The sequence below is a fragment of the Dendrobates tinctorius genome, unplaced genomic scaffold (assembly GCF_039654945.1).
Source record: "Dendrobates tinctorius isolate UK_male_01 unplaced genomic scaffold, ASM3965494v1 ptg000082l, whole genome shotgun sequence".
NCBI lineage: Eukaryota > Metazoa > Chordata > Amphibia > Anura > Dendrobatidae > Dendrobates > Dendrobates tinctorius.
In genome coordinates this window covers 23,024,859-23,169,037 of record NW_027361750.1, presented here as the reverse complement: position 1 = coordinate 23,169,037, position 144,179 = coordinate 23,024,859, and the positions used below count along the sequence as shown (strand labels likewise).

General features: G+C 43.7%; 1 protein-coding gene across 1 annotated transcript; it reads right to left on the bottom strand.

The window, feature by feature from the left end:
- Nucleotides 1-51,516: 51,516 nt before the first annotated feature.
- On the bottom strand, nucleotides 51,517-138,051 carry SDR16C5 (short chain dehydrogenase/reductase family 16C member 5). The gene is made up of 7 exons (XM_073583972.1): nucleotides 137,899-138,051; nucleotides 106,437-106,796; nucleotides 70,750-70,881; nucleotides 64,637-64,736; nucleotides 57,874-58,018; nucleotides 55,212-55,337; nucleotides 51,517-55,051 (listed from the first exon to the last, which is right to left on the bottom strand). The coding sequence occupies exons 2-7, from the start codon at nucleotides 106,755-106,757 to the stop codon at nucleotides 54,958-54,960; spliced, it is 918 nt and encodes a 305-aa protein (XP_073440073.1). The 5' UTR covers nucleotides 106,758-106,796; nucleotides 137,899-138,051; the 3' UTR covers nucleotides 51,517-54,957.
- Nucleotides 138,052-144,179: the final 6,128 nt, after the last annotated feature.

The window sequence follows — 144,179 nt, the reverse complement described above, 5'->3', positions numbered from 1 at the left end:
TATAAGTTTAGATGGAGTCGATCAGGTCCACCATTAGGCTTCTCTTTCCAAATTGTTTTATGACGGGCATCAAACTAAAAGATGCTTACTATCATCTCCTTATCCATGACAGATACAAAAGGTACCTGAGGGTCGCAGTAGCATTAGAAGGCAAGATTCCTCATTTTTAGTATACGGCCAGGCCTTTCGGTCTCTCTAAAGCACCGAGAATCTTCACCAAGTGATGCCGAAGGTAATGGCGTATCTTCGTCAAAAAGACACTTTGATCGTGCCCTACCTAGATGACTTTTTAGTTATCGGGAACTCTATCGCTTAGTGTACTAAACATGTGGCTGATATGGTCTCATATTTGCAGGATCTAGGCTGGATCATCAACTTCCGGAAGTCCAGACTTGTTCCACTATCCCTCCAGATGGGTTTAGGGTTCCAGTTAGACTCTACGACCCAGAGGTATCTACTTAGGGGGAAAAAAAAAATTATGCTCATCAAAGAAATTTAAAGCAGCAATGAACAGACCACGCATGTTCCTGAGCGGGGCAATGTCGTTGTTGGGGATCGCTCACCTCCTGTACCCCAGCAGTTTAGGGGGCCCAAATATCACATCCGCACACTGCAATATCACATCCTCCAGGAGGACAGACGGCTTGGCGGTCACCTCGAGAGCAAGATAACCCTATCACAGGAAGTCTTGACTTCTCTAGTATGGGGGCTAGATAGTAACCATTTGACCACAGGAGTTCCATGGGTAATATCGCTGTCCCATACTATAACCACTGATGCTAACCCCCATGGCAGGGGAGCCCATATGGGGAATAGCTGCTGTCAGGGAAGATGGAATAAGGAGGAACTGCAATATTCATCTAATTTAAAGGAGCTGAAGGCAGTAGATTATGCGTTTTTAAATAATTTCTTCCACCGCTTCAGCAGAAGCATATCAGGATCCTGTAGGACAACACCACCACAGTGGCGTATTTAAACAGACAGGGAGGTACTCTATCAGAGACTGATGTCTTCCGCAGCAAAAATCTTAACAGTAGCCGAAAATTGTTTGTCGTCCCTTTTCTGCCCTCCACATCAAGGGAAAGAACAACCAAGAAGCGGACTTCTTGAACCGATACACACTCCGGCAGGGGGAATGGTGCCTCAATCACCATGTCTTCAGGGACATAATAGCTCTATGGGGACAACCTCAAGTAGACCGGTTTGCCACGAGAGAGAACAGACAAGTAAAAACATTCGCCTCCCTGTCCTTGATGGATCATCCAGACATACTAGTCGCCCTTCAAGGCCCATTGAAATTCGAAATAACATATGCCTTCCCTCCGATAATCCTCCTACCACAGGTCATTCTGAAGATTAGAGAAGACAGTGCGAGGATAATTTTGATAGCACCGTTCTAGCCCAAGAGACCATGGTTCTCATGGCTACGAACCCTGTCCATATCAGATCCTTGGGTCCTGCCGTTGATCCCCAACCTACTCTCCCAAAGCCCTTTTCTCCACCCCCAAGTGGACAGCCTACGCTTGTCGGCGTGGAATCTGAGAAGCCGCTACTAAAAACAGGAGGGTTTTTTGCGACACAAAGTACTACGCTCCTACAGAGTAGGAAGCAGTCTACTACTCAGATTTATACAAAATTATGAAGAAAATTTTTTTCTGCAGTTCTATACAGCCTCTCACTCCACAGAAATTCTGATAGTTACTATCCTGGAATTTCTACCAAAAGGTAAAGAACTGGGTCTAGCAACAAAATCCAAGTGTCTGCATTAGGAACACTCTACGGCCATAATATAGCCGGAACAGATGGGTGTCACGATTTATTACAGCTTGTGAACGGATGACCCCTGTTCACATACCTAGAATCCCTTCTTGGGATTTAAATTTTGGTTCTAGACGCCCTAACGGAAGCCCCTCTTGAACCAATAGACAGTATTTCTCCTAAATACTTGTCACACAAAATGACCCTCTTAATAGCACTAACATTCGCTAGGAGAGTTAGAAAACATTCAAGCCTTATCCATAGATCCACCCTTCCTACAAACGTATCAGGATAGGTTGATCTTAAAACCAGATCCCTCATACCTTCCTAAGGTATCAGCAAAATTCCATAGGTCACAAGAGATATTTCTCCCCACTTCAGGGATCCCTCCACTCCTGAAGAACAGAAATTTCACACCTTATACATTAAGAGAACTGTCTTAAAATACATCGAAAGGTCCTGGAGCTGGAGGCAGTGTAGGGCTCTGTTCATATCTTTTCAGGGCTGTAAATAGGGGTACGGAGTCACGAAGAGCACCTTATCCCGATGGATCAGGGATGCCATCCGATTAGCTTACTCCGCGAGAAATGAAGATCCTCCGGAGAGCATCAGAGCACATTCTACTAGAGCAATGGCATCATCTTGGGCCGAAAGGGGAGACGTTCCAATCGAAGCCATATGTAAGGCGGCAATCTGGTCAACCCCTTCTACCTTCTATAATAACTATAGACTTGACCTCTCATCAACTTGCGACCTAAGCTTTGGCAGGACTGTCTTTGGCACGGTGGTCCCACCCAGGTGATCGTCTCTGGAATCTCTCCAGTGGGTGCTGTCGTGGCGAAGAGTAAAAAGCCGGATTACTTACCGGTAATGCTCTTTTAATGAGTCCACGACAGCACCCGCTCCTACCCTCCCTATGAAGATAATAGCGATAGATACACCATGTATTAATAAGAGTGTATTCCTTAAATGTGAAGTAAATAAGTTAAACTTAAAATGCAAGAACATTGCCTAACTATTAGCGGTCCTCCTGATACTCTGAAATACAACTGAGGGGGAGAGGTTGACCGCCCCCTTTTATCTCTCTGTAGGTTTCCTGTTCCTTTTGGGGCGGATCCCGCTACCTCCAGTGGGTGCTGTTGTGGACTCACTAAAAGAGCATTACCGGTAAGTAATCCGGCTTTTTTGCAGCATTTTCGCACTTTTTCATTGGTGAAAAAGTGGTGCAAAAATCAAGGTGCTGATGTCATTGAAATGCAGTACATTTTAACCCCTTTCCGACACCGGTCGTAATAGTACGTCAATAGTGGACTCCTGTTTGGTGCGGTCTCCGCACCTTTCCAGGCACATGACAGCTGACGTGCCCGCAACAGCCGTGGTTGGAATCGCGATCCATCCGCGGCTGTTATCTAGCTAAATGCTGCTGTAAATCTGACAGTGGCATTTAACTCGCGCTTACCGGAAGTGCTTCACTAAACCCTCCCATCGGTGACCCCGTCACATGATCTTGGGTCACCTATGGGTCGGCATGACAACTAGAGGGCACCAGCAGACCTCTATGATTGTCATAGCGGGATTGCTATGAGCGCTGCCCCAGTAGACGGCGCTCATAGCAAGTGAGCAATTCTGCTACATACTGGCGATCTGATCATCACCTGTATGTAGCAGAGACGATCGGACAACTTCCGCTTCTAGTCTCCCATGGAGACTATTGAAGCGTGCAAAAAGTATTAAAAAAAAAAAAAAAAAAATATTAAAAAAATATAAAAGTTCAAATCATTCCCCTTTCGCCCCATTCAAAATAAAACAAAAAAAATTAAATATACACGTTTGGTATCGCCGCATTCAGAATTGCCCAATCTATATAAAAAAAATTAACCCGATCGTTAAACGGTGTAAAGAGAAAAAGTGAGACCGCCAGAATTACGTTTTTTGGGTCGCTGCAACATTGCATTAAAATGCAATAACTGCGAACAAAAGATCATATCTGCACCAAAATTGTATCATTAAAAACGTCAGCTTGGCACACAAAAAATAAGCCCTCACCCAACCCCAGTTCACGAAAAATGGAGACACTACGGGTGTCAGAAAATGATGCAACTTATTTATTTCTTTTTTTAACCAAAGAATTTTTTTTTTCACCACTTAAATAAAAAATGAACCTAGACATGTTTGGTGTCTATGAACTTGTAATGGCCTGGAGAATCATAATGGCAGGTCAGTTTTAGCATTTTTAGTGAACATGGTAAAAAAAAAAAAAACTATGGGATTGCAGTTTTTTTTGCAACTTCACTGCACTTGGAATTTTTTCCTGTTTTCCAGGACATACTATGTTAATACCAATGGTGTTGTTCCAAAGTACAACTCGCCCCTCAAAAAACAAGCCCTCACATGGCCATTTTGACCAGAAAAAAAAAAGTTATGGCTCTGGGAAGGAGGGGAGCGAAAAACGAAAACGCAAAACCAAGGGGTTAAAGAGAGCTGCATTTCTCAAATTCGGTCAGTGCAAAAAAAAATAAAATAAAAAAGGCTTGCATGACATTTCCAGAATCTCATAGCTTTTGGTGGTGTGGTAAAACACCGCTTCTTTGCAGAAAACGAAAATCCAGCAAAAAAAACAACAACTCTAAAACGCTGTGTGTGAGTATAGCCTTGCACTTCTATTAGAACTGCATCTTGCATCACTGTAACTTAGCTGTCTTTCACCCTGAGAAAATTTGGTTTACTTGTCACTCACTTTCCTTAGTTCCCCCTCCACCACTATTTGATAATCCCTCAGAATAGTCTGTAATTCCAATTTTTTGCAACTGCAATCCAGACAGCTGCAGTGCAGTCAGGGTACAAGCTGTCGGCAATCTGTAGAATCGGTTGCTGGCACTGTTGCAAAACTGGGGGCTTGTAGTCCAACTGATATGTTAATTGGCCTCCTAAGAAACGGCTTCTAGTATGTGTACGTGCGTGTTCCGCTGAGGTCCGCGCTGTGCTATATTCTCACCCATCCCTTGTAGACTGTGAGTCCTCGCGGGCAGGGTCCTCTCTCCTCCTGTACCAGTCAGTGACTTGTATTGTTCTGGATTATTGTCCTTGTTTTTTGTTATGTATATCTCTTTTCACATGTAAAGCGCCATGGAATAAATTATGCAATAATGTGAACAGAAGGAAATACTGCTTACCGATGGCCCAATCATTTTTGCTGCTTTTGTAGAATCCGCTTGCCTGCTCTTTTCTGACATTCACTAAAGTTGAATTAGACGCCTGGATGTCTGAGGCATTCCAATGGAAAAGAAAGACTTGCTCCTGCTATTTACATAAAAGCTTATGGAGACTGCATCCTTGCATATAGACAGTATACATGAGCCTGATTACTACTGAGCCAAATGTGTCACAATTTGTAGCACAAATTACAATTAGAGTTGGAGCAGGCAGTGTACCCTATTATGTATTTTAGACATTTTTGCTTCTTCCTAATTAACTTTCAAAAGTGTCTAGGAAATATTTGGTGATCTGTAAATGGTGTGTTGGTGGTAGTGACAATAAAAGAAAAGTACTGTAACTAACATTGTTCTATACTGTTTTATGTCTTGTTTTGGTTAGTTTTGTCTTAAACTGTAAATCTCTCCCAATGTGTCTAAATGCTTTTCTTATAGGGATCCTTACAGTGGATACCTGCTGCCCAATCCACAGACCGCATCTATCAGACACTGGCTATATGATTTCAGCCGTATATGTTCAACTTTTGAATAGAATCGTAGAGTTGGAAGGGACCTCCTGGGCCATCTGGTCCAACCCCCTGCTCAAAGCAGGATTCGCTAAATCATCCCAGACAGATGTCTGTCCAGCCTATGTTTGAAGACGTCTATTGAAGGAGAACTCACCACCTCTCGTGGCAGCCTGCTCCATTCATTGATCACTCTAACTGTCAAGTTTTTTCTAATATCTAATCTGTCTCCTCCCATTCAGTTTCATCCCATTGCTTCTAGTCTTTCCTTGTGCAAATGAGAATAAAGATGATCCTTCTACAATGTGACAGCCCTTGAAATATTTGGAGACGGCTATTAAGTTTCCTCTCAGTCTTCTCTTTTGCAAGCTAAACATTCCCAAATCCTGCCACCTTTCCTCATAAGACATGGTTTGTAGACTGGTCACCATTCTGTTCGCTCTTTTCTGAACTTGCTCCAGTGTGTTGATGTCTTTTTTTAAAATGTGGCGCCCAAAACGGGACACAGTATTCCAGATGAGGTCTGACCAAGAGGAGTAGAGGACAATAATGACTTCACGTGATCTAGACTGTATGTATGCTTCTGTTAATACATCCTAGAATTGCATTTGCCTTTTTTGCTGCTGCATCACACTGTTGACTCATATTCAGTCTGTGATCTATTAGTAACATAGTAACATAGTAATTAAGGTTGAAGGGAGACTTTAAGTCCATCTAGTTCAACCCATATCCTATCCTAACTTGCCCTAACATGTTGATCCAGAGGAAGGCAAAAAAAACCCATGTGGCAACAGTAAGCTTCACATTGGGGAAAAAAATTCCTTCCCGACTCCACATACGGCAATCAGACTAGCTCCCTGGATCAACGCAATATTAAGGAGACTAGTGTATATACCCTGTAATATTATACTTTTCAAGAAAGGCATCCAGTCCCTTCTTAAATTTTAGTAGTGAATCACTCATTACAACATCACATGGCAGAGAGTTCCATAGTCTCACTGCTCTTACAGTAAAGAATCCGCGTCTGTGAGTATGCTTAAACCTTCTTTCCTCCAGACGTAGAGGATGCCCCCTTGTCCCCGTCACAGGTCTAAGAGTAAAAAGATCATTAGAAAGGTCTTTGTATTGTCCCCACATATGTTTATACATTGTAATAAGATCACCCCTAAGCCTTCGATTCTCCAAACTAAATAACCCCAAGTGTAATAACCTGTCTTGGTATTGCAGACCCCCTAGTTCCCTAATAACCTTGGTCGCTCTTCTCTGCACCCGCTCCAGTTCAGCTATGTCTTTCTTATACACCGGAGACCAGAACTGTACACAGTATTCTAAGTGTGGTCGCACTAGTGACTTATATAGAGGTAAAATTATGTTCTCCTCATGAGCATCTATGCCTCTTTTAATGCATCCCATTATTTTATTTGCCTTTGCAGCAGCTGCTTGACTCTGGCCACTAAATGTGAGTTTGTCGTCCACCCATACACCCAGGTCTTTTTCAGTGACTGTTTTGCCCAGTGTTTTACAATTAAGCACATAATTATACAACTTGTTCGTTCTACCCAAGTGCATGACCTTACATTTATCCCCATTAAAGCTCATTTGCCATTTATCAGCCCAAGCTTCTAGTTTACATAAATCCTCCTGTAATATAAAATTGTCCTCCTCTGTATTAATTACCCTGCAGAGTTTAGTGTCATCTGCAAATATTGAAATTCTACTCTCTATGCCCCCTACAAGGTCATTAATAAATATGTTAAAAAGAAGCGGGCCCAAAACTGACCCCTGTGGTACCCCACTGCTAACCGTGACCCAGTCCGAGTGTGCTCCATTAATAACCACCCTTTGTTTCCTATCCCTGAGCCAGCTCTTAACCCACCTACACATATTTTCCCCTAGTATACCCAAGTCTTTTTCACATGTGCTGTTGCTTAGCCCTATTCCTCCCATTCTGTATATGCTCTTTTCATTTTTATTGCCCAGATGTAGTACTTTGCATTTTTCCCTGTTAAAAACCATTCTGTTAGTTGCTGCCCACTGCTCCAGTTTATTTATATCTTTTTGAATCCTCTCTCTTCTCTAGTATTAGCTATCCCTCCTAGCTTTGTGTCATCAGCAAATTTAATCAGTTTACCCTCAATTCCTTCATCTAAATCATTGATAAAGATGTTGAACAATACAGGGCCCAGGACAGAGCACTGTGGTACCTCACTTGAGGCATTTTTCCAACTGGATGTGCAGCCATTTACGACCACTCTTTGGGTCCGATCACTAAGCCAGTTATGAATCCACCTAACAGTTGCCTTGTCCATTCCATACTTAGCCATTTTTTCAATAAGGATTGTGTGAGATACTTTGTCAAATGCTTTGCTGAAGTCAAGATATACTATACAGCATTTCCCAGATCCACCCAATCAGTGATTCTGTCATAGAAGGAAATTGAGTTAGTCTGACATGACTTATTAGTTACAAACCCATGCTGACTCTGTTTAATCACTTCATTCTTATCCAGGTACTGACATACATGTTGTTTAATAATTTGTTCAAAGATCTTTCCTGGTATAAAAGTCAGACTCACTGGCCTATAGTTGCCTGGGTCCACCTTCCCCTTTTTGAAGATAAGAACAACATTTGCTCTTCTCCAGTCTTCTGGGACTTCTGTTCTCCAAGAATTTTCAAAGATTATGGAGAGGGGTTTAAAAATTTCTTCTGCTATCTCCTTCAGTACTCTGGGGTGTAATTCATCTGGACCTGGAGACTTGAATTCATTTAGGTTAGCTAAGTGTTTCCTCACTATCTTTCTGTTTATAGATATCCTGGATTCTTCTATTCCCTTAATAGGACAGTGAAGAACAGATGCAAAATAGGAATTTAAAAGTTCCGCCTTCTCAACATCCTGTCTTACCACTTCATCATTTTCATCCTGTAAAAATCCTATAGCATCTTTGACTTTTCTTTTACTTTTGACATATCCCAAAAATCCTTTTATTATTGCTTTTGACATCTCTTGCAAACCTCAATTCATTGTCCGCTTTAGATAATCTGTTTTGTGCCCTGCAAATTCTGCAGACAGCATTATATTCTTCTTTAGCTATGCCTCCCTCTTTCCATTTTATAAACCTTTTTTTTCCTTTTTAGCATGTGCTTAAGTTCTGTGTTTAGCCATCCTGGTTTCCTTAAATGCTTCCTATTCCCTCTTCGGAATTGCTAACAATTGTGCTTTGAGAATTTCATTTTTCAAGATTTCCCATCCTTCCTGGACATTTTTGTCCTTATGGATATCCAGCCATTGGATCCCTCCAATTCTCTTTCTGAAACTCTTAAAATCTGCCTTTCTGAAATCTAACCTTGACGTCTGAGTCTTCACAGGTCTTCCTCCTCTAGTTATCCAAAATTCTAAAATAGCATGGTCGCTACCTCCTAGGGTCCCAGCTACTTTTACCTCCTCAACCATTTCCTCCCTGTTTATAAGGATTAGATCCAAGGTAGCAGTTCCCCTTGTTTTCTCCCCTACGTTTTGGAAGATAAAGTTGTCAGCAAGAGAGGATAAGAATTTCCTTGACCTGTTAGTTTTGCCTGAGAGAGATTCCCAACAAATGTCAGGATAGTTGAAATCTCCCATGACAACTACAGTTGTGGCCAAAAGTATTGACACCCCTGCAATTCTGTCAGCTAATACTCAGTTTCTTCCTGAAAATGATTGCAAACACAAATTCTTTGTTATTATCTTCATTTAATTTGTCTTAAATGAAAAAACACAAAGAATTGTCCTAAAGCCAAATTGGATATAATTCCACACCAAACATAAAAAAGAGGGTGGACAAAAGTATTGGCACTGTTCGAAAAATCAGGTGATGCTTCTCTAATTTGTGTAATTAACAGCACCTGTAACTTACCTGTGGCACCTAACAGGTGTTGGCAATAACTAAATCACACTTGCAGCCAGTTGACATGGATTAAAGTTGACTCAACCTCTGTCCTGTGTCCTTATGTGTACCACATTGAGCATGGAGAAAAGAAAGAAGACCAAAGAACTGTCTGAGGACTTGAGAAACCAAATTGTGAGGAAGCATGAGCAATCTACAGGCTACAAGTCCATCTCCAAAGACCTGAATGTTCCTGTGTCTACCGTGCGCAGTGTCATCAAGAAGTTTAAAGCCCATGGCACTGTGGCTAACCTCCCTAGATGTGGACGGAAAATAAAAATTGACAAGAGATTTCAATGCAAGATTGTGCGGATGTTGGATAAAGAACCTCGACTAACATCCAAACAAGTTCAAGCTGCCCTGCAGTCCGAGGGTACAACTGTGTCAACCCGTACTATCCGTCGGCGTCTGAATGAAAAAGGACTGTATGGTAGGAGACCCAGGAAGACCCCACTTCTTGCCCCGAGACATAAAAATGCCAGGCTGGAGTTTGCCAAAACTTACCTGAAAAAGCCTAAAACGTTTTGGAAGAATGTTCTCTGGTCAGATGAGACAAAAGTAGAGCTTTTTGGGCAAAGGCATCAACATAGAGTTTACAGGAGAAAAAAAGAGGCATTCAAAGAAAAGAACACGGTCCCTACAGTCAAACATGGCGGAGGTTCCCTGATGTTTTGGGGTTGCTTTGCTGCCTCTGGCACTGGACTGCTTGACCGTGTGCATGGCATTATGAAGTCTGAAGACTACCAACAAATTTTGCAGCATAATGTAGGGCCCAGTGTGAGAAAGCTCTGTCTCCCTCAGAGGTCATGGGTCTTCCAGCAGGACAATGACCCAAAACACACTTCAAAAAGCACTAGAAAATGGTTTGAGACAAAGCACTGGAGACTTCTAAGGTGGCCAGCAATGAGTCCAGACCTGAATCCTATAGAACACCTGTGGAGAGATCTAAAAATGGCAGTTTGGAGAAGGCACCCTTCAAATATCAGGGACCTGGAGCAGTTTGCCAAAGAAGAATGGTCTAAAATTCCAGCAGAGCATTGTAGGAAACTCATTGATGGTTACCGGAAGCAGTTGGTTGCAGTTATTTTGGCTAAAGGTTGTGCAACCAAGTATTTGGCTGAGGGTGCCAATACTTTTGTGTGGCCCATTTTTGGAGTTTTGTGTGAAATGATCAATGTTTTGCTTTTTGCTTCATTCTCTTGTGTTTTTTCATTTAAGACAAATTAAATGAAGATAATAATACCAACAAATTTGTGTTTGCAATCATTTTCAGGAAGAAACTGAGTATTATCTGACAGAATTGCAGGGGTGTCAATACTTTTGGCCACAACTGTATGTCATATTTTTTTGAGAACTTGGCCATTTGATGCATAAAAAGTTTATCCATATCTTCAGCTTGCACAGGCGGCCTGTCGTAAATGCCCACAATGGTGTCCTTTCCATTGTTATGTCCTTGTATTCTTACCCAAACAGTTTCCACAGAACTCCCAGTTTCTGAAGCTTCAATCTCTGCAGATATACGCGTTTCTAAGATACAATGCGACACCTCCTCCTCGTTTATTAAGTCTGTTTTTAGCAAATAAGTTGTATCCTTCTAGCCTTGTATTCCAATCATGTGTATCGTCCCACCAAGTTTCTGTGATTCCAATGACATCGTATTCCTTTTCCTGCGTTAGTAGTTCCAGTTCTCCTTGTTTGTTGCCTATTCTTTGTGCATTAGTATAGAAACATTTTAGCTTGTGATTGGTTTCTCTTTGGCCAATATTCTTATTTAGATTTTTTTGTCTTTGTTCTTTCCTCCCACTTCTAATAGCAGAATTCTGTAGTTCATTGTATAGGTAATTCACTCTGTGATCCAGAAATCCAAATCCTTGCTGACGACACCATCGACGTAGCCAGCTGTTCACCTGCAGAATCTTATTCCACCTCCTTGTTCCATGGCCATCCACTGGGAGGATGGAAGAGAAGACCTCCTGTGCTCCCAGTTCTTTCACTTTCTTACCTAAGTTTTCAAAGTCATTGCAGATGGTTTCCAGATCATTTCTTGCTGTGTCATTTGTCCCCACATGTATTAGCAGGAATGGGTAGTCATCTGTAGGTCTGAAGAGTCCTGATATCCTGTCAGACACATCTTTAATTTTTGCACCTGGAACACAGCACATTTCTCTTGAAGTTATATCCGTTCTGCAGAAAGCGGCCTCTTTTCCTCTCAACAGGGAATCCTCCATGACCACCACTCTCCGTTTCTTCTTTCTCCATCCAGGAGGATTCTGAAGGCGTACAAGGTTGTGGTTTATGGGCAAAGTCTTATCCTGATGTATTTCTTCATTGTTCTCCTGCGTAAGAGCCTGGTACTGGTTCCTGAGCAGTATGGGCACTGACTGCCTCCCGATCCACTTCGATTTTCTTCTCTTTCTGTAACATGAAGATAATTCTGCTCTAAGAACTCTTCACTTTCCTTAATGATCTTCAATGTAGCTAACCTCTCTTCGAGATTTGCAACTTTTCCTCCAACAGGAACACAAGCTTGCATGTGTGGCATGTGAAGTTTGGCTTTTCCACTGGTAAGTCTGTGAACATGTAGCAAGAAATGCAGCTCACCAAATGGCTCCTGGCCTCTTCCATAATGCTGCGTGTTTCAAAGACCAACGTAACTTAAAAGCCTCCCCACTGTTCTTGACTGACCGGTCTTTCCCTATACATGTACAGGGAGAGACCTGTCACTCCAAGTCAGCACCCCAAAACACCTTACTAACATTTAAAATAAAGGAAAAAAAGTTAAGTCGCTGAAATTACCATCTGTTCTACAATTTTGGAATCTCACTTGTTGATCCGACGTCTTTTGCATATCTCCTGCATACCACAATGCCATAGATTCTACTGTTGAATGTATGTCTTGGACAAAGGATCCTGGGTGGCAGCAGCAGCAACAGAACTTCGCATATCCCCATGTACAAGTGCTTCTCTCAAAATTAGAATATCATCAAAAAGTTTATTTAAGTTCTTCAATACAGAAAGTGAATCTCATGTATTAAATAGAATCATTACAGACAGTGATCTATTTCAAGTTTTTTATTTCTGTTAATGTTTGATTATGGCTTACAGCCAATGAAAACCCAAAAGTCATTATCTCAGTAACTTAGAATACTTTATAACACCAGCTTGAACAATGATTTTAAAATCCAAAATGTTGGCCTACTGAAATGTATATTCAGTAAATGCACTCAATACTTGGTCCGGGCTCCTTTTTTTATCAATTACTGCATCAATGCGGCGTGGCATGAAGACGATCAGCCTGTGGCACTGCTGAGGTGTTATGGAAGCCCAGGTTGCTTTGATAGCAGCCTTCAGCTCATCTGCATTGTTGGGACTGATGTCTCTCATCTTCCTCTTGACATTACCCCAAAGATTCTCTATGGGGTTAAGGTCAGGCGCGTTTTCTGTCCAATCAAGCACAGTGATATTTTTGTTTTTAAACCAGGTATTGGTACTTTTGGCAGTGTGGACAGGTGCCAAGTCCTGCTGGAGAATGAAATTCTCATCTCCAAAAAGTTTGTCAGCAGAGGGGAAGCACGAAGTGCGCTACAACTTCCTGGTAGACAGCTGCGCTGACTTTGGTCTTGATAAAACACAGTGGACCTACACCAGCAGATGACATGGCTCCCCAAACCATCACCGATTGTGGAAACTTCACACTAGACCCCAAGTAGCTTGGGTTGTGGCATCTCCACTCTTCCTCCAGACTCTGGGACCTTGATTTTCAAATGAAATGCAAAATTTACTCTCATCTGAAAACAGCACCTTGGACCACTAAGCAACAGTCCAGTTCTTTTTCTCCTTGGCCCAGGTAAGACGCTTCTGGCGTTGTCTATTGCTCATGAGTGGCTTGACTCAAGGAATGTGACACTTGTAGCCCATGTCCTGATATGTCGGTGTGTGGTGGCTCTTGAAGCAATGACTCCAGCAGCAGTCCAGTCCTTGTGAATCTCCCCCAAATTTTTGAATGGTCTTTTCTTTATAATCCTTTCATTGCTGCGGTTATCCCGGTTGCTTGTGCACTTTTCTACCACACTTTTTCCTTCTACTCAACTTTACATTAATATGCTTGGATACAGCACTCTGTGAACAGCCAGCTTCTTTAACAATGACCTTTTGTGGCTTACCCTCCTTCCAGAGCAGGGGTCTCAAACTCGCGGCCCTCGGGACAATAGTTTGCGGCCCTCACCTCATGGGCCCTCGGGGCAATAGTTTGCGGCCCTCACCTCGGCCGGGATCACACATGCGAGAAGCACAGCCGAGTCTCGCATGTGATATCCCAGTCACACGTAGTACCGCTCATTAAGGTCATGACTATGGACGCCACTCCACTCTCATAGGCATGGCGCCCATATTCATGAGTTTAATGAGCGGTACCACGTGACGTGTGACCGCGCGCTCATACAGGAAGATGTCGGTGCTGGATCATCGGAGCTGCAGCAGAAGGAGGCGAGTATGATGATGGCTAGACAGTCACAGCAGCCTGCTTTCAGCAGGCAAGGCGTATGAGTCACACTCAGCACATGCAGCAGGAGCAGCCGAGCAGGGACCAGACAGGACCGTGCCACAGACTCAGGTGCGCCGGGTTCAAAATGAGTGGTGGGGCGGTGCGGTATATTGCTCTCGGAGGTGGGACATCAGCCGGCCTTATTGCGAACTTGCGCCATTACCCCGGGCTCAGAAGTGGAGGAGGCTGCGGAAATTGCTGCTCAGCGGGACAGAAAAAAAATGGAAAAGACGCATCGGCTAACACTGAAACAGTGACACCAAATGGAATTATCTATTACACAGCCCCAAACATGTCTTTTTCAAAGACATTTGATAACATTGGAATGCTTTTGTAAGAGCTTTTCTTGTGGAAAACCTGATGCGGCCCCCGGGTAAATTGAGTTTGAGACCCCTGACTTAGACCAAGGATTCAAGCAAAGTCATATGAAAATCATAACTTAGGAAAAATGAAATTATATATATATATACACTCACTGGCCACTTTATTAGGTACACCTGTCCAACTGTGTGTTAAGACTTAATTTCTAATCAGCCAATCACATGGCAGCAACTCAGTGCATTTAGGCATGTAGACATGGTCAAGACAATCTCCTGCAGTTCAAACCGAGCATCAGTATGGGGAAGAAAGGTGATTTGAGTGCCTTTGAACGTGGCATGATTGTTGGTGCCAGAAGGGCTGGTCTGAGTATTTCAGAAACTGCTGATCTACTGGGATTTTCACGCACAACCATCTCTAGGGTTTACAGAGAATGGTCCGAAAAAGAAAAAAAATCCAGTGAGCGGCAGTTCTGTGGCCGGAAATGCCTTGTTGATGCCAGAGGTCAGAGGAGAATGGGCAGACTGGTTCGAGCTGATAGAAAGGCAACAGTGACTCAAATTGCCACCCGTTACAACCAAGGTAGGCAGAAGAGCATCTCTGAACGCACAGTGCGTCGAACTTTGAGGCAGATGGGCTACAGCAGCAGAAGACCACACTGGGTACCACTCCTCTCAGCTAAGAACAGGAAACTGAGGCTACAATTTGCCCAAGCTCATCGAAATTGGACAGTAGAAGATTGGAAAAACGTTGCCTGGTCTGATGAGTCTCGATTTCTGCTGCGACATTCAGATGGTAGGGTCAGAATTTGGCGTAAACAACATGAAAGCATGGATCCATCCAGCCTTGTATCAACGGTTCAGGCTGGTGGTGGTGGTGTCATGGTGTGGGGAATTTTTTCTTGGCACTCTTTGGGCCCCTTGGTACCAATTGAGCATCGTTGCAACGCCACAGCCTACCTGAGTATTGTTGCTGACCATGTCCATCCCTTTATGACCACAATGTACCCAACATCTGATGGCTACTTTCAGCAGGATAATGCGCCATGTCATAAAGCTCGAATCATCTCAGATTGGTTTCTTGACCATGACAATGAGTTCACTGTACTCAAATGGCCTCCTCAGTCACCAGATCTCAATCCAATAGCACCTTGTTGAATCTCTGCCACGAAGAATTGAGGCAGTTCTGAAGGCAAAAGGGGGTCCAACCCGTTACTAGCATGGTGTACCTAATAAAGTGGCCAGTGAGTGTGTATATATATATATATATATATATATATATATATAATGCCCTAAGCAACTTCCGGTTGTAACAACTTCCGTCCAGTTGTAACCGGTGACGTCACCGCACACCTCTTTCCATGTTAACCCTCAACACACACACTCCACTCACCTTTCACCATCTCCACTCACGTCCACTCACTCTTTCACTCCACATACGACCCTTTCTCTCACTCCGTCTCTCATACTCACGCCGTCATCGCCGCTGATCCACGATCCCCGACATCTTCCGCCGGCGCCATCCTGGATCCAGACGTCCTCCACGCTGGCGACATGTTCTTGCGGCGATGCCATTTTGGATCGGCGAAATCCCGCGATAGTCAAGATGGCGTCGCCGCAAGAACATGTCGCCGGCGAGGACGACGTCGGGATCCAAAATGGCGTCGGCGAAAACTCACGAGTATGAGAGACGGAGTGAGAGAAGGGGTCGTATGTGGAGTGAAAGAGTGAGTGGAGATGGTGAAAGGTGAGAGGAGTGTGTCTGTTGAGGGTTAACATGGCAAGAGGTATGCTATCGCATCCTCCCGATGCGATAGCATCGGGCCATAATCTAGTGTGTGTGTGTGTGTGTGTATATATATATATATATATACACTCACTGGCCACTTTATTAGGTACACCATGCTAGTAACGGGTTGGACCCCCTTTTGCCTTCAGAACTGCCTCAATTCTTCGTGGCAGAGATTCAACAAGGTGCTGGAAGCATTCCTCAGAGATTTTGGACCATATTGACATGATGGCATCACACAGTTGGCGCAGATTTGTCGGCTGCACATCCCTGATGCGAATCTCCCGTTCCACCACATCCCAAAGATGCTCTATTGGATTGAGATCTGGTGACTGAGGAGGCCATTTGAGTACAGTGAACTCATTGTCATGTTCAAGAAACCAATCTGAGATGATTCGAGCTTTATGACATGGCGCATTATCCTGCTGAAAGTAGCCATCAGATGTTGGGTACATTGTGGTCATAAAGGGATGGACATGGTCAGCAACAATACTCAGGTAGGCTGTGGCGTTGCAACGATGCTCAATTGGTACCAAGGGGCCCAAAGAGTGCCAAGAAAAAATTCCCCACACCATGACACCACCACCACCAGCCTGAACCGTTGATACAAGGCAGGATGGATCCATGCTTTCATGTTGTTTACGCCAAATTCTGACCCTACCATCCGAATGTCGCAGCAGAAATCGAGACTCATCAGACCAGGCAACGTTTTTCCAATCTTCTACTGTCCAATTTCGATGAGCTTGTGCAAATTGTAGCCTCAGTTTCCTGTTCTTAGCTGAGAGGAGTGGTACCCAGTGTGGTCTTCTGCTGCTGTAGCCCATCTGCCTCAAAGTTCGACGCACTGTGCGTTCAGAGATGCTCTTCTGCCTACCTTGGTTGTAACGGGTGGCAATTTGAGTCACTGTTGCCTTTCTATCAGCTCGAACCAGTCTGCCCATTCTCCTCTGACCTCTGGCATCAACAAGGCATTTCCAGCCACAGAACTGCCGCTCACTGGATTTTTTTTCTTTTTCGGACCATTCTCTGTAAACCCTAGAGATGGTTGTGCGTGAAAATCCCAGTAGATCAGCAGTTTCTGAAATACTCAGACCAGCCCTTCTGGCACCAACAATCATGCCACATTCAAAGGCACTCAAATCACCTTTCTTCCCCATACTGATGCTCGGTTTGAACTGCAGGAGATTGTCTTGACCATGTCTACATGCCTAAATGCACTGAGTTGCCGCCATGTGATTGGCTGATTAGAAATTAAGTCTTAACACACAGTTGGACAGGTGTACCTAATAAAGTGGCCAGTGAGTGTATATATACTGCTCAAAAAATAAAGGGAATATTATTCCATTTGCAACAGGCTGTTTGTGTTCACTTTTATTTTTTTTGATCTCTGTGTGTGTGTGTTTGTATGTGTGTGTGTATATGTGTGTGTGTGTGTGTGTATATATATATATATATATATATATATATAATTACAGTGCCTTGTGAAAGTATTCGGCCCCCTGGAACTTTTCAACCTTTTCCCACATATCAGGCTTCAAACATAAAGATACCAAACGTAAATTTTTGGTGAAGAATCAACAACAAGTGGGACACAATTGTGAAGTTGAACGAAATTTAATGGTTATTTTAAATTTTTGTGGAAAGTCAAAAACTGAAAAGTGGGGCGTGCAATATTATTCGGCCCCTTTACTTTCAGTGCAGCAAACTCACTCCAGAAGTTCATTGTGGATCTCTGAATGATCAAATGTCCTAAATGACTAATGATGTTAAATATAATCCACCTGTGTGTAATCAAGTCTGTGTAAATGCACCTGCTCTGTGATAGTCTCAGGGTTCTGTTTGAAGCACAGAGCATCATGAAGACCAAGGAACACAACAGGCAGGTCCGTGATACTGTTGTGGAGAAGTTTAAAGCCGGATTTGGATACAAAATGATTTACCAAAACTTTAAACATCCCAAGGAGCACTGTGCAAGCGATCATATTGAAATGGAAGGCGTATCATACCACTGCAAATCTACCAAGACCCGGCCGTCCCTCTAAACTTTCATCTCAAACAAGGAGAAGACTGATCAGAGATGCAGCCAAGAGGCCCATGATCACTCTGGATGAACTGCAGAGATCTACAGCTGAGGTGGGACAGTCTGTCCATAGGACAACAATCAGTCATACACTGCACAAATCTGGCCTTTATGGAAGAGTGGCAAGAAGAAAGCCAGTTCTCAAAGATATCCATAAAAAGTCAGTTAAAGTTTACAACAAGCCACCTGGGAGACACACTAAACATGTGGAGTAAGGTGCTCTGGTCAGATGAAACCAAAATCGAACTTTTTGGCAACAATGCCAAGCGATTATGTTTGGCGTAAAGGCAACACAGCTCATCACCCTGAACACACCATCCCCACTGTCAAACATGGTGGTGACAGCATCATGGTTTTGGCCTTCTTTTCTTCAGCAGGGACAGGGAAGATGGTTAAAATTGATGGTAAGATGGATGGAGCCAAATACAGGACCATTCTTGAAGAAAACCTGTTGAAGTCTGCAAAAGACCTGAGACTGGGATGGAGATTTGTCTTCCAACAAGACAATGATCCCAAACATAAAGCAAAATCTACAATGGAATGGTTCACACATAAACGTATCCAAGTGTTAGAATGGCCAAGTCAAAGTCCAGACCTGAATCCAATCGAGAATCTGTGGAAAGAGCTGAAAACTGCTGTTCACAAACGATCGCCATCAAACCTCACTGAGCTCGAGCTGTTTGCCAAGGAAGAATGGGCAAGAATTTCAGTCTCTCGATGTACAAAACTGATAGAGACATACCCCAAGTGACTTGTAGCTGTAATCGCAGCAAAAGGAGGCGCAACAAAGTATTACGTCAAAGAGGTCGAATAATATTGCACGCCCCACTTTTCAGTTTTTGAATTTCCACAAAAATTTAAAATAACCAATAAATTTTTTCAACTTCACAGTTGTGTCCCACTTGTTGTTGGTTCTTCACCAAAAATATACATTTGACATCTTTATGTTTGAAGCATGATATGTGGGAAAAGGTTGAAATGTTCCAGGGGGCCGAATACTTTCGCAAGGCACTGTGTGTGTGTGTGTATATATTTGTGTGTACATACACATAGACTGTATATATGTTTTCACGAATATTTGATGCCATGGATCCATTATATGTCCAGTTTGCAAGCCGCTTGCCGTACAGATGTCACACGGATGCTTAAATGCGAGAAAATCCCATCCTCGCATTGGACACGGGTGACATACAGATCACTGTTCAGGGAACATTGCTGCGATTCTCATCCGTAGAAAGCGGACCGTATTTTTATAAGTTTTATGTGACTCCAGCCTTACTGTATCAAGAGAAAGCAGTAACCTCAGTGGTGTTCATTTTATTAGCCACTAGATGGCGACATAGCTCTTTTTCTCTCTGATATTAAGTAATCCCTTTCAGTTTGCTAAATGTAACATCTGATGGACATACTTTAGTGTGACTGGCCTGACAGTACTGTGCAAACATTTAGGTAAGTGGAATGAATGTTGCAAAGTAAGAATCCTTTAAAAAAATAGTAGTTTTAATGGTTAATTTTTTTTTATCAATGAATACAAATGAAAGTAAGTAAATCGAAATTAAATCAATATTTGGTGTCATCACCCTTTGCCTCCAAAACAGCGTCAATTCTATTTACAGTTGCACACAGTTTTCGAAGTAACGCGGCAGGGAGGTTGTTCCAAACATATTGTAGAACTAACTACGGATATTCTGTGTAATGATGTGGATGTATGCTTGGGGTTGTTGTCCTGTTGCAGAATAAATTTGGAGCCAATCACGCTTCCCTGATGGAGTTGCATGATGTATAATTATCTGTCTGTACTTCTCAGCAATAAGGACGCAATTATTCCTGACCAAATCCCAACTCCATTTGCTGAAATGCAGCCCAAAACTTGCAAGGAACCTCCACCATGCTTCACTGTTACCTGCTGACATTGGTAAAATAATGAATCTCCAGCCCTTCACAGATAAAATGCCTTCCGTTACAGCTAAATAGTTCACATTTTGACTCATCAGTCCAGGGCACCTGCTGCCATTTCTCAGCACCCCAGTTCCTTTGTTTTCATGCACATATGAGTCACTTGGCCTTGCTTCCATATTGAAGGTATGACGCATATCTTGGTGCTTGTTCAAAAGGTCTTGAACAGGACATCTTGAAAACCACAGTGCCCCTTGAAATCTTTGGGATAGGCCTTTTTGATGCAGTATAGCTACCTTGTGTCTTGTTGCTTTGCTCAGTTTTGCCATGCTGTATGACCTGTGACATGAAACTCTTTCACAACCTCAACTTTGTAGTTTGACCGTTCCTCACCCAGTTTTAAACTTTCTTCTCATTTGTTTCTGTTACAGTTAATGATTACGTCTCTCCTTGCATATGAAAATGATGATCGTTATCGCCTGTTTGGTATAATCATTTACGCAAACACCTGATTGTAAGCCGACAAAATCTCTCACCCCTTAAATAATTACAATTGTATTGTAAATTGAACAGTTCTAGAAAGTGGAAATGACTTTAAGACCATGGATACCTAAGCTACTGCAGCGCCCTGCATGAGGAAAGCTACATAGCCAATCAGAACTTTATTACATTTCTAATTGGAGGTATCTTCTATTATTATTGGTACACCTACTACATAATAGGATAGGACCTTGGAGATGGGAATACACCTTTAAACCTACAAACAGTTTGTATCTAAAATCTTCCAAACAATCTTACACATATCTGGCATTATGTATATAAAAACAATTAGGGTCCACTTTTCTTAACCTTTTAAAACAGCAGCCATTAATGGGCCTTTTTCCCTCAATGGCGATGATCGTGAATAAGGGAATAGGGCCGCCCCACAGCCAAAATTCCCACGGGTGACAGCTGTATAACACAGCTGACTCCCTGCGGTATCAGCCCTAACAAGTTTTAGAGCCAGTAGAGGGAAATTAGCCACTTTGATAATGCTGTCGCGATTGACAGCGGTATCTAAGTGGTTAAAAAGGTATTTAAAACCCCTATGGTAGGATGGAATCCCCCGAATCTTAATCGTGGATGCCAATCATTGCCATGGTACCATGAGGTCATCTGATGACTTCAGAATACAGTGGCCTGTGAGATCCAGCTGTAAGCTAGGTCTCACAGACTGTCAGTAAGTCGCTGACAGGTCTCCGGCACTGCAATACATGAGACCAAACTTCAGAGTAAAAATTATACATGTCCCACAGTGGGACTTTGTGTAAAAATGAAAAAAAAAATAAAATGAATAAAAAACAAAACAAAAACACAAAAATAACAAAAAGCCGCCACTAAAAACCCAGGTTTGTGATGTTATAGGAGTGGTGGGGCTGATGGTTTGCTCCCTAACATGCTAAAGGGTTAACTTAAATGTAATTGTTTATGTACAGTGGGTACAGAAAGTATTCACGAATCTTAATCGTGGATGCCAATCATTGCCATTGTACCATGAGGTCAACTGATGACTTCAGAATACAGTGGCCTGTGAGATCCAGCTGTAAGCTAGGTCTCACAGACTGTCAGTAAGTCGCTGACAGGTCTCCGGCACTGCAATACATGAGACCAAACTTCAGAGTAAAAATTATACATGTCCCACAGCGGGACTTTGTGTAAAAATGAAAAATAAAATAAAATGAATAAAAAAACAACACAAAAATAACAAAAAGCCGCCACTAAAAACCCAGGTTTGTGATGTTATAGGAGTGGTGGGGCTGATGGTTTGCTCCCTAACATGCTAAAGGGTTAACTTAAATGTAATTGTTTATGTACAGTGGGTACAGAAAGTATTCACGAATCTTAATCGTGGATGCCAATCATTGCCATTGTACCATGAGGTCAACTGATGACTTCAGAATACAGTGGCCTGTGAGATCCAGCTGTAAGCTAGGTCTCACAGACTGTCAGTAAGTCGCTGACAGGTCTCCGGCACTGCAATACATGAGACCAAACTTCAGAGTAAAAATTATACATGTCCCACAGCGGGACTTTGTGTAAAAATGAAAAATAAAATAAAATGAATAAAAAAACAACACAAAAATAACAAAAAGCCGCCACTAAAAACCCAGGTTTGTGATGTTATAGGAGTGGTGGGGCTGATGGTTTGCTCCCTAACATGCTAAAGGGTTAACTTAAATGTAATTGATGTTTATGTACAGTGGGTACGGAAAGTATTCAGACCCCTTTAAATTTGTCACTCTTTGTTTCATTGCAGCCATTTGGTAAATTCAAAGAAGTTCATTTTTTTTTTCATTAATGTACACTCTGCTCCCCATCTTGACTGAAAAAAAACAACAAATGTAGAAATTTTTGCAAATTTATTAACAAATAAAAACTGAAATATCACATAAATTGATGGTGATCCTAAACACACATCAAAATCCACAAAAGACTACTTCAAAAGGCACAAGCTGAAGGTTTTACAATGGCCCTCTCAGTCTAAACATCATTGAAAATCTGTGGCTAGACCTCAAAATAGCAGATGTGACAAAGGTGAAGTGCTGGAGGGGAGATGTTTCTTTGCGCTTAATGGTGTCAGTGATGTAAGACCAAGAGATTGTCCTCCAGCACATTAAGTGCTGCAAGAGTTTGACACCTACTGTAATTTGCTTAATGGGCTGAGTTTTTTGTGGACATCCATACAGCGAGTGGGAGGTTGTCCACCTTATCTCCACCCCAGGGTGTGGTTTGGGGCTTAAGTATCTGGCATCCAGAGGCAGTAGTGGTTCAGTGTCTGGAAAGGAAACACTCCAGGGAAGTGATTGTGCTGGAACCAACCTGAACCTGTGTGTGTTCTGCTAGTGGTGAGCGGGAGGAACCCCACTCTCCGAAGGACTGTGCTTTGTGCTACCATTTTGTTTTGTTTTCCTGTTTTACCCAGAGGGCCATGTTTGTTTTACTACACCTTAGTTTATGCTGCCTATAATAAACCAAAGGAAGTTCTTAAAGAGACAGTGTTCCCGTGTCTACCACATTTCTTAAAATAGAAAGGAAATGTGTCGTTCCCATGAGCCCCTCCACATACACAAATAATGCCCCGAGTTTTCCATAAAAAGCAATAGTGCTTCAGAAAATATTAATAATGATAAAATACAGTGCAGGAGGGGTGTTATGTTGATGTCATCGTGCTGCATGCACTGGTACTCTGACGTGCTGTGTGTGCTCCTGCCATTCTGTAGGCCACAGTCTACTTTTGGCCTGCAGAACTGACAGTAACAGGCAGGGAGAACATGGCTCACCACTCTATCGCACAGTTTAACTATATAGTTCAGAGTGGTGGTCACCTCGGATGAGTCCCAGAGTGAGTGGGCCTTGGGCTACTGCCCCCTGGTAGTCAGGCTACTGTAGGAAGCCGTGCAGAATTCTGAGACTGAAGTAGTCAGTAAAAGTGGAATTTTGTCATGAATTAGGAGAAACCATTTGTTATGTTACTTGTGCCCAGAGATTTAAATTGTTCTTGCATCACTAGTTTATTACAAACGAGAAAAATAGTAGATTTTCCTCAGAAACCTGCCGTAATTTGTAATAGGGGTGAAATAATTTTTATCACAATTGTAGGTTCTGTGACAAAATGCAAAACCTGTCACTGACTGATTTCATGTTTATACAAGGTTGATGCAAATAGTCACCTGTTGGTGAAGCGCACTAGACGGCTGGTGAGCTGAGGATCAGGCCTAGAAGATCCATCTGCTCTCTGAGAGCATAGCTCCATCTTGTGGACTCATAAAGTTAGTATGTTATTACTGGTTTTTCACCGTATTTACTAGTGATTACCAACCTTATTACAGTGGAAAATGTTTTCAGCTCCGTATAATCACTACTTCTATTTGTGCTTAAAAAATCCCATTGTAATGATGGGAAAAATATTGACCCATGTTTGGCTACAATCGGTCTGTGAGATGTAGACTTCTTTGTCAAGCTTATTCAGCAGACATAAATCACTTTACTATCTCTACTGTAGAAGTAGCAGGCTTTGCTGTGTTCTGTCTATCTCTTAAACAGTTTTAAAGGGATTCTGTCAGTAGGATCAAACATCCTAAGCCATCTATATGGGCATGTAGGTCATAGGAAGCTGAATAAATTGATACCTTGATATCTGCCATCCGATATCTTATTCCAGAGAAATCCAGGTTTTTCTGATATGTAAATGAGCCTTTCAGGACTATGGGACGGACATAGATCTCCCTGATAATCTGCCTCCATAGGTTATTTTAAATGACACAGGGCGTTACCATAGTGAGACATGTAATGACTGACAGGCTGCTCTCCTGATTTACATGTCTCACACTGGTAAAGCCCTCTTCCATTTAAAAGAAGCCTTTGTAGTTATAACAGCTTCACTCTTCTGAGAAGTTTTTCTACAAGATTTTGGAGCGCGTCTGTGGGAATTTTTGCTCATTTATACAAAAGAGCCTTTTTTAGATCAGACTCTGATGTAGGAAAAGGTCAGGCTCACAATATCCATTCTAGCTCATCCCAAATGTTTTGGATGGGGTTGACTGTCAAGTATTTCCACACCAACCTCACCCAGCCATGCCTGTATGCACATTGCTTTGTGCACAATTGCAAAGTTATTCTTCAATGGAAAAGAGTATTCCACAATTGGAAGTTACAATTGTCCAAAATGTCTAGCTTCAGTTAGCCATTAAAAGGTATCAACCACTGAGGACTCTCAATTCTAAATATTCTATCTACTGGCTAGCACGGTACAAATATATATATCTTACCTGTAGCTACAATGAAGCATTAAGATTTATTTCCCTTCACTGGAACTAAGGGGCCTTGGCCAGCCATAGCGTTATCCCCCTTCCACCAAATCTTTCAGCTTGCAGATAACATTCTCCTTGTATTTGACAAACCCAGTCTCATCCATTGGTTGCGAGATGGAGAAGCGTGATTGGTCACAGTACAGAACACGTTCCCACCGCTCTGGAGTCTTATTGATGATGGCTTTACACTACTCCATTTGACACTTGATATAAGGCTTGCAGCAAGGCTGTAAAACCGAGAGCACATTCCTATAGGGCAAATATTTTGCTGATTCTGTATTGAGAATTTGCATACTGCATATTAGAGCTGCAGTGTTGTGAATGAGATTTCTTGTAATTTCATTCATAATCTTTGGAGAAATTCTGCAGCCTAAAGAAACCAACACTGCAGATTAGAATGATATCCTAATAATGTTGCAATGGATTTTACCTTCTGTATTGCAATGGGTGACATACAATATTACTGCATCATATTTCCAATAATGTTTATGAATTTCTGTTCTCTCCTAAACCCTAAATCAAGGCAAAGACTGCAATATGTGGCCAAATGATCTGTAGGCTGACTGTTCTTGGCCATCTTTTTAGCTAAGCCTTTTAACACAATGCAAGGCTGCTTAGAAGTTATCTCATTATGGTCATCTAGTGTGAATTACAGCGATCACTGGGCAGTACGCATTGCCATGGGCTAGTCATAGGAAACAGCATGGAAATATGTCATATCCATGGCACAGTTATATACCAAGTATGCTGTATCATTCTCATTGGTTTTAAAGGGGTTATCAGTTTCCAAAATATCATCCATTTGGCATACATTGGACAGTTTTATATCTGAATACCGTTTTTTTTTAAAGAGGTGGTCCAAAGCTAAATTTTCTTTTACTCCTAAATAACTGTCTACCTAATGTCATAATGCATTTTTATAAATACTTCATTTAAAATTCCCTATCCTTCCCTCACTAATCTAACTGCTTTAGTTTTTTTTCTACTACTTTCCCTTTGCTGATGCTGGGATACTCAAACGAGTCATCATCTGCAGTCACTGACGCAGCCTCTGCCCCCTCCCTGAAACAAACCGTCCCCAGTGACCTCAGTTTCAGGGACTGGGCTAGTCCTTACTCTACTGAGCACGCATCGGTTGTCAAATCTGATGGATGATCAATAGGATCCTAACACTGTGCACTGTTCTTCCCAGTGGCAATAGTAACAATGCACTCTCTCTCCCTGCCACTTGTTGTAAAAGATAATACTATCTTATTTTTAGGGAATTAATGCCTCACCTATTCCATGATTTATTTTTGTTTTCTAGCCTGTAACACTAAACATCAATTGCTGCACTTTTGATTTTGGATATAATTCTACTCCTAGGATTAACCACTCACTTCTTGGTTGCTCTCTGTATGATTGTGCCTCCACCTATATACTGTACATATGTTTAAATGTTTTTATAATTAAAATAATTGTTCTTGACTAATTATGGTATGTGTAGTCTGTTTATAGATTTACTAGTTGTATTCTTGACTACAACCATTATACTCAATTTGCCTTGAGCTTGGCGACTTTGGACACTTTTGTAGGTTTCATGATCAAATATGTTAAAGTTCTGGAGAACATTTTAATGCCATACATGATCTAAGGTAGACACTCCCTGTGCCTGCACGAGGCGCTGTATAATTATCTGTACTGTAGTTTTAGGGGAGAACAGCGTTGTAATATAGCAGTAGATAGTAATTAACACAATTTTTGTTTTCTGTTAAACTCTGGTATCCTGTACAGACTAACAAAGTTGCACTCTGAAATGCTATAATATGTAAACGTTGAACTTCCACATCTGCATCCCAGCTTCTATCACTAACCACCTCTCTAGGCCTCTCGCAGCTTTCAACCTCTGAGACCCACAAGGACGGTAACACCCATGATCTGGTCTTTGTCCGGCTCTGTGCAATCTCCCACCTAAATAACGCACCGCTTCCACTCTGACCACAACATTCTTTCCTTCACACTCACAAATCCTCGCCCACTTCAGCTCACTCCTACCTACCACACATTCAGAAATCTACAAGCAATTAACCCTCAGACACTTTCAGACTCCCTACACATCACTGTCCCAAATCTCCTCTTTTTCCTGTCCTGATCTGGCTGTTCATCACTACAACGACACATTAGAAGCACCCTTGACCAAGTAGCTCCCCTCACCCTCAGAGCCTCCAAGCACAGAGTAAAACAGCCCTGGCTCACATCGCAAACTCAACTTCTCCAGTGATGCTCTAGGAGTGCTGAACGCCTATGGAGAAAAACCCGCACACCAGAAGACTTCATCCACTTCAAATTTATGTTAAGAACCCATAACGCTGCCCTTCACCTCGCCAAACAGGCCTACTTCACCACCCTGATCTCCTCACTAGCCAACAACCCCAAGAAACTTTTTGACACTTTTCACTCCCTCCTCAGGCCAAAAGCACAAGGCCCTATCACAGACATTTGTGCTGACGACCTGGCCTCCCACTTTACAGAAAAAATAGATAATATCCGTCAGGAAATCTGGTCCCGACCACCAAGTACTGTGACTCCATCCCTTCCTGCATCTCCCCTGGCTCACTTTCCACAATTGATCCCATCACAGAAGAAGTCTCCAGGCTCCTCTCGTCCGACCACATGCACTACCGACCCCATTCCCTCACATCTCCTCCAGTCTCTCTCCAGTCGTCACAACTCACCTAACTGCAATCTTTAATCTTTCCCTCTCCTCGGGCATTTTCCCATCCTCCTTGAAACACACCATTGTTACTCCATTACTATAGAAACCAGCTCTCGACCCATCCTGCACAAACAACTACAGACCAGTCTCCAATCTCCCCTTCATCTCTAAACTTTTGGAGCGCCTAGTTTACTCCCGCCTTACCCATTACCTCTCCACTCACTGCCTCATAGACCCTTCACAGTCCGGCTTCCTCCCCCTACATTCGACTGAAACTGCCCTCATCAAAGTAACAAATGACCTTCTGACAGCAAAACGAAACGGTGACCACTCTGCTCATTCTTCTTGACCTATCTGCAGCTTTCGACACTGTTGACCACCCTCTTCTACTCTCTAGGCTCCAGTCACTAGGCATTAAGGACACTGCTCTCTCCTGGTTCTCTTCCTAACTTTCTGACCGCTCCTTCAGTGTTTTGTTCTCTGGCTCCACGTCATCTCCTCTTCCTCTCGCTGTCAGGGTACCTCAGGGCTCAGTCCTTAGCCCCCTTCTCTTCTCTCTCTACATGGCCCTAATTGGACAGATCATCAGCAGATTTGGCTTTCAGTACCATCTTTATGCTGATGACACACAACTATATACGTCATTCCCCGACCTTACCCCCGCTGTACTACAGAACGCCAGCGACTGTCTATCCGTAGTCTCCAACATAATGTCCGCTCTCTATCTGAAATTCAACCTCTCCAAAACTTAACTTCTGCTCCCACCGTCTACTAACCTCCCTAAATCTGACAATTCCCTCTCTGTGGGTGGCACCACAATAACACCCCGGCAGCAGGTGCGCTATCTGGGTGTTATGTTTGACACCAATCTCTCTTTCACATCCCATATACAATCTCTTGCCGCTTACACCTAAAGAACATCTCTAGAATTCGCCTGTTTCTCACCATGGAAACAACAAAAACCCTCACTGTAGCATTGATCCACTCCCGCCTGGATTACTGCAACGCTCTAATAACTGGCCTTCCCGTTACTCGACTATCCCCTCTCCAGTCCATACTTAATGCAGCGGCCAGGATCATCCATCTGGCTAATCGGTACTCGGACACGTCCATTCTTCGCCAGTCCTTATATTGGCTGCCCATTCATTATAGGATCCAATTCAAAGTACTTGTTCTCACCCACAAAGCTCTCCACAGTGCAACACCCCCTACATCTCCTCCCTCATTTCTGTTTATGGGCCTAACCGACCGCTGCGCTCTGCAAACGACTTTCGACTAACCTCTGCACTAATCCATACCTCCCACTCCCGACTCCAAAACTTCTCCCGTGCTGCGCCTATCCTCTGGAATGCTCTCCCCCAAGAAATTAGGACTATCCACAATTTGCATAGATTCAGGCGCTCCTTCAAAACACATTTGTTCAGAGCGGCCTATCACGTTCACTAATCAGTCATTTTATGTGTAAGTGTGCGTGTGTAGCCCATTCACTATCTCCATCCATCCCTCACTCCAGATGGCTGGGCCTTCATTGTAAATACACCATTGTAAATACACACCTGTACTTTGTATCTCCCCCACCTCATTGTAGATTGTAAGCTCTCACGAGCAGGGTCGTCTTATTTTGCTTTAATTATTCTATTGTTAATGTTGTTACCTATGACTTGTGTTTTGAAACTGTTAAACTGTAAAGCGCTGCGGAATATGTTGGCGCTATATAAATAAAGATTATTATTATAATACGGGATATGAAATTGGCACTGCCTTACTGCTGTAGAAAACATGTTAAAAAATGAAGATTCATGTGAGCCCAACAGCCAGCGACAAGGTGTACCCCTTTGTTGGGACCCTATACCTAACATGATGCCTCTCCTGGGCTAAAAGCTTACAAGTCTATGGGCAGGTGGTATCAAGCTCTATTTAAAAACACCTTAGACTGATGGGAGAAGTGTTCAGTTAGAGGGCATGTGTTACAAATATCAAAAAAGCACATGCCATTTAATGAATTTGGTTCCTCTTCTGAGTGGCGTGCACCTACGTACACCTCCAGGGCTAGAAGTAGCTTTTCTGCTGTGCCAAATGATAACAGCTTTGCTGAATTGAATGGGCGGATGTGCCCATTCCTTGTCCTAATCAATCTCTCCCCCAACTCTACACATTTCAGCAGAGTTGATTCAAACTGGCGTGAAAACGCCAAAAGGACTTTTCAAAGCTTTTATACAACTTCTGTGACTTCAGTGAATCCTTAATTTTTCTCTTTTTTTTTTTTTCAAATACAAGCTCCACATTGTTCCAAGTTACTGTAGATTTAGAGTGATTGGCACAGTGTAGGATACGGCTGTTCAATGCATTCACACTTGGATTTACTCTCCATGTGGAATTTGTTGGTACAAGATGCATTCTGCAAGTACTGGCCTGGGCAGCGCTTCAAAGTGTTCATGTACTAGCATTACAAGCATTACATCTTTTTTCTTATGGACATCAAATTGCCGAGTTTATCTTTGGTTGACTAAACATACACATTCTACTGGCTGCTCCATCATTTCCTGTGACTGGAGCTGAAACAAAACCTTTCTGTTCTGCTCACATTGTTCTGATTAACAAGTCTCTTTGATACTGAATAATTCTGAATGCACAGAGATGTAGCAAATACGTCTGACTTCTCAATAATTGGCTTTATACATTTTCTGTTAGAACTCTTTTTATGCTTATCATTAACAGCACAACTCTGGTCGCACATCTGGTTCTCATGAAGTTTACGCTACTTTCCACCTTCTCTCCGTTCCTGGGAAGAGTCCCTGAAAACAGTTTCCTTGACTCATTCATAAAAAGCGTTTAGTCCAGGCAGCCGTGTGCGGGGAGTCCACGAGCGCTGAGTGCTGCAATTAGAAACATATAGGATATTGTTAGGAAGTATGTGAGTAATCACTGCAGCCGACATAACTACCGTGAAGGGCTCCAGGTTTATAAATATAACCCACAAGCAATTTACAGCCATTTACATCTAGGACTCACGGCTTGGTTCCCTTCTTCGAAAACTTGTAAATGGGTTCATCCTTTAATGATAAGAGAGGAAACCTATAAAATGCTCATTAAAAGCCACTAAGGGAAGCAGTAAAAGTGCAAAGACTACAATGTACTGACCTTCTGCATTTTCCTATTATTTAAGTCTTCAAGAGAAACCATCGCCAGAACAAGTCTGTCAAAGCTGTTATTGCAGTACTAGGCAACCCCCCAAAGTGCATGTTGAGGTGTCAAAAGTGTTGAGCCCAAACTCATGACTTCTGATTTAGGCAAGTCAAATTGTCACATTAATAATTTAGAGATTCCTAAAGTTACAATGGCCATAATTTCTAATATTTTTCACATATGATAGAAATAGGGGCTTTACTAATTATGCCTGATTAGTAAAGCCCCTTAAAATGTTGTTAATCGGGGCAACAGATTGAAGGACAATAAGTATTGCTGTATTTTTTAAGTGATTGGACTGATAGTAGCCCTTTCTGCAGTTCAATACATGTAATTCATCAGCCTTAGATATATAACTAGCGAGGGTCTGACTTCTGGATCCTCCATCAATCCTGCAAACAATGGTTTATTACTGCTCCAACTTGTAATTTCTCCCTGTACGGTAGTACTTAGGACCACCTGCCTGTGGGACCACCCTGCAATTCCCTACAGATCAGGGAAAACGAGGGCAGCTATGGAGAGGAATAATAATAAATCTTTAGCGCCAGCATATTCCACAGCGCTTTACAGTTTAACAGTTTCAAAACACAAGTCATAAGTAACAACATTAACAATACAATAATTAAACCAAAATAAGGCGACCCTGCTCGTGAGAGCTTACAATCTACAATGAGGTGGGGGGAGATACAGAGTACAGGTGTGTATTTACATTGATGGTCCAGCCATCTTGAGGGATAGATTGAGATAGTGAATGGGCTACACATGAATACTTACACATAAATTGGCTGATTAGTAAACGTGATAGGCCGCTCTGAACAATTGTGTTTTGTGGGAGCACCTAAAGCTGTGTAAATTATGGATAGTCCTAATTTCTTGGGGTAGAGCATTCCAGAGGTTTGGCGCAGCACGGGAGAAATCTTGGAGTCAGGAGTGGGCGGTGCGGATTAGTGCAGAGGTTAGTCAAGTCGTTTGCAGAGCACAGCGGTCGGTTAGGCCGATAGACAGAAATGAGGGAGGAGATGTAGGGGGGTGTCGCACTGTGGAGAGCTTTGTGGGTGAATTGGATCCTATAATGAATGGGCAGCCAGTGTAACGACTGGTGAAGAGCGGACGCGTCCGAGTACCGATTAGCCAGATGGATAACCCTGGACGTTGCATTAAGTATGGACTGGAGAGGGGAAAGTCGAGTAACGGGGAGGCCAATTAATAGAGCATTGCAGTAGTCCAGGTGGGAGTGGATCAATGCGACAGTGAGGGTTTTTGTTGTTTCCATGGAAAGAAAAGGGCGGATGTTCTTTAGGTGTAAGCAGCAAGAGCGGGCAAGAGATTGTATATGGGATGTGAAGGAGAGATTGCTGTCAAACATAACACCCAGACAGCGCACCTGCTGCCGGGGTGTTGTTATGGTGCCACCCACAGAGAGGGAAATGTCAGATTTAGGGATGTTAGTAGATAGCGGGAGCAGAAGATCAGTTTTTGAGAGGTTAAGTTTCAGATAGAGAGCGGACATGATGTTGGAGACTGCGGACAGACCTTCACTGGCGTTCTGTAGTACCGCAGGGGTAAGGTCGGGGGATGACGTGTATAGTTGTATCATCAGCATAAAGATGGTACTGAAAGCCAAATCTGCTGATGGTCTGTCCAATTGGAGCCGTGTAGAGAGAGAAGAGAAGGGGGCCAACTACTGAGCCCTGAGGTACCCCGACAGCGAGAGGAAGAGGAGGTGAAGTGGAGCCAGTGAACAAAACACTGAAGGAGTGGTCGGAAAAGTAGGAAGAGAACAAAGAGAGAGCAGTGTCCTTAATGCCTAGTGACTGGAGCCTAGAGAGGAGGAGACAGTGGTCAACAGTGTTGAAAGCTGCAGAAAGGTCGAGAAGAATGAGCAGAGAGTGGTCACCATTACATTTTGTTGTCAGAAGGTTGTTGGTCACTTTGATGAGTGCAGTTTCTGTCGAATGTAGTAGGTGGAAGCCGGACTGTGAAGGGTCTAGGAGGGAGTGAGTGGAGAGGTAATGGGTAAGGCGGGAGTAGACTAGGCGCTCCAAAAGTTTAGAGATGAAGGGGAGATTGGAGACTGGTCTGTAGTTGTTTGTGCAGGATGGGTCGAGAGCGGGCTGCTTTAGTAATGGAGTAACGATAGTGTTTGAAGGAGGATGGTAAAATGCCCGAGGAGATGGAGAGGTTAAAGATATTAGGTGAGTTGTGATGACTGGAGAGAGAGACTGGAGGAGATGTGAGGGAATGGGGTCAGTAGTGCATGTAGTCAGACAAGAGGAAGAGAGGAGTCTGGAGACTTCTTCTGTGATGGGATCAAATGTGAAAAGTGAGCCATGAGAAATGCAGGGAGGGATGGGAGTCACAGCAATTAGTGGTTGCGAGCGGATTTCCTGACAGATATCTGTTTTCTCTATAAAGTGGGAGGCCAGGTCATCCGCACAAATGTCTGTGACAGGGGCTTGTGCTTTTGGCCTGAGGAGGGAGTGCAAGGTGTCAAAAAGTTTCCTGTGGTTGTTGGCTACTGAGGAGATCAGGGTGGTGAAGTAGGTCTGTTTGGTGAGGTGAAGGGCAGAGTTATAAGTTTTTAACATAAATTTGAAGTGGATGAAGTCTTCTGGTGTGCGGGTTTTTCTCCATCGGCGTTCAGCACTTCTAGAGCAACGCTAGAGAAGTTGAGTTTGCGATATGAGCCAGGGCCATTTTACTCTTGTGTTTGGAGGTTCTGAGGGTGAGGGGCGCTACTTGGTCAAGGGTGCTTCTAAGAGTGTCGTTGTAGTGATGTACAAAGGAAAAACAAGAGGTTACTTTAGGAGAAAACCTTTAACAGTAAATTTGCACAACACATGGGTGCACTGGCAGTGCGTGAGATCCACATGTTAAAAATATACGTCATGATGCAGCAGCTGGCAGCCACATATGATGTATATGTTCATCATATATCAAGAACCAGGGAGTATTTGGAATGCAGTGACCATAATATGGTAAGTTTTCAATCAAACATTCAAAAGGGGAAATGCAATAACTTTGAAATTTAGGAAAGCTGATTTCAACAAATTAAGGGAAGAGCGTAATCAAGTAGACTGGGACCACGTCATGGTAACTGGGGATACTGAACATAAATAATGCATGTTAAAGGAAATACTACTAGAATCCTGTAGAAAACTTATGCCCTCTAGTAATAAAATGTCAAGGAATAAAAAGAAACCGTTATGGATAAATAAGATGGTACAAAGGGCATTCAAAATCTAGATTCCGAGAATACAGAAATAGCACTTCAAAAGTTTAAAGATCTAAATAAGAAATGTAAGAAATTAAGCTACCAAAGTTATCTACAGAGAAACAAATCGCCTGCAACATTAAAATAAATCTCAAAATTTTTTATAAATACATCAATGCCAAAAAGAAAAAATGGATATCTGTCCCTTTAAAAAAAAATAATTATAGAGGACAAAGAAAATGCTGAGATCTTAAACAGGTATTTTTCATCCTTGTTCACCAATGTATAGTCTGTTGCAGGGATCTTTCAACAAGGCAAATATCAATGTTCACCACCTGATATAACTAGTTTAGCACAAAAGGTAGTACACCTGAACAAATTAAGTCCCTTATCCTCCAAGGTGGTTTGCAAGTTAATGACAAGGCCAATTTTTACAGTTCTCACCAGTGTCAATTTATGAAGTAATAACTCTAAAACGCTTCAATGAGTCCCAGTGATTCTCAGACAGTATTTTGATGACATATTGTACTTTATGATATTGCTAATATTTCTTCAATATGACTTGCATTTATTTGTGGAAAAAAAATGGAAATTTGGTGAAAATTTGAAACATTTTGCAATTTTCAAACTTTGAATTCTTATGCCCTGAAGTCAGAGAGATATGTCACACAAAATAGTTAATAAATAACATTTCCCACATGTCTACTTTACATCAGCCCAATTTTTGAAACAATTTTTTTTATTAGGAAGTTATAAGGGTTAAAAATTGACCAGCAATTTCTCAATTTTACAAAAAATTTATAAAACCATATTTATTTACATTTGAAGTGACTTTGAGGGATCTATATGACATAAAACACCCAAAAGTGACACCATTCTAAAAACTGCCCCCTCAACGTGCTCAAAACCACATTCAATAAGTTTATTAACCCTTTATGTGCTTCACAGGAGTTTTTGGAATGTGGAAAAAAAACACATTTTACCTTTTTTTTTTTTTTTTTTTAACGAAAATATTGCTTTAGACCCAATTTTTTTTTATCTTCACAAGGGTAACAGGAAAAAAATGGACCCCAAATTTGTTGTGCCATTTCTCCTTAGCATGTCGATACCCCATATATGGGGGAAAACCACTGGGTGCACGACAGAGCTCGGAAAGGAAGGAGCACAACTTTTTTTGATTGTAAAATTTACTGGAACAATTAGAGAACACCATGTCGTATTTGGAGGGTCCCTGATGTGCCTAAGCAGTGAAAATCTCTCACAAGTGGCAACATTTTGGAAACTAGACACCTCAAGGAATGCATTTAGATGTGTAGTGAGCATTTTTATAAGGGTAAGTCTGGAGTCACACACAACCATTAAAAATTCGGACCGATTTTAACGGTACAAAATCTTACAAAGATTTCTTGTCCAGGGATCCGTCTGTCATCAGAAATTCCGGCAATGAACCGATTTTATTCGCATCTAAGCATCAAATTGACACCCATTGTCAATGCCTGATGCTCTTTCCTGTTGACCTGGAGAAGTCTTGCGATTTAATCGCAAGTCACACGTGTGGTGCACTTTCAATGCGATTTTTAATCGCATCCATAGACTTGCATTGGCGAATCCGATCCGAAAATCGGTGACAATCGCAGCATGCTGCGATTGTCTTGGTCCGAGGAACGGATCCGAAAAAAAAACGCATGATGGGAGCAGAACCATTGAATAACATTGGAACGAATGCAATGCGATTTTTAATCGCATTGCATTCGTCCGATTTTATCGCTAGTGTGACTCCGGCCTAACAGGAGAAATTGCACCATACAATTTGTTGTGCAATTTCTCCTGAATACGCCCATACCCCATATGAGGAAGAAAACTACTGATCGGAGAGCCCCTGATGTGCCTAAACAGTGGAAACCCCCCACAAGTGACCCCACTTTGGAAACTAGACCTCTAGGGATGTATTTAGATGCGCAGCAAGCACCTTGATCCCCAGTTTCTTCACAGAAGTTTATAACGTTGAGCCATGAAAATAAAAAAATAAAATTTTCACAACAAAAATGTTATTTTCACAAGGGTAACAGAAGAATTTGCACCATGCAATTTATTGTGCATTTTCTCCTGAGTACGCCGACACCACGTATGTGGGGGAAACTACTTTTTAGGCAGTGCAAAGATCAGAAGGGAAGAAGCGCCATATTGGAGTTCAGATTTTGCTGGAATGGTTTGAGGTTGCTATGTCACATTGGCAGAGCCCCTGAGGTGCCAGAACAGCAGAAACCCTCCATAAGTGACCCCATTTTACAAACTACATCTCTCAAATAATTCATCTAGAGTGCAGTGATCATATTTTCACCACGGATGTGTCACAGAATTTTATTCCATTGTGCAGTGAAGAAAATATAATTACATTTTTACCACCAAAATTTTGTTTGACAAGAAGTGGGTACAAAAAGCTCCCATAAATTAGGCGGGCTCTCATTGCTACAGAAATGCCAAACATGTGGATGCTATATGTGGCTTAGGCACACTGGGGCTCAGAAGGGAGGGGGGCATTTGGAATTGAGAGCGCAGAGTTTGCCGAATTTTTTTGGAGGGTGAGGAGCCATTTTGCTTTTCAAGAGCAGTTACGTGGAAGTCTCCTATATTTCAGTTAACAGATGATGGACCTCAGTGGGGACTTGCGTTTTTCATGGATTGAGTTGAAGTTCCCATTATGAACATTTTGCATAACGTTTAGGATCACAATTATCCTGCACTCTATGGTGACCACTTACATTGGGGTTTCAATCTAAATCTCTGATTGACGTGATTCAGATGAAACCCCCGAGGGATTCATTCACTATAATGAGGCAGCAGTGTTACTCTGAACTCTGTCTGGCCTCTGTCAAGCAGTGTCCTTCTTATCAGAAGTACACACAACTGTGGCCAACTGCACACTATATGCACGCCTAAAAAGACGGACACTGAAGGATCATAGGCCAGACGGCATCCACAGTGCCTCCATCTGCCTCTCATTATAGGGAATCTTCCACCGGGGGTTCAGTCTGAGTAATGTATTTCAGAGATGAACATGGAAACCCCAGTGAAAGCGCTTAGCAGTTTTATTTATTCTTATGCCGTTCCTCGTACGGTATAAGTGATTAGGTAACTTTATTCTTCGAGTCGGTGCAATTACAGAGATTTATATCGGATTTTTATGCTTGGCGGCTGTCACAAAAAAGATGCTTTCTATTGCAAAAACTAGTATTTGGATCGCCCTATTTTGGGAGCTATCATTTTTTCCATATTTCAGCCGACATTCATGTGAGGGCATGTTTTTTGTGGGAAGAGTTGATGTTTTTGTTGGTACCATTTTCGGGCACATGTCATTTTTTGATTGCTTTCTTCTCCAATTATTGGGAAGCAGAATAAAAAGAAACCAGCAATTCAGGAATTGTTTTTTTTTTCTTTTTAAATGTGATTCCGCGTGTGGTAAAATTGATAAGGCAGTTTTATTCTTCGGGTCAGTACGATTACAGCAATACCACATTTATATATTTTTTTTGTTTTGGCGCTTTTACACAATAAAAACTATTTTATAGAAAAAAACAATTATTTTTCCATTGCTATTCTGAGAGCTATACATTTTTTATTTTTCCGCTGATGGAGCTGTGTTATGGTTTGTTTTTTTGCGGAACAATATGATGTTTTCAGTGGTACCATGTTTATTTATATTCGTCTTTTTGATCACATTTTATTCCACTTTTTGTTTGTGCTCTCCTGCCTCATATCCACACGATGGCCTAAGACCGTTATGATTAATATTTGATTATTACACAATTGCTGCACATTTTTTAATGCATGTTTCAATATACTGTAAATAATTTATATGAGTATGACTGTGGCATTTATACATATCCTGTAGCTTGGGAGATTGTTCTTTCATAGAATTTGTTTGATAAACTACGGTATATGGCATTAAAAATATCTGGGGTTTATTTTTATTTTTTTTTCATTTGTTGTGCTTTTATGTCTCTTCCATTATTGATTCCATTTTTGTCTCTGCACTTTATTTTCATTATTATCTATCAATTTATATTATTTTGCAATATATTGTTGTATATTTTTTCAATACATTTGCAATATTTTTTGAGATCATTGTTATTCCCTCTATGTCACTGTGGGTATACTGTTTATTGTAGGAGGGTATCAGTTATTTTTGGGAGGAGTCTGGCCTTTGTATTTTTATAAATTCAGTTCCTGTGACAGTAAGAATTGCATTATTTAAACGGAATCTGTCACCAAGTTTTTTGCTACCCCATCTGAGAACAGCATGATGTAGAGCGAAACCAGCTCACCCTGAATATGGCTGCTAGTCTTTGGCTTGGAGGAAGCCACTCACGTCCAATGTGGTACCAGAGACCTGATTCCGGCATATATCACTTACTTGACTACTTGCTGTAGTCATACTAAAATCACAGTTTTCTCTGCTGCAGATCTACTAGTTCTCTGAATGTTGAGCTTTAAATAACCCCACATATACCACTGATTGGCAGCTTTCTGTGTTCACTGTGCATAAGCAGAAAGCTGCCAATCAGTGATGGGTTGGGGATATACAGAGCTCATGAATATATTGAACTACAGGGCAGCAGGTTTACGAATCCTCTAGTGATAATCCCCTGCTGATAAAACCACTGTTTTATCAAAACTACCGAAAGTAGCAAGAAACTTAATAAGTGAAACATTCCTAGAATGGGAGTCTCCATCCTACATCATGCTGCTCTTAGATTCGGTGGCAAAAACTGAGTGAAAGATTCATGGCATGTAAGAATTTTTGCATTCCATTAGGTATTTCTTTTACTGGCATTAAGAGGGAATCTGTCACCAGATTTCCCCATATAAACCAAAAGCACCACCTTTAAGCCCACCTCTATGTATAACCCCCTACTTCACCCTCAGATACATGAAAATACCTATACCGTGAGGAGAGAGGAGGTGCCAAGCAGGGGTCTTACACACAGGGATTAAGGGGGTCCAAAGTCCAAATTAATTTTCCTCCTCAATCTCTATTTATTTAATTCCGTAATCTGAACTACTTTCTAATATACTTAGGAATTAAACATTTTCCTATCCTGAATTAAACATTTTCCTAACTACACTTTTTGTTTTTTGTTTTTCACTTCCTTTTTGATGACGCTTCATTTGTGAAATCCAGTGCATGCTGGGATGCTGCGATACTCAGTGTCATCATTGATGCCTGTTTCAGGGGCTGAGCTAGTCCCTGCATGATGTGCAGTGTGCAACATGCACAATGACAGCGCGCTCTCTGTGGCCGGCTCAGATCAGCAGTAATGAGCCAGCAGCAGAGCACATTGTCGGAATACCCGAGGTGCAGAGATCAGTGTTGCCTTTTTAAGGGAATGGAAAATGTTATTGGTCTATCTTTTATCTCTTTCTCGTATGTTACTGGTACTGCTACACGTTCATGTGTATTACCATAATGTGTGTGTCACATAGGTACTGCTCCATTCTTCTCACCCTCCGGGCCTTCCCCAGGTGGAAGGATATTTTTTCCAGGCGTTGTGGTACAAACGGAGACACAGTCCAGCTCAACTTTAACAATAACAGCTTTACTGGTTTCTTTACACAGCACATCCATTTTCTTTACAGCGGTTACCTCAGATTCCACAGTGCACAGTTCTTTCACTTTCCCTAGCTTCTCACTGTCTTCTTCCAGAACATTCCCAGGACGTCCCGTCCAGTTCAGCATCACAGCATCCTCCCTGTCCAGCTCTACCATTTTTGGGAGCTACCCTGTCTGTTTCGCCCAGACAAAAGGGCGTCTGCCCACGTAGCAAGCTGCCTCATAATGAGTGACCTCTGCTGCCGTGCCACTGCCAACTGTCTCACTTCCACCTGTAGTGTAGTCATCTGCACTGCCATGTTCTGCACTGCTGTGAACTGTGCGGCTGTGTTCTGCAGTGTTGTCATCTGTGGCCTTCAGGCCCTGGACGGCTGGGCCCGTGTCTTTAACGTTACAGAGCCAACTGCCCTGTCAGGGCGCTCCCGCCCAACTGATTCAAATCTCAACTGTTCCTCAGCTTAACGGCTGTTAACTCCTCCTACTTTAACTATTTACAGGCTGAGTATGCGCTCCACCCCAATCTAGTGGCCTAACTGGTGTACTATGCTTTCCCTACAACTATAACAGTAGTTATACATAGCATTAAAATAAATATACATTACACTTTTATCCCTTAAGGTAATACACAGAATAGTGTAGCAGTACCTATGTGACACACACAGAATGGTAATACGCATGAACGTGTAGCAGTACCAGTAAAATACGAGAAAGATAAAAGACCAATAACATTTCCCATTACCTTACATTCTAGCGAGTGATATCATTCGTCTCTGCATACCAAGTATTCTAATAATGCGCTCTGTTGCCGGCTCGTTACTGCTGGTCTGAGCATGCAGCAGAGAGTGCGCTGACATTGTGCACATCGCAAAGTGCACTGGGATTCTCAAACAAATTGAAATTAAAAAATGGAAAAAAAAATAGAAAAGCAATTAGTGTAGCTAGATAAGGATAGGGAATTTTTTATTCAAGTTTATTAGAAAATACTTTAGATTTTGGGACTAAATAGACAGGGATTTAGTAGGAAAATTAAGTTAAACTTCTAACCACCCCTTTAAAGGAGGTCCCTTCCAACGCTACAATTCTATGACTGGGATGATTTAGCGAATCCTGCTTTGAGCAGGGGGTTGAACTAGATGGCCCAGGAGGTCCCTTCCAACTCTACGATTCTATGATTCTATATGGGGAAAACCTGGTGACATGTTTCCTTTAAAAGATAATGAATGCAACAGCGTACCACTATGAGTTGTGATAGTGTAAATACTGACATCACATTTGTTTTATTTGTGCGGCCTGTTCATCTGTTTCTCATTACATGGAATTTCTGAGGTTCAGTTTCACAATATTGGAAGAAAAGACGCTAACAATGACACTGAGACTCGCTGGAAATCTTGGTTTGAACACCATCATTGTGAACATGGACCGTTTGATAGAGATTCTCCATACAGTGCTGTGCTGCATTAAATTGCCAGTGCTATATTGAAACCGCACATAATGATGAGAACAGCAGCAGATTAGTTCCAGTGTGCGGCCCATGGGGAGCTGCACTTCAAGCTTTGTTTTGCAGGAAACCATTTAGGCAAATAAGCAACTGTTTTCTGCTTTCCATATGCTCAGAATTTACATAGACACAGCAGAAAGCTTCAGCATTACATCACTGACAGCCACATTAGAGTCACTAGAGCCGGGATCTGAGGAAATCCCGCATTTCCTTGAATTAGATTTTCTGGCAAAAAACTCACTATGTTTTTATTCAGAGTTAAATGGTAAACAAGACGTATGCTTATATGAGGACATATGCAAAGAAATATCACAAAACATCACAGCAAGGATTGCAATAAAAAGTAAAAGAATTCCCTAAAGATGATGGATTGGTCACAGAATCATAGAATGTTACCTCAAGGGTCATTGTGTGCAACCCCCTGTTCAATGCAGGATTCACTAAACCATCTCAGACATATGTCTGTCCAGCCTCTGTTTGAAGACTTCCATTGAAGGAGAACTCACCACTAGGGACGATAGAACCCAAACTGGAAAGTACCGAACACAGACATTTTACTGTATGCCTGGTTTCCTGTTCAGGTTTGCCAGTCTAATAAAGCTTGTTGAAAGGATGCAGCGCAGCCAATCATCAAGCGTTTAAACTGTGGGCACTCCCTGAGCCATCACTAGCATTGCTGTGATTGTCCAGGGCAGCACGTGACCCGGCCTGCATAAAGGTTGGATCACGAGTGCCGCCGCCATTTTGCTCTCATTAGTGTAAGGATAGGTGTTATGGACTGACCTGGGTTGGAGTAGTGGTATTGCAACTACTGGGGGCAGCATCGGCAGGTAGTGTAGTCAGGGATAGCCAAGGAGTCGGCACACAGGAGCAGCAATGTAGTTTGAAGGAATAAAACTACGTGAGCACAATTGAAGCGCTGACTACGGCGTCAGAGCGACATCAGGAGCGTGATCAGGTCATGTGAAGCCGAAGATTCAGCATACGGGGAGGGATTTATTCTTTGTGTGTGTGTGGAGAGGGGGAACGATTCTGTGTGGAGGGGGAATTTATTTTTTGTATGTGGTGGGATTCAGTGTGGAGGGGGGATTTATTCTGCTTGGAGGGGGATCTATTCTTTGTGTGTGAGGGTATTTATTCAGTGTGGAGAGGGGGATGGAGTTATTTTGTGTGGAGTGGGGTGGATTTATTCTGTGTGAAGGGAGATTTATTCTGTGGAGTGGGGTGGATTTATTCCGTGTGGAGTGGGGTGGATTTATTCTGTGTGGAGGGGTGATTTATGTGAAGGGATGTGTACAAACACAATATGGACAGCGAGGGGGTAAATATGTGAGGAAACAGTATGGCTAGCAAGGGGAGGATGTACAGGAGGAGGGAGGGGGAAACATGTGAGGGGAGACAATATGGGGGTGAAAAGTGTGGGTAGGCACAGGGTTTACACTGAGTAGTGTGGGGAACAGGCATAGTCAAAAGGGGACAGTATGCCAAGGAGAGAGTGTGATGAGTGTGCATGCAGAGTATAGAGTCTGGGCCCTAAGGAGGAGGACAGAGTGTGAGAGAACAGTGTGAAGAGGGGGCCTAGTATGGAAAGGAGAAGACAATGTGGAGGGCATGTACCATAAGAAGGGGTCATATTTTGTGCAGTGAAAATAGTGAGGGGCAATTATTTATTCAGGGGCTTAGCATAAGGAAGATATTTTTATTCAGGAGCATTACAATGACACTAATGATCCTGAATAAACTTTTAATTTTTATGCCCTTAAATCAGAGAGTTATGTCACACAACATAGCATTTCCCACATGTTTGCTTTACATCAGTACAATTTCTGAAACATAATTTTTTTTTGTTAGAAAGTTATAAAGGTTAAAAGTTGACCCTTGATTTCTCATTTTTCCAACAAAATTTACAAAACCTTATTTTTAGAGACCACATTACATTTGAAGTGACTTTGAGGAATCTACAGGGTGGACCATTTATATGGATACACCTAAATACAATGAGAATGGTTGGTGATATCAACTTCCTGTTTGTGGCACATTAGTATATGGGAGGGGGGAAACTTTTGAAGATGGGTGGTGACCATGGTGGTGTCGTGGAGCAGTAGGGGGAAAACAGGAGACGTGGAAAAAGGGCCCCTGAACTGCCCCTCTGGCTAAAGGGGGTGCACTGACTTTCCTTAACTTGGGGGTACACTTAATGGTAGTGAGGCCCAAGTCCCCAACCTGTCCCTATCTACTGTTTAGCCCTGAGTTAAACCACAACCCCCTCCCCAGGAGGTGAGACAGGGAATAAAGTAAACTGCACCAACAGCCAAGGAAAAGGCAATACAGACACCTTGGGGTTAAATAAAGTAAAAGACTAGACTTGGCTTGCTCTGCTGCAATGCTCCAGGACAGCAGAGTTAGCCACTTGAAAACAGGATACAACTGTAGCACCACAGAACTCTGTCAGCTCCTGAACTCCAGCTTGGTTGGTTTCCAAAGAGGAACTGTCATGGTTTGAACAGGGTTCTTGCCCTGCACTCACAGGCTTAAGTGTTCGTGGCCTCTTTCTGGATCTGGGATGGGTATTTATACTCACTCTTTACCAGGGTTCTCTGTCAGCTATACTGTTGTTCTGGTGTGTCTGACCCCTGGTGTGCGTGTATTCTGTGTTGCTTGTTTGCTTCCCGTGTATGACCCGGTCTGTTCCCTCACTCTGTACTCCGTCTCTCGTTTTGGTACTATTGTCTTCTCTGGTTCTGACCTCCTGGCTTGGCTATCGTTACTCCGTTACAGTTTGTCCCCATTGTACCGTCTATTGCCCGTTCTGGTTTTCTGATCTATTGCTATGTCCTGATTATCCATTTTGTCTAACCCTTTGGTACTGTATTGCTATCTTGTGACCCTGGCTTCATCTGGTTTCTGTCTCTGTCTATGCCCCTTGGTAACATTGTCCTGTAGTTACCTTTCTAGGAGTTTCCCTGCAGCTCCTAGCTCTGTGGAGCTTAGGCCACGCCCCCAGCAGTCACGTGCTTCAGGTCCTGATACTCTGAAGCACGCATCATCACCGCTGCTGCCCTGCTCCACAGGTATCTTTGAGCACTGTTTTTGTACTCAGGACACACGCACTGGCTCAGTGAGCAAGTGCAGTGCGGGGTTCCTGACAGGAACAATATCACCAACAGTGAGTGCAGCACCTGATGACCTGTTATAGGAAGGAGGGAGTGGTCACACCTGCTGACTGATTAAACATGCAGTAACACCAGCGGCCACCGGGGGGGGACCCAGCAACAGACTCACTAAACTTGTAGTAACACCAGCAGTCACCGGGGGCAAAAACCCATATTAAGCCCCGAGGGCCAGAAAGGAAAAAGGTTTATATAAGGGAGTCCAGACTCTGACATAGATCCAAAAATGGATTGTGACAGTACCCCTCCTTCAATCAGGGGCATCTGGACCCTCAACACTGCACCTCACCAGAAAAACACCTACGGTGAGGACACCTAGATCCACCAGAGTTCACCTCCGCAACCACCTGACTCACAGGTTTATGGCAAACGCAGTTATATATATGTTCCACAGGCGACACACATCTCTAGAGTGCTGACCTGAGGAACGAATTGTGTATGGGCATAACTGAGGGTAACTCCAGCTGGTAGGTCGCCGGACCAAGAACGGCAGACACCCGATAAGGACCGATAACTCGAGAACTTCAAAATCCAGCAGCACACTTCCACCGGATGCGATTGGTGGACACCCATACATACTCGTTCACACACAGGTCTGGACCTGAACGTTTGTCACTCACGCGTTTGTCACAAAATGGTGAACTCTTAGTAGCACTGACATCAGATGCGTCCCCCTGTGTCACCACACTCACACCCCCATGATTTTCAGAGAAAACCACCACCCTCTGCCGATCCTTCCTCCTAAGAGGACTCCGATTAAAAGGGTTGGCAAATGGTGAGGGTTCAGACTGGCCCCTACTCCCTGGCAGTATCTCCGCTGCCCCACTGGAGAAGGGGATGGTTGTAGAATGATGGCAGAGACAGTAGCCCCCGGGCAGTAGCCCTCTCATGACTGACCCCAGCGGACTATTTCCCTGGACCGCCAATCTATCACTGGGTTATGTTTTTCCAACCAAGGGAGGCCTAAAATGATAGGTGCTGGCATCCCCCACAAGACGTAGCATGACAGGGACTCTTCATGCTGGGTGCCTATATGCAGATGTATTTTTTCTTCGACTTGGGTCAACCTCCCCTGGCTCAGTAGGACAGAGTCAATGGCCTGGACGCCTAGGGGTTTGGCCAGCGTACGACACTTCAGGCCATGAGTCTGGACAAAGTGAGCATCCACCAAATTGACTCCAGCTCCACTGTCCACAAACACCGGTATGCCCTCAGGTACCCTGTCAACCACCACTTCAGCTGATAAAGTACACTGAGATTGCAAAATGGAGGAAATATACACTCCCTGGTCGCCTCCCTCCACATGACCAGGGGGAGGCGGCTTCTTAGGTTCTACCGAAGATTTGGCACACGCTGGGTAGACTCCTATAAAATGGCCAGTCTGCCCACAGAAAAATATGCCCCCACACCACGGCGAATCGCAGGCAACCCCTTTTTGAAATCAACTACTCTGATCTGCATGGGTTCCTCCGACTGTTCAGGTGTGTCCTCCTCCTTAGGAAAGACTATAGGGGGCACATATGGTGTATGTCTCTCCCTGAGGCGTCTATCCACCCGGATGGCAAGGGACATGGCGGCCTTCAGCGACCTGGGTGCGGCGTACTGCATAAGAGTATCCTGCAACCTTGGGGACAGACCCTGCAGAAAATGACTCCTAAGGGCAGAGTTGTTCCACTGAGTATCCGTGGTCCACCTCCTAAACTCAGAGCAGTACTCCTCAACCAGCCAGCCCCCTGCTTGATTTTAGTCTGGATTCTGCTAGAGAGACGCCATCTGGATCGCCATACACCAGCGCAAGAGCCGCAAAAAATCCGTCTACTGATCATAAGGCTGGCAAATTGGTGGGCAGGGAAAAAGCCCAGGATTGGGGATCCCCCTGAGTAGGGGGACAATAATCCCCACGCACTGATCCTCACTCTCAGAAGAATGGGGGGCGGAGCCTGAAATCTAATTTACAGGCCTCCTGAAACACTAAGAATTTGTCTCTCCCTCCAGAAAACTTGTCAGGGAGAGATATCTTAGGTTCTGGTTGAGCCTGAGCAGAGGCCTTGATCCCCACCTACTGCTGCAGCTGCTGCACCATCTCACCCCACAGCACCCTGAGCTCATCGGTGAGAGGCTGAAGCAGTTGGGCTAAGGTCTGAATCTGAGTCATGGCTCACCAGGGAAAAAAAAGAAAATGGGATGGTTGGTGATGTCACAGGGCTGTAGGGGGAAAACAGGAGACGTGCAACTAGGGCCCCTGAACTGCCCATCCAGCTAAAGAGGGTGCCCTGACTTTCCTTAACTTGGGGGTACTGTTGTGAATTCGCTTTCTGGCCTCCCTCTGGTTATTACTGAAGGTAGTGGAGCTGGTCTGATTGACAGAGGGGTTGCGAGTTCTCTCTCTGGGATCCCTCTGTTGGTTACTGGAGGTAATGGAGCTGATCTAATTGACAGAGGCTTGCCACCGGGTAACGAGGATGACGATTGGAGATCTGGGGTTTCAGATTGGGATTTAAGACAGCCGACTCCCTCTATCCCTGCTGGTGATTTTCTTCCTGTTCCTCCTGAGGTCTGATGTCTCCAGCTCTGTCCCTGCATGTTCAGCTAAGTGGTTCATTTGCTATTCTGTTTGCATTTGATTTGGTTTTGTCTATCTCTGTTTTGTGCGGATCAGCCAGCTCCGGCTGGGGCTGTGCTGAATCACCGTCCTTGTTACTGCTTGTGCCAGTTTGTTTTGTCCCGTTAGATTGGTCTCTTTTTGCTCTGCTTTCAGAATATACCAGAGTGCTGATATAGTAGGGGGCAAAGTCGTGCGACTTCAGTATTTTTCTGCATCAGACGTGTTGGACTTTTGGCAGGGTTTTTTGCTTGATTGCAGACAGTGTCTTTCCTTTCCTGTCCTGTCTAGTCAGTCTGGGCCCCATCATTTGCTCAGTCTATTTTCCTGCCTGCATTTGTGTTTTCATCTTGTCTCGCCGACAATATGTTTGGGGGCTATCTATTCCTTTGGGGTCTGCTCTGGGGAAGTTTAGATTTCCTCTTTCTTGCTTTAGGCTGTTAGCTCTCCGGCTGTGCCAAGGCGTCTAGGACCATCGCAGGTACACTCCACGGCTGCTGCTAGTTGTGTGGATAGGATCAGGGGTCTGCAATCCGCTTAGTTACCAACCTCTCTGCTTTACTGTGGCTTAGCCCGGGCCTGCTCTCCTCCTCGGTGACCCATTCATAACAGGGTACACTTAATGGTAGGTGAGGCCCAAGTCCCTGACCTGTCCCAATCTACTGTTTAGCCCTGAGCTAAACCCCAACCACCTCGCCAGGGGGTAAGACAGGGAATAAAGTAAACTGCACCAAAACCCAAGGAAAAGGCAATACAGACACCTTGGGGTTAAATAAAGTAAAAGACTAGACTTAGCTTGCTCTGCTGCAATGCTCCAGGACAGCAGTTAACCACTTGAAAACAGGATACAACTGTAGCACCACAGAACTCTGTCAGCTCCTGAACTCCAGCTTGGTTGGTTTCTAAAGAGGAACAATATCACCAACAGTGAGTGCAGCACCTGATGACTCTTTATAGGAAGGAGGGAGTGATCACACCTGCTGATTAAACATGTAGTAACACCAGCGGCGACGGGGGGGGGGGGAAACCCAGCAGCAGACTCACTAAACTTGTAGTAACACCAGCAGCCACCAAGGGCAAAAACCCACATTAACCCGAGAGGGCCAGAAAGGAAAAAGGTTTATATAAGAGAGTCCAGACTCTGACACAAATCCAAAAATGGATCGTGACAGGTGGCCATTTTGAATAAAACTATTTTTTCCAATGGGAAGAGGGTCATGTGACACATCAAACTTATTGAGAATTTCACAAGGAAAACAATGGTGTACTTCATTTTAACGCAACTTTATTATTTCATGAGTTATTTACAAGTTTATGACCACTCATAAAATGTGTTCAAAGTGCTGCTCATTGTGTTGGATTGTCAATGTAACCCTCTTCTCCCACTCTTGACACACTGAAAACAACACCACAGAAGAAATGCTAGCACAGGCTTCCAGTATCCGTTGTTTCAGATGCTGCACATCTCATATCTTCACAGCATAGACAATTGCTTTCAGATGACCCCAAAGATAAAAGTCTAAGGGTGTCAGATCGGGAGACCTTGGTGACCATTCAACTGGCCCACAACGACCACTCCACTTTCCAGGAAACTCTTCATGTAGGAATGCTCGGACCTGACACCCATAATTGATGGTATGGTGTGGTATATGGGGTACAAAGATAGTGGGGTCATTCTTCATCAATGGAAACCTCAATGCCACTGGATATCTGAAATTGCTACATGATGTGTTGCCCTCTTTATGCACTGAAGATGGCATGTTCCCAGAGTTTTTCCAGCAAGATGGTGCACCACCACATTATGGGTGTCAGCATTCCTACAAGGAATCTGACCCCCTTAGACTAGCGTTTCTTGTGGTGATCTGATCAGCCCTGCTCTATGTAGTTAAAATGCTCACTTGATATGAGCACCAACCGCTGGGCAGCACTCATAACCATCCGGCAATGACAACCACAGGGGTCTTCTGTGGACCCCAGGTTGTCATGCCAACCCATCGACAACCCACGGTCATGTGACACGGGCGCCGATGGGTAAGATTGGTGACGTTCTTCTGGCGTGCGCATGTTAAATGCTGCTGTCAGAGATTGACAGTGGCGTTTAGCATGTTAACAGCCGCATGTGGATTGCGATTCCACTCGGGGATGTTCGGGGCATATGTCAGCTGCACAAATCAGCTGACATGTTCCATAGACGTTGCAGGCTCTTTACCGGAGCCCGCAACAAACAGAGGGAGCCTACGTTGGACATATCTATGCATCCAAGGTGGTAAAGGGGTTAATTATGGTCATCCCCGAGCATTTTGGAACCTGGACGACAATACACAGCATGTAACAATCACATAGACAAAACCAGATCGAGAGATAAACTCACTAAAAAAAGAAATGCAATGCCTTTGCATGCTGAGAGGGACAAGGAAATTACCATCAAAGGCAGAAATGTTGTGGTTATGGACACCTGAGACTACTGGTTCATGTGTCAAGCCCTTTTGGAGGAAGATATGAGATATAGGAAACTCCCTAATAACCCCTTGAAAGAATTTCAGTGCAATTTAAAATCATTGGTAGATGAAGGATTTTACGGAGTTATTGACAAAAATGAACGAGATTTCCTGATCCCTCAGTTCCCAATCATGGCTACATTTTATAGTCTACCAAAAATACTTTAAAAGCACAAACCCATTGAAGGGGAATCCAATAGTCTCAGGTGTCGGAAGTCTTCCCAAAATTTGGGCATATATGTAGACCAGATACTCAGACCTTTTCTAGAATTACTCAATTCACATGTACGTGACACAATGGATCTTTTGAGCAAATTAGATGGATTTGTACTGAACCTAGATATGATCTTGGGAAGCATAGATGTTGAGGCCATATATTCTTCTATTCCACACAATAAAGGCCTCATGACTGTTACTTTTACATATAAAGCCGCACAACAGTATTCACATAGAGCGGCTGTTGTCTTCACTGTAATACAGTTCACATGCCTACATCCTTGCAAGAAAACCGGGAAGGTTACAGATTTAAAACCTGCACTACAGGTCAGTGTACACTACATAATTAAGAACATTGGGAAAGAGATTTTTATAAATTCCATCCAATCTGCTAGCACTGAAAAGTTGCGTTTTTGCACAACGAAAATACTCAGCATCAAAAACTCATCATGGGAACTTAACCTAATAGAGCACACTTTAGATTTTATGACCTGTTGTAAATAGTTTGCTGAGGAATATTAGAAAACTTCCTCATGGGCATCGGTCTACACTTAAATCAGAAATAGGACGCTGTCCCTGGCTGCCAACAGATTCTTATGAAGAAAGGTGGTCAAAAACCCTTGAGTGACTGTAAAATACCTGCAGCAAGATTTTGTGACAGCAGGCACTAAGGTTTGAGGGCAAAATAAGGCACATAATAAATGCTGATCTCCATGCCTGGACTCCAAGATGTTCACTTTTACTGACCCTAAGCACAAGAAAATTTTGCTGCAATAAGCCCAAAACCATATAAATAAGCCACAGAAGTTGTAGGGTTTTGTTGTTGATCTCCGTGATGCTCTGGGGCTGATTTGTTTCTTCTGGCACTGGAGCCTGCAACATGTGGACATCAAGATGGAGTCAATAAAGTATCAAGAAATCCTTGGAGAAAATATCTTGTCTTCTGTGAGAAAGATTGAGTTTGACCTTCCAACAGAAAATGTATCCTAAGCATACCTCAAAGTCTACCAAGACTTGGTTCGTGAAGTACTAGTAGATTCTTGAGTGACAGTCAGCATGTCCTAAATCAACCCCGTAGAAAATCTTTGTTGAGCATTGAAGAAGGCAGATGTAGCACACAAACCCAAGAAAATTCGTGACCTGTAGGCCATTGTCTGTGACAATTGGGCAACAAATCCTCAGGAAAAGTGGCAGAAGCTGGTGTCATGCTATACATCACATGTACAGCAGCCAAAAGGTGCTTTATTAAGTACTAAAAAAAACCCACTTGTCATGAAGGGGTTGCATAATTTTGATCTTTCAGTAGGTGGCATTTGGTGTTAAGTTTGAAGAAGCCACTAGTTGTGTTGAGCTCTTTAAATTGTTCTTGTTCAGTTTATTGTAAACATCAGAAAGATTTTGCTAATAAATCTGATATGCACAGGTGGTAGGCTAATTTTGAGTGCAACTGTGATTACGGTAGTTAGAGTTAAATAGAGAGCACAGAAATTCTCTCTGATCCAAGCTATTCAGTCCTGAAAACCCCCAAGCATTTTAGAATGGATGGGTGGCCAAACTCAACCGCTCTACGCTGGCAATTGCATGGGCCCAGTTGATGTAAGGTATAAGTATGGCAGTGTGTGGGAATTGCCTCCCATTAATTATACACATATCACACGGACAGGTAAGAAAATGCTATTGTGGTTGGAGATTCCTTGAGTGGAAATAGTCAGAATTTGTTCTATTTTTATTACTGATCTCACCAGGGATTGAGCTCATTCTGAAATGAGATGATATAAAATAAATTGTACGTCCTAATCAGGTGTAACGGGGGTATGCAAACAATGTAGTGATATCATTTGGCCATAGTACAAAATTGTGGACATTTTTATGATACTGTGCATAAAACTTTTTTCTCAAAATTACTAGCTTAAAAAAAAAACAAAAAAAAAAAAACACACAAACACGCTGGATATGCTAATGACATTTTTGATAAAACTTTTTTTTATTAATAAAACTCTTGCAAGATGCAGTAGAAATATGCCGCAATCAAGAGGCTAAGCAATTAAAACAGTCTCCCTGTTACAACATAGACTGGAATACGAATAAAGCCTCGCTGTATACTATACGCACATCTATGTATAGGCAGTGGCATACACTATGGAGTACATTCAGTGCTATTACAGCAATTGGACAGCAAGCATTTCTTCACCCTGAATGACGGTAGATTGAGGATTATATATAAAGGGAAGCCATTATTAGAAAATGGATTATGCATTAAATCAAGTTTTTGTGTTAAATGTATTTTAAAATAGAATCTGGATTTTTTTTCATATGACAATCAGTATAATCAACCTTGCACCTTTTTCACTGGCCTCTGGAGCGCTTTTAGATTCCAATCACCTGCTTCAGGAAATGCCACATATAGATAGGTCAGTGATCCGTCCATTGTGGCTAGCGTTTGTACTTGAAGGGAATCTGTTGGCACAGAATGACTAACCACTTTTTTTTTGCTATGAATATTGTAATATGAAAAAACACAAAAAAATATAACTAAAACCTGATGTCAACAGTGGATCAATTGCTGGTAAAAGCTTTGCATTAAAACAGGTGTCTCAGTTTGCGGATGCAGCCCATGTAACCTTTGAGCCCAGCGACACCATCGGCAGTATGAGGCTGTGTGCACACGATGCAGAGTTGCAGCGGTTCCGCAGCGGATTTTACCGCGCAGAAACGTTGCATATCCGCATTGTGATGTACAGTAGCCTTAAAATCAATGTAAAAAAAAAAAAAACGCTGTACAGATGCTGCGGATTTTTCCACGCGGTTTTCCCGCAGTACAAAATCCGCAGCATGTTACTTCTTTTGTGCGGTTTTCCATCTCCCTTGTCACCAAATCCGCAGGGGGAAAACCGCGATGGAAAACCGCACAAAAACCGCATGAAAAATGGAAGAAATCCGCAGGAAAAATGCAGGTCATTTGACCTGCGGATTTCTTTCATTCTGCGCGGAAAAATCTGCAGGGCCAAAAAGTACGTCTGCACTCAGCCTAATGCTTTGATCATCGCTGCATTTTCAATTCAATTTTTAGGACAGAATTTATGTAGAAACCGGACCAGTTAGAAAACAGATAGAAACTGAAGAAGGACCCCACTGACCACAATGGGGTCTGCCTGGTTACTGTTTTATGAACGGAAGAAAAAAAATAAATTCTCCATGCTGTAGTCTTGTTCCATTTATAACAAAACAGAGAGACCCCACTATAGTTAGCGAGAGGGAGTTCTTCCGCTTCAGTTTGCATCGGTTTTGTAACAGATACATTTTCCACATGAATTTTGCTTTTCTGCTCACGAAGCTGCAGTTATACAGTCATGTTATTAGAAGATGTGATCCTGAAATTAGTACAATGCCAGGTTCTATATTCAGAATCAAATAACCTATAGATATGGATCACACAAAAAAGCCCTAAATATATCTTTACTGATTCAATGCTCAGGTCTACAGTTTGTGTGGTCCCAGAACAATGGATGGTAGGAATATTTGGAGATAATGTAGATGTCTGCTGCAATCACTGATCACTACTGCACACAGAGCGTCATAATAAGGGTCTATTCATGCTGCATTTCTGACATGTCTCAGATGGCACGGTATAGGCCTACAGTAGCATCTGTCTTCCATAAGGCTTCCACCATGTTTACTGAAAGATATACTTATTTGCAGGGAGACTTTGTAAGGCACAGTGCTGAAGACTGCAATAGTGTGTGCAGCAGGAAATAAAAAAAAAAAAGCATGCTGCCATATACCAGGCCAGCAGAAGCCATGACACCTTTTAGCCTGTTGAGTTAATAGGGGCTTTCTTGCACAAGTGACAAATGTATGCTGCAAATGCCATGTATCTGCATCCTAAAAGTGACATGTGCTCCTTCACCAACCAACATTCATGAGGTCATATAGCGTCAGAAAGAATAAGGCACATAGGGGATCTTGCTAAAGGGAACGAGACATGAAAGATCCAGTTTCTACAACTAGAAATGAGAGCTCTGCTTTTACTACCAGGGCTTGAAAGTGACTATACGTCATGTGGATTAACTTTGCATATAATTCTCCAGATTAGGTGGACCTATGCCTACAACGTGTTGTTGCTCACGCCTATTGTTTGTGCTGTTATTTGCAGTTAGGAAAGAAAGGTCATCATCTGGAGTTTGTGTTCAGGAAGAGGATTTACCATATATCGCAGAGATTCAACATATATATCTTTGTATGCAGTGTATTAGGGCTGCAGATATTCCTAAAACCAGGTTTTTTATATTAATGTAAAGGAACACTAAGGCTATGTGCGCACGTTGCGGATCTGCTTGCGGAAATTTCTGCATCTCTTGGCAGAAAATGCAGTGGAAATGCTGCGTGTTTTTTGTGCGGACTTTATGCGTTTTTGATGCACATTTACATGCGCATTTGTATGTGGAATTTTTTGCGGAATTGTTAGCCAAGTAAAGATCTACTATTGGAAAAAAAAAAAAGGATGTCATTTTCAAGTCCAACGTCCAGTGTTGATGTGCTTCAACCAAGATAGGCTCTATTCTAGATTCTCCCCCCACCACACTTTTCCTCCTTCTGACATCATGTCCTTTAACAAATCTGCTGCGTTTTTGGCACAAAATCCGCAAACCTTTTTGCTGTTGGCACTCGGGAATGGAGTGTGCGGCTGCATGTATTTCTATGCGTCCGCACGCTCGATCCGAGTGCAAACGGCAGTGCCAGGTATTAAGATGCGAGACTAGTCCGAGTTATCTAGCAGATATGAAGACCAATATAGCTAGAATAAAAAAAAAACAAAAAAAAAAAACTAAACCAAACAAAAAAGACGGCAAAGTGGAACTGCAATGCTTTACCAGCAGCTGGATTAGTTATCTTTGTGTTGCAAGGTTTTCCAAATTTTCAAGAGCACAAATTTGCAAGGCTGGAAGCTAATGCCCTTAATATGGATGCAGGTTATGGAGCAAGATCTGAATAAGAAAAAAACAAACAAAAAAAGAAACTGTAGATCTAGCAGTGATCAATATAAAAATTATGTAAAATATCGAAAAGGGACAGAAAAAAAACACTAAATCACAACAATATCAAATATTATTTACCTGTAAAGTATAAAGTGTTACATGTAAACATGTATTTTTGTTTTGAAAAAAAATGTTACGTTTCTGGAGATTCTCAAAACTTTTCTATACGGGTGCATAGAATTCCAACGCAAAATTAAAAAAAAGGAAAAAAAATTAGACAAAATACACACAAATTTTATAACATTTCATCAAACAAAGTGAAACTTTAGAGTCCTTTTGGGTTTGGACTGCTTGATCCAAGTGATTACTGATTGCCTTCACAGATCATCCTAATGCTGGTAGCGGTGTAGCCACAGCTTAGTCCTTCTTGGCACGGCCCTTAAAATGATCCATGAAATGAAACGCTCCAAAGTAGTCCCCAAGCACAACTCCAAGTTTTGCAGATATGATACTAAAAGGCAAGAAAAGAAAGAAGGGGATTATATGTAGTAAAAAAATAAACAAAAAATAAAAAAAATGTTGGCCATTACTAGGAATGGTAAAAATGAACATATGTAAAATATATTTTTAATTTTGCTCAATTTTCAGCATTATGTAAATTCATGACTCACTTTTTGAATGCAAATATGAGGTACAGACTTCGAGGCATCACCAAGTATACTTGCTCCTTTAGGATGGCATCAACAATCTTATTGGCAGCATAGTCTGGCTCTAATATTGGCATAAACCTAGGCCATCTGGAGGACAGACAACAAAAACTTGAATGCAAATGATCCATGCTCCAAGTTACTTTCTGCTACTTTATTCACTACAGAGAAATTTTGCAAAGATTATTTTATTAATGGATACAACAATGCAGATAAAAACTAGATGTATTGCCCATGGCAAACAATCTGGTCGTTGTAAAAAAAAACCCCTGAAGAAACCCAAAATCTGATTGTTACTATGAGCTGTGAATACATGTCTGCAATAGTCATCATTAACCCTTTTATGACACCTGCAGTAGACATATAACGCTACATAAATACGTCATAAATGTATAGTTGTGTAATGTTAAGGATTCAGGAAGTCAGATGATCCCATCTGATAAATATTCTACGAGAACTGTACAGTATGTAGTCAACAGGAACGGAGACATCCAAGAGCATGGCTCTGGGGTTGACCATCTCTGTATATCTATAGGATGCTTGCCACTAACAGGCACTCAAAAGGATTATTCTCAAAATTACAATGTGGTCTTATGTATATCAATATCATTGAATGTTAAATCTGTTTTGCAGAGATTTATCATGGTTTCCTTCAGCTCCTCCTAGTAGATCATGTGCAGCAACCGCAGGCTCTCAGCTGAGTGTCAGTGTTGGAGGCACAGAAGCGCTATGCTGGGAGGGTATTCTATGAATACATTACGCTCCCGAGCACCATATGGTCCTAAACAGTACCCTGTTTGTTGAAGTAGTAGGTAAAATCGGTCAAAGTTGCAGTGTGATTTTACATCACCGCTGTTAGCTGGTTTCCAGCAGAACTCAACTGTCCTGCTCTCTTCTCTGCCTGCATAAGGGCACTTGAGATAAGTAGGTACAGCCAAGCAGAGACAAGGAAGGCAGAGCTGTGTTTGATGCCTGCTAGTGGCAGATAAATAATGCAAAACTGCTAATGCTGCTGCTCTGTTCAAAAAATAATTATTTGCCATATGCATCAGAGGAGCATTTGGAGTTTCAAATCGCTGATCTGTTAGCGGAAGGCAAACAAAGGTCAGGCTTAGCTGTGCCTAGTTATTTCAAGCTCCATGGTGGAAGCAGAACAGATAACCAGACAGCTGAGCTCTACTGTAAACCAGCAATGATTTAAAATCACACATAGTTATGATGTAGATGAAACACAATCTGAAGTGGGTCTAATCAGGAGCATACAAAAGAGGGATGGAAGGGTTTGCAGCACTAAGGAGAAGCTGTGTACTGCTCAGAAATGCAGTGTAAGAATAGGACTAACCATTCAGCAAGGTGAAGCTGGATTCACAGTGGGGGCAGATGGAGAAGGAAAAGGGGCACCAAAAAGGTACAAGAAAGAATCTTTAGGTTGGGCTTGGTCTTGGCAATAGGTATGCATTTATTGTGTTTTGTGAAAAGTAATGTAATTGTGGTACTATCCCTTTAAAGCGAAACGGTCACCAGGTTTGACCGTTATGAGGTACGGCCACCAATTTCCAGGGCTGATATACAGCATTCTATAGTTATGTATAATTGCCCCAACCCAAACTGAAAGACAAGAGAATCAGCTTTTATTATACTCACCTGGGGGGTGGTCCAGTCCGAGGGATGTCATTTGTTTTGGTTCGGAACCTTTCTTCATTCGATGCAATTGTCCTTGTTTCATGTGGATGACTCGTCCCTACATCATCCACACGATCTTCACGGCATTGCACTCCTGCGCAGGCGTACTACTCTGCCCTGACTAGGGCAGAGTAAAGTACTGCAGTGCACATGCGCGGGGCCTCTAACTTTTCCCAGAGCACTGCACTACTTTGCTCTGCCCTCAACAGGGCAAAGAAGTACGATTGAGCAAGAGTGCGATGAATTGGAGACTGGATGGATAATGTAGGGACGAGTCATCCACACGAGGCAAGAAGATGGACGGCATTGCAAGAAGGGAGGTGCCGAAACAAGACTGGCAACACAACACCCCTTGGACTGGACCGCCCACCAGGTGAGCATAAGTATGTTTTTTCTTGTCTGTCAAGTCGCGTTGGGGCAGATATACAGCATTACAGAATGCTGTATATCAGCCCTGAAAGGTGGTGGCTGTATCATCTGTCAAACACGGTGACAGATACCCTTTGATACAGTGTGATACAGAAGTATATTCTTTTTTGTAGCTTTTTTAGGGATGTCAGGCCATCATCATTCTCCAAACACAATAGTCAGAAGTCCATGATCTAAACAGACTTGTGCCTCCCTAAGGTCACGCTAAACAAGTTTTAATTCGGGACTGTAGTGGCCATAATTGGGTAATGTGCTTTCTGATAGGAAGTTGGTATGCTCTGCCATAAAAGAGGCGGATAATGATATTTCATTACATTTACTCTCAATATTTGTCTCCCTTTCTTCTTAATCAGCTCTTTTGTACCACTAATCCGCCTTGCCTTATTGATTAAACTCAACCACTGCTTTGTGGTCTTGTAGTTACTGACAATTGTCGCTTCCTTTCTGAATAAGGCACTTTGCATTTGTATATTATTTGATGTTATATATATATTCACTTATTTAGAGTACATACTTGGAAGTACATCCGTCAAACATTCCAGTGTTAATAAAATACGGGCATATAATTGTGGTCTTCACGCCAGTCTTTCCCAAAGCCAACATTTCTAGCCCAACAGATTCTGCAAAACCAACGGCTGCAAACTTACTAGCACAATAATCTGCAAGAGAACAGATTTACATATATTTTAACACAAGGCAAATAGAAGTGAGGGGTGTGATCTAAAGATAGGAGAAACGGACACAGAAGAGAACAAAAACAAAACAAAAAACTTTGGTGCTGTATAAGTTTATGCAGCTTGTTATCTTAGTGTGACCTTACACCGCATACAGCAGTTACATTTCCTATTGTGTTGGAAAAAGGCGTCCACGGTTGTGACCAGTTTTACAACGCGTGATGACTCATGTTACATGTCTTTTACTGGGAAATTTGCCCTTTTTACTCTACGGCTCACAACATGGATTATCATCATGTACCGCAAGCTCTTAGGTTCCCTGTAAGAATTGATGGGGGTAACCTGGAGCTATGATTTACAAAAAAAAAAAATAAAAAAAAAAATGGAGGAACAACCACTATAAAAATATATGAAAAGGAATCAACATTTGCGCCCCCAATACAAAATAGAAAGCTGTCTGAATAATCTTTGAGTCCCTTATAAACAGGTGCGCTCAGTTTGAGAAAGTTGCTGCCAGACTCCTCTGGCGGTGGCTTATCTCCCAAACGACAAAAGGATCAGCCATTTAAAATAGATTGGCGACACGAAAACTCATGAGTCTCACTTAACCCCTTCATGGTATATGTGTCCGTCACATATTGGGTAATTGTGTATGGGGCGGGGCTCAGGTATTGAGACCAGTCCACACGCAGGATGCCTGCTGTGTTGCATAGCCGGCATTTACCTCTGACAGCAGCGACTGAAGCTAGCTCCAGTAGCTGTTAAGCCTTTAAATTGCACTGATAACCTAAGGAGCGCAATTATAGAATTATGCAAGTTTGGGTGGCCATGATTGTGGGGTACTGATAGTTGTCACGACAGCCAGGAGCCTTCTGAAGGCTCCCTCCACAACTGCCATGTTGGTACTTTTGTGAAAATAAAACACATAGAATCATAGAATCGTAGAGTTGGAAGGGACCTCCTGGGCCATTTGGTCCAACCCCCTGCTCAAAGCAGGATTCACTAAATCATCCCAGACAGATGTATGTCCAGCCTCTGTTTGAAAACTTCCATTGAATGAGAACTCGCCACTTCTCGTGGCAGCCTGTTCCAGTCATTGATCACTCTGTCAAAAAGTTTTTTCTAATATCTAATCTGTGTCTCCTCCCATTCAGTTTCATTCCATTGCTTCTAGTCTTTCCTTGTGCAAATGAGAATAAAGATGATTCTTCTAAAATGTGACAGCCCTTGAGATATTTGTAGACAGCTATTAAGTCTCCTCTCAGTCTTCTCTTTTGCAAGCTAAACATTCCCAAATCATGCAACCTTTCCTCATAAGACAGGGTTTGCAGACCGGTCACCATTCTGGTCGCTCTTTTCTGAACATGCTCCAGTTTATTGATGTCTTCTTTAAAATATGGCGCCCAAAACTGGACACAGTATTCCAGATGAGGTCTGACCAAAGAGGAATAGAGGGCAATAATCTTCACTTCACGTGATCTAGACTGTATGCTTCTGTTAATACATCCTAAAATTGCATTTGCCTTTTTTGCTGCTGCATCACACTGTTGACTCATATTCAGTCTGTGATCTATTAGTATACCCAAGTCTTTTTCACAAGTGTTGTTGCTTAGCCCTATTCCTCCCATTTTGTATATGCATTTTTCATTTTTATTGCCCAGATGTAGTACTTTGCATTTTCCCTGTTAAAAACCATTCTGTTAGTTGCTGCCCACTGCTCCAGTTTATTTATATCTTTTTGAATCCTCTCTCTTCTCTAGTGTTAGCTATCCCTCCTAGCTTTCTGTCATCAGCAAATTTAATCAGTTTACCCTCAATTCCTTCATCTAAATCGTTGATTAAGATGTTGAACAATACAAGGCCCAGGACAGAGCCCTGTGGTACCCCACTTGAGACATTCTTCCAACTGGATGTGCAGCCATTTACGACCACTCTTTGGGTCCGATCACTAGGCCAGTTATGAATCCACCTGACAGTTGCCTTGTCCATTCCATACCTAGTCATTTTTTCAATAAGGATTGTGTGAGATACTTTGTCAAATGCTTTGCTGAAGTCAAGATATACTATATCTACAGCATTTCCCTACTCCACCCAATCAGTGATTTCATCATAGAAGGAAATTAAGCTAGTCTGACATGACTTATTAGTTACAAACCCATGCTGACTCTGTTTAATCACTTCATTCTTATCGAGGTACTGACATATATGTTGTTTAATAATTTGTTCAAAGATCTTTCCTGGTATAGAAGTCAGACTCACCGGCCTACAGTTGTCTGGGTCCACCTTCTTCCCCTTTTTGAAGATAGGAACAACATTTGCTCTTCTCCAGTCTTCTGGGACTTCTCCTGTTCGCCAAGAATTTTCAAAGATTATGGAGAGGGGTTCAAAAATTTCTTCTGCTATCTCCTTCAGTACTCTGGGGTGTAATTCATCTGGACCTGGAGACTTGAATTCATTTAGGTTAGCTAAGTGTTTCCTCACTATCTTTCTGTTTATAGATATCCTGGATTCTTCTATTCCCTTAATAGGACAGTGAAGAACAGTTGATGTTACATTTCCTTTCTGAGAGAAAACAGATGCAAAATAGGAATTTAAAAGTTCGGCCTTCTCAACATCCTGTCTTACCATTTCATCATTTTCATCCTGTAAAAATCCTATAGCATCTTTGACTTTTCTTTTACTTTTGACATATCCGCAAAATCCTTTATTATTGCTTTTGACATCTCTTGCAAGCCTCAATTCATTGTCAGCTTTAGTAATCTGATTTGTGCCCTGCAGGTTCTGCAGACAGCATTATATTCTTCTTTAGATCTGACTCCCTCTTTCCATTTTATAAACATTTCTTTCTTCCTTTTTAGCATGTGCTTAAGTTCTGTGTTCATCCATCCTGGTTTCCTTAAATACTTCCTATTCTTCCCTCTTTTCGGAATTGTTAACAATTGTGCTTTGAGAATTTCATTTTTCAAGATTTCCCATCCTTCCTGGACATTTTTGTCCGTAAGGATATCCAGCCATTGGATCCCTCCAATTCTCTTTCTGAATCCCCTAAAATCTGCCTTTCTGAAATCTAACCTTGACGTCTGAGTCTTCACAGGTCTTCCTCCTCTAGTTATCCATAATTCTAAAATAGCATGGTCGCTACCTCCTAGGGTCCCAGCCACTTTTACCTCCTCAACCATTTCCTCCCTGTTTATAAGGATTAGATCCAAGGTAGCAGTTCCCCTTGTTTTCTCCCCTACCTTTTGGAAGATAAAGTTGTCAGCAAGAGTGGATAAGAATTTCCTTGACCTGTTAGTTTTGCTTGAGAGAGATTCCCAACAAATGTCTGGATAGTTGAAATCTCCCATGACAACTATGTCATAATTTTTGGAGAACTTGGCCATTTGATGCATAAAGAGTTCATCCATATCTTCAGCTTGCACAGGCAGCCTGTATTAAATGCCTACAATGGTGTCCTTTCCATTGTTCTGTCCTTGTATTTTTACCCAAACAGTTTCCACAGAACTCCCAGTCTCTGAAGCTTCAATCTCTGTGCAGATATACGCGTTTCTAACATACAATGCGACACCTCCTCCTCGTTTTTCAAGTCTGTTTCTTGCAAATAAGTTGTATCCTTCTAGCCTTGTATGCCAAACATGTGTATCGTCCCACCAACTTTCAGTGATTCCAATGACATCATATTTCTGTTCCTACACTACACATACAAGCTATTTGGTATTTTGGTAGAGCAAAAATTAAAATTGGCCAATGCAGGAGTGGGTTAAAGGGGTTTTCAAACCCAGGCTTGATGTTCTGATGTCTGGCCTTCCAGAGTGCAGCTTATTGAATCCTAAAATTGTGCAATATGTATACTGTCAGGATTCTACTTTGTTTGTCTATTGGAGCTGTCGTCAAAGAAGCAAATAGGCAAATCAAAGAGTTCAGTTCAGCCTCCGTTCTTTAAATGGTGTAGTTGGGGTGAGAGTAGGAATAGAATTTTTTTTTTTTTTTTTTTGAGGAATACTTCTATAGAGAAAGAGTTAAGTACTCAGCCATAGCCATCACCTCAGCCGATCTGCTGTTACCAACTCAAGCAACATTCAGACGTAAACTGTGTAAGGAGCGGACATCACAGCTTGGTCACAATGTAGTGTGTGCTCCCGGGTACTTCAGAGCAGCTCTTGTTCATCCAACTAATGAGAATTAAATATAAGCTGATCTGCACTACCCACTGAACAATGTGACGGAGCGGTGCTGTTCTACTCCATATAAGATTTACATCCCAGCAGAATGTTGGGAACACTAAAATCTGATCTTAGAGAAGCTTTTCCATGAAACTTATGCCTTAAACCTGTGTGAATGTTTATGTAGTAGAGTGCAAATGTGTTAATATATAGTTCTTAGTGACCGCAGTCTTCCTCGGTTTCCAGCGCTGCTCTGCTCCTCTTCTCAGTCACGTGACTTATATTTTGACTCTGAGCCTGATGTCACTTTTACATTGTAAGCCTATGAAGTGTCAGAACGAAGCGCCATAGGCCAAAATTCTAAAAGTGATTTCCGGGTAACACACAAACTTCATTGTAATCCAGTAAGTCGGAAATGCAGTCATTTGACCCAGAAAAGGATCGGAGCGGCACTGGAAACTGGGGAAGATGGCATCAGTAAGTATATTATTGCACTTATCGCTATACTTACGTACACATTTACACAGGTCTGTGGCACAAAAATATTTCATGGGAGTGCTTCTATGATGACCTATTTTAAGGATATGTATTCAGTATCATAGTAGTGGGCAACCATGTTAAGCAAGTGACTGATTTATAGATCTCTCTTTTGAACCTGATGAGGCTGCTATACTTACATATCAGAATAGCTGTATGAATCTAAAATTTTAAATGGGTATTCTGCTTGTCTAGCTAGAACAATAGGACAAGACTAAAATGTTCAGTTTAATGTTAGGCAGGGAAACTTTCAGAAAGGACTATGCTGCCATTCATATGTAAGGCTTTAATAATGTATGCAGTTTGCATTGTCAATTCTGATCACGTTCCCTTTAAAGAGTCTACGAGATAAGAGTAAAACAACCAGTGTCACAGGTTTTACAGGACAAGTCATTATACACTTTGCTCTGCATTTGTGGCTTATGTACTTTAGCCTTGACATAACTGCATGATAAGGTATTAGTTGCAATGATCTCAAAGGTCACCATTTTTTTTTTACCAATACCAGTCTGCAGGTAGCACAAATTTACTGATAAGATCTTCCATGAAAATAGAGATTCTCTTGAATCTCTAGAAGGCAGAGTTTTAACTTAAGAATGTTGATCCAGGCTACGACTGCACGAAGGAACAGACGGGTAATCCATACCTGCATTACAGTATATAGTCCTAGGTTTTTGCAACCTTCTAATAAAAACAGGATTGTTGTCGAAGAACATCCAGATTAATATCGCATCGGTGGGAGTCAGACACCCAGCAGACACAAAAATCAGCTGTCAGTCATAAGCTCTGGCCGAGTGGGAACTCTGAATTGAGGTGCAATGTGCATCTCTATTCAATATATATAGTGGCCACTGCCATGTGCTGCAGAACAGCTTCCATTCAAGACAATAGGTACTGTTCAGCAGTAACTGGCAGCAACCACTACACTTTGCATTTCCATTCAAAGTATATAGAAGTGAGTGAGACGGCAAAGACATAGCTGCGTCCTTTAATAGAGGACACTGTCTAATGGGACACCTCCAGCCAACAATAATGGTGGAGGTTATTAAATATGAATTATTTTTATAAGTACTACTTATGAACCTACTGGTCGTGAGTGACCACTTTTTCGATTGAATGGTGCTGTGTAGTGGTGATGTGTTTGCATCCAGCCACTACTACTATTAATCCCCCCCCCGGGATAGGTCATCAATATCTTGTGACCGGACAGATCTTTGAAGCAATTATGAAAAGGTAATGTGGAGTGGTTGGTGACAATTTATGTAAATAGTCTGGACAGTTCTGAGGCCTACAGTAGAACCGTATCCAAAAATGTGTCTGGCTTCATAAACCACCCACCTAGTAGTCATATTAGAGCTCACCTTGGTAGTCACTGAGCGAGCCCTTCACTTTAATAGGTTACACCAGTTCACCCTCACTACACGCTAGTCACAACAGGCTTCAATCTCACCTCCGTAATAGTCACAATGGTCAGACGATCATATAAATCGGACAGGGATCAGAATGCAGTGTACGGACTGACCAGTGGCTCTCTTGAACCAAGTGTAACAGCTTCATGTATTTCTTTGCAGACTTCACGTTTGGATCAGGATAGCCGCTGGCCAGTTCGAGCATTGCATTCTGATCTACATCCTATTTATAGGGCCACCTGACTGCATCCTTAGAGATCATTGTATTGCCACCATTACAGCTTCCTCAGCAAGAAATCACAGTAGGACCTCCACCAACATTTTTTCTTGTTTGAAAGAAAAGAAAAGGCAGCGGCAGATCAGAGGCCACTGATTGGCATCATACGACCACTCCAACCATTTACCCTCCCCCCTTTATTTAATTGTATTAAATATATTGAGCCCAAAGTGATGTAACCCCTTTAAGATGTATAACCCTTTCAGACATTTCTCACCTGCTAGTCCATTGACTCCAATCAGTCCAGCAGAACTTGCAATGCTCACAAGATGACCATGATTGGAGGCCATCATTGCAGGAAGGAAAGCTTTATAAGTCTGTAAGTAAAGAAACAGATTTTTCCCACTACTATATGAAAAGATTATACCTGAAATCAAAAGCTTTTTAGCACTAAAAAATGCGCATCTAGAATTAGGTAGAGCAATAAATTATTATGGTGGTCTAGGCTTTTGAGCGTCTATATTGCCAGAGGGGAAAAAAAATCTCAGAAAAATAAAAATATAAGAGTACAGTATAAGGAGCAGGATAAAAAGTAATGTCTGTGTAACGATTCTGACTAAGAAAATGTGTTCACTTGATCATTCCCAATGGCTGTTTCCATGGAACACACAACACAAAATGTAATTTAGAAAATCCTGTAAATCTGGGCGGTTTTATTAAAAGAAATGAAAAACATAAAAGTCAGACAATGGATCTGGAATACAAGATGTTCTTTTGAAAAGACAGAATAAGAACTTTTAAAAGAAAACTTGACCCAAAATCTGATGTGAACCAGAAATGTGGCCTCGGTGGAGCATTTCTAATGCTGTATAGAAAACAGGAAGAAAAAAAAAAAAAGTTGGGTTTTTGAAGTTGTCACAAATATCCTACACATTAGAAAGAAAAAATACTTTAACATTGTGACCATATTAATTGTAGGAGTGTTTTTTTGGGAATACGCGAACAACCTCTTCTTGTTTTGGGTCCATATTATCTGACTGAACCAATGCCAGGAGTAGCTAAAGCAATACTCTCAAGTAATACTTTTTGGGGCATTATATATACGGTATATATATTTATTATTAGATGGAGCCCCGATGCGAGGGTGGTAATGTCACGATGGGGGCAGGCTTTAATTGTCTGTGTCTGATCGTGTACAGAACATACCACAGCTCCTGGGCAGGGGAGGAAGGAGAAGACAATACTGACATTACAGCAGGAGATCGCAGAGGATACATTTTGTGAGGTAAAATATTGTTTACGAACAGTCAGTGAAATATTTTACCTCTCAAAATGATTCCTCTGTGATCCCCTGCTGTAACATCAGCATTGGCTTTTACTTCCTCCCCTGCTCAGGAGATGTGGAGTGCTCCGTACACGGTCAGACACAGACAGTTTTTAAAATAAAAACCCCTTTAATGTGACCAGCTTCCTCTGTCTGTAGACACGTCGCGCATCTGCCGCCGGGATCAGCCGAACGATTCACTGCGTCTGCGTGGAATTCGCGCAGGAGCAGTAAATCAGACCGCCGCTTTGTGTAGACAGATAGCGGTGGTCACATTTAGGCTATGTGCCCACGTTGCGTGTTAAAACGCACACTAAAAACCGGACTCCTTCCCAGAAATCGCGTGTTTTTTTCCGCGTGATTTTACCGCGATTCTGCCGCGATTTTCTCAAGCACTTTCCAAGCGATTTTTACCTTCCGACGTCCCGGGCTGCCATCCCGGGCCACAGCGTTCCCAGTAATGTCTTGCGAGACCTGTGATGACGCTGGTCTCGCGTTGCTATAGCGATCTCACGAGACCGCTAGAGTCACGCGAGACCACGTCATCACAGGACCTTGCTGCAAGGTATTACTGGGAACGCTGAGGCCCGGGAATGCAGCGCGGGACGTCGGAAGGTAAATATACCCCGATTTTTTATTTTTTATTCTTTTTTTACAGGGGTATGGTACCCAGGGCCTGGAGGACAGTCTCCTCTCCTCCACACCGTGGGTACCAACCGCACATGAGACGCTTAACTTCCCGCATGGTGGGCATAGCCACATGCGGGAAGTAAGCGATTCTCATGCATTCCTATGGGTGCGGAATCGCAAAGAATTCTTTGCGATTCCGCACAAAAGAATGACCATGCTGCGATTTTTTCCGCGATGCGTTTCCGCCGCGGAAAAAAGCGCAGCATTAGCACAGCATGTGCGGAATGCCATAGGAATGCATGGGGGGGGGCGTTCTGTACACGATTTTTAAACGTTTTCGAGCCGAAAATCGCGGCAAAAACGCTTAAAAATCGCATCGTGGGCACACAGCCTAAAACTGCACATGCACTCCTCCTGTACAAAGATGGTGGCGGTCAGTGAATCATTCGGTTGATCCCGGCGGCGTTGTGTTCGCAATGGTGTTCCGCTGGTGGTACCGCGCAAGAGGCTGCATATGGAGTATAGTGTGTGTGTGTGTGTGGTGCGATGGTGTCCCAATATGGCGGTCGGTGAACTTCCACCGCTTGGAATTCTGTGATCTGGTCGGAACAGGATGTGAAGACATTACGAGGTAATTATATATAGATGGTATTGTAGAGTTGAGCTGCCATACCACAGATCCCCCCCCCCGGGGACAATGATGCCACAAATGTATGGAATAGACTAGTCATGTTTCCTAAATCAGGATAACACTTGTAATAATTTTTATCTCTATAACGCCAACATATTCCACACTTTACATTTCAGAGGGGGACTTGTACAGACAAGAAAGACATGACAGAGTGACATGTAATTCAACAAATACCAGAAGCAGTGAGGGCCCTGCACGCCAGCTTACAATCTATGAGGAATAAGGAAGACACAAGAGGTAAAAAGTGCTTGCATTGTACAGTCTGGCCATCAATATGTTAAAATGGATATTCAAATAATGCTGCATGTACCGGTCATAAGCCAGAATGTGTAAAACTACAGACAGCATGCTACAAAGTGCATGGAGGGTGAGGGAACAGATTCCAAGAGGGAACAGATTTGGAAGACAATTTTGGAAAGGCAAAAATTAAATAGTTACATAAGTGAGGTGTTAGGGCAGTCTAAAGAAATGTGTTTTTTTTTAGGGGACGCTCAAAACTGTGAGTATTGGGAATAGAATTGTCCTAGGTGGGTAGTGCATGCCAGAGAAGTGGCGCAATTCTAGAGAAGTCTTGGAGACGGTAGTGGGAGGTTTAGATTATGGAGGATGTTAGCCTTAGGACATTAGCAGAATGGGGAGCGTGGGTAGGGTGGTAGAGATGAGGGAGGAGATGTAAGACAGTGCTGAACCATGGAGAGCTTTGTGGGTGAGAGTGATAAGTTTATAATTGTATTCTGTAGCGGATGGGCAACCAATGCAATGACTGGCACAAAGTGTAGACATCGTTGTAGCGGTTAGAAAGGAATATGATCCTGGCTGCTGAATCTGGAATTGTTTGGGAGTGGGGAGGTTTTAGCAAGAGGGAGACCAATTAGTAGAGAGTTGCTATAGTCCAGATGAGAATGAATAAGAGCAACAGTAAGGTTACTTTCACACATCAAGTTTTTTCCAACAGGCAGGATCCGGCTATTTGTTAAAAAAACAGATCTGGCGAAAGCTGCCACCGGATCCGGTTTTCTCTCATTAAATTGCATTAGCGCTGGATCGTGCCGCATGGCCTTCCGTTTCTTCCAGTTTTCGCCGGATCCGGCTAAATGTTTCATTCCAGCGTCTGAAAAAAATGTCTCTAGTAATGTTTTTTGTCTGCGGCGAAAAACCGGACAGCGCCGGATCCGGCACTTCCAGCTTTTTGCTACAATGCAAGTCTATGGGCGCTGGAATGTGCCGGATCCAGAAAAAGACGGATCCGGACACCGGATCCAGTTTTTTAAGTCTGAGCATGCTCAGATCCAATTGGCCAGCCCCCAGGAAACAGATATAAACAATGCCAGTGAGCCTAGATGGATCCAGCATAAAAACTGATCCATTTCATCAGTTTTCCACAATTTACGCCAGATCCGGTTTTTCTAAAAATAGCCGGATCCTGCCTGTCGGAAAAAACCTGATGTGTGAAAGAAGCCTAAGTTATTGCAGAATCAAATATAAGAAAAGATCAAATTCTAAAGATGTTTCAGAGGTGGAGGTGACATGAGCGAGCGAGTGAAAGAAAGATCTGAATCAAATATGACCCCAAGACAGTGGGCGTTCTACTGGGGAATAAAGGCCCCGTCACAGACAGCGATCTTGCTAGTGAGATCGCTGATTTTGTGACGCCACAGCGATTTCGCCAGCGAGATCGCTGTGTGTGACGGGGATCAGTGACCGGCCCCCCTGCCGGGTATCGCAGATCGTTCTCGATCGGCCTGGGCCATTTTTTGATCGCTGGTCTACTGCTGGCCAGCACGCATCGCGTGTGGCAGCAAGAGACCAGCGATCAGGACCAGCAAGCAAGCTAGTTTCTAATGTAAACATGGGGTATCCAGGAGGCGTGGCTCCTGGACACCCGATGTTTACATTAGAAACCAGCTTGCTCGCTGGTCCTGATCGCTGGAGGGGCTGTCTATGTGACAGCTCACCAGCGATCAGCCTAACGATGTCCCAGCGATCCCATCCATGTCGGATCGTTGGTGGGATCGCTGGGACATCGTTATGTGTAACGGGGCCTTAATGCTAGAACCACAGATGGAAATGGCAATATTGGGTTTAGATAAACTAGTAAAGGAAGGAAACACGGGGAGTTCAGTTTTTGACAGACTCAGTTTTACGGTATGCTCACGGGCTGTATAACATGGCAGAGTTGCATCAGATTTTATTGGATAGCACTCGGCCCAATGTTATATTATGGGGCAGTGCAGATCTGCAATTTTGTCATGCCGATTCGGCATTAGAAAACAATAGCAGCATGATGCGAGAGGCTCAGATATTCGAATACAAGTCTATGGGTGCAAGTGACACATTAGACTGCACTCGGATGCCATCCGAGAGCAGTCTGAGGTATGCTCAGAGACCATGGATAAATTACAAACTGACAGAATTAGAGCAGAGTATGATTAGCATAAAGGACCTGATTCTCTTGAACGAGATACAGAAAGGATGTGATGTTAGAGATGGCGGATAGACAAATCACTAGTATTTTGTAGTAATGGAGGGGTGATGTCAGGAGACGATGTGTATAAGTGGATGTCATCAGTAAAGAGATCGTACTGATAATTGAATCTACTGATGGTGTGTCCAATAAGTGGCAGTATATACAGTAGGTTAGAAAAGGAGGAGGCTTGGGACTGAACCCTGAGGAACCCCAACTGTAAGGGGAAGAGGAGCTAGCACAAGATATAGTGAATGAGCGGTTAGAGAGGTAGAGGAGAACCAAGACGGGATTATCCTTGAAAATATTAGACTAAAAATACATATTAAAAGTTATAGCTATGTCATATACACAGCTTTACAAAACACTTTGATGCTAAAATCAAAGTTATGAGTCAGGGTACATAGAAGTATATCCCAAACAAAAAGAGGACCGCTTTTAATAGAGGACCTGCATATGTAGAAAATTTCTGCTTGTGGAAAAAGTTCTATGGTGTTTATATTGCAGGTTACAGCTGTACATGCACAGGTAAATGCTAAGGAATAAATATCAACAGTTGGTACCGTGATAAGTGCTTCCAAGAGGTAATGTGAAAAAGCTCATACAGTAATAAAAGATGGAAATATGACAGTTTATGTGTTCCCCAGGGTGTATGAATGAAAGCTACCCTGATGAAGGAATCCATAGGAATCCTGAAACACGTTGTTTTTTTTGGTCCTTTGCTCATCCCGTACTCTTACTGGCACCACGTGACTGCGGGAGTCATGTGCCTGAATGCGTCACGCAGGTCCTGGAAGTACCCCGTTGGATACACAGGTACCTCCGGACGCGATCTACCGAGCGTCTGTCACCGGCCGGGACAGCGCTCCTGAGGACTATTTTTTTGAAGCGACAGCCCAGGCCGCCAGCCGCTAAGCCTCCTCTGCCATCCATTTGGGCCTCCACGGCCACATTTCATCTCGACCTCCTAGTAAACCTCTAACAGGCTTATACCACAGGTAATATAGCTTTCATTCACACACCCTGGGGACACAAACTGTCATATTTCCATCTTATATTACTGTATGAGCTTTTTCACATTAACTCTTGGAAGCACTTATCACGGTACCAACTGTTGATCTTTATTCCTTAACATCTACCTGGTAATCAGACTTTTTTCCTTCTGGAATTTTAAATTATCATATGTGGTAGAGGAACCTACTTGTAGCTGATTCAGAGCACTTATACTAGCGCCGCTATATTACAGCTTTTTTGCTTGTACAATTTTGAAATCAAAGTTACCCAGAAATGTGCCATTGTGTTCACTTGCATGGTTTTCTCCACGAGGGCATCAGGAGAATCGATAAACTTCTTTCCAGTCACAATGCCTGCGTTATTAATTAAGATTGTGATATCTCCAACCTCCTTTTTCACCTGATGGAGAGAGAAAAGAAACACTGATTATACCACACTATGTAATAGCGAGTGTAAACTAAGGTCCACCTCTGAAGGCAAAAGTGACGGCCATGAAAGTCACATATTATATCTCTATAAATCACTGTCTCCCTTCAAAAAGTCTGTAAAAAGGGGTTGACCATTACTTTTTTTTTTTCTTGGCGGATAGAAAAAAAAAATCCTGTAAGAAGAAAGAAAAAGTCGACATCCCCGTTATATTCTAAAAGACTGAAGGGAAAGTCACACTTATTACGTTCATTGCTCACTAATGCAGATGAAGGAGGGCATACAATCCCGCATCGGTGGCGTTAAGCCACCAACATCCATTTACGCTGCATTTTTGGAGCACATTGGTGTTTGATGACAGGAACAGGACAAGATAACGTGATCATATGGCAAAAATCTAAAGAATTAATGCTAATCAAATGGGAACAGAACAGCAATATCTAGTAAAAAGCAAAATAATGATGACTGTAAGAAGTGTTAGTATAGGTAATGGGGTTGCTCACCACAATAAAGTAGGTGCTCTGAGGTAAAAAATTAAATACTGATAGAAAAAATAACCTCGGCACACTCATATAAATTTCAAGGAATAAATGCACGTAGCTGCTTATAATTTTTATTCAAAATTTCAGCGGACCAAAAAATGATAAATATAGTACAGATAAAATTATCCAACGTTTCGGCTCGCAGGCCTTTATCAAGGATTTATCTGCAATGATAAACAATTTTTTCTCCAGATACATGCAAACACTCTTATACAAACAAAAAATAAAAAATGGAAAATAAAAGGTCCATATAATAAACTTCAGTGTCATAATCAAATATATTATACACAATAGATATATAGCGCACAACAAAGCCATCAAATGTAGTGCAATATTGCAATTTAGGAAATAATTCCACAAGAGAGACAATATATATCCGCCCATACATATATAAGATATATAATGGAGCAAAAAATGGTCCAAAATGTATTTAGTACCTGTACTTTCCTCTGACGGTCTGGATATGTACTCACATAATAGGTACGTTGTTTCTGGGAGACATTATTTGACCTTTTTTGTCTAGTTTTTTATGACACATATATATATATACAGTGGGGCAAAAAAGTATTTAGTCAGTCAGCAATAGTGCAAGTTCCACCACTTAAAAAGATGAGAGGCGTCTGTAATTTACATCATAGGTAGACCTCAACTATGGGAGACAAACTGAGAAAAAAAAATCCAGAAAATCACATTGTCTGTTTTTTTTCATTTTATTTGCATATTATGGTGGAAAATAAGTATTTGGTCAGAAACAAGCAATCAAGATTTCTGGCTCTCACAGACCTGTAACAACTTCTTTAAGAGTCTCCTCTTTCCTCCACTCATTACCTGTAGTAATGGCACCAGTTTAAACTTGTTATCAGTATAAAAAGACACCTGTGCACACCCTCAAACAGTCTGACTCCAAACTCCACTATGGTGAAGACCAAAGAGCTGTCAAAGGACACCAGAAACAAAATTGTAGCCCTGCACCAGGCTGGGAAGACTGAATCTGCCATAGCCAACCAGCTTGGAGTGAAGAAATCAACTGTGGGAGCAATAATTAGAAAATGGAAGACATACAAGACCACTGATAATCTCCCTCGATCTGGTGCTCCACGCAAAATCCCACCCCTTGGGGTCAGAATGATCACAAGAACGGTGAGCAAAAATCCCAGAACCACGCGGGGGGACCTAGTGAATGAACTGCAGAGAGCTGGGACCAATGTAACAAGGCCTACCATAAGTAACACACTACGCCACCATGGACTCAGATCCTGCAGTGCCAGACGTGTCCCACTGCTTAAGCCTGTACATGTCCGGGCCCGTCTGAAGTTTGCTAGAGAGCATTTGGATGATCCAGAGGAGTTTTGGGAGAATGTCCTATGGTCTGATGAAACCAAACTGGAACTGTTTGGTAGAAACACAACTTGTCGTGTTTGGAGGAAAAAGAATACTGAGTTGCATCCATCAAACACCATACCTACTGTAAAGCATGGTGGTGGAAACATCATGCTTTGGGGCTGTTTCTCTGCAAAGGGGCCAGGACGACTGATCCGGGTACATGAAAGAATGAATGGGGCCATGTATCGTGAGATTTTGAGTGCAAACCTCCTTCCATCAGCAAGGGCATTGATGATGAAACGTGTCTGGGTCTTTCAACATGACAATGATCCAAAGCACACCGCCAGGGCAACGAAGGAGTGGCTTCGTAAGAAGCATTTCAAGGTCCTGGAGTGGCCTAGCCAGTCTCCAGATCTCAACCCTATAGAAAACCTTTGGAGGGAGTTGAAAGTCCGTGTTGCCAAGCGAAAAGCCAAAAACATCACTGCTCTAGAGGAGATCTGCATGGAGGAATGGGCCAACATACCAACAACAGTGTGTGGCAACCTTGTGAAGACTTACAGAAAACGTTTGACCTCTGTCATTGCCAACAAAGGATATATCACAAAGTATTGAGATGAAATTTTGTTTCTGACCAAATACTTATTTTCCACCATAATATGCAAATAAAATGAAAAAAAAACAGACAATGTGATTTTCTGGATTTTTTTTTCTCAGTTTGTCTCCCATAGTTGAGGTCTACCTATGATGTAAATTACAGACGCCTCTCATCTTTTTAAGTGGTGGAACTTGCACTATTGCTGACTGACTAAATACTTTTTTGCCCCACTGTATGTATATGTATATGTATATATATATATATATATATACATACACACACACACACACACACACATATATATATATATGTACACACACACACATTTTTTCTTTTTTTTTTTCTGTTTCATAGTAGGTGACTCCTATAGGTCACTATTGAAAATATATCCAGTCAGCATTTAGGACCCGTTTGTCTTCTATCTATTTACAGGTACTAAATACATTTTGGACCATTTTTTGCTCCATTATATATCTTATATATGTATGGGCGGATATATATTGTCTCTCTTGTGGAATTATTTCCTAAATTGCAATATTGCACTACATTTGATGGCTTTGTTGTGCGCTATATATCTATTGTGTATTTCACTTCAGTCTGCAGTGTGATTTCTATAAGTGTGTTCTAGAAGTGTGAAGATTAATTTAAGAATTAAAACCAGAATTGAACCAGAAGGGAACTGAAGGTAACTGTACACAGTCACTGTAAACAATGTTTCTGTTTGTTTTCACCCCTATAATCCTTCACTTTCTGCTAATTCCCCTAATCCCTACTCCTAGTAAGGAACTGTTCATCTCTTCTTCAATCCTCCCCATCCACCTCACCTCCGCCTCAGAACTGTTCCTTACCATACAATCCTCTGTCTCCAAACACAGACAGCCCCCTCATTCCCTCTCCTGCTCCCACTTTCTCTGCTCCTTCTCACTGATGGTGATATCTCCCCAAATCCTGGTCCTCCTCACCACATTCCCACAGTCATTTCTACCTCCCATCCACGCTCTATCACAACCTTCCGTAACCTCTACAACCTTATTCCCATTCACCCGGACCCCGCTTCCACAGTCCCACTAACAGGAGCTCTGTGGAACGCTCGCTCTGTTTGCAACAAGCTTTCCTACATCCATGATCTTTTTGTTACTACCAAACTTTCCTTCCTCGCCATCACCGAAACCTGGCTCACCCCTTCTGACACAGCCTCTCCTGCTGCACTTTCATATGGTGGCTTCCACCTTTCTCACACCCCCCGCCCCAGCAGCAAACATGGCGGAGGAGTTGGTTTTCTCCTGTCAGATACCTGCTCCTTCACCCCAATCCCACTGCCACCCTCTGTTACCCACCCTTCCTTTGAGGTGCACTCTGTGCGCATCTACTCCCCCTCCAACCTCCAACTGGCTGTCATCTACCGCCCCCCAGGGCCAGCCACCACCTTCTTTGACCACTTCACCACCTGGCTACTTCATTTCCTTTCCGCGGACATCCCTACTATCATCATGGGCGACTTCAACATCCCCATTGACACTTCCCTCTCAGCTGCCACTAAAGTCCTATCTCTCACTTCCTCCTTCGGCCTCACTCAATGGTCTTCTACAGCCACCCACAAAGATGGCCACACACTGGACCTCATCTTAACCCGCCTCTGCTCCCTATCTAACCTCTCTAACTCACCTCTTCCTCTCTCTGACCACAACCTTCTCACATTCTCTTCCCTCTTCACTCCATGTCTACAATCCCCACCCCACAAACTTTCACACCCTCGCAGAAATCTTAAACACCTTGACCTACACTCATTCTCTGAATCCCTTCTCCCTCTCACAGATATAAGTTCCTTACACAATGTGGATGACGCTGCCGCTCTATATAACACCACAATAGCTGTAGCTTTGGAATCCGCTGCCCCACTTACACATACCAAAGCTCACAAAATCAACAGACAGCCCTGGCACACCAGCCTGACCAAAGAGCTGAGGCGAGTTTCCATGGCTGCTGAGCGCAAATGGAAAAGATCCCACTCCAACGAGCTCTTCATCGCATTCAAACAGTCCCTCACTACTTTCAAGACCACACTCGCCACAGCTAAACAAACCTACTTCTCATCTCTCATATCCTCCCTGTCTCACAACCCTAAACAGTTATTCAACACCTTCAATTCTCTCCTCCGCCCCCCAGCACCTCCTCCCTCCCCACTCATCTCAGCTGAAGACTTTGCCTCATTTTTCAAGCAGATTGATATCAGAGAAAGTTTTGGTCAACAACCCCCAGATCCCTTCCTCCCGACTTCCCAGCCCTCCACCTTCAAAACCAACTTCCCCACCATTACAGAAGATCGACTCTCCACTCTACTCTCAAGATCACATCTCACCACCTGTGCACTCGACCCGATCCCATCCCACTTCATACCAAACCTCACCACAGTCTTCATCCCAACCGTAACCCATCTCTTCAACCTATCACTAACAACTGGTGTTTTCCCCTCAAGCTTTAAACATGCCTCCATCACACCTATCCTCAAAAAGCCCTCTCTTGACCCATCCTCTGTATCTAGCTATCGCCCTATATCACTTCTCCCCTACGCCTCCAAGCTACTGGAACAACACGTCTACCTTGAACTGTCCTCTCATCTCTCTTCTTGCTCCCTCTTCGACCGCTTACAATCTGGCTTCCGGTCACACCACTCCACTGAAACTGCCCTTACTAAGGTCACCAATGACCTCTTAACCGCCAAGAGCAAGCGACACTACTCTGTCCTCCTCCTCCTGGACCTGTCGGCTGCCTTTGACACAGTGGACCATTCCCTATTATTACAGACCCTCTCATCCCTCGGCATCACAGACTTGGCCCTATCCTGGATCTCATCATACCTAACAGACCGGACATTCAGCGTCAAAAATGCTGAATGTGAACATAACCTTAAAGTTTTTTTTGTTCTTAATCCTTTAAAGAGTTTTCGGATGCCTATAATAGAAGGGCGACCAAGTGGTGAAATGCAACAGCCTATTTGTCTACTGCTGATTTGATGGAGCTACCAATAATATATCATTATGGTTTTGTTTTTTTATTATTATATTTCATACCGATATATTTAAAAGTATTTTCCACCTTGAAAAAATAAATAAACTTTTGCCCCTATGCTTGCAAACAACAAATAGAGCTCACCCTACCGCGGTGCAGCGCCGTCTCTATTGCCTCTTGTATTGGCTGCAGTGGTGCGGTGCCCATTTGCTGATGTGGACAACATTAGCTGCCGATCTCCGATCAACTACAACCATGATGTGCGCTGTAGTTGTAACTGCTGCAGCCAATACATAGACACCTGAGCAGTGGCGGAGTGCCAGAACTGAACTGGACCTGGGGAGGGCAAGCATTATCTGTATTTGTCATTTTACAAGTATGCAAATAATTTGAGCTCTGGTCTTTTTAGAAAGTGGAAAACCACTGAAAAATTTTTTGTATGTGGGTTTAGGGGCAGTGAAGCCAAAAGTTGCTGCTCCAAGATGGGCAAAATGGGAAAAACAAAAATCCTTGAACTGCTGACTGCAGCCACAAACACAAGAAACCAGTTTGGGGCAAAAAAGAAAAAATACTTTGTGTTTCAGGCTTTTGAAAAGGGGCTACATAAAGGTGATACAGTTGAGACCTGGGACCCTTAGTGACCACCAAATCATCTGTTTCCCCAACCTGAGATAGAAGTGAACAGCGTCCCCCGACTCATGAAAATGCAGCAGCAGTCAGCATCCTGCTGCATCAGCCACAATCGGTATTCGCACCGGCCATGCCAGTTTAACCCCTTAGATGCTACTGTCAATGGTGACAGCAGCTTCGGGATAGTAAGCAGATTTTGGGGGCTTCCTCTTTACCCCCATCGGCACCCTGAGATCATGATTCTGTGGTCCTGATGGTTGCTGTGGTAATACAAAGCCAAGTTAAGGCCTGGGAGTCGGCGTCAACTATACTGGCCTGTAAAAACGCTAGCAACATTTTAGTGGCAAGAACAACATTTTGTCTTTCCCGCCGGTCCACTTTGCGTTAATTACTGAAAAGCACCTGAAGGGTTAATAAACGACCCAGCAGCAGTTTTTAATATGGTGAGGGGTGTTTTTTTTTTTTTTTTTAAATAAAGGTTTTCCATTTTGGTTTTTTTTTCCCTAGATATCAGTCCCCCAAAGTCACTACTAAACTGAATAGATCCCCAATTTTTAAAATATCTAACAAAGTGAAAAGACCTGATAATGTAAGGCGGCCGTAACGTAAATGTTATATAGGATGAAATAAAGATCTTGTGACTTATTTATGTATCAATAAAGGGTATCGTTTTATCTAAGCTAGAATGCGAGCCCCGGAAAACAGATCAGTAAAAGGGGCGCTTGGGATCACGTTCACCCCCTCTCTTTTCATTCATTAATCAGCTTATTGTGGTTTATTTGAAATGGTACGTTCCCTCCCTTCCCCTTTTTTGTTTTCGGGTAAATGGTTTTGGTACAAACCTTCTAGAAGAATCTGCTGTCAGGTCACATGTGTAGTCAGTTTTGAGAGACAGGGCTCTGATTGGCAGATGCCCGTTTTGGCGGGAAGAAGGTTTCTCTATATAAACTGTGACTCACTGGTTCCAGTCTTGTCAGACTGAAGCGATCAACACTGAGGTATGGCCATGCCCACCCGCCCTTGATAAGAGTATACTCGTAGCAGTGTTAATTTGACGGGAGTCGCCCAGCTAATGCTTGGTGGACAGGATTAATGAACTGATACATTAAGATTGAGGATTTATTAAATAGTTAAATCAAAATTATTAATATGTGGTTTCACTATCTGTAATGTTTTGGTAACCCTAAAAAAACCAAAACACTGCACCCTTTTATTCAAAGCACTGGTTGTTCTGTCTTCAGTTACTTAGGCTGTGTGCACACGGTGCATTTTTGATGCATTTTTTTCCTTGCAGAATTGACCCAAAAATGCTAGGGAATCCTTATGCCAGCAAAGTCAATGAGAATCCTGAAGGGCTGGCACGTGATCAGGATTTGCTGTGGGTTTAAATCCTCAGCATGTCAATTCTTTGTGCGTTTTAAATAGAATAATAATAATAATCTTTATTTTTATATAGCGCTAACATTCTGCAGTGCTTTAGAGTTTGCACGCATTATCATCACCGTCCCTGATGGAATGTAGGAGGAAATCGGATTACCTGGAGGAAACCCACGCAAACACGGGGAGAACATACAAAGCTCTTGCAGATGTTGTCCTTGGTGGGATTCGAACCTAGGATTCCAGCTCTGCAGTGCTAGCCACTGAGCCACTGTGCTGCCCACTGTTTTTGACCCATTAAATGCACACACAAAAAAACCACATAGAAAAACGCAGTGCTTTTGATGCCAAGAGATGCAGAAACCTTGCAGATATTTCAGAAAGCAAATACTAAATGTGGGCACATAGCATTAGTCTTTAGTTATAACATGTTATCAATGGCAACTTTGATCCCATCTTTTAACCTGCTGCATCATCCTTAGCTGCCAAGGATTGTATATGTACAGTATTTTTCAGATTATAAGACGTACTTTTGTTCCCCAAAATTTTTGGGGAAAGCGGGGGGTGCGTCTTTTAACCCCTTCCTGACATCCGACGTACTATCCCGTCCATGGGACCCGGGCCCCTATGCCCATGGATGGGATAGTACGTCTACCGCGATCAGCGGCGCCCACGTGGTGAGCGCCGCTGATCGCGGCCGGGTGTCAGCTGATTATCACAGCTGACACCCGGCACAATGTGTCAGGGGCGGTCACGGACCGCCCCCGACACGTTAACCCCTTGCACACCGCGATCAAACATGATCGCGGTGTACCGGGAGTTAAAGGGAAGCATCGGCAGGGAGGGGGCTCCCTCCTTGCTTCCCTGAGCCCCCCACGGCAGCGCAATGTGCAGCGCTGCTGCAGGGGGCTCCTTTCCTGCAGGCCCCCGAATCCAAGATGGCGACGGGGGCCTTCGGGGGCCTGCAGGAAGCTGGTTTCCTCAGTGCCTGCAAAGCGCAGGCAAGAGGAAAGTCTTCTTCAATGCCTGTGACAGACTGTTGATCTGTCACAGTGATCTGTGATGTGACAGATCAGCGATCTGTCACAGGACAGTGATGTCCCACCTGGGATTATGTAATAAAGTAAAAAAAAAAATAAAAAAAAGTGTAAAAATAATTTAAAAAAAAAAAAAAAAAAAAAAAAAAAAAAAAAAAAAAAAAAAAAAAAAATCGCCAAATAAATTAGTAAAAAAAAAAAAAAAAAAAATATTCCCCAATAAATTCATATTTTGAAAATAAAAAAACCCCCAAAACAATAAAAGTACACATATTAGGTATCGCCGCGTCCGTAACGACCCGCCCTATAAAACTGTCCCATTAGTTAACCCCTTTAGCGAACCCCTTAAAAAATAAAAATAAAAAACGAAGCAAAAAATAATGATTTATCATACCGCCAAACAAAAAGTGTAATAACGCGCGATCAAAAAGACGAATATAAATATCCATGGTACCGCTGAAAATGTCATCTTGTCCCACAAAAAACGAGCCGCCACACAGCATCATCAGCGAAAAAATAAAAAAGTTATAGCTCGCAGAATAAAGCGATGCAAAAATAATTATTTTTTATATAAAATAGTTTTCATTGCATAAAACCGACAAAACATAAAAAAACGACCTAAATGAGGTATCGCTGTAACAGTACTGACCCGAAGAATAAAACCACTTTGTCAATTTTACCGCACGTGGAACGGTGTAAACGCACTCCCCCAAAAGAAATTCATGAAACGCTGGTTTTTGTTCATTCTGCGTCCCAAAAATCGGAATAAAAAGCGATCAAAAAATGTCACGTGCCCGAAAATGGTACCAATAAAAACGTCAACTCGTCCCGCAAAAAATAAGACCTCACATGACTCGGTGGGTCAAAATACGGAAAAATTATAGCTCTCAATATGTGGTGATGCAAAAACTATTTTTACAATAAAAAGCGACTTTTAGCGTGCGACAGCCGCCAAACATAAAAACCGCCATAAATAGTAAATCAAACCCCCCGTTATCACCCCCTTAGTTAGGGAAAAATAATAAAACTAAAAAAATGTATTTATTTCCATTTTTCCATTAGGGTTAGGGCTAGGGTTAGGGCTGAGATTAGGGTTAGGGGTGTGTTGGGGTTCAGGTTGGAGTTAGAATTGGGGGTTTCCACTGTTTGGGCACATCAGGGGCTCTCCAAATGCAACATTGCGTCTGATCTCAATTCCAGCCAATTCTGAGTTGAAAAAGTCATATGGTGCTCCTTCCCTTCCAAACTCTGCCATGCGCCCAAACAGTGTTTTACCCCCACATGTAGGGTATCAGCCTACTCAGGACAAATTGCAAAACAATTTTTGGGGTCCAATTTCTCCTGTTACCCTTAAGAAAATAAAAAATTGGGGGCAAAAATATCATTTTTGTGGAAAAAAATGATTTTTTTATTTTCACGTCCGAGCGTTATAAACTTCTGTGAAGCACTTGGGGGTTCAAAGTGCTCACCACACATCTAGATAAGTTCCGTGGGGGGGTCTAGTGTCCAAAATGGGGTCACTTGTGGGAAGTTTCAATAGTTTAGGTACATCAGGGGCTCTCCAAACGCACATGACACCCACAGACCATTCCATCAAAGTCTGCATTCCAAAACGTAACTACTTCCCTTCCGAGCCCTGACGTGTGTCCATACAGTAGTTTTCTCCCACATATGGGGTGTCAGCGTACTCAGGACAAATTGGACAACAACTTTTGGGGTTCAATTTCTCCTGTTACCCTTGGGAAAATAAAAAAATTGGGGAATAATTGATCATGTTTGTGGAAAAAATACGATTTTTTTATTTTCATGCCCTGGCATTATAAACTTCTGTGAAGCCCTTGGGGGTTCAAAGTGCTCACCTCACATTCCTTAGGGGGTCTAGTTTTCAAAATGGGGTCATTTGTGGGGGGTTTCCACTGTTTAGGTACATTAGGGGCTCTCCAAAGGCAACATGACACCCGCAGACCTTTCCATCAATGTCTGCATTCCAAAACGTCACTACTTCCCTTCCGATCCCCGACGTGTGCCCATACAGTAGTTTTCTCCCACATATGGGGTATCAGCATACTCAGGACAAATTGGACAACAACTTTTGGGGTCCAATTTCTCCTGTTACCCTTGGGAAAACAAAAAAAATGGTGACTAAAAGATCATGTTTGTGGAAAAAATACGATTTTTTTATTTTCACGCCCGGGCGTTATAAACTTCTGTGAAGCACTGGGGGGTTCAAAGTGCTCACCACACATCTAGATAAGTTCCTTGGGGGGTCTAGTTTACAAACTGGTGTCATTTGTGGGGGGTTTCCACTGTTTAGGTACATCAGGGGTTTTCCAATCGCGACATGGTGTCCGATCTCAATTCCAGCCAAAAACGTCAAATGGCGCTGCTTCCCTTCCGAGCTCTGCCATGCGCCCAAATAGTGGTTTACCCCCACATGTGGGGTATCAGTGTACTCAGGACAAATTGCACAATAACTTTTAGGGTGCTGTTACCCTTGGAATAATAAGAATTGAGGGTGAAAAGATCATTTTTGTGGAAAAAATATGATTTTTTAATTGTACCGCTGTACGTTATAAACTTCTGTAAAGCCCTTGTGGGTTCAAAGTTATCACCACATATCTAGATAAGTTCCTTGGGGGGTCTAGTTTCCAAAATGGGGTTTCCACTGTTTAGGTACATCAGGGACTCTCCAAATGTGACATGGCGTCCGATCTGAATTCCAGCCAATTTTGCATTGAAAAAGTCAAACGGCGCTCCTTCCATTCTGAGCTCTGCCATGCGCCAAAACAGTCGTTCCCCCCCACAAATCAGGTATCAGCGTACTCAGGACAAATTGCACAATAACTTTTGCAGTCCAATTTCTCCTGTTACCCTTGGTAAAATAAAAAAAATTGAACCTGAAGTATTTTTTTTGTGAAAAAAAGTTAGATGTTCATTTTTTTTAAAGGGCATAAAAATTCAAAGTTGGAAAATTGCAAAATTTTCAAAATTTTTGCCAAATTTCCATTTTTTTCACAAATAAACGCAAGTTATTTGAATGAAATTTTACCACTAACATGAAGTACAATATGTCACGAGAAAACAATGTCAGAATCACCGGGATCCATAGAAGCATTTCAGAGTTATGACCTCATAAAGGTACAGTGGTCAGAATTGTAAAAATTGGCCCGGTCATGAACGTGCAAACCACCCTTGGGGGTGAAGGGGTTAATCCGAATGTGTGCTGTAGAGGAGGGGGGGTGGCTCTGGAGTGGTGTCAGAGGGCTGGAGTGGGCTGGCTGCGGGCTGCAGAGACAGCAGGTGGTCAGTGCTCCCGCTCATTAGGCTCATGTAATATTCACTGCACCCGCTGTCCATCACCTCGGTGCTGAAGCCGCGCTGAGTTGGTGGACAGGGGAGCAGCGCTTATTGCATGTGCCTGCACTCTCCCCCCAGTGCCCCGTCACTATAGTCACCTTCTGATGATGGCCCCATGCTCCCAGCTCCCCCCTGGCTCTTCCTGTGTCTGTGCCAATAGGACCTGCGGTCACGTGACTCCCAGTGTGCAGCACTGCGGTCATGTGATGGAAGGTCCTGAAGCTACAATGAAATGCCTGCATGAGCAGCTCCTGGATGTCAGCACAGACACAGGAAGAGGCGTGGGGGAGCTTGGAGCACAGAGCCATCATCGGAAGGTGAGTTAACTGTTTGTTATTTTATGTGCGTGCCAGCAGGGGGTAATATAGGGACGGGGGGCCGTGTCCATGCCAGCAGGGGGGGAATATAGGGACGGGGGGCCGTGTGCATGCCAGCAGGGGGGAATATAGGGACGGGGGAGCAGTGTCCACGGCAGCAGGGGGGGTCGTGTGCACGCCAGCAGGGGGGAATATAGGGACGGGGGGGGGGGGTCATGTGCATGCCAGCAGGGGGGAATATAGGGATGGGGGGCCGTGTGCATGCAAGCAGGGGGGGAATATAGGGACGGGGGGGCCCATGTGCGTGTCAGCATCAGCAGGGGGCATATAGTGACTGGGGGGGACATATCCAGGATTTGATGGGGGGGGCTATGTGCCAGCACAAGGGGGCCATGTACCAGGATGGGGGTTATCTAGATGCCAGAATGAGGTATATATATGATTTGAAAGACGGACACTGGCATAATAAGACACACCTCCATTTAACATAAAAAAATTTTTTTCTCTTTTTCTTCACCAAATTTGGGGGTGCGTCTTATAATCAGGTGCGTCTTATAAAGCGAAAAATAGTTTGTTGGATGTGTCTAGCATCTTGTGTGTTGCATTTGGGACATACAGGTGCTTCTCACAAAATTAGAATATCATCAAAAAGTTAATCTATTTCAGTTCTTCAATGCAAATAGTGAAACTCATCTTAAATAGAGTCATTACAAACAGAGTGATCTATTTCAAGTGTTGACGATTATGGCTTACAGCCAATTAAAACCCAAAAGTCATTATCTCAGTAATAATTAACAAAAAACACCTGCAAAGGCTTCCTAACCATTTAAAAAGGTCCCTTAGTCTGTTCCAGTAGGCTCCACAATCATGGGGAAGACTGCTGACTTGACAGATGTCCAGAGGGCAGTAACTGACACACTCCACAAGGAGGGTAACGGTCACAATCCATTGTTGGATTTGTGGCAAGTCTGGTTCCACTTTGTTTAAATGTAGCTTTTTTCCTTTCAGTCCATCGGGGGTTAATGTCAGTTTTTCCTTGATGGCAATCTGGTGTAACTGCAGTGCTGCTGGGTCAGCTGATGTGGGTGGTGACCACTCCCACCATCCTTTAAAAGGTCACCTGATGCATCAGCTGACTGTTGGTGATAGTTTCACTGGATACCTGCCGATGTGTGTGGAGCTCTCTGGTGCCAGTGTGTATCAGCTGTTTGAGGTCCTGGTGTCATATCCTACGCTGAGCGGTTTGGAGTCCGGCTTCAGTGTCATCTGCAGTGTGGGGCTGGGCAGCAGAGTCTGGAAGCTAAGTGTGGTGTTTTTTTGCCTCGTCCATTACGTGTTTGTTACTGTCCCCTGTGTGGTACTATCTGCAGTGGTGAGGCTAGTGCCCTTTGCCGGCCAGTGCACTAGCCAGGGCAGTGTTAGGTAACAGCGAGGGACGAGGTATCAGTAGGGCCTTCCTCTCCTAAATACCATCCTGTTGTATGTGTGTTGCGCCATTCGCTGACTGACCACTTGCTGGGTCGTGTCACTTCATGACAGTAAGCCACAAAAGGTCATTGCTAAAGAAGCTGGCTGTTCACAAAGTACTGTGTTCAAGCATATTAATGGAAAGCTGAGTGGAAGGAAAAAGTGTGATAGAAAAAGGTGCACAAGCAACGGGGATAACCGCAGCCTTGAAAGGATTGTGAAGAAAAGGCCATTCAAAAACTTTGGAGAGATTCACAAGGAGTGGACTGCTGCTGGTGTCATTGCTTCAAGAGCTACCACACAGAGACATATCCAGTACATGGGCTACAAGTGTCACATTCCTTGTGTCAAGCCACTCATGACCAATATACAATGCCAGAAGTGTCTTACCTGGGCTGACGAAAAACAAAAAAACTGGACTGTTGCTCAGTGGTCCAAGGTGTTGTTTTCAGATGAAAGTAAATTTTGCCTTCTCATTTGGAAATCAAGGTCCCAGAGTCTGGAGGAAGAGAGGAGAGGCCACAATGCAAGGTGCTTGAGGTCTAGTGTGAAGTTTTCACAATCAGTGATGGTAGGTAGCTTCCTGGCTCTAGCTGCTGTGTGAAACCTGATACCACAGTTGGATTGCAGAGCTTCAGGAGGGCAGATATAACTGTGCAGGCTTCTCAGGCTCATTGTTCCTGAACACGTCTGTAACGGGGTCTTCCTATCTCGGGTACCTCCTTCAGTACCACCCCGTGTTTCCGGAGGTCCACTCTGCTTTGGCTGGAGTCTGAATGGAGGACGCTGGCTGGAATTCCTTGGTTACATGGGCGCATATAAAAGATCACTGCTTCTCCACGTATTTCCAGTCTGACAACACTTTACTCACAGGACACAGAATATATCACACAGATACAGAGGGCAGGCCAATAGAAAAGCGGCAGGCCAGACATACATTACAATAGCCGCAGGTGGCCGGAGCCTGCCGATATTTACTGTGGGAATTACAAAGGTGAGAGGGGGGCGGCTGGGCGCAGCCTGTGGGCTGATGCATTAGGGACATGCATCTCCCATGGAACCTATTATACATACATACAACTGCACAACATATTCTGGGTGCTGAGTGGTTCCGTAACAAAGCTCCCCTTTTCAGCGACGCGATCGGCATACACAGTCTGATCCTTAACGGATCGGTTTGGGGATGACCGAAGTTTATGGGGTCGGTACAAGTTCCGTTTGGCGACTTAGTCCATCGGCATTACCGTTTTGTTTGCCGGGTCTGTAGTGAATGGTGAAGTCCAGAGGTTGTAGGGCTAAACTCCACCGCAGCAATCTGGCGTTGTCTCCGGAGTCCCGATTAAGGCTAGTTTCACACTAGCGTTTTTGAGCGCAGACGGCCTGCGCACGGCCGCCGCTAAGCCCCGCCCCCTGCCGCGCCTCTGCCGGTAGCTCCGCCTACCGGCGCATGACGCTGCATGCGCCCTGCGTCCCCTATCTTTATCACTGGCGGCGCAGGCCGTGCGCAGTATGCGTTTGGCGGCGCATGCGTCCTTTTGACGGTGCGCCGACCTGCGCCAAACGCAACCTGCTGCAGTTTGGTTGCGCCGGCGCACCGTCAAAAAGGCGCATGCGCCGCCAAACGCATACTGCGCACGGCCTGCGCCCCCAGTGATAAAGATAGGGGACGCAGGGCGCATGCAGCGTCATGTGCCGGTAGGCGGAGCTACCGGCGGAGGCACGGCAGGGGGGCGGGGCTTAGCGGCGGCCGAGCGCAGGCCGTCGCTGCGCTCAAAAACGCTAGTGTGAAACTAGCTTAAGCCAGACTAGGGGATTATGGTCCGTTAGGAGGGAAAACTGTTGTCCATACAAATATGGTTGCAACCATTGGGTGCGGCCAATACAGGGGTATTGGTGAGGGCGTCCTTTAGTTGGCGGAAGGCTTCCTCACACTCTGGGGTCCAGGTTTCCTGGCGGGGGAGGTTCTTATGGGTCAGATCAGTGAGGGGCTTGGCTACGCTGCTGTAATTGGGAACGAATTTCCTGTAATACCCCGCTGTCCCTAGAAACGCCATGACCTGGGTTTTAGTGCGTGGGGTGGGCCATTTGGCTATGGCCTCAATCTTGGCTGGTTCTGGTCGCTGTTTCCCACTTCCCACCCAATGCCCTAAATACTGAACCTCTGCTTTGCCCACGTGACACTTGTTTGGGTTCAGGGTGATTCCGGCCTGGTGGATCCTGTCCAATACTGTCTCTAGGTGATTTAGATGCTCTTCCCATGTCGCACTGTAGATGGCAATGTCGTCCAGGTAGGCACAAGCATAGTCCTGGAGACCATCCAGAAGCCGGTCCGCCAGCCTTTGGAAGGTCGCCTGGGCATTCTTTATCCCGAATGGCATAACTCGAAACTGGAATAAGCCGAACGGGGTGACAAATGCCGACTTGGGAATAGCGTCAGGACTAAGGGGAATCTGCCAGTAGCCTTTGCATAGATCGATGGTGGTCAAATACTTTGCCCCCGCCAGCCAGTCTAACAACTCATCCACACGCGGCATGGGATATGCATCAGTCACTGTTTTCTCATTGAGCTTACGATAGTCTTCACAAAACTGTGTAGTCCCATCCTTCTTGGGCACTAACACTACGGGGGATGCCCAGGGACTGACTCTTCAATGACCCCTAAACGCAACATCTCTTGTCGCATCCCTTCTCGTACAGACTCAAGGACGCGGAAGGTGTTTTGTCGCAGGGGGGTCTGATCCTGGGTCTCAACCTTGTGTTGTGCCAGGCGAGTGTACCCTGGTCTCCCCGAAAACATCCTCTGTCGCTGCCTCAACAACTCCTCCGCCTGCTGTCTCTCCCGGGGGCCTAGGTCTTCACCCAAGTGTACCTGGCCCCATGTTTTAGACAGTCTTTTCTCCTAAGACATCCGGCAAGGGAAGTCCGGCTAAATCCTCTGCTTCAGGTGCACAGATGGCCACCACCTCTTCAGGGCGCTGCCGGTAGGGCTTCAGCACATTCACGTGGAACATGCAGATAACCCTGGGGTCATCACAATCGGCGACATTATAGGTTGTGTCGGCTATTTTCCCCACTACCTGGTAGGGCCCCTGCCATGCAGCTTGGAACTTGTTCTGCTTAGTGGGCTCTAACACCAGGACCTTCTGTCCTATTTCCAAGGTGCGCTCTCTGGCCCTCCGATCGTACCATACGCGCAGGCGCCGCTGGGTCGCCTGAATGTTCTCACATACAGCCTGGGTCAGGTCCTGTAGGCGGTCCCGGAATTCCAGCACATAGGGTACAATAGGTACCCCTTCTATGAGGCCCTCCCCTTCCCAGTGTTCTAGCACTAAGTCTATGGGTCCCCTTACCAGTCTCCCGTATACCAGCTCGAACGGGGAGAACCCCGTGGATTCTTGGGGCACCTCCCGATAGGCAAACAGGAGGTGTGGCAAGAATTTCTCCCAGTCCCTGTAGGTTCTGGTAAAAGTCCCAATGAGCTGTTTTAATGTCCCGTTAAAGCGTTCACACAACCCATTGGTTTGCGGGTGGTACGGGGCGCTTCTAATGTACTTTACACCGCACAGCTTCCACAGTTGGTTGGTCACCTCTGCTGTAAACTGGGTACCCTGGTCCGAGATAATCTCCCGGGGAAATCCAACCCGTGAGAAAACCTGGAGCAGGGTGGCCGCCACCGTCTCTGCCAGTATGTTAGGTAACGCAACCGCCTCTGGATACCGTGTGGCATAATCTACCACTGTCAATATATACCTTTTCCCTGATGGACTGGGTTTGGCTAACGGCCCTATCAGGTCGACTGCTACTCGGCTAAATGGTTCCTCCACAATGGGGAGGGGGCGTAATTTGGCCTTGCATCGATCCCCCCTCTTGCCAATGCGCTGGCAACTGTCACAGGTCTGGCAGTACTGACGAACATCATAGGTTACCCCCGGCCAAAAGAAGTTTTGTGTCAGACGATGCCTGGTGCGACTGACGCCGAAGTGCCCGGCCAAGGGTATGTCATGAGAGATTCGCAGTAACTCCTGCCTATACTTCTTGGGAACTACCAGCTGTCGTTTTATAGTGGAGCTCGTCCCTGTGTGGTGCTGCTCTGTGATCTGGTAGAGGAGTCCCTGCTTCCATACAAACTGTTCCTCTTCCAGTACCCCTCTCCCCTCCTGTGCCTTCCCACGATATCCCTCCAATGAAGGATCCTCAAGTAACTCCCTCTTAAATTCATCTGGGGTGGCCCAAGAAATGTGTCTGGCTATGGGAATACGTGGAGGGCTGGGATGTCTTACCTGGGCCTCCTCTGAGTGTGATTCCGCCTCCGCAGCTCGAGTTGGTCTCCGGGTGGTCACAGGATATGTCTCAGCCAGAGGGCAACCGAGAATGCAGACAACATGGGCCCCAAGTCGTTTCCCAGCAAGACGTCTGCAGGCAAATCCTCCAACAAGCCGACCTCAACAAGGCCATCCCCGACTCCCCAGTTCAGGTAAATCCTGGCAGTGGGCAGTCGATGTATAGCTACCCCTGCTACACGGACTGCCACTGTCCGGTCCGTCTTCTCTTGGTCCCGGACGAAATGAGGCTTCACAAGGGTCAAAGTTGCCCCGGAATCTCTTAGTCCCTGCATACGTTTCCCATTAACCCACACGACCTGTCGATGCTGTTGTCAATTATCTGCCCGGGCTGCGTGCACGGGGTCTACTTCATGCAACACTTCCTCCATCTCTTCCACCCCTTGGTTAGTCGTAGCCCCCAATGCCGGGTCAGCTTCGCCTTGGTAGCAGTGTACAGCAGCCCGGCTGAAGGTAGCTGTTCCCGTCTTTGGCCACTGGGTATGCTGAGTCCGGTTGGGACATTGTCTTTGCAGGTGGCCCAGCTGACGGCAGGTGTGGCATCGCGCCCCAGGGGCACTGTGGTAGGCCGGGTTTCTAGCTGGTCCCCCTACAATCTTCTGTGGTTTGGGGCCCTCCAGGTCCATGGGCGGGCCCCTAGTAACCATCTTTGATCCGGACAACTGAGGCCTCCTGGCATCATGATGTTCATCGGCCAGACGAGCGGCTTCCTCCAGAGTCGTTGGCCGGCTGTCCTGAAGCCATTCCTGTGTCTCGGGGGTTAGTCCATTAAAGAATCGTTCTAACAAGAAGAGCTGGAGGACGTCCTCCTTAGTGGTTGCTTGGCTATCTTGTACCCACTGTAGCAGTGACTGCCGTAATTTACAGGCCCATTCAGCGTGGGTATCGGTTACGCGTTTTATAAGTCCACAGAACTTTTGGCGGTATGCCTCTGGTGTCAGCGCATACCGGGTCAAGATCACTTCTTTGATCGGCTCATAGTCCATACAGTCCTCATCAGGTACCGTGCGATAGGCGTCCGCTGCCTGGCCTGTCAGCTTGCTGGCCAGAATCTGAACCCGTTCCTCCGGCTTTACTTGATGAAGGGCACACTGCCGCTCAAAGTCCTGCAAAAAGCCATCAATGTCTTCCTCTGCCTCCCCCAACTGTTGGAAGGCATTATACTGGATCTTTTTGTGGCTTACTGTTGAAGGTACCTGGTCTAAGGCCAGAGCTCCCCCTGCTCGCTGACTCTCCTCTTTGCCATCTCCATCTTGGCCAGCTCCACTTTGGTCCGCTCTGCCATCTCCATCTTGGCTAGCTCTATCCTGGTCCGCTCGCCATCTTTTCCTTCAGATCAGTACGCACATCAGCCATCACCTCTCGTATGATCTCTACTGCAGGGTTCGGGCCATAGAACGCCAGTCTGTTCTTTACCTCCCTCTGGAATTCAGTTTCTTCCACGTTCACATTGAGGGGAGCTGCACTGTCGTGTTCCATGATGGCTTCTATCAAATCCGCTTTTGTTTTGTTGCTGGCAATCAACCCTCGGGCTTCCACCAGATCTTTTAATGTAGTCCTCTTTAACTTCTGGTAGTTGTTTTCCATTCATTCCTTTTCTCCTGTAGAAGGGGTATCATATCCCGCTGGCTGCCACCAGTGTAGCGGGGTCTTCCTATCTCGGGTACCTCTTTCAGTACCACCCTGTGTTTCCGGAGGTCCACTCTGCTTTGGCTGGAGTCTGAATGAAGGACGCTGGCTGGAATTCCTTGGTTACATGGGCGCATATAAAAGATCACTGCTTCTCCACGTATTTCCAGTCTGACAACACTTTACTCACAGGACACAGAATGCTGGAGCCTGCCGATATTTACTGTGGGAATTACAAAGGTGAGAGGGGGGCGGCTGGGCGCAGCCTGTGGGCTGATGCATTAGGGACATGCATCTCCCATGGAACCTATTATACATACATATAACTGCACAACATATTCTGGGTGCTGAGTGGTTCCGTAACACAGCTCCCCTTTTCAGCGACCTGATCGGCATACACAGTCTGATCCTTAACGGATTGGTTTGGGGATGACCGAAGTTTATGGGGTTGGTACAAGTTCCGTTTGGCGACTTAGTCCATCGGCGTTACCGTTTTGTTTGCCGGGTCTGTAGTGGATGGTGAGGTCCAGAGGTTGTAGGGCTAAACTCCACCGCAGCAATCTGGCGTTGTCTCCGGAGACCCGATTAAGGCTAGTTTCACACTAGCGTTTTTGAGCGCAGCGACGGCCTGCGCACGGCCGCAGCTAAGCCCCGCCCCCTGCCGCGCCTCCGCCGGTAGCTCCGCCTACCGGCGCATGACGCTGCATGCGCCCCCTATCTTTATCACTGGGGGCGCAGGCCGTGCGCAGTATGCGTTTGGCGGCGCATGCGTCCTTTTGACGGTGCGCCGACCTGCGCCAAACGCAACCTGCTGCAGTTTGGTTGCGCCACGTAACAACGTCACACTTTATAAGGTTGGTATTTTATGTTTTTAGTCATCACAATTGTTTATTTAGCTTGTTTTATGAATGGATAGTGCAAAGTGTGTGGATATTTCATAGAAATAAGGCAGATTACAAATGAAAGTGTGCTTCTCAGGCACATTGTTCCCTAACATACATATTCTGTCTCTTGCTTCAGATTATCTGCTGAAAAGGAGAGGAAAATGTATAATTTATCAGAACCCCTTCATGGTGAGGAAGTGAGAAACATGCCTGTTAGATGATGATGATGCTGATCCCACACTGAATGAGGATTTAGGAGAAGAAAGTGAGATTGATTCTCATGATGAGGTGGAAGTATGTGAAATTGATTCTGAAACAGAGCAAGATGGTGACAGTGAAGAGGATGAAGAAGATGTAGAATCATATTATATGGGAAAAGATAACAAAAAAACAAATGGAACAAGAAGCCACCCATGAAAAAACGTAGGGAACCTCAAAACATTATCACTCACCTTCCTGCAGTTATAGGAACAGCAAGTAATGCAAAAACTGCAGCTGAATGCTGGAATAGTTTTTCACAGATGACATTCTGGACTCTATTAACATAGAAAAAAAAAGTGGCTGACAGCAACTCCTTGATCCAAGAGAGGCACGTTCAAAGTCCAAAGACCCAGTTGGACACGAAATCCAAATGATGAAGAAGAACAGCATCTCATCCGGGTGAAAAATATATAAACATTTATTGTGCCATGACAAAATGCTTTTGTCATGGCACAATAAATGTTTATATATTTTTCACCCGGATGAGATGCTGTTCTTCTTCATCATTTGGATTCTGGACTCTATTGTCACATACACAAATCAATATATAGACATTATAAAGGACAAGTTCATCTGCAACAGAATCATCAAGGCCACAGATGGAATAGAACTGCGTGCTTTTTTTGGACTGTTATACCTTGCAGGAGCTTATAGGGCAAATCTGGAGTAAAGATGGTGATGGAATTGAGAAATTTGGCCTTGTTATGTCTCTAAAAAGATTCAAGGTTCTAATTCGTTGCCTTCGGATTGACAACAGAACTACCCGAACCGAACGTAAAACATATGACCGACTTGCTCCAATTTGCGATTTATTCCAAAAATTTGTGGAAAACTGTAAGAAAAGCTATTGCCCTGGGGCGAATCTCACGAAATGCTCCCTGGTTTTCGTGGTAGATGTGGATTTTGTCAATACATTCCATCAAAGCCTAGCAAATACAGAATAAAAACTTATGCCCTTGTTGATGCCAGTAAGACCTACACATACAACCTTGAAATTTATGCAGGAAAACAATCAGAAGGTCCTTACTGTGTCAGCAACAAACCCAGTGATGTTGTAAAAAGAATGGCTGGCCCTTATTTGGATCGGGTCGCAATATAACAGCTGACAATTGGTTTTCAAATTGTGATCTGATTATCTGAAAATGCAGAAGCTTTCATGTCAGAACTGTAAGAAAAAATAAAAAAGAATTGCCTACACAGTTTGTAAGTGTGAAAGGGAGAAAACAGTACAGCAGTATGTTTGCATTCCATAATGGAAAGGTTTTGGTTCCTATGTACCACGCAAAAATAAAAATGTACTTTTTCTCTCAACACTTCATAATGATGGTGCCATCGATTCTGGGTCTGAGGCACAGAAAAAAACGGAGATAATTACATTTTATAATACAACTAAAGGGGGTGTTGATACAGCTGATCAGATGTGCTCAACTTTCAGCGTCAGCAGAAACACCAAGCACTGGCCAGTGGTCATATTTTTCACTATGTTGAATTTGGGTGGTATAAATTCACAAGTCATTTACCTTGAAAACCAGCTTGAACCACTCCGTAGACGAGTCTATCTGAAAAAATTGGCCCATGAACTAGTGCTTGGAGAGCTACGCAGGAGAAGTATGAAAACTATGGGTATCCCCGCTCGCCTTCAAGTTCAGCTCAAAAGATTCCGCCCAGAAGATGATAGTGAAAATCCACCACCTCCCAAAAGAAGGAGATGCACCACGGAAAGCGGAAACAGAAGGATTTCTAATTATGAATGTCACAAATGTCATAATGCAATCTGCCTGACACATGCAAAAATGATGTGTAATTCTTGCTCTTTGCTCTGCAAATGTGTTTTTTTCTGGGGAAACTTCAGGATCTAATTCTAAATGAATATGTGTGTAATATTACTTTAGGTACCTTAAAATTAAGTTTGTTTCCCTAAATTTTCTTTATAGAGTTATTTGTCAGCGTCAAGCTGGGGCCTATTTGGCGGGAGTTTTGAAATGTTTGTATTTCAGAGTAATTACTTTTATGTTAAATAAATGGTCTTTTTTTGCACCTGATTATGTGTAGTCTCTTTTATTACATCTCTATGAAGGTCACTGATCACTTTTAGGAGCACTGAAATTGCAAAAATTAGATATAGGTATTTTTTCTAGCCTGCGCCTGACAGGCACATTATTCCCTAACTCGTTAGTAAAGATATTGTTCCTGATGGAGGGTTAAATATGGAGTCCAAAACTGGATCCCACATTCTGGATGTGGCCTCAGAAGTGATCTATAAAGGGGTAATAATACGTTTAGACCACAGGATTTTAATTCTTTATACATCCTAAAATATTGTTTGCTTTTGCAGCTGCTGATTGACATTGAGTACTGCTGCTCAGCTTGCTTGGAACCAGAATACCCAAGTCCTTCTCCTGTTCTGTAGTTCCGAGTATATTCCCATTTAGGCTATGGACCCACAAATTTCCGCAACATTTCCGCACTCCCGCCGCGGGTAAAACACATGCGTTTTTCCCGCGAAAAACAAGCGTTTTGCAAGCGTTTTTTGCTTGCAGTATGCTTTCGCATTACAAGTAATTAGCATCACTTGGAGATGTGATAGATAGGATGTTAAAATAATAAAAAATAAATAAAAATATTGTTATTTTCACCTTCCGACGGCCCCGATCTGCTCTGCGGCGCTTCCGGCATCTTTCGGTCCCAGTAATGCTTTGTGCGAAGGATCCGAGATGATGTCACGCTCGTGAGCGTGACATCATCAGCAGTCATTCGCGTAAAGCATTACTGGGACCGAAAGATGCTGGGAGCGTGGTGAGAGGCGGGAAGGACTTTGGGGGCCGCTGGAGGGTGATTATATCTCTATTTTTTAGTTTTATTCTATTTTTTACAGGATTATGGTGCCCAGGGCCTGGAGGACAGTCTCCTCTCCTCCAGGCCCTGGGTACCATCCACACATGATCCACTTACTTTGTGCATGGTGGGCATAGCCACATGCGAAAAGTAAGCGGATCAGTGCATTCCTATGGGTGCGGAATCGCCGCGATTCTGCAAAAATAATGGGCATGCTGCGGATTTTCCGCTATGCGATTCCGCAGTGGAAAAATCCGCAGCATTATCACAGCATTGTGGAATCCCATAGGATGCATTTTCGCGACGATTCCGCAGCGGAAAAACGCTGCGAAAATGCAAAAAAAAAAGCAACATGTGCACACAGCCTTTATGTATATGCAGTTGTAGAACTTCTCTGTCCTAGGTTCATTACTCTACATTTATCTACATTAAACCTCATTTTCAAAATGTTTGCCCATTCAGTCATTTTATCCAGATCGTTTTGAAATATTGAGGTCACTTTTTATTGTCCTACATAGTTTGGTGTCGTCAGCAAAGACTAACACTTTACTCTCAATCCCATCCACAAGGTAATGAACTAATTTACAACATGATGTGGAATCTGGAATCGAGCCCACATCTTTTCCAGCAGGTCAGCTGATTTCAACAGCTGACATGTGCCCACAACAGCTGTGGGTGGAATTGCGATCCAACCGTGGCTGTTAACCTGCTAAATGCTGCTATCAATCTCTGACAGCAGCATTTAAACACGATCGCCAGAAACTCATTACTAATCCCATCTGTATCACATGACCACGGGTCGCCAATGGGTTGGCATGCAGTTGACGCTCCTAGCAGTTGTGTAGCACAAGCGATCAGATGATTGCAGTTTCTAGTCTCCCATGGAGACAATTGAAGCAAGTGTAATGTAAAAAAAAGTTTTTAAAAATATAAAAGTTTAAACTTACCCCCCATTCAAACTAAAACTGTTAAAAATAAATTTAAAAAAAATTACATATATTTGGCATTGCTGCATTCAGAATCGCCTGATCAATATATTAAAAGAATTAATTTGATTGTTAAACAGCGCAATGAGAAAAAACCTCCAGAATTACAAAGTTTTGGTTGCCGCAACAGTACACTGAAATGTAATAATGGGTGATCAAACATTGTATTTACACCAAAATGATAGCAATAAAAACGTCAGCTCAGCACAAAAAAATAAGCCGTCACCCGGCCCTAGATCACAAAAAAACATGGATTTTTGTGAGTACTCACCGTAAAATCCTTTTCTCCGAGACGCTCATTGGGGGACACAGAGACTGTGGGTGTGTGCTACTGCCGTCTGGAGGCCGACACTAAGTATACAAAAAAAACAAGTTAGCTCCTCCTCCGCCGCATACACCCTCGCCCTGATAGCGGGCGGAAACCAGTTTAGTGCAAAAGCAGTAGGAGAAGCTGAAAGCGAATTAGCCTTACCGCAGAAAATCATATGTCTGAAAAAAGGACCACCCTACGATAAAGAATTATACCAATTAAAATAAACAAAAGCCAACTGGCTATTAGGGTGGGTGCTGTGTCCCCCAATTCTCGGAGAAAAGGATTTTACGGTGAGTACTCACAAAAATCCATGTTTCTCCTTCGTCTCATTGGGGGACACAGAGACTGTGGGACGTCCCAAAGCAGTCCCTGGGTGGGAGCAACTCATCAATCCACACCGCATGCCTACCTGTTCAAAGGTGTGCCACCGCTGCCTGGAGAATTTTCCTACCCAGGCTCGCATCCGCCGAAGCCTGAGTATGCACATTGTAATGCTTAGAGAACGTGTGCAGGGTTGACCACGTTGCCGCCTTGCATACCTGCTCTGCCGAAGCCTGATGCCAAAGCGCCCAAGAGGCGCCCACTGCCAGAGTCGAGTGCGCCCTTATTCCAGATGGAACTGGCGCGCCTCTAATACGGTAAGCCTCTTGAATAGTAAGGCGAATCCATCTGGCTATGGTCGACCGTGAGGCTGCGAGCCCCTTCCTGCGCCCTTCGGGGATCACAAACAACGAGTCTGTCTGGCGAAAAGGTGCTGTCCTCGACACATACCTCCTGAGGGCCCTTACTAGGTCCAGCGTGTGGAGTGCCTTCTCTACTCTGTGTACTGGGGCTGGACAAAACGAAGGCAAAACGATGTCCTCATTAATATGGAACGAGGACACAACCTTCGGCAGGAACGGCGGAGGTGGTCTCAAGACTACCTTATCCTTAAAAAAGGTCAGAAACGGCGCTCTACAGGATAGGGCTGCCAATTCCGAGACCCGCCTAATAGATGTTATAGCTACCAAAAACACGACCTTCCTGGTAAGGTATGGCAATCCGACTTCCTGCAATGGCTCAAAAGGAGCTTCCTGCAGGACACCCAGAACCAGATTAAGGTCCCAGGCGTCTAAGGGAGCTCTAAAGGGGGGCACTAAATGCGAGACCCCCTGAATGAATGTCTTGACCTGCATATTGCTAGCGATCTTTCGCTGCAACAAGACAGACAAGGCCGAGATCTGTCTCCTCAGGGAACTTGGGGCCAAACCTGCGTCTAGGCCTGACTGCAGAAAAGCCAGGATGTTGGGAACCGAGAAGGACAGAGGCGCAACCCCGTGCTCTCGACACCAGAGAAAGAAAACCTTCCAAGTACTATGATAGATCCTCGCAGAGGCCGGCTTCCGGGCGCTAACCAACGTAGCCACCACTTCACGCCCAAACCCCGCCTGGGTCAGAACCCAGGATTCAACGGCCATGCCGTCAAACACAGGGCCCCTAAGTTCGGGTGGTAGATCGGCCCCTGGGACAGTAAGTATGGCCGTTCCGGTAGACGCCATGGCACGTCTGCGAGGAGCTGTACTAGATCCGCGTATCAAGCTCGACGGGGCCAGTCTGGAGCCAGCAGAATTGCCGGAACCCTCTTATCTTGATCTTTCTGATTACCCTCGGGAGAAGAGGCAGCGGGGGAAACAGGTATGGGAGCCCCCACGTCGCGGGAGAGGAAACGTGGAGGGACACTCGCACGTGGTCGCCCGCTGATGGTTTGGGGAAATCGGATCCTTTCAATAGGATGCATTGCCCCTGTCATATCTTCTCAAAAATAAAAAAGAAAAAATAGATGTCTGGGGAAAAGTCCCAGAGATGTCCCTCGGTGCGGGAAAGGATACGCGGAGGTGATACTCGCGCGTGCTCGCCCGTTGATGTTTGGGGGAGATCGGACCCTTTCAATAGGGTCTGTCGCCCCTGTCTCCTCTTCATAGCAAGAAAATATTAAAAAAAAAAAAAAAATAGTCTTGTGAGACCCAGACTGCGTGTGCCTCCATCAGACACTAAGCAAAAAACTGGTTTCCGCCCGCTATCGGGGCGAGGGTGTATGCGGCGGAGGAGGAGCTAACTTGTTTTTTTGTATACTTCGTGTCGGCCTCCAGACGGCAGTAGCACACACCCACAGTCTCTGTGTCCCCCAATGAGACGAAGGAGAAAACGGAGATGCTACGAGTCTCAGAAATAATTAAAAAAAAAATTGCATTAACAAACTTTAGTGTTTTTTATCCCCCAGTATGGTAAAACCAATGGTGTCGTTAAAAAGTACAACTTGTCCCGCAAAAAACAAGCCTTCACATGGCCATATTGACGGTAAAATTAAAAAATAAGAATTTTGGCTCCGGGAAGAAGGGGAGCAAAAAAACAAATGCAAAAATGGAAAATAGCCCAGGGTGAAGGGGTTAATAATGAGATTCAGAAGATTCAGTCCTAGCACAGATCCCTGCAGTCCCCACTGTTGACTATATCCCATTTGGAGGATGTACCATTTATGACGACTCAGTTTCCCATCATTTAAGCCAATTCCTTATCCATCTGGCTATAGTTTTCCCTAGTCCTTGCTTCTGTAGGTTCAGTATAAGGCTGTTATGTGGTACAGTATCAAATGCCTTTGCAAATTCCAAATAAATCACTTATTATTTAACCATTTTGTGTGGTGTGACTATCTGGATTAAAAAAAAAAGAAAAGTTAAACGTTTAATATTTTCATAAATAAAACATAAATTGACCTAAATTTACCATAAACAAAAGTATAAATGTGTCCTCAAAAAAAAAAAAAAAATCACTGGAGAGATTTTGAAATATTCCAATGTTCAAGACGAGTGCTAGGCCAAATTTTTTTCAAATCTGCCCTGTATCAAAAGGGTTTAACTACATCTAGTTTTTGAAGCAATATATTAGTCTGAAATTAGCCAATCAAGAGGTGGTTTAAGGAAGAGCAAAATACTCCAAGCTTATGGCCGTCTCTGCCTGGCTTAGTTTTAAGATGTCCAAATTAAGACCGTAATAATCCCGGACTTCCATGTAAGAATGCAGTCAGCGTGCTCTACGATAACGTATAAGGCTAAGTGCACACGTTGCAGAAAATTTCTGCTCAAAAACCTGAATCCCTTCCCAGAAACCGCACCTATTTTTCCGCGGCATTTTTTGCGCGTTTTTGATGCGTTTTTTCCGCAGCGGTTTCAAACCGCATGGAAGAAGCCAAAACCGCGGAAAAATCCGCAAAATTAATTAGCATGCTGCGGTTTTTACGCGGTAAAAAACGCATCAATGTGCACAAAAAGTGCAAAATGCATAGAAATAACTGGGAAGCTTATTTTTAGCGGTTTTATAGTGAAAACCGCGGCAAAAACCGCTAAAAAAAAAACACTGTGTGTGAACACAGCCTTAAAGTCACTATGCAGTGGAACTAGACTGTGACAACGGAGGGTGGGGTGAGCTAACCACATTCCTCCCCCTCTCCCTCTTTTAGTAATAAAGGAGAAGTACAAAAAAGTTTCATCTTTCATTTCAATTTGTTTAAAACCACTAGTCAGGTAAAAAATGGCAGATAAATTACATAAGCTTACATGTCTAAAGTAGGGAAATCACTCTTAAGGAGGAGTCAGATGGGCATACACCTTGGGCAAGGATAGCAACGCAGTGCAAGGACTAGCTGGCGGCTCTCCCGACCAGAAAGTGACAGCTGTTTAGAAATACATCATTCTCGGGTCAGGAAAGCCGACTGTCAGTCCCCATGCACTCGTTGTGATTATCGTCCGAGTTATACAGCAGTTTTACTTTTCCCTTAGGCTAGATTCACATCTGAGTGATTGTTAAAAGAGGACCTGTCGGCAGGATTTTGGACTCTAAAATATTGCTGTGATAATTCTTTGAAGCAGATTAAAATACTTGTAATTAGTTGTAATTAGTTGATTACCGAAGAATATAAGTGCAGCATGGCTGGACACTGCGTTTGGACATCTGCCCGACTTAAGAATTATCTGTACCCCCAGCCTATGACGGACAGTTAACTGCTTTTCCGATGGGTGTCGCGGTCCGGCGCCACCCATCTTCTAGAGAGGACGTCCTCCTTCTTACTTCTGCCGCAGCTCCTGCAGAGGTGTACTTTCTTTGCCCTGAGGGCAGAGTAAAGTACTGCAGTGGGCACACGCTGGACCTCTCTGACCTTTTCTGGCGCCTGCGCACTGCAGTACTTTACTCTGCCCTCAACAGGGCAGAGTAAGTACGCCTGCGCATTAACCGCGGCAGAAGTAACGAGGATGACGACATCTCTAGAAGACGGGAGGCACCGAACCGGACCATGACACCCATCGCACCTGCCCCTCGGTGAGTATAATCTAACTTGTTTTTCTTCTCTTTCAGGATACATCGGGGACTTATCTACAGCATTACAGAATGCTATAGATAAGCGATGGCGGTGGCCGCAGCTTATAGGCCGAAAATGGGGTGACAGATTCCCTTTAATCCCTTTACCCCCAAGGGTGGTTTGCACGTTAATGACCAGGCCAATTTTTAAAATTCTGACCACTGTTCCTTTATGAGGTCATAACTCTGGAACGGTTCCATGGATCCCGGTGATTCTGACACTGTTTTCCTCGTGACATATTGTACTTCATGTTAGTGGTAAAATTTCATTGATATAACTTGCGTTTAATTGTGAAAAAAACGGAAATTTGGAGAAAATGTTGAAAATATCGCAATTTTCCAAGTTTGAATTTTTATGCCCTTAAATCAGACATATGGCACGCAAAAAAACTTAATAAATAACATTTCCTACATGTTTACTTTACATCAGCACAATTTGGGAACCAAAATTTTTTTTTGTTAGGAAGTTATAAGGGTTAAAAGTTGACCAGCGATTTCTCATTTTTACACCAATTTATTTTTAGGGACCACATCACATCCGAAGTCACTTTCAGGGGTCTATATGATATAAAATACCCAAAAGCGACACCATTCTAAAAACTGGACCCCTCAAAAAGTGCTCAAAACCACATTCAAGAAGTTTATTAACCCTTCAGGTGCTTCTCAGGAATTTTTTGAATGTTTTAAAAAAAATGAACATTTAACTTTTTCCACAAAAAAACTACTTCAGGTCCAATTTTTTATTTTACCAAGGGTATCAGGAGAAATTAGACTGGAAAAGTTATTGTGCAATTTGTTCTGAGTACGCTGATACCCCATATGTGGGGGTATACAACTATTTGGGCGCATGGCAAGAGCTCGGAAGGGAAGGAGCGCCGTTTGACTTTTTTGGCTGGAATTGAGATCGGACGCCATGTCGTGTTTGGAAAGCCCTTGATGTGCCAAAACAGTGGAAACCCCCCACAAATGACACCATTTTGGAAACTAGACCACCCAAGGAACTTATCTAGATGTGTGGTGAGAACTTTGAACCCCCAAGGGCTTCACAGAAGTTTATAACGTACAGCCATACAATTAAAAATATCATTCTTTCCACAAAAATGATCTTTTCACCCCAATTTTTATTTTCCCAAGGGTAACAGGACCCCAAAAGTTATTGTGCAATTTGTCCTAAGTACGCCAATACCCCACATGTGGGCGTAAACCACTATTTGGGCGCATGGCAGAGCTCGGAAGGTAAGCAGGGCCATTTGACTTTTTTGGCTGGAATTGAGATCGGTCGCCATGACGCGTTTGGAAAGCCCCTGATGTGCCTAAACACCATTTTGGAAACTAGACCCCCCCAAGGAACTTATCTAGATGTGTGGTGAGCACTTTGAACCCCCCCAAGGGCTTCACAGAAGTTTATAACACCCGGGCATGAAAATAAAAAAAATCATATTTTTTCCACAAACATGATCTTTTAGTCCCCAATTGTTTTATTTTCCCAAGGTTAACAGGAGAACTTGGACACAAAAAGTTGTTGTTCAATTTGTCCTGAGTACGCTGATACCCCATATGCGGGAGAAAACTACTGTATGGGCACACGTCGGGGCTTGGAAGGGAAGTAGTGACGTTTTGGAATGCAGACTTTGATGGAATGGTCTGCATGTGTCATGTCGCGTTTGGAGAGCCACTGATGTGCCTAAACTGTTGAAATCCCCCACAACTTATCCCATTTTGGAAATTAGACCCCCCAAGAAACTTATCTAGATGTGTGGTGAGCACTTTGAACCTCCAAGTGCTTCACAGAAGTTTATAACGCCTGGGCGTGAAAATAAAAAAAATCATTTTTTTCCACAAACATGATCTTTTAGTCCCCAATTTTTTTATTTTCCCAAGGGTAACAGGAGAAATTGGACCCCAAAAGTTGTTGTCCAATTTGTCCTGAGTAGGCTGATACCCCATATGTGGTGGGGAAAATCACTGTCTGGGTGCATGGCAGAGCTTGGAAGGGAAGGAGCACCGTTTGACTTTTTCAATGCAGAATTGGCTGGAATTGAGATGAGACGTCATGTTGCGTTTGGAGAGCACCTGATGTGCTTAAACAGTGGAAACCCCCAATTCTAACTCCAACCCCAACACACCCCTAACCCTAATCTCAGTCCTAACCCTAATCTCAGCCCTAACTCTAACTGTAACTCTAACCCTAGCCCTAACCCTAATGGGAAAATGGAAATAAATACATTTTTTTAATTTTATTAATTTTCCCTAACTAAGAGGGTGATAAAGGGGGCTTGATTTACTATTTACGGCGGGTTTTTATGTTTGGCAGCTGTCATACGCTAAAAGACGCTTTTTTATTGTAAAAATAGTTTTTGCATCACCACATTTTGAGAGCTATAATTTTTCCGTATTTTGACCCACTGAGTCAAGTGAGGTCTTATTTTTTGCGGGACGAGTTGGCGTTTTTATTGGTACCATTTTCGGGCACGCGACATGTTTTGATCGCTTTTTATTCCGATTTTTGTGACGCAGAATGAACAACACCCAGCATTTCATACATTTCTTTTGGGGGGGTGCGTTTACACCGTTCCGCGTGTGGTAAAATTGGTAACGCGGCTTTATTCTTCGGGTCAGTACGATTACAGCAATACCTCATTTAGGTCTTTTTTATGTTTTGGCGCTTTTATGCAATGAAAACAATTTTATATAAAAAATAATTATTTTGCATCGCTTGATTCTGCGAGCTATAACTTTTATTTTTTCGCTGATGATGCTGTATGGCGGCTCATTTTTTGCGGGGCAAGATGATGTTTTCAGCGGTACCATGGTTATTTATATCCGTCTTTTTGATTGCGCGTTATTGTACTTTTTATTCAGAGGTATGATAAAGCATTGTATTTTGCTTTGTTTTTTATTCTTATTTTTTAAGGGGTTCACTAAAGGGGTTAACTAGTGGGACAGTTTTATAGGGCGGACCGTTACGGACGCGGCGATACTAAATATGTGTACTTTTATTTATTTTTTTTATTTCCAAAAAATGAATTTATTAGGGAATACTTTTTTTTTTAATTTAAGGATTTTTTTTATAAATTATTTTTACCTTTTTTTTTTTTACTTTATTAATTTGTCCCAGGGGAAGACATTACTGTGAAGTGTCAGATTGCTGATCTGACACTTCACACAGCGCTGTGTCACATCAGCGATCTGACAGGCGCTGCACAGGCTTCCTCACTGCCTGCTTTCAGCAGGCAATGAGGAAGCCGCCTCCCTGCAGGCCCCCACGGCCATCTTGGATCTGGGGGCCTGCAGGGAAGGAGACCCTCCGAGCAGCGCAGCACATCGCACTGCTCGGGGGGCTCAGGGAAGCACGGAGGGAGCCCCCTCCCTGCCAATGTTTCCCTAATCCCCCCGTACACTGCGATCATGTTTGATCGCAGTGTGCCATGGGTTAATGTGCCGGGGGCGGTCTGTGACCGCCCCTGACACATAGTGCCGGGTGTCAGCTATGATAATCGGCTGACACCCGGCCGTGATCAGCGGCGCCCCCCGGGAGCGCCGCTGATCGCTTGGACGTACTATCCGGTCCATGGGAATTAAGTCCCAGGTCACATGGATGGGATAGTACGTATAATGGCAGAAAGGGGTTAAGAATCTAAAATACTGCAGAAAGGTCCGCTAACAACCAAGAAAAATGAAAGTGCAATAATTAAGAAAAAAATCCAGCGTGGAATGCATGCAGGCAGTTACAGCTCCATGTAGGACAAGTGAGACAGATCTACGCGTTTTGACGCTAGTCTTTTTCAATTTAAAAAAAAAAAAAAATTAAAAAAAAGTTATGGCTCTGGGAAGAATGGGAGCGGAAAAAAAAAAAATGAAAATACCTCGCGTCATGAAGGGGTTAAGGGTCCGAATACTGTCCCCCAAAAAAAAAAATCAAGCAGCACATGAATGTGTCACATGGATGTGTAGCGCTAGCTTTATTTTGAATCACTTTTTATTTTAATGATGCCTGTAATGATGAGGTGACTGCTAACAAGTGATCTTACTCATTATTGCATATCCTAAAATGGCAAAATCTCCAGAATGTCCAGTGAGTCCATTTATACAGCGGCACCTTCCCTGCTCTTGCAGGAGTCTGGAAATCCCAAAGACAACGCCCTCATGTGATTATCACCCACTTATTGAAATCATTAATCCTTCCCAGAAAAATATCTAATAAACGTAAAACAGCTTGACAGAAGAGAATACATGTTTTAAATGTTTTTTTGCAATATAAGGCTGGGTTCACATAGCGCTAAAGTGTGCGTTTAAGGCTAGTTTCACACTTGCTTTTTTTTGCAGCGCGTTTTTCCCGCAAAAAAACGCATTGAAAAAACGCATACAAAAGCATACAACTGCTGCGTTTTTTTCAAGCATTTTTATGAGCATGCATGAAAAAAACGCAGCGTTTTTATGCGTTTGTATGCGTTTTTAGTGCGTTTTTACCGCGTTTGCGTTTTTTTCCAACATTAGGTGGCCCCTCACACTAACCCAAACCATGACTTTACTAACCCTAACCCTAACCCTGACCCTAACCCTTAACCAAATCATACTTAACCCTAACCCAAACCCTAAACCCTAACTAACCCTAACCCTGACCCTAAACCTGACCCTGACCCTGACCCTAACCCTGACCCTAACCATACTTAACCCTAACCCTGACCCTAACCCTGACCCTAACCCTGACCCTAACCCTTAACCAAACCATACTTAACCCTAATCCTGACCCTAACCCTTAACAAAACCATACTTAACCCTAACCCTGACCCTAACCCTAACCCTGACCCTAACCCTGACCCTAACCCTTATCCAAACCATACTTAACCCTAATCCTGACCCTGACCCTAACCCTGACCCTAACCCTTAACCAAACCATACTTAACCCTAACCCTGACCCTAACCCTGACCCTAACCCTGACCCTAACCCTTAACCAAACCATACTTAACCCTAATCCTGACCCTAATCCTGACCCTAACCCTTAACAAAACCATACTTAACCCTAACCCTGACCCTAACCCTAACCCTGACCCTAACCCTTATCCAAACCATACTTAACCCTAATCCTGACCCTGACCCTAACCCTGACCCTAACCCTTATCCAAACCATACTTAACCCTAACCCTGACCCTAACCCTGACCCTAACCCTGACCCTAACCCTTAACCAAACCATACTTAACCCTAATCCTGACCCTAACCCTGACCCTAACCCTTAACAAAACCATACTTAACCCTAACCCTGACCCTAACCCTAACCCTGACCCTAACCCTTAACCAAACCATACTTAACCCTAATCCTGACCCTAACCCTGACCCTAACCCTTAACAAAACCATACTTAACCCTGACCCTAACCCTGACCCTAACCCTGACCCTAACCCTTAACCAAACCATACTTAACCCTAATCCTGACCCTAACCCTGACCCTTAACCAAACCATACTTAACCCTAACCCTGACCCAAACCCCAACCCTAACCCTGACCCTGACCCTAACCCTAAACCCCCTTAACTAACCCTAACTCTAACCCAAACCCCTAAATTCCATGGTTAAAAAAAAAAAACGCATATGCAAAAAAACGCATACATGAGCATGCCAGTGCGCACATATGCGCATCCATAGGCTATAATGGCCATTTTTAGCGCAAAACGTGCGCATATGTGCGCATGCGCTTTTTTGCAGGGCCAAAAAATGCAACATGCTGCGTCTGGAAAATACAAACGCACACCCCAAAAAAACGCAGCGCATGAAAATCGCATACATGCGCTTACAAGCGCGCAGGTATGCGCACCCATGTTAAATATAGGGGAAAAAACGCATGCGCACATATGCGTTTTTTTCCAGCGCTAAAAAACGCAAATGTGAAACCAGCCTAACGCATCCGTTACATAGCGGCACTAACGCTATGTAACGGATGCGTTAAAGCACCCATACACTGCAATAGACGAGAGTATCGCTAATGCATGCCATAATCGGCATCCGTTAGCTATGTGCCGTCATTCTGTGACGGCCCCTCGGACGCGGCCTGCAGTGTGCGAGGGTCTGTTACTGCTAGCGCAGATGAAGTATTTGCGCTAGCGGGATGACATAACGCGACCACGTTATGGGAGTAGCGTTAATGCAGTGTCAACTTTATGCATTGAATGGACTGCATTAACCCTATGTGATCCTGGCCTTAGCTCGTTAATTTAATAAAAAAATAAAATGTACCTGATCGGCAGCTCTGTAAACATCTTCCCTCTTGCTGCAGTCACATGTATATGTATGCACCCGGACAGCGCCATTTTTCTTAGCCAATCTGCTTGTTTCCTTATTGCCCTCTTCATTGATATCCCACAACACAAGGGTAGCACCGAGACGGGCAAACTGCAGCGCCATAAGACGTCCTATGCCACTTCCAGCTCCAGTAATAAGCAACAGTTCTCCAGCAACATTCTTTCTTCTAGATGGGAGGACCCATAAGATGATCGACTCAAAGAGCAAATAAATTGTAAGAAGCAAAACTTTCAGCGTCTCCAAGAAAAAGTTCATGATGGAAGAAGGTGTGTAGGCGTTTTATGAAGGGAAAATCTGCAGAAGAAAAGTCACAATTAACACAGAGGACATTAAGGACAACAAACATTAGCACGTGCTTAGGATGGCTTCAAATGTCTGTGAAACTTGAACTGTACGCGGGTCACAGTACCCTGACTGATGGCCGGCTCTCCTGACCTGTGTGAAAAGCCTCATAAGCATGAGGACGCAGGAAGCCGGACTAAACGTCAGAAGAACATAAAGTCCACCATGGTTAGGCTTTGATCTCATTCTTCAGGCACCTTGGGGGTGTACTCTGGGTATTCCACAATATATGCCACTTACATATTTCATTGCATGGCATGCAGTGGCACCCGTTGGCAATTTACTGCCATTAAAAAAACATAATATAATGGTATTTATGCCCCAATGTGGCAGATCAATCTTTTCTATCTAGTGTTAAAAATGTATGTCAATGCATACAACCTTGGGGTATGCCAATAGGGCACACTTGGCATACAGTGATCTTATGAGGAGCAAGTCAAAGTAACACTCCTGGAGCATACCTCAATGCTTCCGAATAGTGATGTGAACAGAGACTTAGTAGATATTTTTAATCATAAATCTGCAGTAGAGGGTGAAATCTGCTGTGAAAGTTTGTCATTTGTGCCAAAGAAATGGAATGGCTGGTTTCCCTGCAACTATGTGTGGATTGGGTTTTGCAAACCAAAGCCACATGTACTGTACTACAAACGGTTACCGGCCATGTACCAGAAATCCGTGAGAATACCACCAAACTGAACACTGCTTTAGGCCTCCTTCACACATCCATATAAAACCGGCACTGGTGTCCGTGTTTTTCCGCTATAGCAAAAGAAATTACAAGGCTTCTCCTATACTTTGCAAGGTTACATACACACAGAACACAGATGTGCTGTATGTGGTTTACCCGGACCTGTAGACTTGTAATGACCCTTGTCATCCGTGATTCCGGAAAAAACCAAACATGTCTAACAGTGGTTTACAAGGACACGGTCTGTGTAAAAATACGGATATGTGCACAGAGGCATGGGCTATAATAAGTATGTGTGGCACCGGTTAAAAAACGGATGCAACATGTAAAAATGAAGAAGGCCAAACACTGGTACATCTTCAACAACATTATGGTGCAGCTCAGTTCAGACCCCAGTACAGTACCGGTACTAGTTAGACGCACCATTCATTATCTTCCATAGTTCTGTACATTGTGAAACCTATATATTCCAGAAAGCACTCCACTTTACAATACATACAGTGCCTACAAGTAGTATTCAACCCCCTGCAGATTTAGCAGGTTTACACATTCGGAATTAACTTGGCATTGTGACATTTGGACTGTAGATCAGCCTGGAAGTGTGAAATGCACTGCAGCAAAAAAGAATGTTATTTCTTTGTTTAATTTTTTTTTAAATTGTGAAAAGTTTATTCAGAGGGTCATTTATTATTCAACCCCTCAAACCACCAGAATTCTGTTTGGTTCCCCTAAAGTATTAAGAAGTATTTCAGGCACAAAGAACAATGAGCTTCACATGTTTGGATTAATTATCTCTTTTTCCAGCCTTTTCTGACTATTTAAGACCCTCCCCAAACTTGTGAACAGCACTCATACATGGTCAACATGGGAAAGACAAAAGGAGCATTCCAAGGCCATCAGAGACAAGATCGTGGAGGGTCACAAGGCTGGCAAGGGGTACAAAACCCTTTCCAAGGAGTTGGGCCTACCTGTCTCCACTGTTGGGAGCATCATCCGGAAGTGGAAGGCTTATGGAACTACTGTTAGCCTTCCACGGCCTGGACAGCCTTTGAAAGTTTCCTCCCGTGCCGAGGCCAGGCTTGTCCGAAGAGTCAAGGCTAACCCAAGGACAACAAGGAAGGAGCTCCGGGAAGATCTCATGGCAGTGGGGACATTGGTTTCAGTCAATACCATAAGTAACGTACTCCACCGCAATGGTCTCCGTTCCAGACGAGCCCGTAAGGTACCTTTACTTTCAAAGCGTCATGTCAAGGCTCGTCTACAGTTTGCTCATGATCACTTGGAGGACTCTGAGACAGACTGGTTCAAGGTTCTCTGGTCTGATGAGACCAAGATCGAGATCTTTGGTGCCAACCACACACGTGACGTTTGGAGACTGGATGGCACTGCATACGACCCCAAGAATACCATCCCTACAGTCAAGCATGGTGGTGGCAGCATCATGCTGTGGGGCTGTTTCTCAGCCAAGGGGCCTGGCCATCTGGTCCGCATCCATGGGAAGATGGATAGCACGGCCTACCTGGAGATTTTGGCCAAGAACCTCCGCTCCTCCATCAAGGATCTTAAGATGGGTCGTCATTTCATCTTCCAACAAGACAACGACCCAAAGCACACAGCCAAGAAAACCAAGGCCTGGTTCAAGAGGCAAAAAATCAAGGTGTTGCAGTGGCCTAGTCAGTCTCCTGACCTTAACCCAATTGAAAACTTGTGGAAGGAGCTCAAGATTAAAGTCCACATGAGACACCCAAAGAACCTAGATAACTTGGAGAAGATCTGCATGGAGGAGTGGGCCAAGATAACTCCAGAGACCTGTGCCGGCCTGATCAGGTCGTATAAAAGACGATTATTAGCTGTAATTGCAAACAAGGGTTATTCCACAAAATATTAAACCTAGGGGTTGAATAATAATTGACCCACACTTGTATGTTTAAAATTTATTAAAATTTAACTGAGCAACATAACTTTTTGGTTTGTAAGATTTATGAATCTGTTAATAAATCCTGCTCTTGTGTGAAGTTTGAAGGCTCTAACTTATTTGCATCTTATCAAACCTGCTAAATCTGCAGGGGGTTGAATACTACTTGTAGGCACTGTACATGATAAGGGGACGATAAGTGTATAGGATCAGGTAGTAATGGTAAATGCCAAACCTACGTAGTAATTCCATAGTTTATTGTTGTTGTATGCAAAAGACAGTCAGCCAAAACACTATGGCTATGTGCCCACGTTGCTTTTTTGAAGCAGAATATTCCTGAGCGGAAACGCACACCCTCTTCCCGGGAAACCGCATGCGTTTTATTAAGCGCTTTTGACGCTTTTTAGCATGCGTTTTCCTAAGCGTTTTTGCAATACAATTGTATGTATACGGAAACGCACACGTTTCCGTAAAATTAATGAACATGCTGCGCTTTTTTCTGCTAAGCGTTTCCGCAGCGGAAAAAAACGCACCATTACCAATTACCACAACATGTCTGGATTCAATTATGATTACATGGGAGGCTTTTCTTAAGCGTTTCCGCTGCAGAAATGCGCACCTAAAAGCGCTTAAAAAAAAGCAACGTGGGCACACAGCCTTGTGATTAAACTTTTTTTTTTTTTTTTTTACCATTCCCTCTAAATGAATTGTGATGACGGAGACTCTTATCCGACAAATGCAAATTATATCAGGGATCAAATTGCAGCTGAGGTTGACCCTTTTCGGTGTGAGGCCATGTGCACACGATGCAGATTTCCAGCAGATCCGCAGCGGATTTTACCGCGCAGAAACGCTGCATATCTGCATTGAGATGTACAGTAGCATGTTAATCAATAGAAAAAAAAAAAAAACGCTGTGCAGACGCTGCAGATTTTTCCGCGCGGTTTTGTTGCGGTTCAAAATATGCAGCATGTCACTTCTTTTGTGCGGTTTTCCACCTGCTCCATTCTCCAAATCCGCACGGGGAAATCCGCAGGGGGAAACCGCACAAAAACCGCAAGAAAACTGCAAGAAAAAAGGAAGAAATCCGCAGGAAAAATGCAGGTCATTTGACCTGTGGATTTCTTCAATTCTGCGCGGAAAAATCCGCAGGGCAAAAAAGTAAGTGTGCACTTAGCCTAAGTTTAGATTAGTCAGTACAGCTTCTCCATTTTTTTTTTTTTTACATTTACTTCCACTTCTAGGTTTCACATTCAGTAGATGATAGAATGGAGTCAAAATGACAGGAACTAGAACAAAACTAAGGGGCAATTAGTCATCTCCTAGCTACAGTCATGGCCAAAAGTTTTGAGAATGACACAAATATTATATTTTCACATGATCTGCTGCCCGCTGGTTTTTATGTGTGTTTGTCAGATGTTTTTATCACATACAGAAATATAATTGCAACAATATTATGAGTAACAAAAGGTTATATTGACAGTTAGAATGAGTTAATGCAGCAAGTCAATATTTGCAGTGTTGACCCTTCTTCTTCAGGACCTCAGCAATTCTCCCTGGCATGCTCTCAATCAACTTCTGGATCAAATCCTGACTGATAGCATTCCATTCTTGCAAAATCAATGCTTTTATTTTGTCTGAATTTGAAGGTTTTTGTTTGTCCACCCGTCTCTTGATGATTGACCACAAGTTCTCAATGGGATTAAGATCTGGGGAGTTTCCAGGCCATGGTCCCAAAATCTCTATGTTTTGTTCCCTGAGCCATTGAGTTATCACCTTTGCTTTATGGCAAGGTGCTCCATCATGTTGAAAAAGGCATTGTTGATCGCCAAACTGCTCTTGGACAGTTGGGAGAAGTTGCTCTCGGAGGACATTCTGGTACCATTCTTTATTCATGGCTGTGTTTTTAGGCAAGACTGAGAGAGAGCCCATTCCCTTGGCTGAGAAGCAACCCCACACATGAATGGTTTCAGGATGCTTGACAGTTGGCATGAGACAAGACGTGGTAGCGCTCACCTCGTCTTCTCCGAATAAGCCGTTTTCCAGATGTCCCAAACAATCGAAAAGGGGATTCAGCAGAGAAAATGACTTTACCCCAGTCCTCAGCAGTCCACTCCCTGTACCTCTTGCAGAATATCAGTCTGTCCATGATGTTTTTTCTGGAGAGAAGTGGCTTCTTTTCTGCCCTTCTTGAGACCAGGCCTTGCTCCAAGAGTCTCCGCCTCACAGTGCGTGCAGATGCACTCACACCTGCCTGCTGCCATTCCTGAGCAAGCTCTGCACTGCTGGTAGCCCGATCCCGCAGCTGAAACTTTTAAGAGACGGTCCTGGCGCTTGCTGGTCTTTCTTGGGCGCCCTGGAGCCTTTTTGGCAACAAGGGAACCTCTCTGCTTGAAGTTCTTGATGATGCGATAGATTGTTGACTGAGGTGCAATCTTTCTAGCTGCGATACTCTTCCCTGTTAGGCCATTTTTGTGCAGTGCAATGATGACTGCACGTGTTTCTTTAGAGATAACCATGGTTAACAGAAGAGAAACAATGATGCCAAGCACCAGCCTCCTTTTAAAGTGTCCAGTGGTGTCATTCTTACTTAATCATGACAGATTGATCTGCAGCCCTGTCCTCATCAACACCCACACCTGTGTTAATGGAGCAATCACTGAAACGATGTTAGCTGGTCCTTTTAAGGCAGGGCTGCAATGATGTTGAAATGTGTTTTGGGGGATAAAGTTCATTTTCTAGGCAAATATTGACTTTGCAAGTAATTGCTGTTAAGCTGATCACTCTTTATAACATTCTGGAGTATATGCAAATTGCCATTAGAAAAAATGAAGCAGTAGACTTTGTAAAAATTAATATTTGTGTCATTCTCAAAACTTTTGGCTGTGACTGTAGTATCGTAGTCCCCTGGCATACAACTATGGTATTTCCAGATTAGTGGGGAATAGTGACAAACTTTCTTGCTTATTTTAGATTAAAAAAAATAAAATTATATATATATATATATATATATATATATATATATATATATATATATATATATATATATATATATATATATATAATAAGGAAACCAAGCCTGTTGTCTGTCCATCCCGCACTCCACCCATTCCTGTAATCAGTTTATATATTGCTAGCTGAAGAGCCCGGCGCTGCCCAGGCATAGTAACTAACTACGGTTAGTTATAACAAATTATAATGAATATATATATATATATATATATATATATATATATATATATATATATATATATATATATATATAGCTGAGTGTAGAGTCCCACCCACTCCGCATAGCCACATTCATTATAATATCCTACATCATCTCGTCAGCCAGAGCTACCAGACTACTACCCCTAATATCCCACATCGTCCCGTCAGCCAGTGCCACCAGACTACTACCCCTAATATCCCACTTCATCCCGTCAAAGCCACTGGACTACTAACCCTAATATCCCGCATCATCCAGTCAGCCAGAGCCACCGGACAACTGCCACTAATATCCCACATCATCCCGTCCGCCAGAACCACCGGACTACTACCACTAATATCCCACATCATCCCATCAGCCAGAGCCACCGGACTACTACCCCTAATATCCCACAACATCCCGTAAGCCAGAGCTACTGGACTACTACCCCCAATATCCCACATCATCCCGTCAGCCACCAGACTACTCCCCCTAATATCCAACATTATCCCATCAGCCAGAGCCACCGGACTACTACCCCTAATATCCCACATCAGCCCGTCAGTCTGGGGTCAAAACCAGAGCGCTGAGTGGAACGGTCCTAACTTCCATACCGGGGATCCCTTTAAGAGGCCTGGGGTCAGTACCAAAGCGCAGAGTGGATTTGCCCTCACTTCCATACCGGGGATCCCTTTAAAAGGGGCCTTGGGTCAGAACCAGAGCACTGAGTGGATTTGCCCCAACTTCCATACCGGGGATCCCTTTAAGAGAGCCTGGGATCAGAACCAGAGCCCAGAGTGGATTTGCCCTTACTTGCATACCAATGATCCCTTTAATAGAACTCTGGGGTCAGAATCAGAGCGCTGAGGGATTTGCCCTATCTTCCATACAGGAGATCCCTTTAAGAGAGCCTGGGGTCAGTACCAGAGCATTTGAAGGCAATTGCCCTGACTTCCATACCGGGGATCCCTTTAAGAGAGGCCTGGGGTCAGAACCAAAGCGCTGGATGGATTTGCCCTGACTTCCATACCGGAGATCCCTTTATGAAAGGCCTGGGGTCAGTACCAAAGTGCAGTGTGGATTTGCCCTAACTTCCATACCAATGATCCCTTTAAGAGACCCTGGGGTCTCTCTCTCTCCCCTTTTCCAGAGTTCTGTTCCTTTAAATTTCATACACTGGCTGCTGCGACGGATCCGTCCAAAAACCGGATCCGATGCATCAGTTTTTTGAAAATCTGCAATGGATCCGTTTTTTCACTTTGACGGTTAGGTATGGAGGATGTGTGATGGGTATATAGGCACGGGAGGGGGGATTCATTTCTGTCATGTGCTCGCTGCTCCTTTCTGGGGGGCAGACAATGGCTGGGAGCTTATGTTCCCAGGGATGCTAGATTTCTCCCACCATATCAGTGTCTGCTGAGGTGTTGTCAAGTGGGAAAACTTGCTCATAGCAACCAATCACAGCTCAGCTTCTTTTAAGGCCTGTTTCACACTTCAGTTTTTGTCCATCAGTCAAGATCCGCCGTTTTGCAAAAAAAACGGATCCGCCATTTTGTTTGGCGGATCCGTTTTTTTTCCCATTGAGTTGCATTACCAGCGGATCTTGACGGATGGCCATCCGTTGGATCCGTTTTTTTGCGGATCTGTCAAAATTTTGCCGTCCGCCGACATGCCTGAACGGAGCATGTAACTTTTTTTGGCCGGCAGGATCCGCACTTCACACTGCGCATGCCCGAAAGTCTTCACTCAGCCGGAAATTTAACCCTAAAGTCTGTTCTGGCGGGTGAAAAAAAAAATCTCTCTCTCTCTCCTTTTCTCTCTCTCTCTCTCTCTCCTCCCCGGGCTGCGGTTCCTTTAAAATTCTTCATTCATCGGATCCGTCAAAAAAACGGTCCGGTGGCATCCGTTCACATCAGTTAGCAACGGATCCGCTTTCCGCCATTTTGGCGGATTTTAACTGACACTAAAAAACTGAAGTGTGAAACAGGCCTAACCAGCTCTGGCGAAATGAGAGATGCTTACTGATTGGTTGCAATGAAAACTGTTACTCATAGCAACTAATCACAGCTCAGCTTCTTTTGAACAGCTCTGGTGAAATGAAAGATGCTTTGTGATTGGTTGGTGATACACACATACATACATTTAGTTTTATATATATAGATATTAAAAGGAACTGTTTAGTTAATTGGGTTCATAATTGCAACTGTATTTATTTTAGAAAAATTGCGGATATTTAACACTTTAGGGGTAATTCAGCACAATTAAATCTGCAGACCCCCTCCTTATTAAAGGCCCCCATATATTTTAGACTATAGTCGGCTGAACCCACCGATATTGATGGATTTGGCTGACAGTCTAAGGCCGGTTTCACACGTCAGTGTCTCTGGTACGTGTGGTGACAGTTTTCTCACGTACGAGAGACACTGACACAAGAAGACACATTCATATGAATGGGTCTATGTACATGTCAGCGCGTTTTCATGGACCATTTGTCCGTGTGCAAAACACGCTGACATGTCCGTTTTTGAGCAACAGCACGGCTCACACGGACCCATAAAAGTCAATGGGTCCGTGTAAACATGTACCACACACGGATGGCATCCGTGTGCATTTTAAAAGTCATAGGGTTAACATTGAAACAAATATTTTCAATACACGGACAGCATACGGACAGCACACGGATGGTACACGCAGACAGCACACGGATTCCACACGGACATGGATATCTCCGGTACTGGAAATATCAGGACGTGTAAAACCGGCCTAAATGTGTATGGGAACGACTACCGACTCATGGTCAGGAGAGATGTCGATCGCACATGTCCAATTGTGGACTGGCGATTGTATTGTTCTCTGAGATACAGGCCAAGGTGTCAGTCGGCAGCTTTCTCAGAGAACACAGTAGCGTTTGGCCAAGTGAGTGCTCCTGTGCATAGGATTGTTGGTCATTTTACCATTAACTGTATGGATATTTATCTCCTTATATAATTGCCCTTTTACTTACCTGATATACTGTTTATAATGTTTAGGCTAAGTGCACACGTTGCAGAAAATTTCTGCTCAAAAACCTGAATCCCTTCCCAGAAACCGCACCTATTTTTCCGCGGCGGTTTTTGCGCAGTTTTGATGCGTTTTTTTCCGCAGCGGTTTCAAACCGCTGGAAGAAGCCAAAACCGCGGAAAAATCCGCAAAATTAATTAGCATGGTGCGGTTTTTACCGCGATACGGTTTTTTCGCGGTAAAAAACGCATCAATGTGCACAAAAAGTGCAAAATGCATAGAAATGACTGGGAAGCTTATTTTTAGTGGTTTTATAGTGAAAACCAACGCTGTGTGTGAACATAGCCTTACACATTCATCTCCTCCTGCTATCTTGTCGCCTTAGTGCTTGTGTAAAAAAATTTTTATATCTTCTTGCATTTTGTAATAAAGTTTTATAATTATTTACCGTACTGATTATGGCTATATTTCTTGTGAATAGGTTTTATAGATAAAAAAGACTAACCCTTAAAACCAAAATCGTGTACAACTGATGTATAAATCAGATAATGGTCTCTATGATAAATGATGGCCATTCCTAGAAATACTCCATCTCATAGGGCTGTAAAGAAAACATGTTTTTTTTTTAAAATTTTTAGATATCCTAATATAACAAAGGGAATAATTACCAAAATGAAAACAACCAAATGAAACAACTAAGAGTGAGCATCTCAATGAGACCTTTAGGGGAGACAGACTCCATTCTAAAAAGATAAACCGTGTCCCTTCTGCAGACTGAGCCTGTCCCAAGTCTTCTCCCCGATTACCTCTAAGACACAAAATATAAATCTCCAGCATTTCCCAGGTGACACTCCCAAATATGACGGGATATTGGGGTGTCCCTTTTGTGTCTTCTATCCTCCAGGAGCTCATCAATACGTTTTCTCTGTTCTATCTTTCTCGTCTTTCCTATACAGCGCTAACATATTCCGCAGCGCTTTACAGTTTGCACACATTATCATCACTGTCCCCAATGGGGCTCACAATCTAAATTCCCTATCAGTATGTCTTTGGAATGTGGGAGGAAACCGGAGAACCTGGAGGAAACCCACACAAACACGGGGAGAACATACAAACTCCTTGCAGATGTTGTCCTTGGTGCGATTCGAACCCAGGACTCCAGCGCTTCCACTGAGCCACCGTGCTGCCATATAAACAACCCCTGAGGTCTTGCAGTTGGCAAAATCCTTAATGAAGAATCTTTTTCCCACTCGATGCGCTCACAAAATCCCTGCATGTTAGAATCCAATCACAGAAGGAACTACCTCCACACTTGAAGGTACCGCATAGCCTCCCATCTAGCCAGGTAACTTCTCGTTTAGGTCTATTGTAGTGGCTATGCACTAAACGATCTTTTAGTGAGCGACCCTTTCTGAATGGGACATTGGGGTTTCTTGAAATAACGTCCGCCAGATTGTTGTCGGCTCTAAGAACGCCCCAATGTGTGTTAAGGATTCTAAAGATTTGATTCACCTGTCATATGTGCCTATGACTTCAATAGTGTCCTTCACATCAAGTTTTTTTTCCTTTGGTTGAATGAGTAACTGTCTTCCTCTACCAAGGGCATGTGCATAGGCCACGTTCAAGGTGTAGTCAGGATAGCCCCTCTGTCGAAATCCCAACCTCAAATAAAAGGCTTGTGTTTTAAAGGTTTCGATTCCCGTACATATTATTGGAGGACATAGCTGTCAGTCAAACGATTGGCCATGAAGCACTGTTCAGCTGACAACCATCCAATGTACATTGCCAGTGTAAGATGGCCGCCGAACCGGTCCTTGAGGAGAGATATGCATCATCACGGTTGGTAGTTTTGGTGATGTGAGCTTAGTTTGCCCATCTGAAACTGGGTGTACGCTTCCTGGCTTCAGATGCGCACTACACATGTCTAGAAGTGAGAGACACTTCTGGACATGTGCAGTTGCCAGAAGCACAAGCTGGGTACAATGTGGGGGGCGCTACAATCAATCGAGGAAAAAAAAAAGTAAATTTTTCTGGTTTTCACATTTAATGTTATAAAGTTTCATGAATCATCTGAATCATTTTTGGGGTGTTTCCGCTGTTTTGGCATGCAACATGGCATTCACAATATACTCCAGACAAATATACGCACTAAAAATCTAATAGCGCTCTTACCTTTCTGAGCCCTGCCATGTGCCCAAACAGCAGTATTTGATCACATATGGTGTAATATCACATTCAGGAGAAACTGTGTAAAAAGTTATGGGGTAAGTTTTCTCCTGCTATCCATTGTCAAAATGACAAATTTGGGGCAAAACAGCCCTTTAGTGGAAAAAAAAAAAATTTTTGTTTTCACATCTACATTTTAAAAAGGTTCTATGAAGTACAGTTACCTATTTGTTCAACATGCTTAACACATCCCTCGATGAATTCCTTGATGGGTCTAGAATCCAAAATGGAGTCACTTGTTGGGGTTTCAGCTGTTTTAGTACCTCAGGGGCTCTGCAAATGACAATGTGTCTGCAATTATGCCAGCCAAATTTACATTGCAAATACCAAATGTTGCTTCTTCCCTTCCCGAGACCTGCCATGTATCCAAACAGTATATTTTGACCAAATGTGGGGATATCGTCGTGCTCATGAGAAAGTGGTTAACAAACGGTTTCTGCTGTTTAGGCACGTTAGGGTCCCTGCAAAGGAGACATGGCACTCGTAAACTATTTCAGCTAAATTTGTGTTCCAAAATTCAAGTGGTGCTCCTTCCATCCAGAGTCCTGCTATTTGTCCAAACAGAGGTTTCCTGACACATGTGCAGTATCAGGACACTCATGAGTCTGGGAAACAAATTCTGGGGTCCATTTTCCAGTGCTATTCCTTGTAAAAGTTAATTTTTGGGTGGCTACATCAATATTTTAGAGGGGGGGGGGAATTATTTTTTTTCCAATCCACACTGCATTCATTTCTGTGTAGCACCTGAAGGGTTAAAAAAAATTCTGACAAAAGTTTTGAAGTATTTGACGGGTGCGGTTTTTAAGATGGTAGCACTTCTCAGGAATTTCCAATAGGCCGCTCAAGTCCATTTAAAGCTGAATAGGTCCCAAAAGAACCAAGTTTTGTAAAGGTTTTGAGGGAAAAAAACCACACAAAACAAACTGCGGCTCAACTTTTAGGCTGGGTTCACACGTGGCGTTTTTTTCGCGTTTCCGCGGCGGTTTTTACCGTGCGATTTTGACGTGAAAACGCGAAAAATAAGCATCCCATGCATTCCTATGGGATTCCACAATGCTGTGCTAATGCTGCGGTTTTTACCGCGGCGGAATTGCTTCCACTTCTCCAGTGTTTGAGTGGAGGTGATATCATGTACTGTAAAGATAGATAAGTCCATACCATTTACAGTAATATCCTCCCCCTGCAACAATGTTTCGGAGGTCTCCAAAATGGTTTGCTTGCTCCCTACAGTTTTTATAGGTGAACAATTAGATATTTTTTATTGGTACTGTATAATTGCCAGACACTCCCTCAATCACATTACTATTTTTCCTGTTATTACCATCAGTGTTAGACCCATCCTTCTTGTTCCCGTTTATATTAATCCATTTTTTATTACTTTTACTCATACCATTGATCAATTTGCTCCTATGATCATCATAGTGGGCCCTTTGTTTTTCAGATGTTAAAACAGAAAAAGATCTCTCTTTTCTGGCATCTACATAATTAATCTCCTCCTTTTTTTCAGAATTATTATTAATACTTGATGGTTGTTTATCATTCCCTCCTTCAGATATCACATATTCCCCAGTATCCATTTCTTCTACCTTTTCATTGCTATCCAAATTACTTAGCTTCTCCTTCCTATCCCTCCATAATTTGGCAGCCTCTTTATTAAATCTTCCTCAAATTTGTTCAATTTGGTTCTCAACCCTAAAGGGGGTTTTACACATAGAGATATTGCTAGAGATATCGCTATGTGTGATACTTACCTCCGACCGGCTCCCCCGCTGTCCATCGCTGATCGCGCGAGAATGTCCGGCTCCATTTTTCGTCGTCAGCTTCCTGCTGTGACGACGAGCGACGCGTGGAGGCGGGCGGGAGGACGTCAGGATCGCTGTGTGTGAAAGGTATTGTCCGCTGCGTCGCTGCTACATCGCTGTGAGATCTTTCTGTGTGAAAGCTCACTAGCGATCATTTAGCGATGCACCAGCGATCCTGACCGGGTCGGATCGCTGGTGCATCGCTAAATGTAAAAGGGCCTTAAGTCATAAGTCCTGAATTCAGAGGACAAAGAAAAAGACTCCAGATTTTCCCTCAGATGTCTGGCCCCCTCAAGTGCTGTTTCTGCCAGGGAATCTCTCTTAGATATCAGTAGTTTAAGAAAACCCATGGAGCAATTACACCATTTTTTTGTGAACTCCTCATCTTGGGGAAATGATGACTTTTGAGACAATCTCAAACCCCTAGGGGCTAAGTTCTCCTCTATATAACGCCTTAAAAACATGGTATCAATGTGGTTGGTAATTTCTTACTTTTATTTTCTAGGTTAACATGACCATTTAACCCTATAGCATCTGTTATCAGAAGCTCCCTATGTTCAAACCTATTGTTAGCAAAAAAGTCCATTACAATCCTATGGTGATCTGATATAAGAAACAAAGTCCTTGATGATCCTCAGCTGAGACACGAATCCTTCTTAAAAAGTGTATCCTCTTGTGATAGTCCAGTGAATAATATTATAGGTCTCCTCCTGCAGCACTCTCTATGGTCTTTGCAACCAGCGCCTAAGCGTCAATTATAAATAAGGAAAAAATAAAAAGCGCAATGAGTGTACCTGTATTAAAATCGATTTCCCTAACTAAATGAACAGGGTGCTCACCTTAGAGGGTTGTGCCACCCTTGCACAACCACGGTGTGAACGTTAGTAGTGGGTGGGGAGCGTGTCCTCTCACCCCAGGAGGGCACTGCACGTGGCTGTCGGCAACCTCCGCTCTCCTGTTCGGTCCTTCTCTCACCGGCTTCCGGATATATAACCGGTCAATCAGTTCTCCAAGCGATGCTACAGATCGCTTGGAAAACGCTAGCAATTCTGCAAGCTAATTACGCTTGCAAAATGCTAGTTTTTCTGCGGGAATTTAAAATGTGATTTTCCCGCGGAATGGAATTCCGGAATTCTCGTGGTTCCACTACGTGTGAACCCAGCCTTAACCCTTTTAAGGTTCTTTTACATTTGCCGTGTTTTTGCGGCCCCAATAGATTTCTATGGGGGTCGCAAAAACGGCCCGGAAAAATACATGGGAGTGCCGTGTGCCGCATGGCTGTATATACGGCTGTGAAAAAATATCGAGCTTGCTCGATAATTTTCACAGCTCACGGACACGACCTCCATTTAAATCAATGGTACCGCAAAAACAACGTTAGCTGCAATTTGTTACAACAGGGAAAAACGGCGATCCAAGGTTTTTTGCGGCCCGGTTTTGCGGGAGACCGTGGCAATACGGCCCGTAAAAACGGCAAGTGTAAAAGTAGCCTTAAACATCCTAACAAAATAAAATGACATTAGAAAAATTATGCAGATGTAAAGTAGACATGCGGGAAATGTTATTTATTATTTTGTACAGAATGATTAACTGGTTAAGGGTACAAAAAATAAAAGTTAGAAAATTATGAATTTTGTCAAAATTTGCGCCAACATTTCAATATTGTCAAAAATAAATGCAAACACATATATACCTAAGTTTACCACTAACAAAGTACAATATGTCTAGAAAAAAAAAAAAAAAAAAAAAAAAACTTAGAACCACTTGGGATACATTGAAGCTTTCCACAGTTGTTACCATAAAGTGACACTGGTCAGGTTTAAAAAATTTGGCCTGGTCATTAAGGTACAAAATTGGATTGGTTAAACACTACAGAGGGCTGATTAGGCAGAGTATTAGCAACAAATAATCTAACACTACCTTAAACTCCGCTAGAGAAACTTTTGTAAGATCAAAAGGTCTCCCTGAATGAAAAAGTAGTGAGAAAAAAAAGAAAACAGGTAATCATCATAATCAGTGACTTAAAAGGGGTTATCCACACTATGCGACTACAGATTTGTGAATCCTCAAATTGTGCGCACTGAGGATCAACCGGTGACCGGGAACAGTGGTCATGAGACCACAAGTATGGGATATGCATACTCACGGCCGCAATCAGACAAGATAGACTGTTCCCAGCTTCACCCAATACACTTGTATTCAGAGAGGCTGCACCCATCTTGTCGAAATGTGGCCTGCAGTATGCATTGCATATTGCATACTTGTGGTCACATGACAGTTGTACTCAAACTGAAGAATTCACACAGCGCGCACTATGCACAATGTAAGGATTTACAAGTCCGCAGTCACAATGGGTGACTGCATACTTGTAGTTTTACACCAGACGACCCTTTTAAGATGGGTTTAAATGATGAGATCTGTGTCACTAAATTACCACTGAATGGTACAAATTTGGAGATCGATGGTCATTTAATAGTCAGACCACATAATATGTGCAAAGGATCAGTCATCGAGCATTCTGTGCATCTATGATGTCACCGTTCTTGACACCACAGGTCCTGTTAACAGAACCATAGGCAAACCAAAAAATAAAATTTCACTCAATTAATACAGGAAAGATGTATATCTTTGTACTCAATTAATAAGCATTTTGATATGAACAATCCTAGGACTGCTCACTTCCAAGGTTCATGCAGTGTAAATGCACCTCCAAGCTACATTTAGATCTGCGATGGCTGCTCAGTGTGGAGCCTTCACCTAAATCTCTGTTATAGAAGACAGAAAAAACATTTTTTTTCCTTTCAAAGTGACAGATTCCTCTGCAAGCCAGTTGGATCTATTGTACAAAAGATGGGCTAAGGAGTCAGAATTTTGTCTCTTCGTATGCCCTGCGTAACCTCTCATTGCAGGGTGACACATGGATGGTGTTGCGCAGGGCCTACTAAACAGAAGAAAATCCAAGAATGCTGGTAGATGGGGGCTCTGGTCTGGTGGCATGGACTGTGAATCTATATTCAACTCTATGGAGTGAAAGTGTCTACAAGAAGCAGAACAATCAGATGATTGCAGAAGCCCATGGCATATAAAAATTGCCACACGAACTGTGAGGTTTACTGAAAGAGTTTCCACCAAGGGGTAGTAGAACACAAACCTATGATCACCTTTAACAATGATAAGCCTGAACTGGAAGGGGGTAAAAAGTGCAGAAACTGGACTTTGGAGTAATGAAAATGTGTTCTCTGGAGTGATGAATCACATTTCAATATATGATAAATTAAAAAGGTGAACCTGGGATAAGCACATAAAGGAGAACGCTAACCACAATAATGAAATATGCCAATATTTTGTGGAGGACGGACATGGGCATGGATCCGTTTTCAAGTGCTTAGGCAAGGTCCATCATTTCCAGTGAAGGGTAATCTAAAGACGATATTTGGGGTTAACAAAAATGTTGTCTGAAAGCAGTAAAAGCCAACAAAACAAACACTATTTACCTACTGAATACCTGAAGGAGCAGAGTGACATGAGGTTTGTTATGAACATGCCCTGGTCTGTTAGATTTTCTTGAGCTCCCCGTTGGGCTTTGCAAGTACCGTAATTTGGTGTGCTCCCATGTGTTGTATTTCCTGGGCCTATTTAAGGGGTCCCAAGCCTTGATAGTAACTCTTTGTTCTCTGTGCAAGGTTCCAGTCCCCAGTTATCAGGACATCTCCTGGCTGTCTGTGGTTCTCCATCCATAAGTTGCTTGTCTGCAGTTTCCAGTAACCTTGCTACCAGTCAGTGGAGGACCTCACCTATTTGCCTGTGGTTTCCAGTAACCTTGCTCCCCTACCTGATTGCAGTTTTCAGTATTGCAACATGCCTGCAGTTTCCAAGACATCTTCTGGCTGTCTGAAACCTCCAAGGTATTCAGACTTTCTAGTTTCTCTGGAGTTCTGTCTGCTACCTGTATCCGATTTGTTAGGCCTTCTTCCACGTATCTGCCTGTGGCTACCAGAAAAATATTCAGAATTGAGAGTCCTCAGTGGTTGATACCTTTTTAATGGCCAACTGAAAAGATGGAAACAAATTGCAAGCTTTTAAGACTACTTAGGTCTCTCAACAGGCATTGCCAGGACATCTTCCTGGCTGTGTGCAGCTTCCATAGCATTAGACTTTCTTGTTCTCCTATCTGCCCGAGGTCTTCACCAATGGTTTTCCTGTGGTCTCCTGGAGGTTTCCTGGATATCTTCCACCTGCCAGTGGTTTCGAGCATCCAACCTTCTTGTCTGTGGTTTCCTGGCTGTTCCCCGTCAGCCTGCGATTTCCAGCATCCTGCCTGCTTGTCTGTTGTTTTCAGGACTTTATTAAACTTTTAGTTTGTATTCAACATGTCCCTGTTTCACATGCTCCATAGGGCTGCTGCACCGATGCCAGTGTGCCAACAGGGACCTTGGGCTTAGAAAATCCACCTCACTGTGTGAATCCACTATGTGCAACAGGGTTAATCAAGAAAGTAAGGGTGGATGTCATTTTATGGAATTTACTGCCATCAGCAATATTTCAGCTGATCCCAGTAAACTCTTCTACAGCATAAAAATGCATATTAGACAGGATTCTATAATAGTCAATGGGATCTACCAGCGTGAAAAGAGTGCTACAATGTAGAGTAGTGGGAAGACAAACTTCTATTGTTCTGCCCCATCTTAAGCCCCCTGTACTAACAGATACCAGCCTAATTATGCTTTTAGCTGATGGCTATCTATTGTGTACAGGGGGCTTAAAATGGAGCAAAAACGTAAATGATTACTAGCACAGATGTGAACAAAGCTTTAAGCCCCCGTCACACACAGCGATCTCGCTGCTGAGTCACAAGTTTTGTGACGCAACAGCAATCTCACCAGCGAGATCACTGTGTGTGTGACACTTATCAGCGACCGGCCCCACCTGCCGGGTATCGCTGATCGTGCTCGAATGGCCTGGACATTTTTTTTTTATCGCTGGTCTCCCGCTGGCCAGCACGCATCTCTGCGTGTGGCAGGCGGGAGACCAGCGATCTGGTAACCAAGGTACACATCGGGTTTCTAAGCGCCGCGCGGCGCTTAGAAACCCGATGTGTACCTTGGTTACCAGCTCCCTGCACCAGCGTGCTGGTATCTTAACGTTCACTGCGGGTAACTAAGCTTGTTACCCGCGTGTCGCTGGTGCTGGTCGCTGGGGAAGCTGCCTGTTTGGCAGCTCACCAGCGATCATGTAGCGACACACCAACGATCCTGACAAGTTGATATCGTTGTCGGGATCGCTCGTGAGTCGCTATGTGTGACGGGGCCCTTAGAAACCTTGTTGCTATCTATACTTTAGATAAATATTCTGAGCCATGTGAACTAGAACAAAATACTACCCCTGTGTTAATTCCAAGCCATCAAGATAAAAGTTCTACTATTTCAAAGTCCACGAAATAAGCAGCTTGAAATCGCATTACTCCTAACCCTCAATAATGAATCTTAAATCCTGTAGTCTCCTTAATGATGGACTGACAAAGGACAGCAAATCAGTATCGCCTGGTGATCAATAAAGAAATGGAACTTATTTTAAACATTTCGGGCCAGATTCAAAGCTATTACGCCAGTATTCTGTTGTAAAAGCTTTTAGGGTATGTTCCCACTGGCAGAAACCGGCAGCGCTTTGGACGCAGCACGTCCTCTCCGTCCAAAGCGCTGCCGGCTTTTGAATGCCAGTGACTCAACATGTGTTCATTGAACCGTGCGGCATCACCGCATCCTAAACACAGACTGTGATACTTATCTTGCGGAGATGGAGCGTCTCCGCAAGATAAATAGACATGCTGCGGTCTGGAAAGACGCAGATGTACACAGCGTCCAATCCGCAGTGTTTACTGACCGTGGGAACATACCCTTATAAGTTCCATAATTTTGGCTCAAATGGAGGCTGTGCTAAAATTATGCGCCTTTTGTCGTTCTTGCACCATTTTCACAAAGCTCTGATAAAATGGGTGGAACTGGGGCAGGAAGGGGTTGTGGTGACCACAGCCGATCAAATTCATCATGACAAGTGACGGCGTTTGCTACACCACAACTCTTACTCCAGCATGGACTGTAGTAGGACTTGTGGAGATGTGTTCGCACAAAGGTGTACACCACTCATTCAACTTCACCACATCTCCTAATCAAAGCTAGCGTGAACAATGGCAATTTTGATGAATCGGGTCTTTCGTCTGAAAACTCAGAGTGGGACTGTGGTGCTTAAATCTTGATCCGGGAGGCCTATAAGCTATAGCGAATAGAATATTCTGCTGCATTAAGGTCCATTTACACTGCAAGTTTGTAGCAAATGAGCATTATCTCACTTTCCGATAATCCTGCTAATCACCCAATGGATGAGTAAAATATCACATTAAATAATCTTTTGAGCTACACAAAAGATAATCACTCTCAGAAGCGCATTGTCTGGTGTAAACAGTACCTGTGCTGCTGACGACGATGGCAGCTAAAGTGCAGTCTGCCTGTGTACACAGGATATTAATCGTGCGCCGATCAGCAACATGTATATTCACTTTAAAAGTGTGCACTTTAAATTTCTGTCATCTTTGTTAATCCATGTTGGCATCATCCCTCTAACTTTCATTATTTTTTTTAAACCATAGCAAGATCAATTTAAGGTTCTTTTATTTAAATTGAGATTAGTCCATTCATTAATATGAGTTGTCCAGTTTTACAATGCCTATTATATAACAAGCAATGGCAAAAAAAAAAAAAAGAACCCACAGTGAGGCATACCCATCTGCTGTCACCCTCGTGGGTCCATCATATGCCCCTCTGGTGACCAGAGCCATTTTTAGAAGCGATCAGAAAAAAGATCTGATATCACACTGTGCCAATCTTAAGGGCCTTTTACACATAGCGAGATCGCTAAAGCGTCACCGATTTTGTGATGCAACAGCGAGATCGATAGCGATTTCGCTTTGTGTGTCACATACCTGTGCCGGCTGCCCCGCTGGATATCGCTGATCGCGCTGGAATGTCCTGGGCCATTTTTCCCTCGTTGGCGTCCCGCTGGTGCCGACTAGCGACGCATGGACGCAGGCGGAAGTCATCATCATCGCTGCGGTGTGACAGGTAAGAGCGACCGCAGACGGATCGCTTATCGCTGCTGCGTCGCTGGCGAGATCTGCCTGTTTGGCAGCTCACTAGCGACCATTTAGCGATGCACTAGCGATCCTGACCGGGTCGTATCGCTGTCGGGATCGCTGGTGCACCGCTAAATGTAACGGGACCCTTAAATTCCAACAATCCTGTGAAAATCCACTACCAGGAGATGACAGCAAGCGAGTATGTCTCCATTTCGTATTTTACAATGGCCCATGCCTTAGAAAAAAAAAATTAATGCCAGACAAGTCCTTTAGTCTACGTGCCTATGATCAGGAGTAGCAGCGTTTTGGACGCAGCACATTTGAACTGCGTCCAAAACACTGCGCTCTACATTGCAAGCACTTCTATACCTGATTGTAGGCACGGGGCCTTAACGTTCGGGATACACAGCGGCACTGTTCGAAATGATCACACGTATCTGTGTGCTTTGCTTGGGAGGGACTACGTTAGAGCTTTGAGAAAAAAAACAGTGATCTACATTTATAAGTTACACATTTGTTAGTCGTGCTATAGTTACTATGTGACATCACTGACAATCATTATAGCATTGAAATACATGCCATCATGTAGGCCAAGCCTTGTCTATAAGGGTAAACTGTCGCACAAAATACCTGTTACTGGTCAAAATGGAAAAACAAAACAAATATTTCAAAAAATGATATAATATAAAGGGGTATAACATAAAGGGGTCATTGAGTACTTAAATATCGATTAGCATCAGGTCAGTTGGAGTCTCGGCACCCCAACTTTTACTGATTACCTCCTGGAAGCTGCAGGAGCAGCAATCAGTGTACAGAACCGGAACGCCGAGGCGTTGTATATTGGTGTAGCGACAACTCTTCTATTGAATAGGACCTGAGCTACAATACCCAAGAACAGCCAGTGCACCGTGTAGGGTGTTGTACACTGTACTTCTGGAAGAAGTAGATCCTCGCTGATCTGACATTAATGACCTGTGCCAAGAGACCACATACACATTACACTAAAGTTGATTGATGTGGTAAAGATTGGCAAACGTGTATGGGGGTCGCCTGACACGACATCACGGAAATCAGGATCTTGCCTGAATTCCTGCGGATGGTCTTTTTGGTCCCTCTTGAGATAAGCTGCTGCTAGAGGATTCTGACAGTGGCTCTATCACAGAGGACCCAGGAGCACTGAGCTGTGCCCAACACTCCTGCGTACAGGCGAGTCAGGAGGCACAGTCGCCAGCCAGATGATGGTGTATGGGGGCCCTTAGGATAGGTCTTCACCAAGTACTGGGCAGCACATTGAAATTGCTTCATGCTTGATCATATCGGATTATGGTCGGTTCATCTTATCTGTGGGGCCTGGCTGCTGCTTGATGATATCTGTAGACACAAGTAAATAGCAAAGTTCCTCCACGTTTTATCCTGGAGATACAAGATGTTGCAATCTGTGTGATTGGGTAACAACTTTCTACACCCTACAAGTAACAGACACTGACGAAAATGCAAGATATGCATGATGAAATACAGACAAAATACTCTATTCACACATATCGAGAACAAGCGCACTTATACATACGGTAGGACATACTGGATGTCGTTGACAAGGACTGGCGGTCATGGCCTGCCCGGCTCATGAACAACTCCCGACTTATCTACAGTATGACAACTACAACAGTTTTATTCTAGGAGAAAATAGGCACCACTGACAGACTGGACCGATCATACAATAATCCATACATATGGACGACTATAGCCTCATATACAGGGTGGACCATTTATATGGATACACCTAAATAAAATGGGAATGGTTGGTGATATCAACTTCCTGTTTGTGGCACATTAGTATATGGGAGGGGGGAAACTTTTCAAAATGGGTGGTGACCATGGCGGCCAGTTTGAAGTCAGCCCACCAAGGTGTATTCATATAAATGGCCCACCCTGCACTAATAATGCATAAAGAGCCAAAACACCCAATGCTGGCTATATATGAATAAAAGCCGACTCTCACATGAAAGATAAGCATCAACAGTGAATATGGCAGCTACTTGTCTCCATCAACCTATAAAAAGAATAATTCTCATGTGATCATGATGTTAAATGGGGAAAGCAAGCAATGTATCTATACAGCTAAAAATGCCAAGTAAAGCACGGTGCGACTAGCCTGTAAGCTTCACACACAGACTAATGTCAGATTTGGCCGACACGAATGTGTACATGGGCACCAGCAAACTGATTGTTGGAAATGAGGTCAATCGGGCATGTCTGATTTCAGACTGACAATCACTTTGCTGCCCCGGTAGAGATGTCTGGTGACGGCTCCCTCATAGAGCACATAGGTAAGCTAGCACTCCTGTGAACGGGAGGGGTGGCAGAGATAGCTGTTTTTTTGGTCAACAGCAATGTGCATATGGGCCCTTTGCAGGTGAAAGTGGGCCCTATTACTCCTTTGCAGGTGAAAGTGGGCCCTATTACTCCTTTGCAGGTGAAAGTGGGCCCTAATACTCCTTTGCAGGTCAAAGTGGGCCCTAATACTCCTTTGCAGGTCAAAGTGGGTCCTAATACTCCTTTGCAGGTCAAAGTGGGTCCTAATACTCCTTTGCAGGTCAAAGTGGGTCCTAATACTCCTTTGCAGGTCAAAGTGGGCCCTAATACTCCTTTGCAGGTCAAAGTGGGCCCTAATACTCCTTTGCAGGTCAAAGTGGGCCCTAATACTCCTTTGCAGGTCAAAGTGGGCCCTAATACTCCTTTGCAGGTCAAAGTGGGCCCTAATACTCCTTTGCAGGTCAAAGTGGGCCCTAATACTCCTTTGCAGGTCAAAGTGGGCCCTATTACTATTATTTGGCAAGTCTGTTTAAAGAGGCCAAATGACTGGTATATAGTTGGCACTCAGTTAATGCTCTGAAATCAGCCAGTGTACACAAAATAAGATACAAAGCGAATTTAGATGCCCAATAGGAAGTCTCATTCAACGTCTGTGATTTAAAAAAAAAAAAAAAAAAAAAAGTAGTGGAATCATATATAGGTCATGGGTGACTTACATAATAGTATAACCTGTCAAAGATGTGTGATCTGCGACCAAAAATCCAGCTGGAGCGTATTTTTTCAATGCAGGTTTTAACAAGACCACACTGACAATCATTGGATGTGATATCAGAATGTGATCTTCACTTCACACGTAGCTGAGGTCAAAGGCTAAAGGTAAGACGGCTAGTGAAGCCGGGGTAATAACACAGCTACAACACTACGCTGATATCCTAAGTGATCTTGTGATTGTGGCAAAAGTCTGACAAGATGGACACACGCACGCAGCCACGTACACCAGCAGCGCGACAAGCACACGCAGCCACGCATCACCAGCAGCTCGTCAAGTGCATGCAGCCACGTACACCAGCAGCGCGACAAGCACACGCAGCCACGCATCACCAGCAGCTCGTCAAGTGCATGCAGCCACGTATCACCAGCAGCTCGTCAAGTGCATGCAGCCACGTATCACCAGCAGCGCGACAAGCACACGCAGCCACGCATCACCAGCAGCTCGTCAAGTGCATGCAGCCACGTATCACCAGCAGCGCGACAAGCACACGCAGCCACGTATCACCAGCAGCGCGACAAGCACACGCAGCCACGTATCACCAGCAGCGCGTCAAGTGCATGCAGCCACGTATCACCAGCAGCGCGTCAAGTGCATGCAGCCACGCATCACCAGCAGCTCGTCAAGTGCATGCAACCATGTATCACCTGCAGCGCGTCAAGTGCATGCAGCCACGCATCACCAGCAGCTCGTCAAGTGCATGCAGCCATGTATCACCTGCAGCGCAACAATCGTACGCAGCCGCGTATTGCCAGCAGCGCGACAATCACATGCAGCCACATATCGCCAATAGCGCGTCAAGCGCATGCAGCCACGTATTGCCAGCAGCGCGACAAGTGCACACAGTCACGCATCACCTGCAGCGCGACAATCACACGCAGCCACGTATTGCCAGCAGCGCGACAATCGCATGCAGCCACATATTGCCAATAGCGCAACAAGCACACACAGCCTCGTATCATCGGCAGCGCGACAAGCACACACAGCCACGTATCACCGGCAGCGCGACAAGCACACACAGCCACGTATCACCGGCAGCGCGACAAGCACACACAGCCACGTATCACCAGCAGAACGAAAAGTGCATGCAGCCACGTATGACCAGCAGCACGAGTGCACGCAGCCACATATGACCAGCAGCATGACCAGCGCACACACATCTATAAGAGAAGCAGTGCGTCAAATGCACATAGATCTAGGAGATGAGCAGTGTGATGAGTACACATAGGGCTATAGGATGAGCAGTGTGATGAATACACATAGGGCTATAGGATGAGCAGTGTGATGAGTACACATAGGGCTATAGGATGAGCAGTGTGATGAGTACACATAGGGCTATAGGATGAGCAGTGTGATGAATACACATAGGGCTATAGGATGAGCAGTGTGATGAGTACACATAGGGCTATAGGATGAGCAGTGTGATGAATACACATAGGGCTATAGGATGAGCAGTGTGATGAATGCACATAGGGCTATAGGATGAGCAGTGTGATGAATGCACATAGGGCTATAGGATGAGCAGTGTGATAAATACACATAGGGCTATAGGATGAGCAGTGTGATGAATGCACATAGGGCTATAGGATGAGCAGTGTGATGAATACACATAGGGCTATAGGATGAGCAGTGTGATGAATGCACATAGGGCTATAGGATGAGCAGTGTGATGAGTACACATAGGGCTATAGGATGAGCAGTGTGATGAATACACATAGGGCTATAGGATGAGCAGTGTGATGAATACACATAGGGCTATAGGATGAGCAGTGTGATGAATACACATAGGGCTATAGGATGAGCAGTGTGATGAGTACACATAGGGCTATAGGATGAGCAGTGTGATGAATACACAGGGCTATAGGATGAGCAGTGTGATGAATACACATAGGGCTATAGGATGAGCAGTGTGATGAGTACACATAGGGCTATAGGATGAGCAGTGTGATGAATACACATAGGGCTATAGGATGAGCAGTGTGATGAATGCACATAGGGCTATAGGATGAGCAGTGTGATGAATACACATAGGGCTATAGGATGAGCAGTGTGATGAATACACAGGGCTATAGGATGAGCAGTGTGATGAATGCACATAGGGCTATAGGATGAGCAGTGTGATGAATGCACATAGGGCTATAGGATGAGCAGTGTGATGAGTACACATAGGGCTATAGGATGAGCAGTGTGATGAATACACATAGGGCTATAGGATGAGCAGTGTGATGAATACACATAGGGCTATAGGATGAGCAGTGTGATGAATACACATAGGGCTATAGGATGAGCAGTGTGATGAGTACACATAGGGCTATAGGATGAGCAGTGTGATGAATGCACATAGGGCTATAGGATGAGCAGTGTGATGAATACACATAGGGCTATAGGATGAGCAGTGTGATGAATACACATAGGGCTATAGGATGAGCAGTGTGATGAATACACATAGGGCTATAGGATGAGCAGTGTGATGAGTACACATAGGGCAATAGGATGAGCAGTGTGATGAATACACATAGGGCTATAGGATGAGCAGTGTGATGAATACACATAGGGCTATAGGATGAGCAGTGTGATGAATACACATAGGGCTATAGGATGAGCAGTGTGATGAATACACATAGGGCTATAGGATGAGCAGTGTGATGAATGCACATAGGGCTATAGGATGAGCAGTGTGATAAATACACATAGGGCTATAGGATGAGCAGTGTGATGAGTACACATAGGGCTATAGGATGAGCAGTGTGATGAATACACATAGGGCTATAGGATGAGCAGTGTGATGAATGCACATAGGGCTATAGGATGAGCAGTGTGATGAATACACATAGGGCTATAGGATGAGCAGTGTGATGAATACACATAGGGCTATAGGATGAGCAGTGTGATGAATGCACATAGGGCTATAGGATGAGCAGTGTGATGAATGCACATAGGGCTATAGGATGAGCAGTGTGATGAATACACATAGGGCTATAGGATGAGCAGTGTGATGAGTACACATAGGGCTATAGGATGAGCAGTGTGATGAATGCACATAGGGCTATAGGATGAGCAGTGTGATGAATACACATAGGGCTATAGGATGAGCAGTGTGATGAATGCACATAGGGCTATAGGATGAGCAGTGTGATGAATACACATAGGGCTATAGGATGAGCAGTGTGATGAATACACAGGGCTATAGGATGAGCAGTGTGATGAATGCACATAGGGCTATAGGATGAGCAGTGTGATGAATGCACATAGGGCTATAGGATGAGCAGTGTGATGAGTACACATAGGGCTATAGGATGAGCAGTGTGATGAATACACATAGGGCTATAGGATGAGCAGTGTGATGAATGCACATAGGGCTATAGGATGAGCAGTGTGATGAATACACATAGGGCTATAGGATGAGCAGTGTGATGAATACACATAGGGCTATAGGATGAGCAGTGTGATGAATGCACATAGGGCTATAGGATGAGCAGTGTGATGAATGCACATAGGGCTATAGGATGAGCAGTGTGATGAATACACATAGGGCTATAGGATGAGCAGTGTGATGAATGCACATAGGGCTATATGATGAGCAGTGTGATGAATACACATAGGGCTATAGGATGAGCAGTGTGATGAATACACATAGGGCTATAGGATGAGCAGTGTGATGAATGCACATAGGGCTATAGGATGAGCAGTGTGATGAATGCACATAGGGCTATAGGATGAGCAGTGTGATGAATGCACATAGGGCTATAGGATGAGCAGTGTGATGAATGCACATAGGGCTATAGGATGAGCAGTGTGATGAGTACACATAGGGCTATAGGATGAGCAGTGTAATAAATACACATAGGGCTATAGGATGAGCAGTGTGATGAATACACATAGGGCTATAGGATGAGCAGTGTGATGAATGCACATAGGGCTATAGGATGAGCAGTGTGATGAATACACATAGGGCTATAGGATGAGCAGTGTGATGAATACACATAGGGCTATAGGATGAGCAGTGTGATGAATGCACATAGGGCTATAGGATGAGCAGTGTGATGAATGCACATAGGGCTATAGGATGAGCAGTGTAATAAATACACATAGGGCTATAGGATGAGCAGTGTGATGAATACACATAGGGCTATAGGATGAGCAGTGTGATGAATACACATAGGGCTATAGGATGAGCAGTGTGATGAGTACACATAGGGCTATAGGATGAGCAGTGTGATGAATGCACATAGGGCTATAGGATGAGCAGTGTGATGAGTACACATAGGGCTATAGGATGAGCAGTGTGATGAATACACATAGGGCTATAGGATGAGCAGTGTGATGAATACACATAGGGCTATAGGATGAGCAGTGTGATGAGTACACATAGGGCTATAGGATGAGCAGTGTGATGAATGCACATAGGGCTATAGGATGAGCAGTGTGATGAGTACACATAGGGCTATAGGATGAGCAGTGTGATGAATACACAGGGCTATAGGATGAGCAGTGTGATGAGTACACATAGGGCTATAGGATGAGCAGTGTGATGAGTACACATAGGGCTATAGGATGAGCAGTGTGATGAATACACATAGGGCTATAGGATGAGCAGTGTGATGAGTACACATAGGGCTATAGGATGAGCAGTGTGATGAATACACATAGGGCTATAGGATGAGCAGTGTGATGAATGCACATAGGGCTATAGGATGAGCAGTGTGATGAATGCACATAGGGCTATAGGATGAGCAGTGTGATAAATACACATAGGGCTATAGGATGAGCAGTGTGATGAATGCACATAGGGCTATAGGATGAGCAGTGTGATGAATACACATAGGGCTATAGGATGAGCAGTGTGATGAATGCACATAGGGCTATAGGATGAGCAGTGTGATGAGTACACATAGGGCTATAGGATGAGCAGTGTGATGAATACACATAGGGCTATAGGATGAGCAGTGTGATGAATACACATAGGGCTATAGGATGAGCAGTGTGATGAATACACATAGGGCTATAGGATGAGCAGTGTGATGAGTACACATAGGGCTATAGGATGAGCAGTGTGATGAATACACAGGGCTATAGGATGAGCAGTGTGATGAATACACATAGGGCTATAGGATGAGCAGTGTGATGAGTACACATAGGGCTATAGGATGAGCAGTGTGATGAATACACATAGGGCTATAGGATGAGCAGTGTGATGAATGCACATAGGGCTATAGGATGAGCAGTGTGATGAATACACATAGGGCTATAGGATGAGCAGTGTGATGAATACACAGGGCTATAGGATGAGCAGTGTGATGAATGCACATAGGGCTATAGGATGAGCAGTGTGATGAATGCACATAGGGCTATAGGATGAGCAGTGTGATGAGTACACATAGGGCTATAGGATGAGCAGTGTGATGAATACACATAGGGCTATAGGATGAGCAGTGTGATGAATACACATAGGGCTATAGGATGAGCAGTGTGATGAATACACATAGGGCTATAGGATGAGCAGTGTGATGAGTACACATAGGGCTATAGGATGAGCAGTGTGATGAATGCACATAGGGCTATAGGATGAGCAGTGTGATGAATACACATAGGGCTATAGGATGAGCAGTGTGATGAATACACATAGGGCTATAGGATGAGCAGTGTGATGAATACACATAGGGCTATAGGATGAGCAGTGTGATGAGTACACATAGGGCTATAGGATGAGCAGTGTGATGAATACACATAGGGCTATAGGATGAGCAGTGTGATGAATACACATAGGGCTATAGGATGAGCAGTGTGATGAATACACATAGGGCTATAGGATGAGCAGTGTGATGAATACACATAGGGCTATAGGATGAGCAGTGTGATGAATGCACATAGGGCTATAGGATGAGCAGTGTGATAAATACACATAGGGCTATAGGATGAGCAGTGTGATGAGTACACATAGGGCTATAGGATGAGCAGTGTGATGAATACACATAGGGCTATAGGATGAGCAGTGTGATGAATGCACATAGGGCTATAGGATGAGCAGTGTGATGAATACACATAGGGCTATAGGATGAGCAGTGTGATGAATACACATAGGGCTATAGGATGAGCAGTGTGATGAATGCACATAGGGCTATAGGATGAGCAGTGTGATGAATGCACATAGGGCTATAGGATGAGCAGTGTGATGAATACACATAGGGCTATAGGATGAGCAGTGTGATGAGTACACATAGGGCTATAGGATGAGCAGTGTGATGAATGCACATAGGGCTATAGGATGAGCAGTGTGATGAATACACATAGGGCTATAGGATGAGCAGTGTGATGAATGCACATAGGGCTATAGGATGAGCAGTGTGATGAATACACATAGGGCTATAGGATGAGCAGTGTGATGAATACACAGGGCTATAGGATGAGCAGTGTGATGAATACACAGGGCTATAGGATGAGCAGTGTGATGAATGCACATAGGGCTATAGGATGAGCAGTGTGATGAATGCACATAGGGCTATAGGATGAGCAGTGTGATGAGTACACATAGGGCTATAGGATGAGCAGTGTGATGAATACACATAGGGCTATAGGATGAGCAGTGTGATGAATGCACATAGGGCTATAGGATGAGCAGTGTGATGAATACACATAGGGCTATAGGATGAGCAGTGTGATGAATACACATAGGGCTATAGGATGAGCAGTGTGATGAATGCACATAGGGCTATAGGATGAGCAGTGTGATGAATGCACATAGGGCTATAGGATGAGCAGTGTGATGAATACACATAGGGCTATAGGATGAGCAGTGTGATGAATGCACATAGGGCTATATGATGAGCAGTGTGATGAATACACATAGGGCTATAGGATGAGCAGTGTGATGAATACACATAGGGCTATAGGATGAGCAGTGTGATGAATGCACATAGGGCTATAGGATGAGCAGTGTGATGAATGCACATAGGGCTATAGGATGAGCAGTGTGATGAATGCACATAGGGCTATAGGATGAGCAGTGTGATGAATGCACATAGGGCTATAGGATGAGCAGTGTGATGAGTACACATAGGGCTATAGGATGAGCAGTGTAATAAATACACATAGGGCTATAGGATGAGCAGTGTGATGAATACACATAGGGCTATAGGATGAGCAGTGTGATGAATGCACATAGGGCTATAGGATGAGCAGTGTGATGAATACACATAGGGCTATAGGATGAGCAGTGTGATGAATGCACATAGGGCTATAGGATGAGCAGTGTGATGAATGCACATAGGGCTATAGGATGAGCAGTGTAATAAATACACATAGGGCTATAGGATGAGCAGTGTGATGAATACACATAGGGCTATAGGATGAGCAGTGTGATGAATACACATAGGGCTATAGGATGAGCAGTGTGATGAGTACACATAGGGCTATAGGATGAGCAGTGTGATGAATGCACATAGGGCTATAGGATGAGCAGTGTGATGAGTACACATAGGGCTATAGGATGAGCAGTGTGATGAATACACATAGGGCTATAGGATGAGCAGTGTGATGAATACACATAGGGCTATAGGATGAGCAGTGTGATGAATACACATAGGGCTATAGGATGAGCAGTGTGATGAGTACACATAGGGCTATAGGATGAGCAGTGTGATGAATACACATAGGGCTATAGGATGAGCAGTGTGATGAATACACATAGGGCTATAGGATGAGCAGTGTGATGAATGCACATAGGGCTATAGGATGAGCAGTGTGATGAATACACATAGGGCTATAGGATGAGCAGTGTAATAAATACACATAGGGCTATAGGATGAGCAGTGTGATGAATGCACATAGGGCTATAGGATGAGCAGTGTGATGAATGCACATAGGGCTATAGGATGAGCAGTGTGATGAATACACATACATCCAGTACATTATCAAGCTATGCAGACAGCGCAGAGAAAACTCTTGTAATACCGCTGCTCTTATCACAGCCTGCAGCTGCCCTGGATAATGTGTCCCCGTTATGTCACCGATCAGCAGACTCACCAGGCAGCTCACAGAGGACCCACACAGCTCCGGGCACAGTGCAACTCTCTTATATCACTACAGGAAACTGTCCGCAGTGCGCAGGCGCGGGTGAGGCGCCACTTCCCTGTCCCAGTTTCGGGTAGCTTCCTCCAATCCTGTGCGGGAAGTGCGAGACTGGAGGGGAAGGGGGCGGGGCCTACACAGGAGGAACGTGACCGAGAATCGGAGACGACGGAGGGACGAGCAAACACCACACTGGGGCGAGGGGGCTAATGGTGGACGGGATTGCCTGAATAATATCTACAACTACACTGCCATTTCTCCAAAGTGTCCCCAGAGCTATTGTTCAATGCTTCAGGCCATATTTGCTCCAGCTACTGTGAGCGCCTGTGTTTGGTAAACCTGCTGTGATGGGCTGCAGCGTCTCCAGACTTGTCTCCGTCCAGCACATCTGGAATGTCAGTGGTCGGCAGTGTCAGAGGGAGCTGTCGGCAGCGGATCTTGATGATTCAGTACTTTCAGCATGGCAGAACAATCCTCATATCACCATTAATAACCTGATGGCAGCCGAGGCTGTAAGGGTGGAGATTTCTGCACGTGGTGCTTATACTTGATACTGAAAAATCAAGATGTTTTGACAATGTGGCCATTTTATTATTATTTGCATATTAACATCACACCGTGGTAAACACATATTGTGGTTCAGTCTCCGCAGTCCGATGCTGGCTGGCGGTGTGTTAGTGGCATCATACACTGAACATCATCATTTACCTTCCTGTGAGAGCCATTCAGGAACTGCCAGCAGCTCACTAGGGCCGTGGCTCCCATCAATCACAAAAGGGAGCAGGCCTTTTATGCTGGAGCGGTCAAGCGGCATATGCAATAATCATTCTTTTCTGACAATTCCATACAAATACTTGGTGCTCCCCTCTGTTGCAGATTTCAGCTTTAGAAGAATGATGAGCTCTTAGAACAAACTATTTTAGGCTGCTTTCACACATCCGGCTTTTTGAATCCGGCACGATGCGGCGAAATTTGGAACAACCGGATCCGGTACCAGATCCGGTTTTGTCCCATAGAGTTGTATTGTCGCCGCACCGTGCCGGTGGGTATGCGGCTCATCCGGTTTTTGCCGGATACGGCAAAAAGTAGCCGTCCGGCGACTGCAAAAAACGTTCACTGCAACGTTTTTTGACAGCGTCGGACCGGTTTTTCTCAGAGCACATGCGCGGAGACTCTGAGTCTCGCACTGCTCTTTTAAATGCGGGCGCCACCATATCTGGCCACACAGGTATCCGGTGTCTCGGCACATCCCGGATCTGTCCCTACGGCTTTTTGCCGCACGGCGCCGGAGACACAAACCCGGATGTGTGAAAGCAGCCTTACTTTGGACATAAAGCAACCAGGGCTGGACTGGCCATCTGGCAATTATGGCAAATGCCAGATGGGCTGGACCCACTTTGGCTGCATTTTCTGCTGTGCTGTTAGCAGTATCCTCAGAATGCCAATACTGCTAACAGTGGAGATCGAGCACAGAGCCGCCAGCTCCATCACTTACCCCAGCAGACTGCAAGCTCCTGACCGTGGCCTTCCACTGAGAGACCAGAAAGAAGACAAGATAGAGGACAAGGAGTCTGGGTTAGGTGAGTAGAAGGATTTTTATTTTATGGGGCTGTGGGGGACTATCATCTTAGATAGGGGCTGTTTGGTTGACATCATACTATAAAGGGGGCTGTGAGGTGGACCATCATACTATATAAGGGGCTGTTTGGTTGACATCATACTATATAGGGGGCTATGGGGTGGACCATCATACTATATAAGGGAATATTAGGCGCTCCATAAATCAAACTATATATTGGATTGTTGAGAAGACAATCGTACTACAGTATATAGGGGAATGTGAAGTGGACCATCATATACTATATAGGGGGCTGTGGTATTGACCATCAAAATATATATAGGAGACAGGGGGAACACCACACTATACAGGGGGCTGTTAGGTGGACCATCATACCATTTGAGGTGCTGTGAGGTGGAGTGGTCTTTTTATCACTATTGTATATGCTGGTAATATTTTGTTATCATTTGTTGGTATCTGTCTGCTATATTGCTACATTATTATTGCGGTATTATTATTATTCAATCTTATATAGCGGTATTAGTAGAAATATTGGTTTTGTAGTAGATCTTGATTATCTCCAGGCAGGGTAATATTAGTAACAGACAATCCCATCTGAGGCGCGGACACTATTGTCCCTTGTGCTTTCAAATGCCAGGGCTGAATTTCAGTCTCAGTCCCTCCCTGACAGCAACCATTATCACAAAATGGAGTATTACCGGAAGGAACTGAAACAAACGACTGAGAGGTCACACAGCACAGACGATTATATTTTAGTGACCCGTACCCTTCATAGGAAAAAGGAAGGAGATATTCCAGCGAGATGAAAACGTGGTAAAATCCAAAAAGTAAAAAACATAGTGGTAGAATAACCAGCAGCACACTGGCCAATGCTTTCAGTTTGAAAAGCCTTACTCAGGGTTGCAGGTAACATACACAGTCATGGTTACGTTATATATGTTAAGATATACATTACGTGTTCAAGGATGTCCAGTGGACAAGAAACCAATTGTATTATACACTTGAGACAAATGAAATTAATCAAAGAGACCACAGAATACGGAATGTCAAAGAAATCTAAGAAGAAATGAAAAACAGAGCGAGAAAAATTGTAAAGGTAGGAATAAAAATAAAAATGCGGTACAAGGAAAAACAAAACTATAAAACCCGTATTAACCCCTTAAGGACTGGGGTTATTTTCGTTTTTGCATTTTTGTATTTCGCTCTATTTCTTCTCAGACCCATAACTTTTTTATTTTTCCGTCAATATGGCCATGTGAGGGCTTATTTTTTGCGGGACGAGTTGTACATTTGAACAACACCATTGATTTTTACCATGTCCTGTACTACAAAACGGGAAAAATATTCCAAGTTCGGTGAAATTGCAAAAAAAGTGCAATTCCACACTTGTCTTTTGCTTGGCTTTTTTGCTAGGTTCACTAAATTAAATGCTAAAACTGACCCACCATTATGATTCTCCAGGTCATTACGCGTTCATAGACACCAAACATGTCTTGGTTCTTTTTATCTAAGTGGTGAAAAAAAAATCCAAAGTTTGCTAAAAAAAAAACAACACCATTTTCCGAGACCCGTAGCGTCTCCATTTTTCATGATCTGGGGTCGGGTGAGGGCTTATTTTTTGCGTGCCGAGCTGACGTTTGTAATGATACAACTTTTATGCAGACGTTCTTTTGATTGCCCATTATTGCAATTTAATGCATTGTCACAGAGATCAAAAAAACGTAATTCTGTGGTTTTGATTTTTTTTCTCGCTACGCCGTTTAGAGATCGGGTTAGTGCTTTTTTTTATTGATAGATCGGGCAATTCTGAACGTGGCGATACCTAATATGTGTATGTGGGATTTTTTTTTACTGTTTTATTTTGATTGGGGCAAAAGTGGGGTGATTTGAACTTAGGGTTTTATATTTTTTTTTTATTTTTAAACTTTTTTTTTAACTTTTGGCATGCTTCAATAGCCTCCATAGGAGGCTATTGAAGCATGCACAACTCGATTGGCTCTGCTACATATGGGCGATGAGCAGATCGCCCATATGTAGCAGATTTACCCCTGTGCTTTCAGCGCTGGCCACCGGGCGGGGCTGAAAGCCATCAGCCTGGAAGAAGCATAGAGGTCTCTATGAGACCTCTGGTTGTCCAGGCAACATGACGCCGACCCCCGATCACGTGACAGGGGTCGGCAATGAGCTCACTTCCGGCCTGGCGGCCGGAAGTGCTATTTAAATGCCCGCTATCAGCTTTGACAGCAGGATTTAACTAGTTAATAGGCGCGGGCGGACGGCGATTCCGCTCGCGCCTATTGCGGGCACATGTCAGCTGTGCAAAACAGCTGACATGTCCCGGCTTTGATGCGGGCTCAGCGCCGGAGCCCTCATCAAAACGGAGATGTCTAATGACGGACTGTGTCCATCATTGGACATTAAGGGGTTAATTACCGTGTATACTCGTGTATAAGCCGAGCTGAGTATAAGCTGACCCCCCTAATTTTGCCACAAAAAACTGGGAAAACTTATTGTCAATAAGCCTAGGGTGGAAAATGCAGCAGCTACTGGTAAATGTAAAAAATAAAAATAGATACCAATAAAAGTAAAATTAATTGAGACATCAGTAGGTTAAATGTTTTTAAATATCCATATTGAATCAGGAGCCCCATATAATGCCCCATACAGTTCATGATGGGCCCCATAAGATGCTCCATACAAAATACGCCCCATATAATGCTGAACAAAGGTTAATAATGACCCCATAAGATGCTCCATAGAATAATATGCCCCATATGCTGTTGCATAAAGGTTATGGCCCCATAAGATGCTTCATAGATTATGCCCCATATGCTGCCCCATAAAATGCTCCATAGATCATGCCCCATAAGATGCCACTGCAAATAAAAAAAATGACATACTCACCTGAGGTCGCTGGGGGCCAAGTGCCGGTGTCCTGAGCAGGTGGGGACACTGGCTCGCTATGGGGGACAGGTGCCTGTGTCACCGCTGGCTCAGGGCCCCGGCACCAGAAATATTCACCTGTCCCCGGTCTATCGCTGTGCACCGCTCTGTCTGCCGGGTCTCTGTCAGTGACGTTCAGGCCTGAATGTCACTGACAGAGGAAGTGGAAGACAGCGGCGCGCAACAGTGGACCGGGGACAGGTGAATATCTCATATACTTGCCCCCTCCTGGCACGGTCTCTGCAGCCCCGCTTCTCTGGCAACTGTTCCTTCAGCAGTCACGTGGTAAATAAAGTTGAAATTAATGCAATGAACATTGTTTCAAAATGGATGTAGCACCTCTGCCTCCAGTCCCTCTCTCCCTGCAGAGACATCAGCAAACTAATGTGAAACCAGCCTTAGGCGTTGAAAGGTATAAGAATGCAGGGCTCGTAGACCAGGTTGTGTCTTTAAGTTGACTTGATTCAACAGATCTAGTTGCATGGTCCGCAGGATTGTGGTGTGTGGACACATAGCGCCACTGTTTAGGGCAAGTGGACCTCCTGATCCATAGCACCTGATTGCTGATGTAAACATAAAAGCATTGAGTTTCGTTGCAAATGAACCTAAGCACTACCTTACTGTCTGAGTAGAAATCAACGTCCTTGATTTCCAGGTCAATTTCTGTCAAGATAAGTTCAGCTAACTTTATTGCTAGCACAGCCGCACAGAGTTCCAGTCTGGGTGTTGTGGGCTCCTGGACTGGCGCTAGTTTTGTCTGGCGCATAACAAGCCTTACGTGGCATTGTTCTTTAATGTCAGTAGTTTTCAGATATGCTACTGCTGCAATCGCTTTGGTTGAGGCATCGCAGAAGACACAGAGCCTTTGCATCTTGACTTCTGTTGATGGTATGGAACTGTATGATCGTGCCACATAAAGACTTGACAAGGCTTCTAAAGATTTCTTCCATCTTACCCACAAATCTCTCTTCTCCATGGGAAGCGGATCATCCCATTCTGACATCTCTTGGGTGAAGTCTCAACATCATTTTACCTTGGATAGTTACAGGGGTTACAAATCCTAGAGGATCATACAAGCTTTTTATCACAGACAGGACGCATCTATGCCTGAAAGGTTTCTCTTCTTCGTTGATCCAAAAGATAAATGCATCTCTTTTCAAATCCCAGAGCAAATCAAGGCTCTGTTACATGGGGAGTCTGTGCTTAAATCCAAGTCTTTTTGATCAATAGCGTAATCTTGAGAGGGAAAGGCTGCTATCATTTTTTGGCTGTTGGAAGCAGTTTTGTGCAGCCTCAAATTGGACAAAGCGAGCATTTCTTGTGTCGTTTTTAGGAGACTAACTGCCGGTTCATCTGTGGGTGTGGATTTCAAGCACGTAGAAGTATGTCGTCCACGTAGAAGTCCTTCTCCACAAACGATCTAATATCCGACCCGTACTTTGCTTCGCCCTCTCTGACTGAATGTCTAAGACCATCGATGGCGACAGCAGGGGAAGGGCCGTTCCCGAAGATGTGTACTTTCATCCGATACTCCACGATGTCTTTGTAGGGGTCATGATCGTGGTACCAGAAAAACCTCAAATAGTTTCTATGTTCTTTTTGACAATGAAGCAATGAAACATCTGTTGTTTGTCAGCCATGAATGCCACTGCATCTTTGCGGAAGCGAGGAAATTCTCCTAGAAGTCTGTTATTGAGGTCTGGGCAAGACAAAA

Bases quoted from the DNA above. Each gene is read 5' to 3' on its own strand.
- SDR16C5 (XM_073583972.1), bottom strand. From the start codon at position 106,757: ATGAACTTTTTCTTGGAGACGCTGAAAGTTTTGCTTCTTACAATTTAT. The intron at 58,019-64,636 runs GTGAGAAATGTC...GTTCTCTTGCAG, and splicing joins TGGAGTCAATGGACTAGCAG to ATTATTGTGCTAGTAAGTTT. The intron at 55,338-57,873 runs GTATGTACTCTA...TCTGTCCTCCAG, and splicing joins TTTGACGGATGTACTTCCAA to ATGGCCTAGGTTTATGCCAA.